The 126,627-nt window shown below is 40.7% G+C and overlaps 2 protein-coding genes across 2 annotated transcripts; one reads left to right on the top strand and one right to left on the bottom strand.

Moving 5' to 3' along the window:
• Positions 1-8,584: 8,584 nt before the first annotated feature.
• MTTP (microsomal triglyceride transfer protein) lies at positions 8,585-54,875 on the top strand. Its single transcript, XM_059664746.1, has 18 exons — positions 8,585-8,742; positions 14,150-14,337; positions 15,624-15,767; positions 21,610-21,717; positions 22,948-23,064; positions 23,359-23,498; positions 26,143-26,293; positions 28,729-28,886; positions 32,328-32,496; positions 33,524-33,631; positions 36,571-36,783; positions 38,774-38,985; positions 41,432-41,529; positions 41,635-41,756; positions 43,524-43,751; positions 48,959-49,083; positions 51,959-52,129; positions 53,602-54,875. Exons 1-18 carry the CDS (start codon positions 8,682-8,684, stop codon positions 53,777-53,779), a joined length of 2,691 nt encoding a protein of 896 aa, XP_059520729.1. The 5' UTR covers positions 8,585-8,681; the 3' UTR covers positions 53,780-54,875.
• Positions 54,876-57,822: 2,947 nt separating this feature from the next.
• On the bottom strand, positions 57,823-86,959 carry C1H4orf54 (chromosome 1 C4orf54 homolog). The gene is made up of 4 exons (XM_059702488.1): positions 86,954-86,959; positions 80,248-80,381; positions 72,297-77,728; positions 57,823-63,839 (listed from the first exon to the last, which is right to left on the bottom strand). The coding sequence occupies exons 1-3, from the start codon at positions 86,957-86,959 to the stop codon at positions 72,334-72,336; spliced, it is 5,535 nt and encodes a 1,844-aa protein (XP_059558471.1). The 3' UTR covers positions 57,823-63,839; positions 72,297-72,333.
• Between the last annotated feature and the right edge of the window lie 39,668 nt (positions 86,960-126,627).

The following is a 126,627-nucleotide window of genomic DNA, read 5'->3' as shown; positions in this document are numbered from 1 at the left end:
CTGTTCACAATTTTGGCTTCTGAATGTCAACAAAAACATGACATCATTACCCGGCGCCCATAGCCACTGTTTGCGGGCTGGGCTGGGCTGAACTGTGGGCCACATTTTGCGACATGGCAGCATAGCTGCGAATTGGTGGGCTGTTGCTCTGGGGTGGTGGCAGGGCCTGTGTCCCTCTTGGGGGAAGCCAAGTGTTGCTTTGTCGGTGCCAGGTCCGCAGTGCCGTTTCTCTGTGTGCATCATGGCAGCTTCTGCATTAAGCATGTGCCCCCTGGTGGTCAGTGCACATCATAGTGACCAGTCAGACAGTGGGAAGGACACTTAGCATATTAGCTTTTTATATCCTATATAATAAAAGCCCAGCAACTGAACAGTGGAACGACTAGAATGACTGCTCAACCAGTTACTATGACGTGCACTGACCACCAGAGGGCAGATGCTCAACACAGGAGCTGCTCCCTGGTGGTCAGTGTGCTACCACAGTGGGAGTTGCCGCTCAGCTGACTGGGATGAGCGGCTGCTCCCACTACGAACCCTGGGCCAATGGGGGTTGCTTTCATTGCCTCCTCGCCCCAGGCTCTTCCTCCTCGCTCCCTGCCGCTGCCTCCAGTCTCCCCGCAAGGCCGCACTGCTGCCGCTGGGCTCACAGAGCTGACCTCGGAGGCTGGGAGGTGGGTTCGTGGCCGCCGCAGAACTGAGGCCTACTCCCCCGCCTCTCAGTGCAATTGTCCCTGGGCCCAGTCCTGACCAGGTCCTCTGGAGAGGCAAATGCTCCAGCTCCACAGAAGATGCCGGACCAGGGGGCAGCTGCTCAGAGGGCGGGTCCACAGCTCCTTGGCAGACCAGGATGAGTGGTGATACCACAGTGGGGTGATCCCACAGTGGGCCTATCCCTGTAGGCCACACTCCCTATCAGTGCACGAATCCCATGCACCGGGCCTCTCTTTCTCTCTCTATGTATAAAACCCTAATATGCAAATAGACTGAACAGCAGAGCAGCTGAACAACCAGGGGGCTTGTGCGGAACATGGCGGGCATCGGCAGCAAGCGGCAGAGCGGGAACATGGCGAGCATTGGCTGCAGTGGGATGGTGGAGCAGTTGAACGGGGCGCCAGACCAAGGCGGGGTGCTGGTCGCTGTCATCGGGGCATGCCTCTGGTGGTTACTGAAAATTCTTTGCTCCTGTGCGCCATGGTCCCACCGGGCACTCGCACCCACTGCCGGCCCTGGCCCTGCTCACATCTGCTGCCAGCACCGGCCCCACTCACACCCTCTGCCAGAGCTGCCACTTGCACCTGCTGCTGGCGCCCAGCGCTGGCCCCAATCACTCCGTGCTGTCAGTAGGTGCAAGTTGGGCTGGCGCCGTCAGTGTGTGGCAGTGACAGCGGTGGGAGCAGGGCTGCCGGCAGATGGGACCAAGGGCCGCGGCGGATGAGGCCAGGTGGGGCATGGAGGATGGGCCGAGACCCGCCCCTGTGCCCAACGCAGCCTCGTGGCCCATAGTTCCTTTCAAGGTGCACAAATTCATGCACTGGGCCCCTAGTATATAGATAATCATGTGCTGGGCCCCTAGTCCTATGTAATAAAAGGGTAATATGCAAACTGACCCTAACAGCAGAATGACTGGGAATGACTGGTCACTATGACACACACTGACCACCAAGGGGCAGACGCTCAATGCAGGAGCTGCCCCCTACTGGTCAGTGCGCTCCCACAGTGGGAGTTCTGCTCAGCCACAAGCCAGACTGACTGCTGCCAGTACAGCGGGGGTGGTGGGAGCCTCTCCCGCCTCCTCAGCAGCACTAAAAATGTCCGACTGCAGCTTGGGTCTGCTCCCCGCTGGCAAGTGGACATCCCTCGAAGGCTCCCAGGCTGTCAGAGGGATGTATGATTGCCAGCTTAGGCCCGTTCCCTGGGGAACGGGCCTAAGCCAGCAGGTGGTCATCCCCCAGCGGTCCCAGACTGCGAGAGGGCACAGGCTGGGCTGAGGGACCCACCCCCCACCAAGTGCACAAATATTTGTGCACCAGGCCTCTAGTATATAGATAAAAGCCTAATATGCAAATCGACCGAACAGTGAAACAACTGGTGGAACGACCGGTCACTATGATGCACACTGACCACTAGGGGGCAGACGCTCAATGCAGGACCTGCCCCCAATCGCCCCGCTGGTCACCCCGCAGGGGCCATGGCCAGCCGGCGAGCGGGCAGCCACTGCCCCCCGATCGTCCTGTCACCTGCAGAGTGAGGTGACCAGTGGCAGCAGGGGGTGGGGCTGGTGAGTGGGCGGCACCAGCCCGGCCAAGGCGGGTGCCAGCAGCGGCCCTCTGTTCACCCCGCCAGTCGCCACACAGATGGGCCCTGATTGCTGGCCAGGCCTAGGGATCCTACCCATGAATGAATTTCATGCATTAGGCCTCTAGTTTTATATAAGGGACTCGAGTGCCCTTGGATTTCACTATCCAGGGGGGGGGGTGGCATCCTGGAACCAAGCCCCCAAGGGACAACTGTACATTAATTTCTAGTTAGGAAAACCAAATATAAACTAATTTTTTAAAATGTCTTGAAAGTTATGTAAAAGCAGGAACAACCTATCATTTCAACTTGAATTTTAATTGATTTCAAAGCTATAGGAAAGGTTTAAAATGGTGGAGTTGTTTTTCCAATTCCTTATTCACATCCCTCCCAAGTAATATTGAAGACTCTAGGAAGGTGACTACAGAGGCAGTGTAGCCTGAATCTCCTCATAGAAACAGATAGAGCATGTGTGATAACACTAATATCAGCATGCTCAGATCATAGCTACAAAATGAAGCGAAAAAGATTTCTTATAAATCTCAGAATATGAGTGGCTGGGAACAAATCAATTCAGTATCAATATCTGTGCAGGAGGAAACAGTAGACAGACAACATAGCATCTGAAGACTATAAGAATGGGAGGGTCACAAACTGCCAACAGGTATTCACTGAAAGCAAGGGGAACCAATGTGAAATCAGCAAAACTGGCAGATTATAATTTCAGGGGGAGCACAAAGGGATGAGCAGGAAGCTCTGAAAGTGCTGAAGGGTGTGTATGTGGGGGTACAGGGACTATGAACTCTCAAAACTTAAACCTGAGCTCCCTTCTTGGACAAAGCCCAACACTAAGGAGGAACTTCTAGGAGGAGAAATAAAAGTAATCACGATATAGACAATAAAGGCAAAGAAAAAAATTAAAACAGGTCCAGATAAATGTGGGAGAGACGAGGAGGAAGAACTCAAATAAGAAAACACCAGAAAGGAAGCTCTAGATTAGAACCATTAACTAGAAAAGATACTCTACTCACTCCTCTCTCTTAAAAGTACAGAATAACTTATTTAGCCTAAAAGTATACCACAAAGTAAGATCATAGTTTAATCCTATTAAAAGTTGTAATACAAATGAATATGAAGCAGAAAAATAGGTGAAAAATATAACCCAATATTTTAAAATGAGAAAATTTTTAAATGATAAAATATGGAAAGAACAGCATAAACCTAAAAATTCAAAGTGATTTGGAGAAAAGATTTGAAGTGACAGAACTCAGAAAAGAATATGTAGTATAACAACTACACAAATATACCCAATATCATGTCCAATATCATACTTGAAGTCCTAGCTAGTGCATTAAGACAAGAAAAGGAAATAAAAAGAAGTAAAACTATTCTCAAATGACATGATTGTCTTTGTAAAAGACAACAACAAAAAATCCCAAGTCAACAACAAAAAATCCTTGTGGAACTAATTAGTGGTTATAGTAAGATCACAGGATACAAAATTACCATACAAAAGTCAATTGATTTACTATTTACTATCAATGAACATTTGGAACTCAAAATTAAAAAAAAAAAAATTAGACCCCAGATAGAAATACTTAGGTATAAACCTAATACTTAGGTATAAAAAAATATACACAGGATCTATATCAGGGAAACTACAAAACTGATGTAGGAAATAAAGATCTAATTAAATGTAAAGATATTCTGTGTTCATGGCTTGGAAGACTTGATGTAGAAATAGCACATTTTGTACCCAGATCTTGGTTTCTAATACCATCTATAATAATAAAAGCGTAATATGCCAATTAGACCAGACGTCATTCCAGATGTGATTCCAGATGTCCTTCCGGACAAAGCTGGGGCCGAGGGAAGCCTGGGTCCCGGGTGCCTGCCGGCTGCCAGAAGGAAGTCCGGGTGCCTGAGGGAAGCCAGTGCCAGCAGCTGGGGGAAGGAAGGCCTACTCTTGCATGAATTTCATGCATCAGGCCTCTAGTCTATATATATAAAAGCCAAGTGACTAGCATGACAGAACGACCAGTCACTATGGTGCGCACTGCGGCGGCCAACCCGCCGAATCCAGGTCCCAATCGGCGCCCCCCAACCTCCGCAGCCCCTCCCCCCGGCCAGCCCCACCCCCAATTGGCTCCCATTTGGGCAGGCGGGCTGGGCCCCACCTGTGCACAAATTCATGCACTGGACCTCTAGTTCTTCGACAAAAGGAACCAAAGCTCCTTGGAGAAATGACAAGATGAAAATATGTTAGATGAAACTGGAACATTTAGTAGTGCCAGAAAGTAAGGAAATGCTTAAACACACACAGATGTCAAAGGAACACAGGAGCCAACTGAAAAAGCTCCCAATGGCCAAAGCTGTAACAATGCTAATTCCCTAACTGAATTGTATTTTATTGAAACCACTTAAGGATAACTTGAAGTGCCCCCTAAACATTTTTTCTCATTGGTTCTTTCTAAGGACAGAGTAAAGTGGTTCCAATGCTATAAAGACTTTATTCCTGTATTGCTATCATATTTCCTGACCTACTACATCTATATCTAATTGGGTAATACATTTTCTTCCACGTTTAGTGGGGTGAAATTAATTTATCTTCTAATCAAGGAAAATGAGTTAACTCCTAACAACCTCTGATATGTAACAGAAATACAACTGTACTTTGGAATTAGTCATCCATTTATTTCATAGTCTCTTACTTATCACTGCAATATAGTAGTATAGCAGTGCCATGTACTACCAGTTGAATGTCATTGCCTTAAAATATATTATTTGATTTTGACCTGGCTAGCACAGATCAGTATTTTCCCCTGTAATTTCAGCCAGGCACATCTAACCACAACAGCCAAATGCTCTGTTAGCTTCCATACCCCAAATTGTGTCGATTTATTAAAAGACAATCCTGATTAATAATTCTGTATCCATAATAAGTCAACTTTTCCATTTCATTTTCTATCTCTATTTTTGTTGTTGTTAATCCACATTCAAGGATATTTTTTTCCATTGATTTTTTTCAGAGAGTGAAAGGAAGGAGGAGAAAGAGAAACATTAATGTGAGAGAGATTGTTGCCTCCCACACAAGCCCCCACCAAAACCAGGGATGGAGCCACAACTAAGGAAATACCCTTGATGGGAATCGAACCTGCAGCCCTTCAGTCTGTGGGCCAACACTCTAACCACTGAGCAAAACCGGATAATGCTCTAACATTTTTAAGTAAAGGAGAATATTGGGTCTAGATTTCAAGGTTTGTTTATACTCCTTAAATTATTTCACTAAATCTGAGTCTCATTTTTCTAATGTAAAATAATTATTAGGATATACTATAAAAATTTAAAGTGCTTAGTATAGTGTATTCTACATAGTAATAATTCCATAGATGGCAGCTCTTGTTATTTTTATTCTGTGCTGTGCTTCTGTATTGCTTCACATGTCATGTAAAGTAGCTTTGGGAGGTACAGTATCTCCCACATATATTGTACAACTAGTGGCCTCGTGCACGAATTTGTGCATATTAAAAGGAAATTAATTAGAAGAAATATTTTAATATCACTATTCGCCCTTTCTCTATAATAGAAGTATCAACCAAATTCACAGTCGACAATGACAGATCAAAACACACACGTGTGATTGGCGCCAGTGAGAGCTTTATATGTATCGCACATGTGCGAGTCAACTCAGCCTTTTATAGATATAGAACAAACTTGCTTAATTAGACCTGCTTTCTGATTTAGCTAAACTTTTTCCAGCCCAGTGAAGCACCCCAACTTCTCTTTCAGGTAATTGTCAGCAACACAGCAGTAAATATCAACACGAAGAAGATTATTATTGTAGATCACGCAGGGAGAACAAAGGGTAAAATATTTAACTGCAGCAGTGTTTGACTATATTCTGCTCAGTGAGAAAACCTGAAGTCATTTTCAAAGTCCACTATTTCTTTCTTCTTTTCAGTCCAGTCAAGTTTCTAACCTTCCTAAATCTCTGTTTTCCGGCTAATGAAAAGAAAATAATATTTCACTGAGTCTCCTATCTCCCTACTCCAGGACTCTGTGAGGATCAAATGAGATGAGGCACAGGAAAATGCTTCACAGACATTTGGTTACAGTGTAAAGTGTTTCCACCCGGCTATAAAGCAAGTCGTGTTCCTGGGCTGAAGAAACTGTAAGGAGGCTAGTTGTCACTAGGGAGAGGAAGCCAAGTGTTGCTACATGACATCATTACCCAGATGGAGGGAAGACCACTTAGTATATTAGCCTTTTATATATATAGATGTTTGCTCTGCTTGATCAACAAAGCAACAGAGGAGAATGCCTCTTTTTTGGTAACAAAATTCAATGAATATGGAAAGTGTTTGGCATTAATCTTAAGTCTTTCAAGTGTTGTTGTAAATAGAAAAGGTTATAACAAAATAGAAAAGAATGATGTTATTTATTGCCAACAGAAGCAGCCTTATTTGAGCAATCTATGTAGAAATGACTAATACAGTGAATTATAAGAGCTTTCCAGTAGGAAGCTAATGCTCAAGTGAAACAGTATTTATTAGGCAATAGTGATATGCCTTTTATTGGTTGGACTCTGGTACCTGACAACAAATGGTACTTTTACCTGTGAGACACGTATCATGCACCATTTAGTCTGTGTAACTGAGCCTCAAATGGAAATGCAAAAGACAATTCTCATAGAATCACATAAGATTCAAACTAGTTCTTAATTGAAATAAGAATGTAAAGTTTGAGTGACTATAATGGCTTCATATCCCCTATGTATTTAATGCTGAGATTGTGGAAACATACAGAAATCTATTCATATGTAAAGCAATAAAGGACTTTCACATTACCTTGTATTTATAATACCTACTATTCATAAAAACTTACATTTCTTCACAAAGGTATTTTTCTAAGACTGGTCTTATTCATTTACCTCAGGAAAACTTGTTATTTATAAGTTATAACATTAATGTGATAGTTACAACCAAACATTTTATTTCTGGTCTTATTCATTTACCTCAGGAAAACTTGTTATTTATAAGTTATAACATTAATGTGATAGTTACAACCAAACATTTTATTTCTGTATAGATACTTTTGCCATATTTATATACAAAGGTTATGATAGCAAATGAAGTTCTAATCTCAATAGGTGACAAAGATAAACAATTTTCAACTTTAAGTTTTTTATATAAACTTTTTAGATTTTAAATTTTATGTTTCATCTTGTGGCCCTATCAAGTTGGCTATCTTTTACCTGGGTTGTGTAAACTTAAGGTTAAGATTCTAGAAAAGAGTTTTCAGAAAGACAAGAGTAGAATTGAGAACCCATTTTATAATTAAATATGACCTTAAGTATTTTCAAGTTCATTCATATAGTCTTTCACCAGTACTTTATTCCCCCTTTGCCAAAACCACCCCACATGCCACCCAAACCACCTCATTTTAGTAAGTTTGGTTCATATTAAGTCTCTTCCAGGAGTTTCCAAGGATAAAGGTTGGTTCGGTTAATGTGGTCTTAGCCATACTAGAGTATTTTCTTTGATTCTAGAGATGTTTCCTAATAAATTTTCTGTAGCAAAATTGTTAAGGGCTGGAATTTTGCCTCTGAATCTCTCCCTAGAAATGGGATTCAGAAAGCCCCGGGACTCCATCTAGCACATTGGGGGACTCAGACAACTCTGTCTCTTGTTACAGATATAGCTAGAGGCCTACTATGATATTAATACACTAGCAGTAGCAATGCTGATTTACTACAATCCCTTATAGTTTCACACTAAAGAGAGTCATCTAGGTTTCAGAAATGAACGTTCTATCTACTCTAACATTACTCTAAAGTGATTGGTGGTGGTACAACTTAATTTTTTTTAAGTTCAAGCCTAAAATTCAGAGTGATTTATTCTAATAGCATGCATACGTGTGGTATAAACAAATCCAAAGATGAGCATATAACATACACAAGATCCAGTTAAGGTTAGCTGAGTGAGAATCCTCATTACCCTCCCACATGAAATAGTAAAACATGAAGACAGGTGTTTAATATCATAGGCATGATGACTAGTATTGAATAGAAAAGTATCACCACTTTTTCCGAATTTTACGAGTAGACTAGTTTAGCTCTCAAAACTGATAATTATTTTCCCTATTGAGTAAAAAAAATGGAAAAGTGAGAGACTGAAAACTACAGCCCACCTGTGTTTAATCATTAACAGTGATCCCTTTGGTGAACTTAGGTCCTGATTTTGGAGTTTGGAATCTGACCTTTCCCCAGAGATAAACATTATCATTGCAGGTTCCAAGGAGGGACATTTCCTTGCTGCCATCAGAAGAGTCCACTTCTTAGTGACTCCTTGCTGGGTACTGGATGCATTAGAGGGTGGAGAGTCAATATGATTCTTCTAGCTGTGCTTTTTCTCTGCTTCATTTCCTCATACTCAGCTTCTGTTAAAGGTAAGTTTGTGTTGCCTTTTGCTAAATTTTAATTTTAATCATTGAAAGGGCAGTGTGTGCTTGTGTGTGTATGTGTGAATAGTGAAAGAGTTTCTAACTAAACCATCTTCAAAAGCATGTAACTATGGGATGTTTGTGAAGGCATCACTGGGTTAGAATAAAAACCGAATTCAAATTCTTCCATACAATAAGAAAACAGAGGTTCCTTTTAGATTCCTCAGTTGAGTGTGCTGCTTGTTTCAATTTCTCATTCATGGTGGATTTTTAAAAGGGAGAAAAAAGATGCCAGCTATTGTTACCTTCTGCTGTTGGTTGCTCCCTGAATGCAGCTCCTTCATTTGAATTGTAAAAGAGGACTTAAAAAAAAACACTTCTTTAAATTTCCTTCTAGTTGCTTAGCAATGTGACATCAAGAAGAATTAGACCCAATGTAAAAGCATGTGACTTACCAAAGAATTACGAATGAAATGGTAAAGCATGTATTTAATTTCATTACTTGTTAGAAGTGATAGAATCATCATAGTTGGTGAATTACATAAAATAAAAGTACATGATATAGGATAAGAAGATTTATTACCTTTTGAAAAATAGTGTTGGTAGTTACCATTTCTACTTTAAGATAAATTTGATTTAAAAAACACACACCTATGAATTGAGACCTTTGAAAGAGAAAAAACAGGAGTTGTAATTTCAAAGAGAAGTATGATTGTATTAATATGGAATCTTGTTTTAAATCACTAGTTAATACACTCCTTGGGTTTCTAAATGTTATGCCTGTAAAATTATCACTTTTTTATAGTCTCTTAAGAGGGTGTACTATAAAAGGTAATTGATCTAACACATCATTTAGCGTAATAAGGTTCAATTTGAATAACTATGTACTCTAAGTAATTGATATAAAACAGTTGATTTGTAAACTCCTAAAACCAATTTGGAATAATTGGTTTTTGATGACAAACTGAAGTTTTTCCTCAAGATTTTTTGCATGGAAAATTTTCACACGAGGAAAAGACAATCTTTATTATGGGAACAATAAATGGGGGGCTAAATTTAAATTATTTCACATAAGCAAATGACACTTTTTTTTCTTGAATTAAAGACAGTATTTCTCACCAGTTTCTGAAATGTTTGGTATTTAAAGATACAGTCCTTACTTGGATGAAAAAAAAATGTTTTGAGAAAAATGTAAAGGTTTGTAAATTATATCTGAGAATTATATAGAGAGCTTACTATTTTATTATGTCAAATAAACTCTTGTATATTTGAAATCTGAGTGATTTTTACAACATAATATCAAACCTAATATGCCATGGTTATTTTGAAAAAAATAATTGAGATATAGTAGTTATTGTGGGTTTCTCTTTTCCCCCCACCCTATAAATAAGAAGTTTGGATAACTTAATATTTTCAAATACATGCACTGATGAAGATTTTAAAATACACATAGGCAACAATAGCACACAGGTTTAGAAGATGACAGTTGGCTACAGTTTGTTGTGTACAAGTTCAGTGGTAAATCCAGATTTTTAGAACCTGAAGATTATTCAATTTAGGGGACATTTTTTAGGAAAGATTGCAAAAATACCTTACTTTTGCGAATATTACTGAAAAAAAGATGTGTATACATTGCTAGTGTCACCTTCTAAGATCTTGAAATGAACCTGGGCAAGTGAGGGCCCCAACGCTTAAGTGACATTGGCTTCATGGTACAAACTGCTTATGCCAAATATCATAAATAAAAAGTACAGGACTTTACAGCTCTCCCTCTACCTAGGTGTGATATCATAAATAAAAAGTACAGGACTTTACAGCTCTCCCTCTAACTAGGTGTGATAACCTTTTGTATTATATACTGTGACTTAGTAATAAATTTCTTGTTCTCTGTAACGATTTACATTTAACAAGCAAACTACTTAGGAAGAATTTACTTTAAGGCCATTATAAATTTTTGGGATCCCATGCAGCACCTCAAAACTCATCTGAAATTTAATTGTCAATGCAACCGCTTAGCAAATCCCCAGATTTGGGTGGGTTTTGAATGCATGTTGAACTGTGAAGAGAGTGGAGGAAGGTATTCAGATTAATATGGAAGAAGGTCTATTTAGAAGAGATATGCTGAGTGTGAACATTCTGAAACCTCAAGTTTTCCCTAGTTTTTCTGAATCATGTTTTATAATTGTGGATCTATTCTCAGTGCCTTCTTTGGGTTTTCTTTATAGCACTTTTACTTTCCATAACCCACACAAAAACTTTCTGTTTAATTTTGTCACTTCTAAACCTAAACTGTTTCTTCATTTCCAGTCTTTCTCTCAGTTTGTGGCCTTCCCCATACTTTTCAAGTCATTTATGTTAATCATCTTCAATTTTTCCCCCTTATCCTTCATCCTACCTTACTTCCAGCCTTATAGTTTTCTGTTGGAATCCTAAATCCCTACTTTGTCTCCTTGCTTAAACCAATTAACTGTCTATTGGGTTCATCTAGGTTTGATAAATGAGTATTTTAACATATTTCCTAAAGGTTTGAAACTAAGTTTGTTGTTTTTAAGTCCCTTAAAAATTCTGGATGCACTTAAAGGGGAACCTTGAAGAGGTATTGACAAGGCTTATTCTTTCCTGTGTTTTATCACTAATAAGTCAAATTCAAAAACTAATCTTATTGCCCCTTTTCACATTCTATTGTCCAGTAAAGTCAAAGTAAGAAAAATGGTCAACACAATAGTTTGGAAAGCTTCAGAATGTAAGGGAGGCTACCTTTCCACAAACTTTTCATAGTAACTTCAATCAACATCACCTTCATGTAGTCCATAAAATTTGGATCTCAGTAAATTTAAGTGTCAAATTCTGCATTATATCTGCTATGTTGAGTTTAACGCAGACTCAGCTTTTTTTGGCTCTCATATAATGCCTATCTCTCAGAATGATTGTGAGGATTAGATAAAACATGTTTTTCCTTTATGCTTGTGTGGAATTCTATACATGTCATTAAAATAAGGCCTCTCTGCCCAAAATAGCATCCCTGGCCAGAAAGCTAATGTTTGAACCTACAGGAGTGTCCCTACTTAAACTGTAGAAGAGGCAGAGGTAAGGAAGGCTAGAGGGAGTCATAGATTTCATCTCCTTCAAAGTTTCTCCTGACCTTTTCTGCCTTCTGTATCTCATAGCTGAAGTTCTGACTTGTTGCTTGGATATGGTCTATTTTTGTGTTTATACACTTGGACACTTCCATACTTCCACACTTCCTTTTCCTGATTTCTAGTTCTTGATTCCTTATCCCATTTTTTTGAAGGTTTGTTAGATCACATAACTTTGCCACACATCTACTCAGAGTCAAATTCTAAGTCTATTCAAAGGTCCTTGCCCCAGATCTCCCTGCCACCCATAGGTATCTATTTGACCTCACTTCCTTCTGCTGTCTTTCACTTACTCAGTTCCAGCCTCTTTGGCCTCCCAGCTGTTCCTCCATTACACCTGCATGAACTTTCCTCAGGGCCTTTGAACTGCTATTCCTTCTGTGGGGAGGATGAGTGGTAGGAGTGTGGAGATGCCCTCCCCACAGATATCCACATGGGTAGCCTGGAGCCTTTGCCCAGAATATTACCTTCTCAACAAAGGTCTTTCTCTCAGCATCTCCAGTCCCTTTTCTGTTTCATTTTTCTTTATATACTTTTATTACTTATAACTATATAAGCTATTGCCCATCTCCTCCTTATAAACTCCACAAAGGTAGACATTTTATCTGCTTGTTAACTGGTGTAGCTCCAGAGCCTAGAAAGGTGCCCACCACCCTGTGGATGCTCAGTACATCCTTGCTGAATGAGTGAATGAATGAATGAATGAATGAATTCCTAGCTCACTCCCTAGAAATAGAGTTCAACCTAAAGGTGTAGATAAGTATGGTATAGAGAAGAGCATGATCTCTAAAGCCAGACAAGCCTGGGTTCAAATCCTGACTCCACCCCTAACTGTCTGGGTGATCTTGGATAAAATGTATAATCTCTGGGCCCCTCAGTTTCCTTATGTATGAAATCTGATTAATAATGATACCTATTAAGTTCTTGTGAGGATTAAATATAGGTGTCCCCCCAAAATATATACACACACTTTGAATAATTATAAAGGCAGTTTTTATTAAAGTACATTTCATTTTCAAAATTGAGCTATCAGCTGGTAAAATATGCATACATTTTTGGGGGGACACCCTGTATATTAATGCACATAGAACTCTTAGTTTATTAGAGACAATGTATTTTGACCATTTTTTCCTCTGGGCAGTAGGTGCTGTATTAGATGATGGAGATAGTAGATGGTAAAGAGTTTTCAGAGGTTTTTCTTAAATTTTTGACTTTTAATTTTACTTTTTTTCTCAACTGTCTCATTTCTGGCCTACTCATCTTAACCTCCTTTCCTGACCTCCCTCATGTGCATATATCCTGAGGGGGGCGGAGTTATGGTTGCCTATTATAGTTAACTAGGAGATGCAACCTGATTAGCACTGAGGAAAAATGTATACTGAAATCTTTTTTACTACCTCCTGAGAGCTATAGGTAGGAAATATGCAAAGAAAAAAATTGGTAAGACTGTAAACTTCAAGTCATCCCTAAGAAAAACTTGATCCTACTCCCATACATTTTTTGAATTTAATTAAACTGAATTGAAGAGTGTGTGATCTCCATGTATCAACTTTTTTGGCTCACAATACTGACTTGTATACTATTTGACATTAAATTGCTTGTCAAATTAAAGCCTGTGTTCAGGTTTTATGTAGTGAAACATAATTTTATTCAGAAACAGCTAATTTAAACTTACATATGTGTAACATTGAAATGTACCTTTGTACTAAAAGTTTACTAATGAAATTGACAGAGTAAATTGCATTGGAGGGATATTCTTTAAATATTCAAAACATCCAATTAAAGGAACTGCCTTCTGACCCATAAAATAACTTTGGCAATGAGCCATTGCATTTATTTACAAATGGTTTGTATTAATTTTATAAAGCAGTCCCAGGGCTGAACCTCTACTTAAAATCATATTTATTATACCTTGATGAAGCTGAGGTGGGTGGTAGGGGAGAAATCATATAGCTTAAAGCAATACAGTGACACTTCTTTAACAATATTCTATAGTTCAATCAGAGAAATACTTAGATAATCTGATTATTGATTAGGGATACAAATGAAGGTTTATGAAATGGAAGCTTATTGTTTCTTGTTTTTCTTGTTACTGTTCAAGCCAATGATTTTAGCAGATGGAGAAGTAGAACCGCCTTTCATTTAACAAATACTCACTGAGCTCCCACTGGGCACAACTCTACTAGATGAGAATGCTTCAATTTCAAGACAGCACATTCCTGGGCTGATGGATGCCTCATTACTAAGACTTGACTTGTTTCACTATCTTTATGCAGGTCACACAACTGGTCTCTCTTTAAATAATGACCGGCTGTACAAACTCACATACTCCACCGAAGTTTTTGTGAATCAGGGCAAAGGAAAGCTCCAAGACAGTGTGGGTTACCGAATTTCATCCAATGTGGACGTCGTCTTACTGTGGAGGAATCCTGATGGTGATGATGACCAACTGATCCAAATCACGGTGGGCATTTTCTGCCAGAAAGATGCAAACATTATATGTCAGCAAAGTCCTTGAGACGTGTACCATTCAATAGCATTTGTTTTATGTTCTTGGTTGTACAACCATTTAGTTTGTTTTCTATCACTAAAACACATATAGCTGAAGTGTTTACTAATCAAAAGTGACCTGAATCTTTCCAAATTGTTGAAGTAGGCAAAAAGAAGGCATATGCTGGTGAGTAACTAGAGTATGATGTCCAGTTCTATGTGTCGTATTAATAGACACGTTAAACTAGAATCCATTTGAAATGTTCTGGGAGTCAGGAATTTAGAATTAATGTCACGTGAAAAACAATTGAGACTACTGTACCTGAAAGAGGAGATAAATTGGACCTCCCAGTTTTCCTGAGTTTCTTGACATAACAGGTAGAATTACCAATGAGGGAGCAAGCCTATTCTGTATTCTTTCTAAGGAAAAACTGGGTACTCCTCTGCATGGCAGTGTTTGGTCAGTTATAATGTTTTAGATATATGGGTTGAGAAAGGAGGTCAGGTTAGATAGTCTCTGGGATTTTTCCCAGTTTAATATATGGTGATTCCATGTTTGCTTTTTAAGCACCTAAAGGCAAATTATTTCTTTAATAAAGTCTGTTAATCTTTCACATGTTGATGTGAAATAGGTACACAAACCAAAATTTGCTTTATTGTAACCGATAAGTAGTTGCTGGTATACTTTATAATGAGGTGTCATTGCAATATATTTATTAAGCTATCTTTGCTTCTTTGGATGTCTCCAGTACCCATTGTGCCTTCCAAATTGCATCAAAATTTCATCATCCATCTCTCTGAGCCATTTCTCAATGCAAGTATTCTGCAGCAAATATTATGTATTGTTTATTCAGTAATTACACTTTTCATCTTTAATTTTGTATATGCAGATGAAGTACAATGGGGCAGGACTCCTCCCAAACAAATGGTACAGAAAGTGAAGAGATCAGATCACAACAGTTCGAAACAAATGAATGACAATGACATAAAAGAGCCATCTTCTAGTCATAATTATTATAAACCTGAAGTCACAAATTTCTTTAAGTATAGGTATTTTTACCTAATTTAAAAATCTGATTGTTGAATATCTTCTCCATTCTTTTAAAGTTAATGGCTAGTTCCTCTGAGTCATAAATTGAAAAAACAACAGAAGAAATTATGGCCAACCCTGCATATTGCTTTATCATTTTCTTTTCTCAGAGAATCTGATGAAAACAGAAACAGAAAAGTTTTCTAATAGGTTTCTTTCCATGATTCCAGATCAAAGATGTAAATGTTGAAAATGTGAATCAAAAGAGGGGAGAGAAGAGCATTTTCAAAGGAAAAAATCCAGCCAAAATCATAAGGAAAGAAAACTTGGAAGCTTTACAAAGACCTGTGCTCCTTCATCTTGTCCATGGAAAGGTAAAAGTGATTTGGGAGGCAGGGGTGGCGGGGTGGGTCGCACATCTTTTCTCTCCAACTTCACATTTTTATTCCCTTTAGTAGATACTATTCTTAGGCGATCATGGCATTGCTACTTTTATGGTAAATGAAATTTTTTCAAGACCTAATAAACAGGTTGCAAATTAAATGTTTCAGAAGTAAATCGAGGCATTCAATTCATTTCTATTTTCTAGCCATTTATGTCCCCTATTTTATAAAAATCTGTATAGTACAGTAAAATCAAGTACTTGTTTATAACAGAGATTGTTGACAAGAGATTGTTGAAATGTGCATTTTTTATTAAATTTAGAAGGATTAAAAAGATATTGTAATGCAAAAATTTATCACAGATGATTAAATAAATTCAGGAAAGTAGACAAATTATGAATGAAATAATCTAACTCAGGTATGTAATATTAATTTGTTATGAGAATATCAATATCTGACTAAAGTACAGAATTGAAGTTTTTGAAAGGATATGGTATTTCTAAGTTAGTGTTAATTTTTTTAAGAAGCATATAGAGATTATTTCAAAACTATAACTTTGAAAAGCATTTTATGCATAATGAATGGACACTATAATATCTATTTGAAAATTTGCTCAGGAAATTCTGTAAGTGTGGTTACTTGTGATTTGATTCTACTCTATTATTAAAATGGTCTTAATATGTTTGGGATTGAGAAGCAATTGTGATCAGTGAATTATTAGGCATTACATATGTGGTTTTATGACAAGTATAGATATTACATTTACATGTATAAAATGCATTAATAAAGATGAAAGCTCAATTTTAGTAACTAAAGTAGAAAAGTAGAAAAGGCCCTTATAGTTAAAACTCTACAGATCTCTAAAATTTCTCCAGATTCAAAAGTCCTAGATTGAAATAAAGATGAAAACAAATACTTTAAAATATAAAATTTAGACATGCAATACATTTCTAATCATGGTGCCTGTTTTTATAAAGTACTAAAAAGGAGCTCACAAAAGAAGGATTATTATGTGGTTGCTTCTCCTACAACCAAATATGAATCAACATCTCAGAAAAAAAGAGGGGGGACATCTGTAATACTTTCAACCCTAAAGATAAAAGAAAGAGACAAAAAAAGAATGCTTCTCTTCTTCTCCACTTGTTAAAATACCATGTTCCAGGTTTTGCTCAGGGGACTTCCTTTTATAAAGCTCATGTGCTTCTAGCCAGCTGGAAATAAGTAGTCCTCCTTAGAACAACCCCTTTTACCCTTTGTAGCTCACTCATGGCCTTTATCACTTTCTTTTGGTCATTTCTGTTCATTGCTAAAGCATGGGATTCAGTAGAGAAAATTCCTATTCTTTATATTCCAGCCCTCCCATGACCTGCATGCCCTTCGACTCCCTGCTTCCCCCCAGCACCCAGAACCATGCCTTGCACTGACTGACATGGTGCATCAGTCAGGAAGCCTTTCCCAACATTCTCTCAAACCCCCTTCTTCCCTGGGTGTATTGCCATGAAAGCATTTATCACAGGGTATTGTAATCCTCTCTTTGCCACCCACATTAACAGTCGGCTTCTTGTGGGCAGCAGTTATGTTTATGTCTATATATCCAGTGCTTTGCTCATAGTGGGCATGCAGTAGATGCTTGTAAACTAAAGGAATGAGCTAATAAGGTGATATGGGGCTAAAATGAGTCAAATTTTGAGAAAGGCTTTGCTTATTATTTGCTTAGTAATAGCTAAAAGTACTTCACACTCAAAGCCTTCACTGACTGAAGGCATTATATGAATTATCTCCTTTATCCCCGGGACAGCCCTAGGAAGCAGATACTGCTTACTTGTTCTCTTGTAATAGACGAGGAAACCAAAGTCAAGAGAAGAAATTTGCCTAAAGTCACAGAACTGGCAAGTGGTGAACTGGAATTTAAAACAGAGGGTCTAATTTTAGAATCTATGCTGCAAACCACCATGTTATACTATCTTCTAGTTGGAAAGCATGTGGGGGAAATATCACCTCTTTTGTTGACCTGATCATCCCTATTTCATTCTTCATCATATCTGTTAACTCACTTGATTTTCACACACCACAGCTTTGTTAAAAACATGAAATACTGTCATTTTCTCCTCCGGCCTTCCCATGTGGCAAAACATTTGAGCCCATAAAATATTAATTTCATTTATAGGCTTAATGACAACCAATCATTTTATAGCCCCTTGGATAGCAGTTGAGTACAAAGTCTTTTGTTACACACAGGAAAGAACTTGGTGCCCTCACTGTTCAAAGGCTGGGCTGAAGCTGCCACATCATTATTTCAGTGACTCCACTGTGCCAATTCTATAGGAGCTATGACTTGTGATGATTTACAGGTTAAAGTACATTGTGGTATCTTTCAATTATATGATAAAGAACTTACTGGAAAAAGACCCATGACCCTGGAGACTAAGAAGCTATGTGGAATTTTCAGCCACATCACTGTCAGAAAGATCATTATTTTAAACCCTTGCTTCTTCAGCTTACTATGAGAGAAGATGGAAAAGGGAAGGTTGAGCTGTTGATTGACAGTTTTTTTAAAGAGTATTTTCTACCCCAGGCTCGAATTAAATTTCATTCCCTGAAATTTCTGTGATTTCAAGGATACTCATTAGCTTGTATTTTTTGTCTTTTCTGAGCCCACTGTTTTAAGCTCCCACATTTACATTATAAAAGCTGATTTTTTAAAAGCCGATTAAAACACTTAGATACATATTTATTGAACATCTGTTTTTCATGCCCAATTATCTCCCCTACCTGAGTGTTAGGGCATGACTCTAGTCTTCATCATATCTATTAACTCACTTGATTTTCACACACCACAACTATGATTTCTATAAATCATAAATGAAGTTGGAAACATGACAGTTTTCTGTTTAAGTTGATTAACACTGACAAGCAAAAGATGCCTCAAGTTACAGCATGGATTCTTCTTGGCCTAAACTTCAAATCCAGTGAACTGAATACTTACTGAATTTTCATTTCTGGCTTTCCCTGTCAGTATTGATTAAATTAACCACGTGGCTGCTGAGTCAGCCCTTTATTTTGTGTTGCTTCTAGGCATTGGTTTGCTCTCTGAATCTGGCAGTGTGGCTTCTGTACACACACTGAGCCTCCCAACTAAATGTGATACCTTGAAACTCTCATTCTTCATAGACTTCTTTACTTGTCCGTTTTCCAATGTGCTGGTACCTATGAATCATTTGTATCAAAGATCTGTTTAGAGATGTAACTCCAGCTAAGTAAAAAAATGACTTATCTCTGTTTGCTGGGATCCTTTTTTAAAATTTTTACTGTTAATGTAATTTTGCTTTCTCTTGTTTTTAAAGAATGTATAAATTAAGGGAGTGTACAGAAGCATTTTGCCCCTAAGAAAAAAATATGAGTAATCCCTACTGATTTCAAGGGGAAATTGACCCTCAAAATTTGGCAGGAAGAGGCACCTCATCTCCTTCCCCGCAACCCACCCCCCCTCTCTCTATGTTTGGTTTCCTCGGGTTCAAGGCTTAGTTTGTCACTGGGTTGTGCCACTGTGGCTCTCCGGAAGCTCTGGGGACTCTGAATTTAGATAAGAGTCCTGTGCTCTCAGATATTCAGAGCTCATTTCAAAACTGAGTGAAGAAATCAATTTTATGGCATGAGTGTAATAAAAGTTAGTTCCTGCTGTGAAATAATAAATGTAAGATTACTGCAGTGATAGCCACATGGATTGAACTGCAATGTTCTGACTTAATTACTATTTTTTTTTAATTATCAAAAGCTTGTTAATTCTAACAATTTTGACATTGAGCTAATATAAATTCCAGTGCTGTCTGTTTGGACCTCGATGATCTGCACTAAGAGAACAGAATTTAGGCCCCCAAAGTAGCAGTCATAAAGGAAAAAGAGACTTGCCCACTTTTGTAGTTCTAGGAAAGTAATAAAAATAGAAAGAATGAAAAAAATTCTCTTTATGTCTCATAGTTTACATAGTTTAGCCTTCTAGGAAAAATTAAAAAATGTCTCCAACAGTGTTTTATTAGGAACTAGCGGTCAAGAATAAATCTTGATCCATAGAAGTGGGTCAATAACAGAAGAGCACTTCACCTTATGCAGAGTCCAGAGATTAAATCTGAGAACTGGGTTTCCTGAAATTTTAAGTCAAACTTTATAAATTGTTCAGGCACATCATTTTTTAGCCTGGAAGGACTGTGAGGATACGAATGATAAGTAGAAGTATTTTCCCCACTTAATGGCTTTTCTTGCTTTCTAAAGTATTTAAGACTCAGGCCTAAAAAGTCACAGGCCATAAGCATGTGCCACCCAGTGGGCCTTCTGAGTGTATCCAGGCTCAAGCGATCCAGTTATGAACCTATAATAGACATGATATCTGGAGATATCGTACTATGAAATATTTGAAAAGGAAGTTACAGTGTAATTCCTAAAAAGAAAAAAAGACCCAGTTCACAAAATAGAATATCAGAAACTCAGCCTGGGATCCGAGAAATTGTCCGTGATTTGTTTGAGAATATGACACCGTAGATTTTCAGATGCTGAGGTCAGTATTCCAGTTCCCTTTTTACCTGGAAAAACACAATTCCAAAACTTAAGGTTTGTCCAGTGTAATGACTAAAACTGATTACGAGTTGGATAAAGTACCTAGTAAATCTATCATTAGGCAGAATATATGTAGAAAATAAAAATAGAGATTTGAGGCAATTGTGCATAATTCAGGCAAAATATTCTCTTCTATGTTATGGAGAATTTTCACGTAGACTGAATTGTTCAGATTGGTATTAATTGAGTTCATTGCACAATTAAGGAGCTATTTTACTTGAGAAGTCATGGTTGGCTTTAAAGAAAAATAGGAAGGTATTCAGGATATTTCTAGGAGAAGTTCTCAGCTATAATTACCACAGACCTTGGGAATTTTTACAGGGAAGCTATAGCCATCCTCTAGTTTTAAATCATGTGAAATGTTTTGAGTTAATACAGGGTGAAAAATGACAGCCTGATTTCCAGAAAATGTTCTTTGTATTTTTATCCTTATTTCTTAAACATGACCTAAATAATCAAAATGGTATGAGACATCGTTATCACCCCTGTGCCTATAATAATATCAAGGATGAAACAAAGCTAAGGAAGCCATTTACTACTGCAGCCAAATCTGTCACTCTCCTCATTCCACCCTCTTTTTCCTGCCTTCTAAAGGGAAACTCAAAGCAGTGCCTGGAGCAGGCCATGCAGGAATCACAATCAGCCTGAGATCTTCCCACCTTCTGTATCTGCTTAGACTGAAAGCCAACATAACTGCTGTGGAGAGCCAGGCAGAGAAAATCACCCCTGTGAAACTGTGTCCATGGGCATTATGGCCACGTCTGGGCCCTTATCAAAGCACTTGGTGGCTGTGCTTTCTCTGCAGTCTCAAGAGTGGTGATTGCCATTCTCCTCTAAAAACCTATTTCTTTGTTGTTTTAAACCTTGGTCAGTTTTCATTTCAAGCAGAGTTACAAGTAGGAAGTGTGTTGATATGTTCAAAAAGAATGTTTCTGATTTCTCCTCCTTGGGCAATCCTTGTTTTCACAGAAATCCCAGCCTATGCTATGCCCATCTTGTTCAGAGTCTTCATTATCAGTCTCCTGCAATTTCATATTCTGATGGTCTCATTTCTTAGAAATTTAAATAACATCTTTTCACAATAAAAGAAACCCCAGTACCAGATCTCTTTCTCCTGGAATTGAGAGGGATAAGAATCTGAACCTTTCCTGTCACTTATTTAACCAAAAATGAAAAACAATGTATTTTTGCTTTATTTATATTTGTCTTTTTCTTTCCTTAGGTCAAAAACTTCTACTCATATGAAAATGAGCCAGTGGCTATCGAAAATATCAAGAGAGGCCTGGCTAGCCTATTTCAGATGCAGTTAAGCTCTGGAACCACCAATGAGGTACTTACTAATATTATTAAAAATCCGAATCTTATTTGTCAATAGAGTTCCCTAGATTATTTGTATCGCTTTCTATTTGTAGAAAGTTAGTTAAAAAAAAAAAAGTTACTACTATGGTAATACTCAGTAAAGGTAAGCTGGTGGTCATGTCTCATTTACACATGAAACAAATTGCCACTTAACCAGTGTGTACTCAAATACAGGGTAAAGGGAACTCCACTCAGTTACTCTGAGGAGACTAATAGAGTGACTGAAAGACAGAGATGTAGAAAAATGTGGGGACCCATCCATTGGCATCACTTTGTATCACTATCCCAAGGGGAGTTTATTAAAACTATAGATTCCCAGGATTCACTATAGATTCTGATTCACTAGATTAGGGAGGACCTGAGCATCTATATTTTAGAAGTTTTCTCAGATAATTTGAATGTCAGTTTGAGAACCCATTGGTCTATATTGACCCCCTTCATTTTACAGATGAAGGAACTGGGGTTGAACTAGATGAAGGAACTGAGGTTAAACTAGAGAAGTTTACGTGGTTCCCCCAACACCACACTTGGAGTAAAAGGTGGAGCTGAGTCCAAGTTTCCTAGCCTGAATTTAGACAGCCCAGGAGAGAGTGAGGAAATCTGATGGCAGGGCTGGGCCAAAGGAATGTTAGTCTGCTAGAATGGAGGGTGAGTGTGGTGCTGGCAGAGGTCTGCTGAAAGGCCAGGGTAAGCTAAACAGAACCTGTATAGGGAGACATTTGTCTACACTCAATTTGTTGATGTGACTTATAATGAGTTGAATTAATTCAAATAGGTTTTTAAAGATTTCTAATCATACTCAGCTGGTCAAAAGGCACACACACACACACACTCACAAATAACACACAACCTAGATATAACGTTAAAAGTCAACTTCCCTTACCACATAAGTACCCATTTACCAGAGGTTTTAGTTTTGACCATGCCATTTGTCCAGTTCTTAGTAGACATTAGAGAGAAGTCAGAAATTCTTTATTATTCCTTGGGCATTAAGAAGGCTCTAGTAAGATTCAACCAAAGAGGATGAAAGAGAATCCACTTGCTGCAGGAAACATTGAGTCCTTCCGGTCTTCCTAACTTGTCAGCCTGGACAAAAAGGCAACCCCCCATCACATATTAGGAACCCCAATTTTCAAGCCAATTCCCTCTGGAATTCAAATGGTCCATGTGAAAATCCTAAACACTGTATCTTTATTTTTAGGTAGATATCTCTGGGGATTGTAAAGTGACCTACCAGGGTCATCAAGACAAAGTGATCAAAATTAAGGCCTTGGATTCATGCAAAATAGAAAGGTCTGGATTTACAGCTATAAATCAGGTATGATTGATACACTTTTTTGAAGCATCTAAATAATTACATTTTGTAGAGTTGAATTTGAAATAATAGAAGATAAGTTAATGATGTAATTTGGGAACATTTCTAATTTTTAGTAGGGTATAATTTTACATATTATAAAATAAACAGATTTATTTTAATATGTTATAAGTTTGAATGATTGGGGAGGTGTGAAGGGGAAGCTCCTTTGATGATTAAAAGATAGTTTGGTATTTGACCTAATTCAAAGATTAAAAGCTAATTAAATGTCACAACTACAAATATTTACCTTTTTAGGTCTTGGGTGTCACTTCGAAAGCCACATCTGTCACTACCTATAAGATAGAAGACAGCTTTGTTATAGCTGTGCTTGCAGAAGAGACACATGCTTTTGGGCTGAATTTTCTACGCAGCATTACAGGCAAAATAGTATCAAAGTAAGACAATGCTGAAATTTAAAATTTTCTTTATTCCTCTTTCATAGATTATTATACTTGGTTTTTAAGTATATACAGTGCTTCCTCATTTTGACTGAGCTCCTTGAAAACAGTAATTTATATCTTGCACATATTTTATTTTTCACATTACGTACAATAAGTATCACATGTATTAAATACTAGGGGCCCGGTGCACGAAATTCGTGCACTGGGTGTGTTGGGGGGGGGGTGTCCCTCAGCCCAGCCTGCCCCCTCTCACATACTGGGAGCCCTCAGGCGTTGACCCCCATCACCCTCCAATCGCAGGATCGGCCCCTTGCCCAGGCCTGACGCCTCTGGCCTAGGCGTCCGGCCCGGGCAGCGGGGACCTGCAGTGGCAGCGGGGGGCGCCGCGATTGCGCGGGCTCCGCCCCTGCCCCTGCAGGATGCCTCTGGCTGAGGCGTCCGGCCTGGGCAGCGGGGACCCGCAGCTGCAGTGGCCCCACGAACGTGGGCTTCGCTTTAGGCCCAGGCAAGGGGCCCCTAGCTCCCGGGACTGCCAGCTTCGACCGTGTCCAGCTCCCATCGCTGGCTCCACCCCTACTTCCTGCTATCACTGGCCAGGGCGGCAAAGGCGCCTGATTCTCCGATCATGGCTGGGGGGCAGGGCAAAGGCGGCCCCAGGGCTGCCTTTGCCCTGCCCCCCAGCTTTTAGCTCCCCCCTGGGTTTCCGATCACTGTCAGTGGCAGGGGGCTTCTTCCTGCTTTCCCTTTCGCCTCCCTGCATTGTGCCTACATATGCAAATTAACCACCATCTTGTTGACAGTTAACTGCCAATCTTAGTTGGCAGTTAATTTGCATATAGCCCTGATTAGCCAATGAAAAGGGTATCGTCGTACGCCAATTACCATTTTTCTCTTTTATTAGTGTTGATTATTTTAAAATACAATTTCCTTAAAAATTAATTGTTTAATAAATATAATTTAAATTTTAAAAAGGCAATCTGATTTATTCTAGTTTATTTTCTAATTTCTCTGTCAAATGTTTTCAGTGTTAGTATTAAAAAGGTGGTGGCATTTGCATGTTCTCTCCTTGAGATTTTTCTTTTGTTACTGTTGTTAAGAAACATATAAAATGATTCATAGTAAAGTGATGTGACAATTTTTATATGATTTATAGTACTTACATATTCAAGCTTGTTATTCCAATTTGAGAAAAGTTCTTTGGTCAGAATAGGTCTCACAGGCTTAAGAATTAGAATTTCAAATCTAATAGTATGTGTTATTTTCAGATTTTAATTTAGAAGAACATTATTTTAGCATTAAATGTATTATATTTTATGACATTGTTTCACAACTCTTTCCTCTAAAGTAGCTGTCATGTCAGAGATGAATGGATGCAAAATCTTGGAGGAGGTGCCTAAAATTTCTGAAATGTTATTAAAGTCTCATCTGGAATAGAATTTTGTATTCTACTATTGTTTTCATAGAAATTAATATTTTTAATTACTAGTCAGGTCTTTAAGGTCTTCATTGCTCTATAACAGTGATGGTGAACCTATGACACACGTGTCAGAGGTGACACGCGAACTCATTTTTCTGGTTGATTTTTGTTAAATGGCATTAAAATATATAAAATAAATACCAAAAATATAAGTCTTTGTTTTACTATGGTTGCAAATATCATAAAATTTCTATATGTGACACGGCACCAGAGTTAAGTTAGGGTTTTTCAAAATGCTGACACACCGAGCTCAAAAGGTTCGCCATCACTGCTCTATAACAAACCACTCCAAATTTAGTGGTGTAAGAAGAAGCATTCATGTTATTATTCTTTCTAAGTCTGGGGCTTGCTGTACCCACTAGGAATGCCTTGCTTGGTGTCTGTTACGTAGTTGCAGGTAGTCACTGACCAGACCTTTTCAGAGGTTGCTCCCTCACCTCCCTGGTATCTGGACTGGAAAGACACAAACTACTGAGGCTCCTTATGCATCTCTCTTTATCTACATGCGGCTTCTCAACATGGCAGCTTCAGGGAGCCAGACTTCTCACATGGCAATTAAGTCTACAAAGGTGCACGTGCTGCTAGCATGCCAGACGAAAGCTGAATTCCCTTTTACGACTTAGCTTTAGTAGTCATGTAGTGTCACTTCTACTGTCTATTATTGGGACAGTCAGAGACCCTGCCCAGACTCAAGGAGAGAGATGTATACTCTACCTCTTGCTGGGAGAGAGGTTCATATTAGACAAGAATATTATCAAGGCCATTTTTGGAAAATAAAGATTTCCAAATTGTCTTAGTTATTAAGTGACATGTGGTTGTCTTAAAGATACCATTTTCAGAAAGGTAGGCCAACTTCTAAAGAGGTGACATTGCATATCTTGTTAAGCATCCATGCAAAACTTTCTTCTCTGTATTCTCTTGTCATTATATTTTGAAAATCCACCCTTAAATTTTCAATCTTTGAATAAAATTATTACTTCAGAAGGATTTCATAATTATCTTGAGGTTTGTGTTACCATTGGAGACATCGCAGTTTAAAAGACATGGCCTTAACACAACTTGAATAAATTAGTATCTTGTGTGCCCCAAAAATGGCAATTAGTAGCTTGTTCACTCAAAAGAATTCTGCTGATGTGATATTTATCTTCCTTGGTTATTCAGGCAGAAATTAGAGCTGAAGACGACTGAAGCAGGCCCAAGACTAATGTCTGGAAAGCACATAGCAGCCATAATTAAAGAAGTTGATTCAAAGTACAAGGCTCTTCCCATTGAGGGGCAGGTGTTCCAGAGCGAGTGTAAAGGATGTCCTTCTGTAAGTGTGAACAGTTACAGCCAAATATGGGAATAATCATGGCTTAGAATTCTATTTTACTTTTCTCTCTAATTTTGTGAAGTAAGTTTATAAAGGACTACCAGCCACTACAGAATTATAATGACAGTAGTTTAATAGTATGTATCTAAGTTGATGCATAACAATAATTAACAAATAATTATCCACCCATCCTACATAATAAAAGGCTAATATGCAAATCGACCAAACGGCAGAACAACCAGTCGCTATGATGTGTGTTGACCACCAGTGGGCAGATGCTCAACGCAGGAGCTGCCCGCTGGTGGTCAGTGCACTCCCACAGGGGGAGGGCTGCTCAGCCAGAAGCTGGGCTCACAGCTGGCGAGCGCAGTGGCGGTGGTGGGAGATTATCCCGCCTCTGTAGCAACGCTAAGGATGTCGACTGCTGGCTTAGGCCCACTCCCCTGAGGGCTCCTGGACTGCGAGAGGGTGCAGGCTGGGCTGAGGCCCACCCCCCCACCAGAGTGCACGAATTTCATGTACCAGGCCTCTAGTCTGAAATTAAAAAAATGTTATGACTTAATGACAGTTTCCTAAAAGTAACACCTTTTAAGAAATTCAGGGGAAATAATGGCCTACTGAAGTTAGGGGGAAGCGTGTGGTATCAAGAGCATGGACAGGCATCTGAATCCTGAAAGTTCTTCCACTTAGTAACAATATGTCCACAGGTGAAATGTATTACTGAGCAAGCTCAGTGTTCTCAGTATTGCTGTGAGGACAAAATAAAGAATACCTAGCCCTCTGTCTAAATGAAGGAATGCTTCTTTACCACACTCCAACCTCCCCTAAAATTACGGCCAGGATGAGATAGCACATCCCCAAGGCAAAGGGTAGATGATCATCTTGTAACATTTGTAATCCAACAAAGAGAAATTTCATTTATTGCATGAATTTGTTGTGATGTATGGCCACAGAAATGACTTTAGCGTCCTGTACTTCCTAACAGTTAATCTGTTGTCAGGAGAGCAAACCCTTGGCTTCATGCTCTGTTCATAGGTACGAGAATATACGCTTCTCTGGGATATTATTAGTGTTGAGTAAAGTAGAATCATCAAGAACTAATACAATAATTTGCTTTAAGTACAAGGCACTAATTCCTTATAGTTTCTCAAATATACCAAAGCTGAATTAAGAGAAAACAAAATAAAACAGAAAATCACCATCTCAAACTTTGTTTTTTCTTTTGTTTTTCTTCCATATATCGTGTAATGTTCCAGCGTAATTTTCTAATGTCATATGAAACAAAAATTATTTAGGAAAGTGACTAATGAAACCAATCAGCTTTTCTTATGGAACTATTAGTTTCTCCCCCATAGTTATCAAATATTATGAACCATCTAAGATTTTTTATAACTATTTCTTCATTATTATAGGAAGGATTTATGTCTTTAAGGAATTTGCTTTTTCAACTTCAGTATAATGTCACCATTACAACCCTTTAAAGAGAAACAAATCTGAACTTCATATTGATATGCTCTCTGCTCTCAGGAATGACCCAGTAAATTTTTAGCTAAGTATAGCTGGAATTTTTCTTTGCAATATCCTCTTAAGATTAGATAACCAAAGGGATTTGAAAAAGAGAAAATTATGTCTATTGCTTATTAGAAGGAATGAATAATTTAGAAACTGGTAGCATGCTGATTATCCCAGAGTTAGAGTTAAAGGTCACTAATGGGATTTCATACATTCTTTACAACTAAGAGGAAAGTGGTAAACTATGAAAAATAAGTTCTTTAGCCTATTTCAAAGTCACATGATATCATTAAATAGAACTATTTACTATTCTTAAAACCACAGTAGCACAATAATAGTGTATGTGAGAATTACCTTTATGTAAATACTGTTGTACTTACCATAGATATGAGTAATGAACACAGCCCAGACCTTAGCAATAGTAAAACATAGCATTTCATGCAAACAATAAAATAGAGAATAGAGAGCTCAAATTATTATAAAAAAATGGATTTTCAGTGAGGTCCCAGTATATAAGAAACCTTCACAGTTCTAAATGTTTTGCCCTCCAACATATTCTGCTGTTAATGAAAATTCTGCACAGTTTCACTATGGAAGTCAAAGCCTGGCCTCAGATATAATTCCCTGGTTATAACAATGGAATGACCTATAGGCCTGGAAGCCGAAGGTCCTTTGAGCTAACTACTAATAGACAAAAACAGTCCTCCTACAGAAGAAGCATACACAAGGGTAGCAGCCCCCTCTACTTGCCTCTGAGGGTCACAGGAGTGGGAAGGGGGCAATCAGGTACATTGAGGCAAGATACCAAATGCTCTTTTGCTTGTCAGATACAAGGAAAAATTTATTTCTGGGGAGGATATTGCTTGTAAATGTGGATGTTCTAAATTATGAATGGGGGATGAGCCTGCAGCCCTGTCTTGCAGCTCTCAGAGCACTGGCAGTCCATCAGAAAACACCTACAGCCTGACAACCTCTCCAAGGCTGAAGCCGTCAGAAACTTCCTGGCCTTTATTCAGCACCTCAGGACTGCGAAGAAAGAAGAGATCCTCCAGATCCTAAAGACTGAAAACAAGGATATTCTGTAAGTTCCCGGAACACTGTGTGAGGTTGTCTGTAGGAAAGCAATCCTGGGTTGTATTCTTTTTATTAAGCAGGAAACACCTCTTTTTAACCAACTGCCCCACCTCCAAATCAGTTATTTTGTTGTTTTGCATTTTCTTCGAACAGATATGACACAATACAGTCATCTAATGCTGACTTAACCAGAAATGCAATAACAAGTTTTCAGCAGTGACTCAGAATGGACTATTTTTTTAGTGTGCATGAGTAAATCAGGTCTAGATTAGTACAAAGATATAGGGAAGGACTTCATCATAACGCCATGCTACCCATGCCGCCTCACTGTTTTTGAAATTTTGTTCTTGGAGCTACTCATTGACACTTGAAAAGATTTCAGAGTTCATTATAAAAACAAAAAAGTATGAATTTTCCCACAGAAAAATGTGCTTTTATTTAAAATCCAGTGATCAGCTCAATCAAAGCCATGCTTTATATGGAATAGTGAGAACTGAGGTAAATAGCTAAAAGAATCTAAACAAAAGAAATATGTACATAATTTGGATATTTGTTGCAAGAGTGATTCATTACACATGCATAATTGAGAGAGTTGACTTAATTCTCAAATTTACATGGTCTATAAATATGAGCATTTTTGGTAGTTAAGTAAATTTTTCTGTAAATACAAATTCAGCTATATGATACTACTTGTCCTAATTGATGATATAGAACATGGCTCAACTAATTTGACAAACATTGAAAACTGGCTATTAACATAATCAAAAGTAGAAATTGGCCAAGTTATAAACACACAGAGCAGTAGTAGACACTGAATTCAAAGGACTTAATTACTCAAGAAGAAGAGAATTTAGTTTTTTTTCCTGAGAAGTCTGTTTATTCTTGAATGTATATGTTATTTACTTGCCTTGAGGACATTAAAAAAAATTATAGGAATTTCGTATAACTAGCCACACAAGTTGGTGGCTCCCTTCAAAAATAAATATTTAAAGCAGAAGTTAAAAGATGTACAAAATCATAAATTTTCAGACTCTGTTGTCATTATAGAACTTTAAAATATATTGGCAGAATGGTTTCTCTTTAGATCAAAGATAAAAATACTAACAAGGAAAGGGCAAAATTAGCTCTAATTTATAATAGGGATTAAACTAAACTTTAACCTTATTTGTAGCCTAAAAATCTTAAGGCAACAATAATTTGGATGACTTCATAATGTATTTTCTAAATCAGCTTATTTACACAATATCATACCATATCATATGTAACATGCATGTAGCATAAGATAGTAGAAAGGCATGAGGTTGAACTGCAATCAGAAGACCTGGTTTTAAATTCAACTTCCAACAGTGTATAATCTTCAAGCAAGTCATTTACATTTAGGCTCTCTAAGCCTCACTTTCAACATCTGTAAAATACAGAGAATAATTTCGTTTCTGTTTTGTAAGATAGTGAAAGGCAGGGTGGTGGAATGTAAGATTTCCCAAAGTGTCTATTGTATGGATCTTGTAATTTACAGAATATTAGCAAGTTTGCCAAGAGGAAAGGATTCTGTGAGTAACTAAGTTGAATACTGGGTGAAACCAAATCAAATAGTTTTCTTTGCTACAGACATTTGTAACATCTTTAATCTGGTAAGTTTAGGTGTAAGTTTCCTTAAACATTTCCTAAGCTCACATGACCTTGAAAATAGCTTTTCTTAAAGCATTTTGTAGGACTAGTGTTGCATGGAAATCACTTTGGGAAACAGCGATATAATTAAAACTAGCCATTAACATAATCAAAAGTGGAAATTGGCCAAGTTACACATACACAGAGAGCAATAGTAGACAGTTCAAAGGACTCAACCCAAGAAGAAGAGAATTTTGTTTTTTCCCCTGAACTCCAAAGTCAGGAAAACCTGAGTTCCAGTACGAACTATACTTTTATCAGCTGTGGGACCTTGAACAAATGACTTGATATCTCTGAGTCTGTTTCCTTATCTATGAGGGGGATATTAGTATTGAATTGACAGAGATGTTCAGTGAGGTGATCATATTAATAAGATCATGTATTTATATAGCATTTATAATGTGCCAAGCATTATTCTAAGTGTTTTACATAGATGATGTAATTTAATCCTTCCAACAATCCTAAAGTGACTACTATTTTTAACCCTGTGTTACAGATGAAGATATTAGAGCAAAGAGAGGTTACATACCTAAAATTTCTAGTGCAGTGCCAGTATAATAGACACTTGATAAGTATCTCTCTCTCAGTCTCTGTTTCATTCACTGGGTTTTTGTTGGGTTCAAAATTACATAGTACAAGTAAGTTTTAAAAATATAAAACAGTGAACCATGTATGGTGTGTTTATATGGATGTGGAATAAAATATTTACACACATACTATGTTAGTATGACAAGCTTCTGGAATTTTATCATCCCAGACTCAGCAAACCAAAGATTCTTGATGGTGGAAAACGTACTAGAACTTTCCTATAGGACTTTTGTTCTGCTCACACATAGTCTTATGGCTGAACTATATCATGGGGCTTTTTATTTTTTTTTAAAGTGAGGAAAGCTTTCTCCCTTGGATATAAATTAAAGCTAAAAGACTCTCCCAGCTTTCTGTTAAATAATACTACCCTAGTTAAAGTAGGCAATTGGGGAATGAGTATATTTACAAAGCTAATTAGAGAAATAATCAATTTGGGGGGATTTTATGTATTACTAATATAGAAAAGAATTTGAAATGAATTTATAATTTTATTTATATACTTTTTATTTACAAATCTCCAAATTATATTTGGCTTAGATTAAAATACTAAAATTGGTTGTTTGTATTTTCTGAGTATACATTGAATGAGAAAGAGGGGGCAGTTAAAAGAGAGGTTTAAAATAAAATGTGGGTGGTCTTTTTGAGGCAGTTATTCTTTTGTTCAGCATTATGCTAAGCAAAATAAGCTAGTCAGAGAAAGATAGATATCACATGATCTCACTCATTTGTGGAATATAATGAACAACATAAACTGATGAACCAAAATAGAGCCAGAGAAAAAAAATATTTTAGAATACAATAGAAGTAATCCTGTTTTTGCAGATTTTTAATATTGCCTACAATTTTGTGATATTATACTATGTTAGTACAGTTTTGGTAATATTATTATACCTAAAATCCTTTTTTCTTGAAATATTAATTTTTATTGTATGCAGTATTATTATTTTCAAAATCATTTTTCTTGAAATGTTAATGTTTATTGCATGTAACATTATTATATTTTAAATTGATTTTCTTTAAAATAAAAAATTTTAAAAATGCAAAAAAAACCCCGCAAAAAAACAAACAAACAAATAAAAAAATGTTCCCTTCTTTAGGAAATTCAAACCAATGGAGAGTCTGTAAATGGTAGCGATTTTAAACAGTTCCGTGAGCCTCCTAAACATTGACATCCGTAATGATTTTTTTATAGACCGCAGCTGGTGGATGCTGTCACCTCGGCTCAGACCCCAGACTCATTAGATGCGATTTTGGACTTTTTGGATTTCAAAAGTAGCAGTAACGTTATCCTTCAGGAGAGGTTTCTCTATGCCTGTGGATTTGCCTCCCATCCCGACGAAGAACTCCTGAGAGCCCTCATTGTAAGTCAGATGGACACTGGGAAAGTGAAGGCTCTCACCACTAAAAAGCTCTCAGCAATCGAAGCAGTAATTAAAAGTTGTGTGCATCAGAATGAAGGCAGAACAAGAGCCTTCTGATTATTCATATTCAAATTCTATTGAACTATTTTTATTCATTAATTATTAACTCTATAGTAAATTATCTCATAGTATCTTCTTTGCAATTCCTCTAAATAACGAAGTATACTTTACAGAAATTTAAGGACTGTGTTTACCAATCATATAATACAAAATTTCAGAGGGGAGAAGCCTTGGTTAATTCAAAAATTTATTTTAAAATATTGGTTTTGACTTCAAAGATCTCCATGGTATTTAATACACAGTATGTTGAAGAGATACCAGTCTTCTGATATTAAACAATTTACATTGGAAATAAAAGCTAGACTTCTCTTGGGCCCAAGATTTTTTTTTTTCTTAAGTACTTTTACCCACTTATGATCTAATCGAACAGTTCATAATCTTTTGGGAAAATGGGTCCATTTAAGAATCTGATAAAAGTAACGAAGCTCCTTTACCCCCATGCATAAAATTTTACAGGCTTTTGTTTGTTTGTTTTTGTTCACTGAACCAGTGACTCCAATCCATAAACTTCTAGGCAGTGATGGTGAACCTTTTGAGCTCGGTGTGTCAGCATTTTAAAAAACCCTAACTGAACTCTGGTGCTGTGTCACATACAGAAATTTTTTGATCTTTGCAACCATAGTAAAACAAAGACTTATATTTTTGATATTTATTTTGTATATTTAAATGGTATTTAACAAAGAAAAATCAACCAAAAAAATGAGCTCGCGTGTCACCTCTAACATGCGTGTCATAGGTTCACCATCACTGGGTTCATAGACCAACTTTAAGAATATCTGGAAAGGGGAGTTTGCAATCTAGGAACGTAATTTCCTCAGGCACTGGTTACTTAATTTCTTAACAAAAAAAAATCCCTTGGAAATGTTTAAACAGTTTGTAACTTATTTTATCCCTTTTTGGCTAATAGAGTAAGTTCAAAGGTTCCTTTGCGAGCAATGACATCAGAGAAAGTGTTATGATCACCATCGGGGCCCTCGTCAGGAAGCTGTGTCAGAGCGATGGCTGCAAACTCAAAGTAAGTGTGAATCCCATCTCATGTGTTACCTAGGCAGCTCCAGACCATCCTATTTAACACTCACATGCTGCCCACCACTGCTACTCCAAATCCCCTCTACCCTACTCTACTTTCTCTGTTTGCATAGCCATTATTGCCATCTGACACACTTTACAATTCAGTTATTTATTATGTTTATTGTCTCCCACTGAAATGTAAGCTCCATGCAGAATTGGATCTTCCTTTTTTTCAATGCCAGTTGCTTAAAATGGTATTTAGTACATAGATAAAGTTCAATAAATACTTTGCTAAAAAGTGAATCATTTATTAATCCCCCATCAATATGTATTTATTACGTGCCCACTGTGTACTCAGTTTTGAACATATGTAGGGTTTAGTTCTAGTTATTAGAAAAATATTAGACTCTAGGGCTCTCTCTAGAGCAGTAATTGTGGTTTGCGGGTTTGAGTTTTGATGGTGGAAATTATTTCCTTTATTTACTGAGGACTTTACATTTTATTTTTAATTTCATTTTCTCAAAGCTTCTCCACTTGCCTGAGTGGACTATCAATTTTAATGTCTTTCTCATTAAAATAAAACACTCACTTTGTAAGCAGAGCTAAGTATGGAAAATCCAAATGGATTATTATCCAACATAGCCCATCTTTCTATTTAATCTATTTAATCTATAAATAGATTAAAGATGCTGAATACATAAAAACATAGTCTTTTATTCTGTCTACATTTATTAGATTAGTTAGGTTCCAGTCAGCATTTTTCCTCTATCTTCAAAAGACATCACCATACTATTTTGCTTACTGAATACTTGCTATAAAAACAATAGAAAGAGAACATTCTTAAAACAAAATAGTTCCAAAAGAGACAACTCATAACTAGAATGTAAATAAGTTTTGAAAAGATCACAGAAAATGGTATTGAAAATGTTTGAGTATCTTATTAAGATCTGACAAATCAAATTTGTGTAATTTTTATGATATTAAAGAACTGTGACTTCTTATTATATAGCCACAATTATTTGAGTAGATTATATACTTCAGCAATAATATATCAAATATCTTGTCTAAAGACAAAACTCACATATAAAAACATCCATCCAGTAGTATTTGATGAGCATTTACTCTGTGCTAGGTATGATGCTAGTCCCTTAATGTAAAGACACATAGAATGTTCTACTATCTTCAAATAACTAGTTTGTTTATCAAACACAAACAGATAAATACAATAATATTGAAATATAAAAAGAGTGCTCTAAGAATACAGAAGCTGGAACAAACTATTCTGTTTGGGCTGCTGGGGAAGGTTTCACCAAAAAGTAGTTAATATTTGAGCTTAGTCAAGAAGAGCTATGTAGGTGAAGAGATGGTAGTATAGAATAACGGATATTCTAGGGAAAAAAACAGCTATGTATGAAAAGGCCCAAAGTCAAAATGTGCCTGGTATACTTGGGAACAGTAAGAAATTTGGTGGAGCTGGAGCACAAAATATATATGTCTCATTCTCTTCTACCCATGCTCACCAACTTCTCTACATAAGTAGTAGTATTAGTTTTTGGTTTTTCCTTCCTGTGTTTCTCTGTGCAACAGTAAGCAGATGTACACACACATCGTCATTTCCTTTTTCTTGCACAAATGTAGCGCACTGTATACACTTTCTCCTACCTTATTTTTTTTCACTAACTGTTTGTCCTGAATATCACCCCGTGCTGGTTTAGAGAGATCTTCCTCTTTGTTTTTTACAACCGTCTAGCACTCCATTGTGTTGATGTAGCAGTTTATGCCGCGTCTCTTATGTGGGGTTGTTAGGTGGTTTCCACTCTTTTGTTATTACAAATAATGCTAAAATGAATAATCCTTGGCACATTTCTTTTTCTTATTGTTGGGACTGTAGCTTCAGGATCAAAATGCAGATTTGTTAGCTTTTGCCAAATTATCCTCTATAAGAGTCATATCATTTTATGCTTCTTGCAGCAATGTATGTTAATACCTATTTCCCCACAACCTCAATAACAAAGTATGTTGTCAAGTTTTTTAGTGTGTTTTTATCAGTCTGATAGTCGGCATAGGTAATCAGCATAGAGAAAGTATAGTATCTTTCCTTCTAGTCAGAGACCTTTTATGTCTCCTCTAACCCCTCACCTCCTGCCCCCACCCTGGTTTGTGCATGTGTGTTTGTTTTTGTGTGTGCCTGCAGCCCAATTTCAGAGTTTACAAATCCTATAGATGATTAGGTCTTAGGAATCTTTATTTTAATGATGAAACTGAACCCTAAAACATACATAGGAGCAAAGATAAACCCAGAGGTCCCTATTTTGGTTTTGCATTAAATTATTACCTTGTACTCAATTCCTATATTTCTAGGCCAGGAAAAAAGGAATTCTCTGCTTAAAGAACATATTTGAAAAGTACCTAGCAAAGTACATGCCAAGTAGGAGGCACTTGAGAAATATTTTGTAACTGTATGGCAGCATTAGTAAATATGAAGTAAAGTAGAAACAAGCACTTTTTAAACATTTAGAAAAGACCTACAGTCAAGTAGTAAATATTTTCACCAAAGTTTTTACGTAAGAAAACGGTTACCTCTTAGGCACCATCTAATTGTTGCTTCAAAAATTCAATGAGTAGGCAGTTTTATGAATAATTAGTCAAGGGAATTTCTTAAATGACTTTGTACATTCAGAATATTTTCAAAAGGTGATATGTCCACTATTATACTCATGGTTTCCTAAAAATATGTTAATGAATACATGTAAAGAAAAGACCCCAGAGCACTTTTGTCAAGCTTTACTTGTTCATTTTCACTGTGCACCTCAGTCATGAAACCAATGCAAAATTTTCTAAAACTCAAGTTGTTTTCTTGGGCCTAAGAGTGAAGCCAGTCATGCCCAAGCCTTGTTTAATGTATGGCCATGCATATGTCTGAGACAATATGTGATTTTTTAGGGAGTGGTAGAAGCCAAGAAATTAATCCTGGGAGGACTGGAAAAACCAGAGAAAAAAGAGGACATCATGATGTACCTGCTGGCCCTGAAGAATGCCCTGCTCCCAGAAGGCATCCCGATCCTCCTCAAGTATGCGGAGACAGGAGAAGGGCCCATCAGCCACCTGGCTACCACCACTCTCCAGAGATATGATGTCCCTTTCATAACGGATGAGGTAAAGTCTCCAAGAATGTTGGGAAAAGTCACAAAAAGAAAAGGGCATGTCTAAATATGAGTCAAATGCAGATGCCTTTGAAGTCATCCTATTTTTTTCCCAAACTACCAATTTCTCTTTCCTGTTTAGAAATACCTCTTAAATTGGATTTAAGGCTATGCTGAAGCAGCCTCACCTTTTGAATAGAAAAATGTCCTATATCCTGAAGCATAAATATTAAAGCATATTCTTTTACTTAAAAAAAAAAAAAAAAACGAAGTATTGCCTTAACCGCATATCAGTTGGTGGGAGTGTCATCTCCTTGCTCCAAAAAGTTGTGGGTTCAGTTCCCAGTCAGGGCACATACCTAGGTTGTGGGTTCGATCCCTGATTGGGGCACATATGGGATGCAATTGATCTATGTTTCTCTCTCACATTGATGTTTCTCTCTCTCTGTCTCTCTCCCTCTCTCCCTTTCTCTTTGGAAATTGATAAAAAAGCATGTCGTCAAGTGAGTATTATTAAATGAAAAAGAAAGTATTTTCAGAAATACCTTTATTTCTATAAATTTTAAGATGCTGTTAAATTTTTTGACACTGAAATATCTTTCCTTAAGTATTGGTGTCTACAGCTACATTTTCAGGCAGCTATCTAAATTAAACTTTTATTAAGGCAGAGAATGTTTACAAACCCCCAAGCTAAACTGCCTGTTGAGAATGATGTTCCCAATTTTCAGATAAACATCTTTCCATTGGTTTTGTGTCACGGTTTTTTTTTGTTGTTGTTGTTTTTTTTGCAAAAATGTGATGGTTAAGGTCAGGGCCTTTTGAGACATACAGACCTACATATAAAATCTGGCTTTGTCCATTCCTAGTTGTTTGTGCTTAAGTGAGTCACTTAACTCCTATATACCCCAAAACAAGGCCAACATGTGGGAGAGATAGTAAAAGACATTGAAAGAAATATTTAGAAATGCCTAGTACAGAATACCACACACAGTGTAAGATTAGGCAGCACTTGTAACCAGCAGAATTATTTGTTGCTACAGAATGTAAATACATTGGCAAATTTTCTTTGGTGTTAATGTTTTTGTTTTTTAAGTCCCCTAATGTAACCAATGGACTTTCAGTGATAATGATGTGTCCATATAGGTTCATCAAATGCAACAAATGACCACTTTGGTATAGAATAGAGGGAGAGGTTGTGTAGGATGGGGGGGGGGGTGCAGATGAGGAGCAAGAGTATATAGGAACTATCTGTACTTTCAGCTTAAGTTTGCTATGAACCTAAAGTTGTTCTAAAAAGAAAGATTATTACAGTGTAATTTTTAAAAAGGAGAAAGGAAGATTCTTAGGTACTTCATTGTAAGGAAATATCGGTTCATGTAGCCATCTCTCCCCTGAGCCCCATTGCCACATGGTGGTAGTATCTTTAAAAAAATCTATATTAGTTAAGTAACATCATGATCTGCTATAATTACAAATGAGCCTAGAAATCTCAGCTTGCCCTGGCCAGTGGCTCAGTTGATGGGAGTGTCATCCTGTACACCAGAAGGTGGTGGGTTCAATACCCAGGTTGCAGGTTCAATTCCTGATCGGAGCTTGTGCGGTAGGCAGCCAATCCATCTAGCTTGCTTTCTCTCTCTCTCTCTCTCTCTCTCTCTCCCCACCCCCCTTCCTCTCTGAAAAAAAAAAAAATCTCAGCTTATCAAAAATGTATTTCTCATTCATGCTATGTCTAATGTAGGTAAAGGAAATTGTGGCCCAAAGTTCACTACAATAGTGAAACAAAAGAGATGGAGATGGTGTACCAGCCCTTGAGTGCCTCAGCCTAGAAACTACCCAAAGTGATTCTGTTTATGACCTGTTAGCAGAACTTTGGCCCCTACCTAATAGCAAAGGAACCTGGGAAATGTAGGAATGTATATTTTAAGAGCACTAACTATGTCTGCTGCAATGTCAATTTTAAAAGCCTAGATGTGCACTAATAAATTTGAACATCTTATGAACAGGTGAAGAAGACTTTGAACAGGATATACCATCAGAATCGCAAAGTTCATGAAAAGACCGTGCGCACCACCGCAGCTGCTATCATTTTAAATAACAATCCATCGTACATGGAAGTAAAAAACATCCTGCTTTCTATTGGGGAGCTTCCCAAAGAAATGAATAAATACATGCTTTCCACTGTTCAAGACATCCTACGTTTCGAAATGCCTGCCAGGTATGACACAGTGCACCTGCCTCTGCTTTTTCAGGCGTAGCTGTATATTGTGTGGTACACATGTGGATAACAATACCGGTGTGGTCACTAGGCTGGGTTGTGTTACACAGTGAAAGCGTTTGCCAAATTTCCCATAAGAGAACTATTTAGTGGGCCAAATAAAGCAACTTCACTTTAGCACTATGATTTAGAATTCCAGGTAAGATTTTTACTCTAGGTCTCCTGCTCAGTCTGATAAAAATAATGTGACCAAATGTGAGTCATGTTCCAGAATCCAACTATCTTTTTAATAGGACTCTTTTTATAAACTACTACAAAAGGATGTTAAGTTCTCACAAAATGGTCTGTCATCTTAACTTTCCAAATGTTAGAAATTTTTGAAGCCTCATATCACAGGTCAAAAGAATTTACCATTTAAATTTAAAACCTTAGGCATGGCCAACAGTTTAAGGACCACTCAAGGGATGAAAAATGGGACCAACAGACTTTGTTGCTCCCAGAACATTGAGGTTTTCCCAGAGGCTCCTTACACTATCTTCATATTTTTGGATTCTTAATTCTTTTTGCTTTTCCGGTGGGGTATTTTTTGCTTCTTCATATTTCAAATCTTTGACTTGATTCTTGGGATCCTCTTGTCTGCTGTTGGATCTCTGTATAGTATTCTTTATTTCAGTCAGCGTATGCTTAATTTCTAGTTGGTCCTTTTTCATATCCTCAAGAGTCTCACTAAATTTATCGGCAGTATCTAGAAAATTCTTGAAAAACCTTATAATCACGGTTTTGAACTCTATATCTAGTAGTTTGCTTTCCTCCATTTCTGTCATTTGTGTCCTGTTTCTTTGTCTCCGCATTTTGGCTGCTTCCCTGTGTTGATAGAGTGGCTTTGTGTGCTAGGTGTCCTATAGGGCCCAGTGGCTCAGCCTCCCCAATTACCTGAGGTGGACACTCTTGGTGCACCACCCCTTTGTGGGCTGTGTGGACAGTCTTGTTGTAGTTAACCCTTGATTGTTGTTGGTATCACTGGGAGGAATTGACCTCCGGGCCAATTGTCTGTTAGAATCAGCTGTGTCTATGGTAGGAGAACTTCTGTGCTGAAGACACCCTTATGGGGCAAGACTTGCTTCAGTGGGGCTTTGGTGCTCAGTGAGTCTTCCCCCTGAGTGTGTCCTTTATGGATCTGAGGAGTTGTAATCTGGATGGTCCCACTCTGACCACTGGATACGCTGGTTCTTGGATCTCTTAGGGGGTGCTAATTTAGCCTCTGCCTGAGGCTACCCAGCAGGAGCTACGGAGAGATCTGCAAATTCCTCTTCCTTGTTTGGGGTTTGGAGGTGCCCAAATAAGGCCCAGCTGTGAAGCAATGCAAGCTGCTGTGGGGCCTTGGGCCTTCTTTTGGATGTTCTGGGTCTCTCTGACCCAGCTGCAGTTTGTTAGTTAATTTTAGATTGCATTCATATGCAAAGCCTCTGAGAGCAGCTTGGGTGGGGCGGGGTCTCAGGGAATCAACAGGGCGGAGCAAACAGCTATGGTTGATCCTCAGGCCTGCCCTAAGAGGCCCCGGGTCTCAGTGTCCTGTGGTAATCGCTGCAAGCACCTCTGAGAGAAAGCCGCCCTCGAGTTCCGAGTTCCGCCCACTGCCAGACAGTCCAGTTTCTTCCCATATGAGTTTGGGTCCCCAGAGACTCGCCCGGAACTGGAGTTCAGAGCTGTCGGGAGTTTGTGTCTCCCTCCTGATTGAAAAAGACAACCGTGTCCACAGTTGCCAGCCCCTTCCGCATGCGCCTCCGTACCTCTGCACTTTACTTCCACACCTAGCTCTGAGTCTCAGTGTGCTTTTCTCTTTCCTTCTAGTTGTAGAATTTCCACTCAGCCAGCCTTCCTGTGGTTCTGGATGGTGTCCGTTTTGTCTTTTAGTTGTATTTTTGAAGTTGTTGTGCGAGGCAGAAATTTCAGGTGTTTACTTATACCACCATCTTGGTTTCTCCCACTGAGATTTTTTTTTTTAATTGAAAAGTACATGAACACAAAAGAAATTCCTGAAAGTTTACTATTATGTACTTGTAATTAGCCAGTGATAACATTAGAAGGTGTAGGAAAATGTTTAAGGAAAAATTGGCAACCTCTCCAGTTCAGGACAGCTTTCTTTTCAAGTGTATGTTGTTTATCAATGGAACCAAAGTGACTCAAAAAATATGTTTGTCCACTGCTGAGGCGTGTCCATCAGCCAGCTCCCACTGGCTCACAGCTATGTCCTCATCTTGCTGAGGAATGAAGGGGAAAGCCCTGACCCTGGTGCTGGCACTCCAGCTGGCACTGCCCAGTCCTGGAGAAGTGTGAGGAAATTTCGGCCCCTGTGTTTTCCACGGAGGACTTGGGTTTTTTCCAAATCTGACTTGGAAATCAGTCATTACAGTGAATGTGCAGCTTTCCCTTTTATGTGTTGCAGCAAAATGATCCGTCGAGTTCTGAAGGAGATGGTTGCTCATAATTATGACCGTTTTGCCCAGAGTGGATCTTCTTCTGCCTATACTGGCTACATAGGACGTATGTAACCTAAAGGGGTCCTCCATCCATGCCCCTCCCAGCGTGGGTTTTCTGGAACTATTATTAAATTACAGGGTTGGCTTTCTTTTCTTTTTTGGCCATTAGGTAGTCCCCATTCGGCATCCACTTACGGTCTTGACATTCTTTACTCCGGTTCTGGCATCCTAAGGAGAAGTAACGTGAACATCTTTCAGTATATTGGGAAGTCTCATCTCCATGGTACCCAGGTAACTCATTTTCCATTAATTTTGCTGGATAAAGTATGTAAAAAATTAGTGTGAGGTAAAATAAGATATATACTGATGGTAACATTATAGAATGTGTAATGGTGGCTGCTGCCATATGTCACACATGATTTCATCATCTCTAAGAGGCTGTATGGTTTATAGTCCCATAGAGAGTTTCAAATATGAACTTGAAGTATAAATACATATAGATTTCGTGCCAGTATTTCTCACATGTGTTTGAAAAAATATTTCTATTCACACATCTATTTCTTGGAGCTCCAGATATTTCATTCTAGAATATATTTTCTTTCTCTGGGTATTTCCATGAAGAGGTTCATTCCCCAAAATAAAAACTTTTCATAAGAGCCTGGCTGGGGTTGCTCAGTGGTTGAGCATTAACCTATGAACCAGGAAGTCATTGTTCAATTCCCAGTCAGGACACATGCCCAAGTTGTGGGCTTGATCCCCAGTGTGGGGTGTGCAGGAGGCAGCCAATCTCATTATTGATGTTTATCTTTTCCTCTCCCTTCCTCTCTGAAATCAACAAAAATATATTTTTTAAAACTTTCATAACAGAATATGGCTCTCTAAAGAGTTAATCTATGTTTTTCCAATACTGCTAGGAGAGAAAAGAATAAAGTGTAGGCGTTTGACAGCTGGCTGATTTCTCTCCTTTTGTTTTATCTAAAATTTGGTCAAGGCTTTCTAATTTTGAAATATGCTTTCTTTTTAGTTTTCATTCACATCAAATTGTAACCTTCTAAATAAACTCATTGAGGCTTAAAAATGATCCAGTGCTATATAAACTCACTCTACCCTTTGATAGAACTCTAGACAAAACAGTACACTCTTCGGTCCTGAGGAATCACCATCTGTTTTCTGATATGCACCCTGAAATGCCAGTACCCAGTAGCAAGGGACTGGGTAGGGAGGACAGAGCATATGTAGGATTCCTGTGTCTAATAGAGATCAGGGTGTGAGATTCATCGTGCTTCCTTTGAGCTAGAGAGAAAAAGTTGGACCCGAAAGGTGTGAGTCATGGCTTAGAGAGCTCCACACCCTCCCATAGAAGCAGCCTTAGGGTGACTGTCCCAACACCTCTCTACCTCCTTTTAGGGGCTCTACACAATAGCTGACCCAATCTGTATGACAGTTCTGGGGAGACTAAGGGTTTCTGGGATGACACCATCAAATAGAAAGCTCGTGGCCTATGTAGTTAGGCAGAGGGGTTTGAATCCTGCCTTAGCATTTGAGCTTTTTTTTTTGTCTCATCTACAAAATGGATAAAATAACATGTATCCCAAAGGGTGGTTGTGAGGATTAAATGAAGAAAACTAACTAGCCCTAGCCAGTTTAGCTCAGTGGATAGAGTGATGACCTGTGGACTGAAGGGTCCTGGATTCAGTTCCGGGCAAGGGCACATACCTTGGTTGCAGGCTTGATCCCCAGCCCTGGTCAGGCATGCAGAGGGCAACCAATCGATGTGTGTCTCTCACATCTATATTTCTGTCTCTCCCGCTCCCTTCCCCTCTCTAAAAATCAATGGAAAAATATCTTCAGGTGAGGATTAACAACAACAACAACAAAGAAAAATAAAGTTATATTTAGGCATAAAAGTTGTTTTTGTTTTGTTTTTGCCTAGCTGCTGCAGATTTTTGAATTATTAACCCCTGGGAAAATTCTAGCTATAGCTCACCATTGCTTACAGAACAGGCATGGAGCTTATGTTATGTCATGTTATGTAATGTGATGTCCATTTCTCCCTAGGTGGTCATTGAAGCCCAAGGACTGGAGACCTTAATTGCTGCCACTCCCGATGAGGGGGAGGAGAACCTTGACTCCTATGCTGGCCTGTCAGTCATTCTCTTTGATGTGCAACTCAGACCTGTCACTTTTTTCAACGGATACAGTGATTTGATGTCCAAAATGCTATCAGCATCTAGCGACCCTGTCAGTGTGGTGAAAGCACTTGCTTTGTTGATAGATCATTCCCAGGTAATTAATTCATTCTGCAAATTTTATTGAATTCCTAAAATGTACCAGGTATATTTTAAATGTGTTCTGTGCTTTGAGGATACAAGACAAAGGTTCATGCATCTTGGAACTCACATTCTAAGCATTCAGTCTCTTGGTATTGTTGCCCTTTCTCCTGGCTATAAATAAGCAAGGTTTTCTTTTGCCTTTATTAGCTGGTTAAGACATCTCACTGTTAAGGCAAAAGAAAAAATACTCAATATAATATGAGTATAGTATAATGTCAATTTCAGTACAACTGAAAAAAAATAAAATATGAATTCTAACATAAACAAGAAATGATGGAGGAAATAGTCTAAGATAAAACAGAGCAGACATGGCATTATCTCTGTTCACTTGGCTTTCCTGGACATGAGGGCTTAGATAGTTATTCTAAAGCAGGAGCTAAACCACATGACTTCACAAGTTACTGATGACATTTTATCATGACAACGATTATGAAGAGCCATGTAGTGCACCATTTTGACCCTAACAACTTAGTAGAGGAACAACCAATCACTGACACCAACCACATGTAGACTTTTTGCCCCAAACTCTCGTTCACAGAATCACATAAGATTTAACCATTTATCAGTAGAGAATAGGAGAACTTCCATTCACTTGAACTGTATTCTTCAGAATGATTTTCTATTTTTCTCACCCCCAAGTTTCATATTACCGTGGTAAGTTATGATGATACCATCTTCTGTGCAGTGAGATTTAGGTGACCAAGATACTGTGGATGGGAGAGGTCTGCCAAGATACTGGGAAACAGAAGAGGGTTAATCTCAATAACCTTTGAGTTCAAATGTTTCATGCTTAAAAAAATTTGTTAATGGCTTGACTTATTTCCTGCCTTACTAAGCATACCAATATAAAAAATGGAATATTGGTTAAATAAGGATCCTAGAGGAAATCCCTAACGTGATCACTTTGTACTCTAATTCATACTTAGGATATTAGTGATCTATGAGGAGATTGGATTAAAATCTACAGACTATAAGACTGTTGGAAAGTTTGCTTATGTGGTTTAGTAAATTCATGGGTAGGTTTGAATTTTGCCCCTATGCATTACTTTCTGTATGCTCTTGGGCAGGTACTTAATAGCTTTAAACCAAGATTTCCTACTAGTGAAGTAAGGCATTTGAAACAGATAGTCCAAAGTTTTTACCAGCTTTGTTGTTTGCCAGATAATTTGAGGATTCTGATTTGTTGGGTTCTGGTTATGAAATCATAGATTTTAAGACGTGGGAAAGACCTTAAATATCAGATTTTACTAAAACCCCTTCAAAACATCATAGGTTAAAACTAAATATTAATGTCCAATCTTTATTTTTCCTCACAACACTTCAAAATAGCTGTATATAACAAAAAAAATTAGGGTAGTGTAACCAAATAGTTTGATTTTTATCATGTAACAAATACTTGGAAGTAGTCATCCAGTAAGTAATGTGTTGCTGTAGAAATCCTAAGTCATTACAAGATCCAGGCTCTTTTTCCCTCAGCTCAGCCATTTTTACTTGTGGCTTTTAACCTCATGCTTGTCACCTCATGATCATCAGATGGCTGCTGCCTTCCCAGCACTATTACCTCAGTCCAAGAAGGAGGAAGGGGCAGTAGAGTCTGACTTTTTCAGAAACTTTCCTGGAAGCCCTATCCATTCCTACAAACACTAAGTATCCATAAAAGGAAAACTTTTGGTTATTGACCAAAATTATGTCATGTGGATGTTTCTAGCTGCAAGAGAAGCTGATAAATATAGTTTTTAAATGGTTGAATAGCACAGTCTTATAAAAATACAAGACTGTGTTTCTGTTCATATGAGTGAAAAGAAAGACAACCAGCAGTGCCTCTCATATCCCTTAATCCTCATGTAAAAACAGTTCTCATATTATGTCAGAACTATACACTGTATATTTCCTTTGCAGTATTACCTCTGGGGAGATTCATCCTCTTAAGAAGGCATAAGAGTGCTGAGGTTGTAATTTATATTTTAAGACACAGGAATAATAATAGTTCAGCACCATCTGTATGTGCTCAGCTACTCATCAACAGTGCCTAATAGTATGAATCCAGGTATAAAACTGGTTGTAAACATAAGTAGTAATCTAGATCAAAGTTGTCAAACTTTTATGGAAAGGGCAGAAAGTAAATATTTTTGGCTTTGTGGACACATGGACTTGTGGTCTCTATTGCAGCCACTCAGCTCTGCCATTGTAGAGTGAAGCTAGCCAATAGTGACATAGTAACAAATAAGTGTGGCAGTGTTTCAAATCATTTGTTTATAAAAACAGCCAGTGGGCCAGATTTGCTTACAGCCCATAGTTCACTGACTCCTGGTCTAGATGATCTTATTAGGTTTTTTTTATTCATTAAGCGAGGGCACCTAAGGCATATTTGAAGAGAAAGATCATCCCCAGGCTATTAAACATAACCCAATGTCTGTATATTTCAGGTGGGAGTGTTTGGAAGATCAGGGGTCATTATACAAATAAGCTGTTTGTGGCTCCCTGCTCTGCAAGGCACCCACTAATGTCGTCCCAGCTTCAGAGGCGCATGCCACATTAGGTCAAGTGCTGACACTGAAGGAAATGTTGGCAGTGGGTGGCCTGTCATAGCCACTAGGGCAGATGGCATTACTCTGTGCTCACTCTCTGTTTTCAGATCATTGGATTACTCTTCAGAGAAGGATGTCTGATAAGTCAGCATAATAGGGGGACCCTCTTTAGTCATAATAGGGGGTACCCTCTTTAGGCAGCAAAGAACATATTTTCCTGAACGGAAGCAGTGGAATGAGTTGTGAAAATACCAGTGTTGGAGCTGTAAGAAACACCTTTGGGACCAAAAGTAAAAGATGCAAGGGGTCGTGTTAGCTACAAACGCAAAGCTTCAGCATCTTGTTCCTCGAGTTCATAGGCAAAAATTTAAATAAATATGCGCTCTGGGTCAAACACGGGCAAAGCCTCTGCTCTAACGCTTTTGCAGTGTTTCTCAGAACACGCTTCCCTGAACACCACGAGACAAAAAACAGTTATGATTTTGTTACAGCCATGGGAGGGAGTAGAACAGTCTCCCCAACCAGAGGCAGTCTGGGTGCTCATTCTGGCTCCACAGGTAGCCTCCACGCCTGATTTTTCTTTTCAACCTTTAGATGTAATGTCACCATGGAAGATTAGTATGGGAGTTGCATGAGATGTCAAATGCAGAGCTCTTAGGAGACAGTTGGGGCTTAAAGACTGTTCGTTCCACTCATTTTATACCCCTGGAAGGGACAACCACTGCACTGTGTGGCTTACTCCCTCTCACGGAGTAAAGAGTGTCACAACACTTGGGTTTTGTTTTTGTTTTTGTTTTCTCAATACTTAATCTTTTATTGCTGTCTTTTTTTTTTAATTTTGTTTTATTGCTTAAAGTATTACAAAGAGTATTACATATGTCTCCTTCCCACCCCCTCCCCTTGACCTCATTGTTTGGTTTTGTTTTGCTTTTGAGAATGTGGGTTTGTTTTGACATCCACCTAATGTATGGCTAGTAGGAAAGCCAGAGTCCACATCACAGACCGTAATTTTTCAAACTGAGAACAAAGACAGAAATACTTCTGAGGCAGGGCACACAGTAGGGCTCATTTAGGAACAATCACAATTAGAGAGCAAACGCAGAACTCTGATATTATGGTTCTGCAGTTCATAGGCATAGGTTCAACTTTGGATGGGATTATTGTGGCTTTATCAGGGTAATTTGTGTTCTTTTTAAAAGAATATATTTCTTTATTGGTTTCAGAGAGGAAGGGAGAAGGAGAGAGAGATAGGAACATCAATGATGAGAGAGAATCATTGATCAGCTGCCTCCTGCACACCCCCTACTGGGGACCGAGCCCACAACCCAGGCATGTGCCCTTGGCCGGAATCGAACCAGGGACCCTTCAGTCCGCAGGCTGACGCTCTATCCACTGAGCCAAGCCGGCCAGGGCTAATTTGTGTTCTTTTATATTAGTGTCTTTAGCTCTATGTTGAGAATCTCATTCTTTTGTCCAAGTGTCTTTCAGTTAAAGGTAGCTTCATGCCACAATGAGACTTTTTTAGTATACCTGGTTGTAAGCCAAGTCCTTTGACTGACATTCCCGCCACATTTTTTGGAAAGTGAGGATAATTCCAGGAGATCAACAGAATCCTTTCTAGAAAGCAACATTGTGTCATTTATAGTTGATGAAAACACGGTTTGATCTGAGTAGGGCAATGACATAAAGTTGGTCATGCTGCCAGTTACCATAAACCTAAGATCTTTGAAGGAATATCAAAATTAAGGATGCTGAGCCTTTCCTCCCAGACCATTATCATTTCCAACACTGTCCCCAGGCAATCTGATTCCAATCCAACTAAAGAAGTTTTCAGCCAACGTCCCCAGAGCTAATATACTTTGAAACTGCAAGACTTAAAGGCTAAATGCTGGCACAAACAGTACAAAACAATGAATTTCAGAAAACTATAAAATCGCTTAGAAGGGACTACGTTGGTCAGCGACTATTGTCTCTCTGGAATATGCTGTTGAGTTCATGTTGGACACAACATATTATTTGATGTCATTTCAAATGTCAACGAGCAGGGTAGTAAGGCTTAGTTCAATTGCCTCGCCTTCCTTTCCCAGCTGGACGAGGCAATTCCTGGAACATCTACATTGTACTGGCCGTTTTCATCATCATTTTCATTTGCCAGCGGATGCAGTTGTCTATATTGGACACAGCATATAACTAGAAAAGTGGTAAAGGACCACTAAGGGTCAGCTAGCCAGTCCCTCATCCCCACTCCAAAGCCATAGCTGGATTCCTGATGGAGATGCCTTCATTTTCTCTAATCTGGTGGTTCTCAAATTTGAATGCATCAGAATCACGGGAGGACTTGTTACAACATAGGTTGCTGGACCCCACCCTCAGAGTTTCTCATTCAGTAGGTATGGGATTTGTGTTTCTAACAAGTTTCCAGGATGCTGATGTTATTTGTCAGGGAACCACACTTTGAAAACCATTTCCCCTCCCAACTCAGAACTAAAATGTGTTTCCAAGCCTAGAGAAAGACTCCAACATTAACACAGCTCAAATGGTATTATCTGCAGCAGGAGGTTAAGTGTTCCTTTTCAAAGGGGTTGGCTAAATAGTGATTATTACTACTATTATTACATATTTTTGCTTCTAGGAGCTTCAGTTGCAATCTGGACTGAAGGCCAATATAGACGTCCAGGGTGCTCTTGCCATTGATATTTCAGGTGCAATGGAGTTTAGTCTGTGGTATCGTGAGTCAAAAACTCGAGTGAAAAATCTGTAAGTATTCTATGCAAATAACTTCAGAAATTAGGTTTTGGAATTGTTTTACTTTATGACTTTTCAACAATCCATACTTTTTTTTCTGCCTATGTATTTATTTATTATTGAATTTATTGGGGTGACATTGGTTGATTTCAGGAGTACAGTTCTACAGTACATCATCTGTATATTGTATTGTGTGTTCACCACCTCAATTCAAGTCTCCTTCCATCACCATTTGTGCCCCTAAACCCTCTTCTACCTTCCCCCTCACCCCTTTCCCTCTAGTAATAACCACACCATAATATGTGTCTATGAGTTGTTGTTTTGCTTAACCCCTTCACCGTTTTCACCCAGCCCCGCAGCCCCTCTGACAGCTGTCAGTCTGTTCTCTAGCTCTGAGTCTGTTTCTATTTTGTTTGTTAGTCTCCACATATGACTGAAGGTGTATGGTACTGGCCTTTCTCTGACTGACTTATTTCACTTAGCATAATGCTCTCCAGGACCATCCATGCTGTAAGATCTTCTTTTCTATGGCCAAGTATATTCCATTTTTGTGAATGTACCACAGCTTTTCATCTACTGATGGACATCTGGGCCGCTTCCAAATCTTGGCACTAAGGTTTCCTTTTCTACACATTCTCGCCAGCACTTGTTGCTTGTTGATTTATTGATGGTAGCCATTCTGGCAGGTGTGAGGGGATATCTCATTGTGGTTTTAATTTGCATCTCTCTGATGATTAGTGATGTTGAGCATCTTTTCATATGCCTGTTGGCCATCTGTATGTCTTCTTTGGAGGAATGTCTATTCAGGTCCTTTGCCCATTTTTTAATGGGGTTGTTTGTTTTTCTGGTGTTGAGTTGTAGAAGTTCTTTATAGATTTTGGATATTAACCCCTTATCAGATGTATATCATTGATGAGTTTTTTCATTCAATGTGTTGCCTTTTCAGTTTGTTGATGGTTTCCTTTGCTGTGCAAAAACTTTTTAGTTTGATGTAGTCCCATTTGTTTATCAGAATCTATACTTTCTATTTGTAATCATTAAATCATAGAGTAGGAAATAACCATGGGAAGTCATTCTTTCCATAGCTTCTTACAAGCAGGTCAGCACCTGATACAACTCAGCCAAGAATCTTGACTTTTGACTTTTAAAGACGTCCATAGACAGCATGCCCAGGGGATGAGAGGTTCATCTTCTCGTGGTATCCACTTCAACAGCTGGCAGTGCTGTTAGGAAACTTTACTCTGAAGCAAACTTTTTTTTTAGATTATCCCTCTATTTGGGAATCTCAAGGTTTTACTCTTTCACTGTCTTCAGTGGATAAAAATTTTAAAATGGTCACTTTTATGCAGAATCTAACTACTAAATATTCAGTCCTTAAGTTTTTTGTTAGCATTCATTTTTCTAAACAAAATGTTCTCAGCTCCTTTAGTTTTCCTAATCTACCTCTCAGATTAAGTGAAATGTTTCATTTTGAACACAAAACAGTGTTTCTGAACCATTGTAATAATCAAAAGAATTATTCTTCTGTTTATTATAACATCAAAGAAAAGGAAATTGAAATGCAATTGATTTTTATCTTTTTGGATATTTAAACTATGGTGTGGGATGAGTGAGACAAGGTGATAAAATTAAATATTTTGGTTTATTTTGAACTATAGATGAAGGAATTGAGAACAATTAAAAGCTGGCACATTTGTGGCCCACAGTGTTACTAAAACGAACCAATGAATGAGAAATGGAGTGATCATCGCAGTGATCAGCAATATAATTTCGGGCTTCCCATTGAATCAGTCATCTGTTTTCTCTTTCTGAAGTAGTTCTAGATAGAAGTGTCCCCAAATTATACTGAATTTTAAATTTTTTTTGTAGAAAGAAATCTACAATAGCAACAACAAAAAACTCTGGATTTTTAAGGACATTGTATCCCTAAGAATCTATCAGTATCCACATTATAGCCAATCTATCCTCAATTTTTAATTTGTTCATTTAAAAATACCTCTTAAGCCTTTGTTGAGTGTTAAGATACAGTGAGGTATTCAAGGATTTAACGGTACACCTGTGACCTACTTTTACGCTGACAACAGTAGGTGGTAAGCTTTAAGTTGCACAGCAAAAATGAGTACCTCTATCAAAAAAGCTTGGACATACAACTCTGATTTAATTGTGGGAGTAACTTCCCACAATATTACTGAAAGTCTACAATTAAATTAGAGTATTCCTAGAGGTAAGCCTTCTACTGAGTTGTTTATCTTCTTCATTTTCACCCAAGCCACTCTCCCTAGACAGTTCAATCTGTCTATCTAGTCCTCTGAGCAATTTTTGGAGAACCCACCATATCTGTCATTCCTGGGCCACCCACTGTGCCCCACTATAGGAATGGTTTTTTGTGACACAATATTTTTTTCAAATAGACTTAGCTCTCTAGAGACCCTTTGGAGAAAGTAATAAAATGGAATTGAAATAGCTACCTAGACGCCAACAGAGAAACCAAGGGAGCAAGAAAATTATTATAAACATTAGCTGTCTTCTTGCTGACTTTAAATAACTCAGATATTTCTGACTTTCTGAGAAGAGCAGGTTCCAGGAATATTTTCATCTTGGCCCTTGGTATGCCCATACCAAACAGTAGTACATGATAGACATTTTATTCCCACATCTAGAATTGAAGGCTGGGGGAGGGTTCAGGGGAAGAGCAAATCTTCGTTCTGCAATCCCTGGGCCTAATCAGGCCCTGGTTACCAATAGAATTCTGAACACATTTAGGTCACATATTAGCTCCTTTCCTCACGGTCCTCAGCAGCATGAGTTCAGATCCTGGGAAAGTATAGCAGTTATTCCAGCTCAGTTCAATGTAATGTTAATAGTTTTTTCTGCCTCAAATCTTTAGGTTGGCTGTGGTAATAGCTGGTGACATCACTGTGGACTCCTCTTTTGTGAAAGCCGGCCTGGAAATCAGTGCCGAAACAGAGACCAGCATGGAGTTTATCTCCACCGTGCAGTTTTCTCAGTACCCGTTCTTAGTCTGCCTGCAGATGGACAGGGCTGAGGCTCCATACAGGTAAGAAGCAGTGCTCGGGGAATGTTCCAGGACCAGCCCCAGTTCACCAGGAACTCACACCCAATTTTCAGCATTCACTTTCAGAAATTAAAAGAAAATGGTAAAAAGAAATTCATGAAACAAATTATCTTTAAATTAGTAACAATTCTTGATAAGGCTAAAAATTGAGTCAGTCTCTAGGATACCAAGGAACTGTAATGATCAGTTCTTTCAATTCAGAAGGTATCATATTCTATCTAGAAACAATTTATCAAGGAAACAAAGGGATCAGATTTACCATAAGAATTGCCATGTAGTTTCAGCAAAAATACTGGATGCATATTTACTATCAGCTGTATCTTCACAGTTGTCCACTGGACAGAGAGCTCAAAACAAAACATGAAATCATTTACCATGGTTAAGGAGCCCAACTGAATTCACAGTTTTTAGGTAATCCATACAACAGCAACTCGACCTTGTTTATGTTTTGGCTAAAGCTTGAGAGTTTGAGAGTTTATAAATTTTTCAGTAGAATTTTTAGTGTCTCAAAAACGGAATATATAATTGTTCATGTAAATTTCCCAACAACTCTCCCACTCTATAGCTTTTACACTGTGTCCTTCAAATCATGTGACCATATTCATAACAATACTATCATGTGGAAGTAAAATGCCTTTGGTTTAGGTGATGCTGTGAGTTGCAGAGGTTTCCTTGACAGATTGTTAACCATGAAAGCAATTTGTCTGCTTAAAACAGCAAGCCATATCTTCCTCATCTTCTTTGACAAGTAAGCCAGAGTTGAGCACCTTCTTTATATTCTTGACATTTCATGATCCATATAAATATGCATCAATGATATAAGTATAATTATGAGTTGGCTATATTTTTACAGAATAAAATATAGTGGATTGTAGTCAGAATATTAAACTGTTGCTAGTTTATACTAACGTATATATAGAGTAAACCTCCATTAATGCAGTTTTAAAAACCACCCTTCCAATGGTCAACATGTAGTAACCACCGATCCAGGCACCGGGCTTAACTGGTTTGGTTCCACATTTCCCTTTGGCTACAGCTTTGGGAATGTTTCCCCGGCAGCTTTCTCATCTTAAATCCAGTTAAACTTGCTCCTTTCTCACAAGGGGACTGAGCCCAAAGTGGGGCTCCTGGAATGAGGGGAGGGGGACATAGCAAGGCTTGCAAAGCTTAACAGCATCTCCAAAGAGCTGAGAGGAATGTAGTCCTCCGTTCCAGAAAAATGTCTGGCAGCCTCCTATATTCCAAGCATTTGAAGTGTATCTGTTTGTATAAAAAGAAACGGGGAGAAAAACATCACCCCATTCATAGGAATGGAAGCCGGTTGCCCTTGGCACTCTGGTCCTTTCTCAAATCGCTTTGACACAGCAGCTTCAAGTGTACATAAGAGCTTGGCTCTGACAGGCATGAGGTGACTTTACTATGTGTGTGATTTTGCTATTGTTGTTGTTATGCAGGCAATTTGAGACCAAGTATGAAAGGCTGTCCACAGGCAAAGGATACGTCTCACGGAAAAGAAAAGAAAGGCTGGTGGCAGGATCTGAATTCCCTCTCCACCAAGAGAATGCTAATATGTGCAAGGTGGTGTTTCCCCCTCAGCCGGAGAGTGCTTCCAACGGTGGGGGCTGGTTTTAAAACTGATTGGTGATGTTTCACTTGAATTCATCTCCCCAGGAGGGAAACCATGTGACATGCCTTAGTGCTTGCTCTCTGAGAGCACAGTGTTTACATATTTACCTGTATTTAAGATTTTTGTAAAAAGTTGTGAAAAACCTCAAATGACCAAATTTGGACCTATTCAGAATACTAACAGTATCAATTTTGATCCAAAATAATGTGATGCTTTTAGCAAATTCTATTTGATATAGTGAGAATTGTTCTTCCCTATAAAGAAACTATTGTTTATTTTAAAAATACCATGCACACACTCAGAAGAACCCAATTTTGTTTTAACAATTTTCATTGTGTATGTAGCCCTTGATATAACCTTAAACATATATTGTTTCTACCAAACATATTCCTGCAGGAAACAAAACAAAACAAAACCGTCCTTTTTCCATGGGGGGTGTGAGGGAACAAGACTTTTTAAATACTTTTTTCAGCCAGCTTCATGAATTGATATTTATCTCTTCTGTTGTTAGTTTTATTGAGCATTGAGGGAGAAGGCATACAACATTAACATACCATCTTATCTTTCTGCTGACCAAATAGTCCTCTGCATTCCGCCCTACAAAAACACTGGACTTAGCACATAAGATTTAGAGATATTAATTTCAGAAACTCCATTTGATTTTTTTGTGTGCTGTGTCTCTTGGAGACCGTAATGTGGTGCACTGTCCTTTATAAGGGACATCTTGATGTAGTCATCATTTTATCTTTTATTCAGCTGTTTGGTCGTGAAAGTTCTAGTCTGTGTGACTACAATCTGTACACAATCCAGAGTTGGCTGAGAGAATTTAGTACTGATGGATTTGGACTTCTAAAATATGAAATCAAGGAAAGATTTTTATTTGTTCAAATTAGAAGAGGCATGTTAAACATTTTTAAATATTTATTAATGAAAAGTGTGTTTATAGTAATAAACCCAAAACAGATAACAGATGTTCATTTGTTCATTAAGTACACACAAACACGTGTGCACGCACACACTAACACACACAGGAATTGATCTAGCCTATTATTGGCTGTACATTTAAAATGATGTGTGATGAAATAAATATGTGGAAATCCTCTTGAGTTTTTTTTGTCTTCTGTTACTTTAAACACCATATCTCTCTGCTCTTGCCAATTTCTGAGCCCAGACATATACACAAGTAGCCTTTGCAACCCTATAGAACAGGCCAGAGATTCCAAAAGGAGGTCAGAGCCCTTTGGGAAAATGGGCCACTGAAAATAATAGCAGCCAGAACCGCGTAAGGACCTGTGAAGTTGAAAACAAGCTTTAAGCCCAGTTTTCATAAAACCCTGGACCAGCACCCTTACTGTTATGTTACTAAGAGGAAAGAAAGAAATCAAAACCTTTAGGGGATGTGATATGCCCTTGGTGGTGACATTGGCCTTGGAGGAAGCATCCATAGCAAAGCAGTTTATTCTCTCTTCAGGGACCAGTGCTCTTACACTCCCTTCAGAGGAAAAAAAAATAAAGGCTAGATTAACTTTGTCAGAAAAGGAAGGAAAGCAATATTTCTTAAGCACGATCTTTTAAAAATGTTTGCAGACACCCTGAAACAAGCATTGCTAGTCTCCATTTAAAAAAAATCATTGAAGAAAATGAGGATCAAAAAGGGACTCTCTCATTGTGGACTGGTGCGCTAACACGATGGGTCAAGACCGGAGTTCTCACTCAGGAGCAGCAACCTTCTTGTTGCCTCCAGACACTTATGGCTGCCAGTGCCCTGGGGTCCAGAGCAGTGGTTCTCAAAACCGTGTCCGTGAGAACCGCCTGGAGCACTTCTGAAAACAGATCACTGAAGCTCTTTTCCATTTTGGCTTCAACTGGCCTGAGTCAGGCTGAGGATTTGCAATGATAAAGAGGTGAAGTTTCCCAGTGAAGCCCAGGCAGTTAGTATGGGGACCACACTTTGAGAGTCATGTTCTAGAGCAGTGGTTCTCAACCACCTGGCCCTTTAAATACAGTTCCTCCTGTTGTGACCCAACCATAGGATTATTTTTGATGCTACTTCATAACTGTAATGTTGCTACTGTTATGAATCATAATGTAAATATCTGATATGCAGGATGGTCTTAGGCGACCCCTGTGAAAGGGTCGTTGGACTGCCAAAGGGGTCATGACCCACAGGTTGAGAACCGCTGCTCTAGAGAAAAAGGAAGACACTTAAAATCATAAAGAGATCATTGGTGTGATGTTTGTAAACATACACACACACACACACACATTCTTTGTGTGTAGTTCATACTTTCTGCAGTAAAATATGTATTCCAGCAAACCAATATGAGTCTTCTATTCCTCCATCTTCAGGGTAATTTCCAATAAGTGAAGTGCTAAAATATGAAGTTTCTAAATAGTGTGTTTGCATGTTTTGCGGGGGGGGAGGGGTAGCAGAGTTGGGATATGGGAGGTAGGGAGATATCTCAAAATCTCATGTGTCAAAAATTTTAAGAATGTTTATATCCTTTTATTCAGTAATTCTACTTAGAAGTCTATCTCAAGGAAATATTCAGAGATGCCTGGAAAGATTTGTGCTCAAAGACATTGGTTGCAGCATTATTTTCATAGCCCAAAATTATAAAAACTAAATATTTTTAAATATGAGATTGATTAAACATATTATGATATAGCAACATGAAGAAATAAGATACAGCTGATAAAAATCATTCCTCTAAGAATATTGGAAAGAGGTAGTTTTATAATTTTATGAAGTAAATAAGTAGTCTACAAAACACAATTATAAGCATTTATTTTTAAGGTAGTAGGTCCCTCTGAATAATTAAGAAGTTGTCCTATTTTTCAGTTTTTAGAATATTTTAACATTTTCTAAATTTCCTTCAAAGAACATGCAAATAAATTTGAGGATCTTTACCCAACCTATATAGTAGTGAATTTGAAATTTTCAGAGGTAGAAATGCTATAATAGAGAGATATATCATAGTTAATATTTCTGAAATGCTAACTACAGGCCAAGGGTAATATTATCTTGTTATGATTCTCACATTACAATAATCTATAGAATATAATGTTATTCTGCAATACTATATCCAGTGTGTAAATACATATGCATGTAATACACATCTGTTCTTAGTCTATCCAAGTAGTACTGAAGGTGTAGAAGCTTTCCGAGAACACTCAGGGGATTATCTGTTGATAAGGTTGTAATTTCAAGGGGCAGAAAGAAATACCAGTTTTTTGCCATGTCTTTGATGACTCTTTTCACAACACTTCTGTTGGGATAAACCTCTTATCAAAGGGCTTTGGCCATGCTACTTCTATCTACACTCCCTCCGTGTCACCTTCAGTAGCCCCCTTACCCCTAAACTAAACAGCTTCTTCACTTTCAGTCTCTTGCTTTTGCTCTGGCCTTCTGAGTTCTCTTCACCCTTAGCCCTCTTTGCTCCCTGCCCACTCCGTGCTGGGTGATTGGCATGTATCTCTTCTTTGTGGCCATTAGCCAGTTTCCTCTTTCAATCACGGCGCCTTTGACAAGACAGACTAGCTAGCTTCATCAGCGTATCAGCATTCTCACCATATTAAAGGCTTCCTGAAATTCTAACCTCTTCATGAATCAGGGCACCTGACATGTAGTAGGCTTTTTAAATTATTATTCCTAAAGAACATTAATATCCTCCACACTGGGAATATAATAGTGATTTCTACCCTATGAAACGCCAACATACGCCCATCACACATAAAAGCATACCATCAAACCTTCTATACGCTACTCTCATTCTTTAGATTTTTTCTAGAATCTTTGACTAAACTTACAGTAATTGAAGAATTGACTTTAAAATTCCTCTTTTAAAAGGAACTATTTAAAACACCCTTTAATGAGGATGATAGTTTTAAAACATGTCTCCAAATTATTTGACACTCTTCCCATTGAGAGGTTGAATCTGTGTTCCTGCCCATTGAATCTCGGTTCTGTGATTGTGTATCAAATAGGTGATAGTGATGCCATGTTACTTTCTGAGCTAGGCCTTAAGAAACTGGCAGCATCCACTGTTGAAACTCACTTGCCATGTTTGGAGGAAGCCCAAGCAGCTCATAGAGAGAGGTCCAGCTGAAGAGGAACTGAGGCCCCTAGCTGGCCTAGCTGATGGCTAGCACTGGCTCTCCAGTCATGTGAATGAGCCATCATGGAAGTAGCTTCTGAAGTCCCTGTTGAGTTCATGTGTGAAGTAGAACCGAACCTTCCATGCCCAGCTATGTCCAAATTGCATATTAATGAGCTAAAAACTTGTTTGTGGCTTTTAAGACTCAAGTTTTGAGGTGGATTGTTCCTCAGCAGTACACAACTAGAACAGTGGCTATGCATGGTTCATGAAGATGAGGTCTTCTGGACGTAGTGTAGTGAATCTGCATTCGCAGGGATTCAATAGGTGGCTAAACTACCCTATATAAGAAATAGGAAATTAGAGGGTTCTGAGCCAGCAAGCTAAGGAACAGAGGAAGCAGAGGATGAAGAGAGGGAGAGGGACGGTGGCTGATGCACAAATGAACTCAACAACCAGTGAAAATGTTCTAGTCTCAGAGATAGCACAGGACTATTTGAGAACAGGTATGTAAGTGGTTCAGGTTTAAAGTGTTTGCTAATGTAGGTAGCTGCCATATCATGGAGCACCTGCAAATCTCTATCCCATGTACCCTAAGCCTTTAGCAAAATCCTGCCACACACGGAATGCTCAGGATTGAATGGGTGTTCTGCAGCGAAGTCTTCTGGGGTAATGCAATGCAGAGTGAAACTGTGCATGCTTGAGGCAAGATGGAGAATGGAGTATGAGAATTCACTGGAAACAAGAGCTGGAAGCCAGAGTTGACTTAGAAAAATATAAGGCCTGAGACTGCCCTCAATTTGCTTTCTTGCCTGATCACCCCCAACCCTGGACATATGTAAGGAATCCTGGTTGTCCCTCTTTGTGAAATGTGGGTTCAAGTCTTTTGGGGGCTTCAATCTTAAGGTTTATTATAGTGATTTCAGTTAACGGTGGTTGACTTAAGGGATGTGCTACAACACTGATCTTGTGCAGTAGGTCTCCAAAATGAGTGCCTCTTCTATTCAGGTTTTGAAGGGGATAACTGCAATTACTTTCCTGGGCCTCAGTGCAGGCCCTCAGGGACATCACGTTTAGGTGTGGAGCCAATGGAGCATCACATACCTTGTTAGGTGCCCCTCACAGTGCTCCTTAATGATGCAAGCAGCTAGATTCCTTGGGTTGGCCGGGTGAAATACTATGGGTTCAGGGAAAGGGCCATCCTAGACGTCTGAACTCTAGAACTGCAAGATAATAAATTTGCTTCTTCTTAAGCTGCTAAGTTTGTAGTTACAGCAACATTAGAAAATGAATACAACCTGGATATGAAACATCAGACTGTTTTAGTTAAATGAAGGATTTCAGTTAGAAGACAGAAATAAAAATGTCCGAAGATTATTTTTGAGTTAAAATAAAGACAGACAATGCATGTTTTCTTTGCAGTTACTTTTACTGGAAAAAACAACAACAACAGAACATTTTTCAAGAGTCAAAATAAAAGACCATTACGCAAGACTGCACAATCACCTACCAATGCTGGCAATTAAGGTCAGTAGGCTAGTCTCACAGAGTCCTTGTCTAAGTAGTTTTCTCCATATGCAATACACCGAGAATGTAATTCTCAGAGATATTGGGCTGGATTCACAGTCCCACTGGCCAAGTTCAGTGCACTCTCTAACTGAGTTGCATCAGACCTAAGGTAGGAACACATCCACCAAGATTTCTATCTTGAAAGCAGTCCATATTCTTTCCATTTACCACTGGCTTTTTTCATAGCCAGGGATATAATTCAGCTTTATCCAATGTCTTTCTTCATTCATCACACAATTTACTCTTCTCTTTTTAGGACATAACTTCCTCAGTCTTCACATTCTTTTCAACCACCACTGTCTTTACTGTACAATAATATTCTTTAAATGTAAATATAGAAACCTTCATCTTCAAAGGGGGAGGGGGCTGCCCATTAGAAAATAGATATGGGTACGATAGGTAATTTCAAAGAACTCTGCCATTAACACTAGCTTGTAAAAAGCAATTATGAAACTTAAAAAAGAAATCAAATTATATGTATTGTGTGTGTTTTATTCTGCACCATTGTGAATTAAAGAATTAAATGGGAATACATTTAATAATATGCTCTAGTTGCAACATGGAACGAGAATATTAACAGCTTACAAACACTGCTGTGAAGTTCAGTTTTCTTCTGCGACATGGGGCATATAAACAAGTCTAATTTTCAGAATCCTCCCCAGGGCCTTGTAATCACATGTGCCACGGATAAACACACTTTCCCCCAGAGTCTACAATTCTGATTAGATTCAAGTTCAAAGTACAATTTAGCAAATGCTACATGTTTTATTAATGATTTTATGCACCTGTAAGGTCTACTGAGGACCCAGAAGTTAGTTAAGAATGTAGAAACAGTCTCTTGAAAATATATATCATATCTATATGTATAGCTCCTTAGAAATTCTGTAAAAGGCTGATATATTTTATGAATTTGATTTTTCTAAAACAAACCTACACATAATTTATCATTTTCCCCCTCAACAGTACTGATAAAATACAGGGCACCTTTTTCTTTCAAGTATTTGGGTAAAATAGCATACCCTGAGAATTTGGGGTGCAAACCTACACCTTGTAAACTGTAGAATGAAACTCCTCAAGCACCACATAGGAAAATATATACCATGATAGTTTTTAAACACAGAGAATATCATTGAATATGTTTTCTCTTGCACACACACATATATATGTACCAGTATATATATATATATGTATCATGAGTATAGTCAATCTACTTAGTAATCAATACTGTCTTGCAGTCCAAAGTATTTCAGGTAGCATGAACATTCAATTTGCAGCAAACACATGGAGTGTTAAAATAATTTAAGCACATTAAATCTCCTCAAAAGGCAAAAATAAAGTCAAATCTGAAATTAAAGAACAATTTATATTACTAGGCATTTCCTAGTGATCTAAGGATGAATTTGAAATGTGTGTAACAGTTGAGAATTATTATAGCGATATCAAGATCTAATTAGTTTTAACTTATTTACTCAATGATACAGAAAGAGCCATGTACACAAAGACATATATAGACATATAGACAGCCTATAAGCTAAGTCACTGACTCATATCTGGGCTTTATTTAACCCTAGGGCAATTTCAGTGAGTGGTTTTAAGAAAAAACATTCTGGTGAATTTAATTTTCATACAGGTTATAAATATGTTCAGTTTTCCAAAAACAAATCAAATAGAGTATATTTCAACCTGACAATTTAACCATAAGAGAAAAAAAAAAAAAAAAAAGGAAATGGGTCAGCATTTCTACCCACAATGCACTGTGGTTCTTCTGGAAAACTGAGTCATATTTGTAACCCTGAGAGAAAATGGCAAAAGCCAAACTTTGCAAATTTAATTTGATGTGAGCGCAAGGTACTATCTAGGAAATGCCACATGCTTCACAAATAGTTTTGTGTATTGAAACATAAGAGGGTAGTTCAGGAGCTAAAGGGACAGAGTTAGGATGATAGTTTTATGGGTTGGAAGGTTTATAGACTTTTATTCTACTTAACTTTGGTTGAAAAGGAAGGGCACCACCACTTCATTCAAACATCAATGCAACCTCAAGAAATGATAAAACAATGATGATGAGGATTTAGATTTATCTCAGGTCTTCTAAAATGTTCTTCACTATCATCTGAGGTAGTAAATGGCCTAGCAGCTTTGTATGACTTAAGGAAATAGAGAACCACAAAATTATCAATAAACAATGTCATATTCATAGAATATTATTTTAAAGTTACATTCTTAACCACTTAGACATTTACTATATCCGGTCAGCTCTTCAGCGGACTTGGCCTCTCTGATAGAACCAACAAGTGAGAAGTTCTCCTTTCTTTCCTAGTGTCTGTCCTAGTTTACCTCAGTGTGAGAATTTAAGGCTCAGGTCTGCTGGTGATCAATCATGGTAAGTAGCCGATGGGGCCCCAGAACCTTGGTAGATAGAACGTTACCACCTATTCTAGGAAAGGGGAGTCTCTCATTTTGGAGAGCAGGCAAGCAGTTGACGCCTCAGCATGACCACTGGCGTTTCCTCCGAGTCACACATAGTTTTAAACCAATCTTATCAATTCTAGTACTACCCACCCAAAGTGACCTCATACCAAGTCAATCTCCACTGAGAATGAGCACGGGCTGATGCTGTAACCAGGTCCCAGTGGTGGAACATTCAGTCAGTTCTGGGGCGGATCTGCTGGTGCACCTGGGTAAGAAGACCTCTATGACCACGGAATGATACTTCCCCCAGTACAGCACAAGGGCATCTTTTCCATATTCAGAGGCTGCCTCATAGTTCCTGTTTCATGTCTCATAGAGGCTATCACTGCATTTCATAGCTCCTCAACCCAATGATTGATTGAATTGCGAGCAGAGCCAATTACTTCTCCCTCAAACCTTTCCTTTTATCCAGCATATTTTCTAGAAAAAAAAATATCCCTGTAAGGAAGGCCTTGAAAGTGAAACTGGGTTATTTTTTAAGAGTCTGAGATAGGAAGCATAACTACAAAATAATGGGATTACATAAATCATACAAAAATCAGTCTCATCACTTTTTACCCACACCTTCAGTCATGAATAGCATAAAATTCTGTGGCTTCAAGAATAATTTTTAAGCAGAAACCAAATATTGATGACTATTAAAATCAAAATAAGGCTTTTTAAAAATTACCAGAATGCTTTATCTTTGAACAACAGTAAAGAAGAGGGGATTCCTTAAATTAGAAAGCCTGGGAAAACCTTCAAGGTACTCTTTTAATCAGTAAAAAAATATTCTAATGTAACATTTGTCGAATATATATTTGACACACTTATTAATTCTGACAAGTTAAATATTTATCTGATCAGTCAACTCTTCAAGACTCACTGTGAACACGCATTAAAATGACCTTCAGAACTGGGTTACAACTGAGGCAGTATTGAATGTTGATGAAAGATTCTGTGATTTGGACTCTTGTCATCTCTTACAACCACAACGAACAAGTGATGTAACCCTAGGTCACTGCTCTTGGTATGGCTGGAGAGATCCAGAGCCACTGAATAGGAGCTTACATTCTGCTCTATCACCCCAAACCAGTCACTCTTCGGACTCCAAACAATCCGTGAGAGCCAGGAGTATGCAACTATGGAGGGAATCACTGAAGAAGACAAAAAAAATGCTATACGCTCATAACGAAGTTTGGGTTACTAGAGGGAAATAGATATTTTATACCTTCCTGAGACTAAGAACTTAATTTTAAATCACTGGCTCTTCAGTATTTTAAGCCACTCTATTTTAAGACAACAAATAGTGTCATGACATTGTACAAATTGGAAAATTAAAACAAAGCACAAAGTTAAAACCACTATTTTTCACAATCACATCTGAAATCATGCTAAACCCATTAAAAGAGCATGTAGGTTATAACCAAGAGAATGACTAGGCTTGGCTGGTATATGATTCTAAGTGAGGACCCATCATATTTAAAATCTAAACATGTGCTGCCATTCTACCAGCTAGTCCTCATGTATTCCAAGAACCTATAAGGCGATTTGGATTCCAAGTTATCGATTTACTGGTTTGGTTTACAATAGAACAAATCCCATTCTGCTGTATGGTTTGATTGAACTATGAAAATACTTAAGGGCTATTTTTGTCTAGCCAAATGGAGGAAAAGATAAATAAAAAGCTTATGTCCTGTATTAAGTATAAAAAGAAATGATTTTTACAGGGTGATAATGCAACCATTCAATCAGCCTAGTAAAACTAAAATAGCACAAACTTTCTTAACAGCGTTGTTCAGGAAAATATAGAAACTTACACACTTGGTTTATAAGAAGCAAAAGCTAAGAATAACACATGTAGAGGAAGTTTTTCAGATGAATTCTTACTGCTGTTACAATGCAACCTTCAGATTAAAGAAGAATAGTCCATCTTTCTGTCTTGCTCCTATAAACAAGCATAGATAAGAAGAGATAGTTATTCTAGAAGTAAAATTCATTTTTAAAGAAGCAAAAAAATGTCAAAATGCATTTTCTATAACTATTTTTCTGATTTCAATATTAATTATGATGAAGTTCATATTTCAAAATGTATTTGGCAAATATGTTTCTGAACTTACTAGACAGTATACTGACTTCAGGAAAGTGCCCAAAGGTAAACTTCTCTTTGAAAATTAAATCCAATGAATTATACAAAAATAATTTTAGAATGAAATGTTCAGTTTCATTGAAATCATCCATAGCAGAGATAAAACAGTGTAATAGATATGTTCCTAAAATATTATGCAGAAATTGAATTTACTATGAGTTAGTAATCTAGTTAAAAGAGTAAACTCTATACTGAGAATTTTTGTGAATGAATGATTACTACCTAAATTATGTGGAATTTCATCTAGTACATTTTGTTTAGAATAAGATATACTGGTTAGAGCCTAAACCTTAGAATGGAGTTAAATACATCTATAATAATAAAAGCGTAATATGCTAATTAGACAGGATGTCCTTCCAGACAACCTTCCAGATGAAGCCAGTGCTGCTAGGGATGCCTGGGTCCTGGGTGCCAGAGGGAAGCAGGTGCCAGTAGCGGGGGGAAGGAAGGCCTACTCTTGCATGAATTTCATGCATCAGGCCCCTAGTTATAAGTAACTGACATGTTCAAAAGCTTACTAAGAATTAGCTCTTTGTGCTGATCTTTCTCTATAGTATGTCTACTAGAACTTTGCTTAAAGAACTTTTTTTTTTAACATTTGAGAGTTGATATTTGAACATAATACTGGTATTATAAAGACAGAAATAGAGTGGCCTACAGGTAATATTTGGGAGGGATTAAGAAGACTATCATGTGAAAAGTAACCTTCAAGAAGTATCAAATAACAGTTAGCTAATCAATTATATGCAATCACAGAAGCAAGCAAAGGACATTTTAATCCTGTCATCCAGAAACTGACCTGTTAAATATATGCTTAAAAAAAAAGAAGTCTATAAGAATGATTATGATTTTATATGTATAATAGTTCATGTTCTTTTAATTTTATTCATTTGTATTTTATATTAAGGAATGACTTTCAAGATGAAAGGGACCTTTGTGAGTTTGGAGACTTTTCATTTGCTAAATTTAAGTTTTGCTACCTGTTGACATATAAAGTAGCAACAGGAAAAGGAAATATAATTACAACCGGAAGAGAAGAAAATAGAAGACCACAAAGAATCATTTCTATGCAAATCAAAGTGGGCAGGGGAGGGGACTTCAGAATGTTGAGAAATGAAGGGACAATCTGTTTATACAATTTACTGAGACATTTTCAGGGATCCATCACCGGACACTGCCTTTTCACCCACCCAAGAAGAATTTTATTAGAAATCTTGAAAGTAATAAAGTTACTCCAATTCTTTTTAAGGATAAAATAATAAAATCACCAGTGTAACCGATGATTTAGAGGCCTGTGAAGAATTCAGTGAAGATGAGAGAAGTGACTATGCTGTGTCACCAAGACAGTTTGGCCTGGGTGACGCCCATGACTGTAGGACCAGAGCACATGACAGAGTTCAGAGGGGATGCTGGGTCAGAGTTTCCCTTGCTTCACACAGGCTTGTGCCCAGACAGAGAGGAAAATCACCACCATGCGGCTGACAGTCTCAGCCCAGAGTTGTATAACATGCTGGAAAGCTTGGGAGATACTAGAATACCTTGACCCACAGCCAACTGACCTGTCCCAAGAGATCAGCCAGCTCCGACTGCAGAGCTATGGACATGGCCTCCAGTTTGTAGAAATCAAAAACAATCCTGGATCAGGCTCCTGATGCTGCCCTGGGAGTTACAAGGATGAGGCCTGATTTTTCTGCTCGGGTCAGGGCCCCTGAGAGATGAGGAGCTTCAGAAGCATTATGAGGTTATAGTCTCCAAAACAGACGGAACTCTTACTACATACCATGAACTATCTGATATGTCCTTTGTAACAGTCTCATAAAGTTAATCATCACAACACTCCTGCGAGGTATCCCCATTACAGAGTTGAGAAAACTGAAGCTCAGAGAGAGCAAGTCACTGTCCAGAGTAGTAAAGTACTAGAATTTGGGCCAGGGCTGCCAGACTTCAAGGTGCACATACTTGGGCTTTAGTCAAGCCATACAGCTCCCCTCCAACTAAAATGCATGAACCTGTTGGCCTCCAGGGGACATCCCACACCTCCCCCCCCCGCCCCCCCCCCCCCCCACACACACAGAATTGCCCCACCACGGAGAGCCACCGCCCTTAGAAATGCTGACACTGGCTCAGATTCCTCTTTGGGGCATACAATGTCCTAATAACTAAGGACTGCTGATGTTTTAAATCAAAAGAATAATACACATGAAGGTTTGATATATGCTAAACAATAACAGATTCAAGGTTAATTTCTGACCTTATTCCTTTCTCTCTTTCCCAGATGGTGAAAGAGGGACAATTCACAATGAAGAACTGAGACCTGGAGGGCAGAGAGTAAGAGAGGGCAGACAAGGGCCACCTGTAAGAGAACAGCCAGGGGGCCTGAGGGCCTGGGCTGCAAATGGTTTGTTCGTTTGGGACAAGTCATTTCTTTACTTGTCATTTAGAGATGAGAATAGTGCCTACTTGTTTTAAGAATCAGAAAGTATGGTGTTAAATCTTTGCATATATGAAATGGTGAATACACATTAGCTGTTATTTTTTTCATTTTTATTGATTTTATAGAGGATAGAGAAGAAAATAATAAAGGCAATAAAATTGTTGAGAGAGGCACAAAATTAAAAGCAAGAGGAAAGCTGCAATCCTTTGGAGAGAAAGGGAGGGGAGGGAAGTGCAGAAAAGACATTAAGACGATAATAAAATAAAACAATAGCCATATATAATAATTGGGAGAGGAAGTCACAACCAAGTCAGAGAAAAATAGAAGTAAACAAATTGATCCAGGAATGTAATTATGAAGTGAAGTGAAAATGTAATGTTGACCTTGCAGCCACCTGGCCTCCTGCACAAAGCTGCAAAAATCCTGCTGGTGAGGGAGCTGGCAGGGAGCACTGGCCCTTTAAGTTGTCCAGGCTGTGGCTAAAACAAACTAGAAACAAAAATGTAAGAAAGAAAGAAGCAAGGTGAGACATTAAACTAATTCAGCTTCAAGTGAATGGGAAAGGAAAAACCACAATAGGAATAAAAGATCCCCACTCCTGGGGAAAAAAAAATAGCAAGGAATAAAAAGTAAATTCTCAAACACACAGCAAGGGCAGAAAGGAGGGAATGCACTAGTGGGATGGATGCCCGGGACGGGACCACCAAAGAAGAGTGGCCTTGGAGAGAAAAAGAGAAGGGGACTCGAGGGCAATAAGCAAGAAGCAAAGTGAATAAGAAGACTCTGGGATGGGGCCATTTGGGGTTCGGGTCACAACTCTGCCCAAAGGGACACTGATTGGAGAAGGCCACTGTACCTCTCTGAGGCCCCATTTCCTCCTGCAGTGTTTAACCCAAGGAACAGGGTTTGATGATCTAAGGATCTCTCTAGGCCCCCCTCAGAACACTCTACAAAAACAGCTCCCCTGGATCCAGCCACCTTTCCCTTTCCACTTCAGTTGCTGACCTGTGGGGCTCTATCCAGAGGGTAAAAATAACTCTGAGGAAGAAAGGAGAAAAGAAAGACCAACATGTAGTAGCCGCGTCGGGCACGTCAGAAATGAAGAAAGTCTGTCTGACAGCTGTCGGGGGGGGGGGGGGGGAATGGATGAAAGAAGGTGAGGGGATTAGCCAAAGAACATAGGTACATAGTCCAGGGGCACAGACAACAGTGTGGTGATGGCCAGAGGGAAGGGGGGCCAAGGCTGGGTTAAGGGGGGCAAAAGGGGAGAAGTGGGGACATCTGTAATAGTGTCAACAACAAAAATAAAGGAAAAAATGAAGAAATAAATGGATAAAATCTTACAGGAAAAAAAAAGACATTGAAATATAACAAAATAATTGCAATACCCATGGCACAGCAGGCTTAGTGCCAATTAAAGTTTTCTTTTGTTATATTACATATTTATTTTATCTTTATGCCATTATAAATGGTATTTAGTATCAAGTCTCAATAAAACTTTTAAAACAAAAATGTGGCATCCAAAAACATGGGTGGGCAGGAGAAAGCATGCGAGTAAATATGTCAGAGTAGGAACAATGTAGCTATGTGCTCCTAAAGAGAGAAAACTAAAAACAAAAATAATCTCATTGGAAAAGGCACCTAAGATCCTGTGGAGCTGGGACTTCCAAAACAAAAATCTATAAACAAGGGTCTATAACAGGAAAAGTCCTAACAAAAAAGGAGAAAGTAGTGAAGTTTTGCAACCGCTGTGCCTAGCATGCTGGTAGGTTACAAATGGGTTCCTGTTGTGACTATCTGGCCCAGGGGTGGGCAAACTTTTTGACTCGAGGGCCACAATGGGTTCTTAAACTGGACCGGAGGGCCGGAACAAAAGCATGGATGGAGTGTTTGTGTGAACTAATATAAATTCAAAGTAAACATCATTACATAAAAAGGTACGGTCTTTTTTTTTTTTTATTTAGTTTTATTCATTTCAAACGGGCCGGATCCGGCCCGCGGGCCGTAGTTTGCCCACGCTGATCTGGCCACTGGGCTACCGGATATACACAGCCCCCTGCATTTCTCACAGTTGGCAATGCCACTACTAAATCATAATAAAATAAAAACATGACTAATTATCTTCTTAGAAGTGGGGAAGAACCACCTATAAAAGCAAAACTAAAGAAAAATTCATACAAAAATAATTAGAAAGAACTAGCAGCAGCTTGTTATGCTCAAATATATATAGGGGAGAAAGCAGCGCTCCCTGCTACAAGGCACCGCTAAAAATAGATGATGAAATCCTTATTATTTGAGCTGGCAGGAGTCTTAAAGGTTAAGATAGGACTGGAAACTGGTTTTGCAGTTCTGTGTGTCTGGTGTGTGCCGCCTGCCGGAGTGTAGGCTCCTGCTGACGGGACCGTACCAGGTCCCATGGGGCTTAGGGTCACCTCGTAGTACACCGTAGCTGGTAGAGTGGAAACATGCAATTCATGTTTGTTAAATGAATGAGGGTTTTAGCACATTTCATTCAAACGTTCATTTCACAAATGTCCAGAGAGGCAGAGAGGGGGGCCCAGCCGTCCTGGCTGCCAGTTCGGATCTCATTGCGCTCCTCTGCATCCGTCCTTTGCTCCATGCCTCCGACCGAGGAGCAAACACGCAGAGCGCCCGGGAGCACAGTGTGACCAGGAGCTACCTGCGCTCCGCAGGCCCCGGCTCTCTCACTCTCTGGGGTCTTGAGCAAAACCATTTCTTTCTTTTTTTGTTTTTGTTTTAGCATATTACACTTTTATTATTATAGATACCTAAGTACATCAGTGTGTATTTCCTATAAACAAGGACATTTGCTTGTATGATCGCAGAACAGTTATCAAAATCAGGATATCTAACATTGATACAATACCATAATCTAATTCAAAATTCTATATTCGAATGTTGTCGATTATCCCAATAATGTGCCCTATAGCCTTTTTGTTTCCTGGTTCAGGATCCAGTTCAGAATAAAACCATTTCTTTCTAAGCCCCAGTTTTCTGCTCTGTGAAATGTTGTGATTGGATCAAATCATTTAAGTGACTTCATTGAAGGGCACATAGAGCTGGACCCTACCTCCAGGAAAATCTCTGGTTTTCAAAGGAAATCTAGATCTGACACCTGCTTCTAAGACTTCTCACAAAGACCATCAGTGTGAGCATCAGGTGATGAATGAGTGTGCACAATGTAACTTTTTGATATAGCTGAACAGTGTTTAAAATTTTTTTCATACAAGGAAAAGAGCTACACCCTTGTTTATGTGTCTGATTTTTCTTTGGGCAAAGAACGCTCAGGAAGGTGAGTTTTGAAGGATTTTTGTTAGTTATCTGAGTTTGTTTGTTTGTAAATATATTTTTATTGATTTTAGAGAGGAAGGGAGACAGAGAAACATCAATGATGAGAGTGAATCTTTGACAGGCTGCCTCCTGCATGCCCCTAACTGGGGATTGAGCCCACAATCCGGGCATGTGCCCTGACCTGGAATCGAACCATGACCTTCTGGTTCATAGGTCAACACTCAACCACTGAGCCACGCCAGCCAGGCAGTTATCTGAGTCTTAACAACTAGATTTTTGCTTGTACACAAAAAGCGAATCAGTTCCTCACCAGTCATCTTAGATGGTGAAGCCAGCTTTTGATTTCTGTCTATCTTTAGGGTGGTGTACTGACATAAAGGTTGTGTTTCAAAAAGAAATAAACTTTCAAAATAATCACTGTTCAAATATTAAATACTAAAAACTCTGGTTTATCTTTGTGTCTGGTGGAAGCAACTCCAAGCCTACCCTCTCCAGGCTCAGCAGACAGGAGAAAGGCCAAAGGCAGCTGCCAAGGGGACTGCAGGCGAGTGTGTGGCTGGTCCCTCCCCTGCCCCTGTCCTCCCTTCCCCTTGTCTCTGTGCCTCCTCAGCTCACACAAAGGCCTTGCAGGATTAGCTGCTCCAAAATAGCCGTAGGTAAACGCACCACCTGTCCAGAAGATTAAAACACTTTTATCTAGCGGCTACTCTTTTCCTTCTGCAAAACTAATTCTCTAATTCCGACTCTCCTCCACATGCATACTGAATTTCCCTTTATTTTCTACATCAGACAAAAGATGCACTATTTATCTTTCATCTCCCCCTCCCTCTTTATTTGTGATCATCACACAGTGCCTGTGGCAAACTCTTAAAGAGAAATAGTTTGAGTCATCTATTTCTAGATTGTGAGTAAAATGAGGCTTGCGTTTTCACCTGAATTCTTCAAGAGAGAGCCAAGGATTTTTGGACAGTGGCTTTATGTTGTCTTGTAGTTCAATAAATGTAATAACCCCTTAATTTGAAAAGGGTTTTTAATTTGCAATATGCTGTTATATCACCGGATCTTCAGATACATTTATTCCATTTTATTATGTTTTTCCAGCACCATTTATCCCCTCTGCCCTCTTCCTCCTCCACCATCCCCCGCAATACATTTTGAGGAGTAGATATTATTGGCACATGAGTATCATGAGTGCAAGCGTTTGCAGCCCAAGAACACACATCAGGTGGGAGGAAGCTGTGACTCTAATCTAATGATCCTGCTTCCTAAGTTAAGGCTCTTTTGTTGCCCAGTGAAACCATGTTCCTCTGTTCTTTCTCAGTTCAGAAGAGAGACATGGCTTACTTCTATGCACGCATGGAAGGGGTTTCTCCCCTCTCCGTCTCCTTTCTTGGTTCGGTATCATCTTACCAAGGAGTGAAAGTCCAAGAAACATTGACAACGCCAACCCTTCCTAGTTTGAAGAGAACAGGGGAATGAGGGGCGATGTGTCCCCATAGTGCTGATATCTCTGTGCTCAGATCTGAAGTTTGCCACTATCTTTCTTATGTGTGTGACCTGAAGTGTCCTGATTCAGGCTCACTTTTCCTATCAAGTTTCTTGGACTGTGTTTACAGCAAGGATTCCTGTCTATGAATTTGGATTAACGGAGGTGTTAGGAATCTATCTGATTTCCTTTCGAGGGGGGCAAGTGGAAGTTGCTTCTTTTCTGAAGGGAGTGAATGCAGATATGAAAATCAGCGCCTTATAGGGACTGGCAGCTGAGAGTAGTGGATTCCGTCTGAGGGACTGGATCAAACATAGCAGCCCCTCCAGGGAGCCACAGCTAGGTAATCTCCCCCCCCCTCACAGAGGTCAAGTGTGCATATGTGCGTGCGTGCATGTGTGTGTGTGTGTGTGTGTGTGTGTGTGTGTGTGTGTAACCTAAAGACCTTAGATTCATCTAAGAAAAAACATTCTGATTGTCTGAAAACAGAAAAACAAGCGCTTAAAAAATATAGTCTCTTTGTAAAAGAAACCTCAAGAAGATGTAGAGGAAGGAGAGAAGCTTTTCTGCAGCTTTCAGAAAGCCCCCTAACAAGAAAACGAGGAGCAAGCCCATTAACAGTGTTCCCAATGGTCTCTCAGGATGTTCTGCCTTCTGCCGCTGGGGTTGCCAGGAATAGAGGCTCACTCCATGAAACCTGGACAGGGCTTTTGTTTCTCTCCCCTGTCAACCCTCACCAAAGGCTGACCTGACAGATCCAAGGTTCCCTTTTCTCCGACTCACAGGTGAGAAAAACATACAGGCCATTTGAAAGGGGAAAGGCCTCAGGGACTGAGGCGTGTGGAGAAGAGGAGGCATGGCAGAAAAAATTAGCTCCTTAATAATTTGGGTGGGGTTTTGCTCTATTTTCCCAAAATGCCCATTTCCAGACAGCCTCCTCTGCTGTCAATCTGCCATTTCAAACACCGAGAAACAGGACTGCTCTTGACCCCTGAAAACTGATTATCAAAGTCCACTCACTCACCAGCAGCGGCTCCGTCCTGCTTCCTGGTGACCGCCCATCATCTGTGCTCCACCACAAAGCTCATGGTGGTGCCGTCGAAGGAGGGGGGCGCGATGATCCTCGGCCCCAGGGGCTGGGAAGTGATGCTGATGACAGGTTTGCCGTGCAGCTGGGCGAAGCCCTTGGCCCCCACCAGCTGGGATGTGGCTGCTGGGGCCGAGGAAGAAGCGGAGGTGGGAGACTGACCAGAGGCCGTGAAGTACGGGGCCTCGGTGAACTTGGCAGCTGGCTCTTTGCTGGGGCTCTCTGCAGCCATCTGGGAGAGCTCACTCCCCCCTGGAGTATGAGCAACTGGTGTGGGCTGCAAGGCGCTGGTAGGCAACACTGTGGGCAGAAACCCAGGGTAGATCATGTAGGTGGGTCCATAGGCCCCAGGACTCAGGGCCAAGGGAGGCACAGGGAGAGACATGGGAGCCACTGCTTGCTGCTGGGAGGTCATGGGCACATCCACATACTGCCCTGTCTCGGGATCAAACAGTCTCCGGGTCATGGGCTGTACCGGTGTGTCCACCAGGTAGTACTGGCCAGTCGTCACATCCAGGAGCATCTTTCGCTGGGTCTGCTGAGGCTGTGGCTGCTGGAAGGCATCTGTGGGCACCGGAGCTGGGCCTGCAGATGCCGGGGCAGGCATGCCAGGTGGGGAGAAGCAAAGGACCTGTGGCTGGGCCCCCTGCAGGGGGAAGGGCAGTGGCTGCTGGTGGTAGATAGCAGTGGGGGGATGCCCGGGGCTCTGGGGCCCTGAGGGGGCAGCGACGGACTGCCGTGGGTTGTCAGGTTTGGTAGGCCATGCTGGCCGGCTGGTTCCACTGACCTGGGAACCTTTGGGGCAATTGGGGACCTGACTGCGAGCACTCAGGGGGGGCAAGCTGCAGAGAGTGGCTGCAGAGGAGGCTGGGGGCACCTCCCTCCTCGCCCCAGGCCCAGCTGCAGAGCTTCCTTTAAGGGGGATGGTCAGGTAATTTTCACAGTCACTATTGCTCTTTACCAAGGTGCTGCCATGTTTCCTGTTGGGCGCCTCATCAAGCGGTGCCCGGGTGGCCGGAGAGATCTTGAGGGACCGGAGTCCCTGAGACTTGCTGCCCTTTGTTGCGCAAGGACTCTCTGGAGAAAGCCCTTGGGGGAACTTGCCAGCGACACCCCCAGTTTTCTGGATGCTGCTGGCACTCACCGTGAACACGTTCCTGTTGCTGGGGAGTGGGGGGAGGGGCTGCAGGGGCTGGGTTCTCTCCCCATCTTTGTGGGCTGGGGGAATATAGAGGGATCGGGGCCGCTCCCTGGCCAGGTTCTCGAAGGCAGCCGCGCGGGCAGACACGCTCTCAGAACTCGGGTTGGAGTTTCTCCGCTGCAGGCGCTGCAAGGGGGCCGCTCGCAGGACCACTCCGTCCTTGTGGCCCGTGCCCTGCTCTCCCACCTCACCCAGCCGTTTGGCCAGCTTGTCGGGGTCCCCCTCGGCCCCGCCGGCCCCTCCCCTCTCCTCGCTAGCGATGAGCGACAGGACGTGGCTGTCGGTCATCGTGGGCAACGGGTCGCTTTTGCGCTTCCACTCGTGCCTGTCGAAGCTGTAGAGCTCCTCCATGGACCGCACCGCGGCCGTCAGCTTCTCCAGGGCGTTCCGCGATGGCTTGGGGCCTTTCCCCCCCTCCTCCTTGGCCTCCTCCTCCTTGGCCTTCTCTGGGGTCTTCTGAGCAGAGGCCTTGGAGATGATCTTGAGCACAGGCAGGTAGGAGCCCTGCTCGGGCTTATTGGGGGCGATGGTGGCCACGGGCAGCCTCCCAGATGCCCGGTGAACCAAGACCGTCCCTTCTGGCGAGGAGGGGTTCAGGCCGCCACTGCCCCCTCTGCCCAGGCTCTCCCCCAGCTCCCGGTCCGTGCCGTCCTCCCTCTGGTTCACCACGGCCTGGCACGTGATCACCAAGGGGGACAGGGACCTGGATCCGCCAGCGGCAGCAGCCAGCAGCCTGGGCTTGGGCCCGCTCAGCCCCTGCTCGGGGGTCACGCTGCCCTTGTCGCTGCTGTCTCCGGACCCCTTGATGAGCTTCCTGACGTCCCTCACCTGGTGGAGGGGGCCCTGGGCCTTGGACTTGTCCCTGACGTCCCTCACCTGGAACTGGGGCACCTTTTCCAGGCTGTCCCCCCGGAAGAGTTTCTGTGGGCCCCGGGCGTTGTCCTCAGCTGCCTTGAGGGGGCCGGAGGAGCTGCCTCCGGCCAGCTGGGGCGTGAGCAGCTTGGCGATGCTGAAGTCCGAGCCCGGCTGCTGCACGCTGCCCAACCGGATCTTGATTTCCGGGGCCTTGGGCCCGACCACGGCCGTGGAGGTGGCCTGGGCCGCAGGGTACTTGGTGGCCTGTTTCCCCGGCTGCTTCTCCTTGGGTGTCTGCTGGATGTTGGGGACAAAGAGACGGGACATGATGGTGGACTTGCTGGCCGAGACCTCCCCGAGATCAGCCCTCCAGTCGCCCCCTTTGGGGAGCTTCAGCTTCCCCACGGGGGCTTTGTCCTCCCGCTTCTCGGCCTCTCGCTCCTTCCAGGACCGGAACGCACTGTTCTGGCTGCGGAGGAAGATGCCCTTGACCGTCTCGGAGGCGCTCTGCTTGATCTCGCACACCTCCTCTGCGCGTCCCTCGGCTGCGCTGCGGACGGAGCCTGCATGGCTCTCCCGAGGGGCGCTGGCTTTGAAGATGGGGGACTTGGACCCCGCCACGGGCCCCTCCCCACCCGCATCCGACACGCTGAGCACCGTGTACTCGGAGCTGGCCTCCGAGTGGCGGGAGCTCTGCCTCTGCAGGCCCCTGTCCCGCGGCCGCTCGCCGCCGGGGGCGCCCTCCGGCTCCCTGGCCGCGCTGGAGCGGTGCCGGTGGGAGGTGTCCGTGACCTCGCCCCTCTCCATCTTGAACTCGTGCTCCCGCTGCATCTTCTTGGAGATGACATTCTTGAGCAGACTGGAAGCGAACTTGGACTTCTTCTGCGGGCCCTCGGCGCGGGGCGCAGGCCTGCTGCTCTCGGGGGCCTCCGAGCCGTCGTCCGTGTACACCGAGCCGGGACCCTTACCGGGGCCTTGGGGGGCCCTGCAGGGCCCGGCGCCGGAGCTGGCTTTGCTGTCGCTGCGCAGATTCAGAGGCTCCAGCAGCGTGACCACGCGGGAGCCCGTCTGCAGCTGCTTCTGGAAACACAGAGGCGTCTCCACATGTTTGATCTCGCCCTCGACTTTGCTGACCACGAACTCCAGGGCCTTGGTCTGGGACTTCCTGGCGTGGATGCAGAGCTGGTCGGCAGCTGGCCTGGCCGCGCCGCCCTTGCGCAGCCCGGCGGCCACGGAGGCCGCGCTGCTCCGCAGCAGGCTCTGCTCCACCCGGGCTCCCACGCCCCCGCATTTGAGGTCCAGGAAGGTGGACCAACGCCCGAAGCCGACCTCCGAGAGCGTGGAGGACTCCCGGGAGCTGATGTTCAGAGCCTCGAAGTAGGGGTACGCCAGGCTCCGGAAGGCGCGGGAGGTCAGGTTACCCACCTCTTTGTCCGCATCGTCCAGCTCGCTCACGGCGCTGGAGGCCCCGCTGGCATAGTCCACCAGCTCCTTGGCCCGCACCGCCCCGCAGCGGGTTTGCAGGCGAGCAGGGACAGCGATGAATTTCTTTGCATGGTCCTGAGCCACGGCTGCAGCCGGGTCCTGCTTCGGGGGACTGGAGCGGTGTTCAGCAGCTGTGGGGCCGCGGAGGCTCATGTCGCCTTCATGCTTGGCAGCGTGAAGCCTGTTTTGCTTTGCACGCACGTTGCTAGGCTCATTTATAGCCCGGGAAGTCGGCTTGATTGATAGGAGGATCTGGCTTGCTGCACTCCCACAGCTGCTGGCTGCGGCGGCTGCCCCTGCCACTGCCTCCGGGGGCTCCGGCAAGGGCTCGGGCCCGGGGGCAGTGCCAGGCCCCGTGGGTGGGGGCGTGGGGCCGCCGTCAGCAGGGCCGCTGCCCACTTCCGTGCTGCTGGTGTCCCGACCACTGCTGCCTGCGCCCGGGCGGGGAGGGTCACTGCTGAAGGGGCTGGGCGTCCGGGGGGCGCTGGTGCTGGGAGTGGTGCTGAGGTAGCAGCTGTTGTCCTCCTCTTCGGTTGGGGTGGTGATGTCCCCCGGGGTCTCGTCGCTGCCACCGAAGGAAGCGTAGTCCACGAATGAGTAGATCACGTTGTTGTCCTCGAAATCCCAGTGGGAGGCGAGCCCCACGTCGAAATCCATGTCCTGCTCCACCTCGCTCAGCTGGATCTCGTGGGTGGTGATGTAGTGAGCCTCCTCGGGTTTGGGGGGCCCCCTGCTTCCCTGGGACTTGGCAATAATGTCCCTGCACTCTGTCCCAGCTTCTGCCCCCGCTGCTCCTCGTCCTCCTGCCCCTCCTCCTGCCTTTCCCTCCCCGGCTTCGCCCCTGGGCTGGCAGCGCCCTGCACTCTCACCGCTGTCGCTCTCAAAGCCTAAAGAGGAGGACGAGGTGGCCAGAGCCCCTGTTGACGTGCTGGCTTCATCCTTGAAAAGGCCCCCTTCTGCTTTGTCCACCGGGGAGGAGGTGGCGGAGGAGGAGGAGAAGTCGCTGCTGCCATCAGTGCCGGAGAGCTGGGATCTGGTGAGCTCCACAGAAGCAGGGTTCCTTTGGGAGGTCGGAGTCTTACCCTCTGGACTGCTGGGCTCCTCTAGGGCTCCCTCCTCGGGACTCCTGGAGGCCCTGGGGTCCCCAGCTGAGCACTCCGGACTCAGTTCCATGGCCGGGGGCCTCTCCCTCTGGGCTCCGGCAGCGCACATCTCCACATATTTCCCTTCTTGCTGGGAGGAGGCTGGTGGCTCAGGCCACGGCTGCAGCTGCTGCTTCAGCTCCTGGCTATCTTGAGCTCCGCTCACCCCGTCCCCCACCTCCCTCGGTCTGGCCTGCGGATTCGGCTCAGGAGCAGCGGCTTCCATTCTGAGCCCTCGCCCCGGTATCAGGGACAGGAAGAGACAGTGGTGAGCGCTGGGGTTGTCCTGGGTCCCTCCCTGGCCCTGGAGGGGCCGCAGAGTTGCCCGGAGCAGGGTCCTGCGTGCCTGGACTGGCCCCAAGGCTGTAGACACCACCGCCCCTGTGGCCACCACCTCCCAGCTCTTCAGCCCCTGTGGCGGGGCCCAGGCAAGGCTGAGGGAGGTGGGAAGGCTCCTGGCTGGGGGGGCAGAGGAGGTCTGTGGCTGGGGGGCTGCTGCTCTGGCCGAGACTGTGGCCACCTTCCTGGAGCTGAGCTGTCCTGTCCAGTTGTTCGCTTGGCACCGCCGGCCGCCAGGAGACCGGGCGCCATCGGCCATGGAAGGAGCAGCATCTGTAGGCCGACCCCCGGGCTCCCAGAAAGGGAAGGAAAGTATGTGCTGTTTCTGGTGAAGCCTCGTCCTTTTCCTGGATGGGACGAGAGTGGGTCACGTCATTCCAGAAATATTTTTAGTGTCTATTCCCTAGTCACAGTGAAACACACTTGAGGGTACAGAGGAGGCTCTAAGATGGAAAGAGAAAGCTGAGGGGGAGGAGGCATGCGGGGTCTACGCGTCTGTGATAATGGTGTCTGAGAAGTGTGACATCACTCCTCACTCACTGCCACTTTCAGTCTTGTCTGACTCAATGGGTTTTCCCCCATGTTCTTAAGTAAAATCCAAACTCTGCATTGCATCTCAAATCCATTTAAGGACAATCCACAAGGATTTCGAAATCTCCCTTGGACATACGGTAATTTTCGTGTTTGCCTCAAAAGCTAAGCATTTTCTTCTCGTTCACCTCAGATCAGATGAATTCTGATAAGAAAACTGCTCATAGAAATAAAACATTCTATCCTCCTTTTCCAAAAGTTACACTCCATGAAATCTAGTCTGTTCGTTTCAAACTGGGAAGAGTCCCTTCTAGAATCCTCACTGTGCGGACTTGAAGTACAGAAGGGCAATTTTCAAAGAATGAAAACATAATGCTTTAAGTAAACTTTAATTATAGTCACTAAAAAGGAGTGCATGAGGTCAAAATTGACAGTACTTCAACTCCCAACAATATCCACTCAACCTCAAAAAAAAAAAGTTCCCTGAACTTCTAAAACCGTGACAAGACAATAAACCTCCAATTAACTATGGCCTGAGCTGCAGCCTCCTGCTTCGGTTTCGCTGGCTGAATGCCAGACTGCAGGGCACCGAGTCAAGAGGCTTGAAAGAACAACGGACACACTTACCCTTCGTGAGTACAGTGCTGCCTGGAGGGAGCTTCAGAGAGGAAATGTGACCCGCTGGCAGGCCCCCTAGACACGAAGCCAAAATCCCAGTTCCCTGGCTCCGAGGGATATCCATTTCAAACAACTCAGTGGTTGTGCCAGTGAATTTGCCCAGCAGCCCACGATGGGGGTTCTTTGCAGGCCATTTTCAGGAAAGATCCCTTGGGTGTTATCAGTGGAGAACCACGACTCTTAGTTTTGGTGAGATCTGGCCCTCATCACCTGGCAGGCCCAGTTCCACCACTATACATAGTCTATGTGTCACTTATGCCGATTGAATAAAGCACTATTTTAAACATCCCCATTTGTGGGGAACAAAAATAACTCCATCAACCATTCCCTTCCAACATGAAAGCCACCCCCGCACAGAGAAATGTCCCTTCCTCTGTTGGGCGTGGGGGTGGGTATGGAGTGGGAGCCCCTAACAACTGAAGCATTTACCTTTCCACACGCAAGATGTGGACAGCACAGCCCTGCCACCGTCCCCATGACAACTCGGATCTGCCCACTTCATTGCCATTAAAAACACTACCGAGGGAAAGACTGGATGTATCAAGTATCGCGATGTGGGTATGAAGCCAGAGTGCCAGGTGAAGGGAGTAAAAGAGAAAAAGCAAGAGAGAGAAACGGAGAGAGGGAGAGAGGGAGGGAATGAAAGAATAAAGAGAGAGAGAGAGAGAGAGAGAGAGAGAGAGAGAGAGAGAGAGAGGAGAATTTGCCAAATTTGTGATCAGCTTTTTCATTACAGAGAACCACGTGTAGTGACACAAAATCTTGGATTCTCAATGATAATGAAAATTTAAAAATAATCACTGTAACTAAGACATATAGCACCTACTATATGCAAGATACTATTTGAAGCACTTTAAAATGTGCATATTAACTTATTTAATTCTCAAAACAACCTGACGAGTTGGGTATAATGACTGTGGTGATTTCATAGACAGGAAAGCTGAGGCACAGAGATGTATGGAGCAGGATTCAAACCCAGGCAGCCTTGCTCCAGGGGTTGAACCTTAGCCATTATGCTACAGGGCCTTGCTGACTTCCATGCTCAACTACTCTCTATGGGAGCCTGATGCTCAATTAGAAGGGAGCAGTGCACCCACTGGGCAACTTCATCTACATGACCATAAATAAATCACATAGCCATCTCTTGGTTGTGTTTTCCTTTATATATATATACCATCAAACTGTGTACACATTATGTGCTCAGGGATTAAGGAGTCTGACACTATAAATAAAATGAAATAAAATATAATTAGCTCCTTCAGGCAAACGGTATTTTTAATGTCCCATTTTAATTTTGCTTTGAGACCTTAAACAATAAACCCCGAGCACTACCTCAAAACACTGGGCCATTGCATACCACAGCTGATGGAAGGCAGTGTTTCTGTCCATCAAGGCAATTATAGTCTAAGGAGGAATTTTTCCAGCACTTTCCATATGGCCCTGTCTGTCATGACAACTCGAACAGATTTCAGTAGTTTCCCTCCTTGCATTTGGCAAAGTACAACATTGGAAGGTCAGATGCCCTGGAGACAGTGCATATTTGCTTAACGCCCAAGTTCTGGAAACCTGCTTCCAGAGTCTAACTTCTTCCAGAGCATAGCCCTAGCCAAGCTCCCCAAGAGACAAAGAGAGAAATTGTCCTAAAAGAGCTACTTACCTCCGAAATACCTGTGTGGCTTCTTTCCTCTTTTCTATCTCAATGAATGCCAGGGTAGGAAAAAAAATTGTAGGGAAATCTTTTTCAAATAAAGTCAATTTCCAAAAAGTAGGGTTTAATTCAAACCACAAATTCTATTTAAAAATCAAAGAAGCACAGAATTTGGAGTAGGACAGACTCTATTAAACTATGTTCTTAAAGAGAGAGACTCCTAAGTGGAAAAACAATCACCCATTGAAGGGTAAAGTAAAAAATATATATATATATTCAAACTGCCTGCTCTCTGGAATTTTCAGAGTTTGGGACAGTAGCTGTTACTATGAATTACTCTCAATTCTCTTGAAATAGTTTGCAGTCATTTGGTAGCCAGGGGGCCTTTTATTCCTTAATACGACTATAGTCATTACTTTTTTTTTACAGATGAACTCAGCGATTGCCTACCTGATCTCAGCTCTTGAGCAAGTAACAGTGACTAATGTCACAAGCATTAACCCTGTTAAGCAGGCACACTTGGTAGAACAGGCAAGGTATATTTGGTAGATAACTTTATATGGGAATTCAAAGAGCAATGAAGGAAATGACTCAGTGTCATTATTTTTAATCTGTGCAGAGAAAGTTTTTTTGTGTTCTCCGAAAGTCTTGTGAGATGGAATTATAGTATGAAAACTTTAATATGATTAAAGAAATTAAGAATGAAGGCCAGTCCTGGTTGGTTTCTCAGTGGTTAGAGCATCAGACCATGCACTGAAGGGTTGAAGGTTTGATTCCCAGTCCATGGCATGCATCTGGGTGCTGGTTTGATCCCCAGTCCCTGTCAGGATGGGTGCGGGAGGTAACCAATCCAGTGTCTCTCTCACATCTCTCTCTCTCTCTCTCTCTCTCTCTCTCTCTCTCTCTCTCTCTCTCCCTTTCTTTCTCTCTCCGTTTCTCTGTCTCCCTCTCTCAGCATCTCTCTTCTCCTTCCCTTCAAATCTCTACAAGTAAATGGAAATATATCCTCAAGTGAGGATTAACAAGACAAAACAAACAAAAAATGAATGAAGACCAGCTATCCATCAACTGGTAAAAGGGTATGATTATATTTTAGGTCTCTGACAGTGGTACAATCTAATAGATAAATTCAAAAGGAAGAACAGCTTCAGAGGTAGAGAAGTAGACTAGAAATGAAGAGATAGGTTTAAACTCTGACTCAAGCAAGGAGTCGGACAAAAAATTGTACCAAACACAGACATTCTCAGGATTCTCTGAGGTGCAATCGGAGATATTTGGTTGCACCCGAGATGGCTTTAAATTTTGCGTAAGGCTTTCCATAAACCCCCCACACCTACTTTCGCGCACTGATGTGAAGAAGGCTTTTCTGTTGGCCACTGCTGACTGCTCAGTGTGGCCAGCTACTTCTTAAGCAGACACACCTGAGAATTACTTCCAAAAGAAAGACACCGTGGAATTTGATTTTTACCAGGAGGTGCCAAAGAATGAGTGTTTCCTTATTGAGGTACATGTTTGAAATATTTTAGCTCAGTTAACCCTCCCCAAGACACTTGAGAGAGCAATTGTTATTCCCATTTTATGGATAACAAACGGAGGTTAAGAGAAAACTTGGACACTGCTTGACTTTTCACAATTAACTGTTGCTGGAGCCCTGACTGTCCAGCTCTGAGTGACTGAAGCCCACACTCAGCTGATGATTGAGCACTCAATCCATGAGGTGGAGGTCACAGGCTCCTGCGCACTGCTGGCCAATTAGCTATTCCACACTCTCAAGCAGCTGCCTGCACAGGGGACCAGCTGGTCGCCATGGAATCCAAGGAAATGAAGTAACAGGATTAGTGTAAAACCACCCCCTGTGAATAGAAAACAGCATGCACCACGAAGATGAATAAGTAGCATTATCTTCTTGTGCAAAGAAGAGCACGTTATTGTAGAATCGCTCCATGCGCATTGCAGACGCAACCCCTTAGCTATGCCCTTAAAACTTGGAAGGGCAGGAAGGAACAGTTCACCACCAGAAATAAAACGTTGACGCTCAAGCCTGCATACAAAAGGCAGAGGTGTGCATAGAAGGTTCTTTACTCTTCCCCTGGAGCCAGGATGTGTGTGAGGGGTTCCTCCATCTGGTCTCCCTCACTCCCTCTTTCCTTCTCTCAGTGGTCTCCTAGGCATGTTGCCCTCCGTTTCCCCAGCCCCATTCCTCTTCTTCTTTCTCTTGATGATAGTTTTTATCTGGTTCTCTCTTGAGAGAGCGGTAGAGGTTCTGGTGTTTCAGATCTTACTGGATAAAGGAAAATTACCTCTTCCAGACCAGCCTCAAAGTGAAACATTGGCAGAACAAATACATCTTCCTCTATGTCATCCTGCCCATTGAAGTGCCTAACTGTGAATGTTTGTTCCTCACATGCATGCGGACTGTGTTACCCTAGCTTGCAGGAGGCTGGGTCTGAGAGGGGTGTGGGGAAGGGTACCTCCTTGGTCCAGGACAGCAGGTCAGGGAAGATGCCACAAAAGGCTTTAACTGTAAGTTTTCCAAATGGGTATTGAAACACAATTTCAGTAATGAGTCAACTCCGCTGCCTATCTACAGAATAACATGAATGACTTATTTCTGTGATTTAAAAAGTTTTTTCTTTGCCTTTCAATTCTTGACATTGCATTGTAAAATCATGATTCATTTTATTACTTAGGAAAATATTTCATCTTTCCACATTTCTGATTTCAGTCTTCAGCCATTTCAAACATGAGCCTTTAAGTTATACTCAGTATTTTGTTTCAGATTTCCATTTCCTATGAATATTTAGAATCATGCTGAAAATTGTTTAAGATCTTGGTTCTTTTCTTGCTTCAGATTTCACATTCGAATCTGCTCAAAACTCAAGTACTAAAATGAAAAATAAGCAACTTTTTAAAAACTAATCTGACAGTTTCTATCTAGCATACAGAAGAAGAACATTAGGGTTTATAAAATGTGTACAGGGATGTTCATTTGCAGCATGTCGTGATAGAAAAAATTAGAAAACATCTAAATATTATTCAAGAGGAATGGCTGATTGATTACAGTGGATGGATGCCATGTCACTTCAGGCAGATATTAATTCTGCAGACGTTAAATGAACAGGAACATATATTCCAATCTTGAAATAATTTCCCTGAAAAGAAAATTACAGAATAAGATATATTAGTATGATTGCATTTCAGAAACAACAATAATATAGCTTATTAAGTGAACATATAGTTGTATCAACGGAAAATACATAGACGTATTAACACCAAACTAACATTGCTTTTGTATATGTGGGAAAGTAAGATTGAACAATTATTATTAAACTAGAGGCCAGGTACACAAAATTCATGCACGGGTAGAGTCCCTAGGCTTGGCCAGCGATCAGGGCCTTCCTTCCCCCAGCTCCCGGGTGCCAGCAGCTGGGGCCTTCCTTCGGTCCATGCCGCCTCTTGGTGGTCAGTGCACATCATAGCGAGCGGTTGAACTCCCAAGGGGACAATCTGCATATTAGCCTTTTATTAGATAGGATTTCCTTTATGCCATTTGGTGGTGCTTGAACTGTTACAGTACACATGTTTTTCTTTTATAATAGGAAAAATAATTTTATTTTGGAAAATTTTATTTCTTCTATAGTCTTTCCTTAAGCTAAACCCATTCAACTTAGAATTGAAGAAAAGGCAACTCATACTGGGGTAGACCAAAGTGAAGTTTGCTTCCTTCTTTTATTAATGTAGGAAATCAAGTTCAAGAATATCAGTGAGTTACTGAAGGTCACACAGCTATGAGTAGTGAGGGAGAACTAGAATTCATTTCTCCTGATCCCCAATTCAGTGCTTGTTCCTGTGTTGCTCAAGCTTTGTCATCAAAGTGACCAAAGGTAAGGGAGATTGAATTGCTTTCTCAAAAAATGTGGGTGTGTTCTCTAAAACAGCAAATAATTTGTTGTGGCATTATGTTTTACCTTAAAAACGAATGTGAATTAAGTAAACATACTACTGCCACATGCAATAATAGAGATGAATCTTTTTAGAAAAAGAAGAAAGCTTCAAACAGAACATGCTAAAGTATTCTATTTATATAAAACTCTACAACAGGACAAAGTAATCACTAGTGTTGGATGTCAGGGTAGTGATTACTCTAGTGATGGTGTCAGAGCAGGGGCAAGGGCGTTTCTGCAGGGCCAGAAGGTTCTATGTCTTCATCTTGGTACTGGTTACATGGATCATTCACTGTGTAAAAGTATATCACACTTGTCATTGTTCACTCTTCTGAATGTTTGTTATAAAATATGTTCATTAAAAATTAATATGATTTTTAGAACCATGAATACCCATATCCATTTTCATATGCATTTTTCTAAAAATCTTAAAATAAAGTTGATACGCTATTAAAATATGCAGCATTTGTTTTTGTCACTTCACATACTCCTTGGTACACTCCAGAGGTGTCCATAGCCCTGGCTTTGATGAGAAGCATGATGTCACGGCCATCGCTGGCTGTAGCAGTACATCAGAATATTCCGGGGCCTTCAACCAAGTGTTCCAGTTGCACTGCAAGAGTTTGAATAATGACTCCACTTTTCCTACCCATATAACCGAGGACAAGGAATTTAACTTCCCTTTATTCCAATAGGGCTCACCTTGATAGGGCTGTGAGGATTAAATTAGCTAATCCATGTAAAGCACTTAACAAAAAGACAAGGCCATATCACGCAAGGGATACGTGTTAATTATTGCTAACTATTGTTATTCTATGCAGAAATTTTAACTCTTTCCCCACCCCTGCAACCAGGATACTCCACATTGCTTTATATGTATCAGATGCTCACTGTTTTTTTAATTGAATCAAATCCAATGACTCCTCATGGTCTATAAGAGAAAGTCCATTTCCTTAGTTCGCATTTAAGTTTGTCCCCATTTCAGTCCCCTCCTGTTTTCCAGCTTCAGTTTCTTCACTGTCCTATATTAATCCCCATCCCAATCACACAAGTCTAAAACCATTTCCAAGCATGCCTTGCATTTTTCTTTCTCATAATGTTTCTCTGCTTATGTCTTGCACTCGCCCCACTTCCAGAAATATCTTTGAGCTTCCATAATTAAGACCATGATTAAATTGATCTCCTATGGCAATGCCTCTAATCTTTTTTGATTCACAAACCCTTCGAGAATTTAACAATTTCAATTTGACAATTTTCTATCTTAGAAAAATAAATAAATAAATATATATATATATATATATATATATATATATATATATATATATATATATACCATCCATTTTTTAAGGTTTTACAATCCCCCTGGATCTTGGTCAGTCCCCCATGTATGGTCTTAGACTACCTTATACCCCATGACAGAGTGACTCATTCCCAATGCCCACAGTAATTCCTCTCTGGATTATGGAAGTGTTCCCTACCCCCTTTTCTTTGGACAAGTACTTTGACTTTCATGTGTTTTTCTCACTGCCAGAATGTAAGTATCTGGAGGATAAAGGCTTTGATTGTTACATCTGTTTGCCCACAATGACTAAGCAGTATGCCTTGTATATTTTTTTTTAAATTGTGAGTCCACTTTTTTTAAAACAAAGGTGTTGCTGGGCAGGAGTGGCTCAGTTAGTTGAGTGTCATGCTGTGCACCGAAAGGTTGCTGGTTCCTTTCCCAGTCAGGGCATACACCTGGGTTGCAGGTTTGATCCCTGTTCAGACATGCATAGTGGGCAACCAATTGATGTTTCTCTTGCAACTCTCTCTCTCTCTCTTCCTTCCTCTCTCTAAGCATGTCTTTCCTTGGGGGAGGATAGATGTATTGACTAATTGTCCACTCAGGTGATCTCATCCTGGTCTATGGCTTTAAACACTTTACATTTACTGGTGGCATCAATATTATGCCTTCAGCCTACTGTCCTTCACTTTCAGATTCATATATCCCATAGGCTTTATTACACTTTCATATGGATGTCCAATAGATGTCACAGATGTAACATGACAAGAAGTGAACTCATGGTTGTTTGTAACACCCTTTCTTTTCCCAGCCAACCTAATCTCTATCCCAGTCTTTTTTCCGTCTCAATATTTGGCACTTCCATCAATTGAGACCTAGTTTCTCCCTTTTACTCTGCTCATCCCCATTCCATTCTTAAATAAATCCTCTCAAATCAACCTCCAAAATGTATCCCAAAGCCATTACCTACTCTCCATCTCCTGAGCCACCACTGGTCCAAATCCTCACCATTTTTACACAGCCTCCAAACTGATCTCCCTGCAACCTCTTTGTCCTTCTGCCATCCATTCTCCAGTTGTCAGAATGACATTTTGCAAATACAAATTAGTGTTGCCACTGCATTTTTTAAAACTCTTCCATTTGCATTTAGCATAAACTTCAAACCATGGGTGACCTCACACCCTCCTGGGACTTCAGGGCAGCTCACAGTAAACTCTGGTCATAGCAGTTCTCTCTCTCTCTCTCTCTCTCCTCCAGCAGCAAGCTCTTCCTTGCCTTGGGCTATCAATCTGTCTGAAAAATTCTTCCTCCCTTCCCCTGGCTCTTAATACCTGGCTTATTATCCTTCCTGGTAATCTCATTTCCTCAGGAGAGCTTCCCTGATCACTCAGCCTAAAGTGGGCCTCAGAATGACCATGTATCCCATCACCCGGTATATTACATTACATTACAATCCAATTACTTTTATAAAATTGTTATCCCGACTTACTGCCATCTTTCCCACCAGAATTTAAACTCTCTGTAGGCAGGGGTCATGTCTGAGTTGTTTATTGTTTTAATTTCAACATCTAGGGAAATATAAGCTTCATAAAGGCAGAAATTTTCTTTTCTTCCTTCCTTTCTTTCTTTCTCTCTCTCTCCCTCCCTTCCTCCCTCCCTCCCTTCCTTCCTTCCTTCCTTCCTTCCTTCCTTCCTTCCTTCCTTCCTTCCTCCTTTCCTTCCTTCCTTCCTTCCTTCCTTCCTTCCTTCCTTCCTTCCTTCCTTCCTTCCTTCCTTCCTTCCTTCCTTCCTTCCTTCCTCTGGTATCATCCCTGAGCCTACAAAAGGGCCTGCCACACAGTAGGCACACAACAAATCTTTGATGACTATTGAATAAAGGGTAGGAATCCAGTAAATGTTGTTGGGCTCCAACCCCAACAGGTCCAGGGGTTCCCAAAGGTGTGGGCGAAGAAGGAATCACACGGAGGCAGCGTTCAGTTGACCAGCATGGTTGGGTTCTCTCGCCTGGTTCTATCCAGGATCTCCAGCCAGGTTCTGTCCAGGTTCTCCAGCCAGGTTCTGTGTTTTATTGTCTTGTTACATCTGTATTTATACCAGTTGATTTTAATCCTATCAATTTCTATTCCAAAGGTTAGGGCGTTTCTTATCTCCATTACAGGGAGTAAAGATTATGTGGCTTAAGCGAGATTGTTCATAGTTAAAGTGATTAACTACCCACCTGGTACTTAGTTAAGGGGTTTTATTCCCTCCCTAACTCCAGGGAAAAATCCCCACCTGGGGAAACAACCTTTCTCGGGGAGGTGACTTTGGTTAAAACACATAGCGCCAAGAAGGGGAACAAACATATTAAGAACAGTATGCCATATATGCCAGGTCCCTTGAAACATTATGCTGTGCAGATGTTTCTTCCCTGCAGCGACTGTGTCAAGCAGCAAGGATGGACCGGCTTCCGGAAAAATGTTATTTTATCTATATTATTAAGTCAATCAATCAATAAATTATTTAATTATTACTTTTGGATAACTAGAGAGAAGCTAGCAAAATTATTTAGGGAGAATTCTCTTTAAATGGATAGCTAAAAATGATATGTAACTAATGCATTCAAGCATTGTGATCTATGGGTATTATTAATATATTGTTTATAAATAGTCATATCCAAAGTCCTTAGAAACACTTACATTCAAAACTTAACAAACCATTCCTCTGTTATCTCATTAACCTTATACATTTGCTAAGTAACATATTTTTAAAAAATAACACAAAGATAAACGTCTAGATATATTGTTACCAAATAATACAAATTCAGGATGAATGAATCCTAAAACAATGACTTTTGCTGATTATTCCACTCAACAGTGAAAGAGAAAAATTCAGAACAGGCCTCTTTGGCACATTCCACAGCGTTTCATTAAATCAGCTACTGTCTCCAAGACAACTCTTTGCTTTCTATAGACTGGCCCATTAGATCACACAAGAGCCTCCTGGGCCAGAAGATGTCTCTGAATATATAGTCTTTATATTTATAGGGGCCATTAGTCAAGAAGGACTGTTTACTTTAAGCTCAGAAAGCTGACCTTTCTGCCAGCAGCCACGGGGGACAAAGGGTGCAAGGACATCTGACTTTCACTGCGGAGCTTCTGGGCTTAGTGGGATTACCAAGGAAGGAGAAACCAGGCAGATACATTTCAGGCCTGCGGACCCTTCTTATATTTACAACAAGATGTTTTCCTAGTAACAGTTTATTTTGCTGAAAATATTTAAATAAAAACTTCCAGAGCTTCTTTTGGAAAGATGGGTTTGCATTCCCTCGTCAAGCACCGGCCTGACTTTAATGTGCTCTATTTTAGTCCCTATAAACATATATGCCCGTCCATAAGACTTGCGTGTTCTCTGTATAATTACCACGCACAGCCCCTAAGAAACGTGTAGGTGCAGAGGAGTTTTCTGGCCGGCTCTGGTGACCTGTCCTCTCCGTGTGCCCTCAGCAGCCAGAGCAACCAACGCATAGGCATGAAAACCATTTCTAACTCAACACAGCACTTCCAATATGACAGCTCACAGGATACTCTCCCTCTGACTTTGGAATATGTTCCCCTAGTTTTTATGTTTGTTTGTTTGTTTTTACTTTTAATAAGATCTTATCACCATTTATCCCTTCTCTGTCCTCTTCCCTCTTCCACCTCCACCAACCCCCTCCTTCCCACAATCACCACACTGCTGTCCATGTCCATGAGTTCTTTCTCTTTTTTTTTCTGTGTTCCCCTAGTTTTGGAAGGTGTTCTCACCCAAGTGTTCTCCCAGTGTCTTAGTGTGACTAGAGCAACCTTTGGACAATTCTGGATAAGATCAGAAATGCATGCTCCCAAGTCACTCTGACCTTGTTGCCTTCTCTATTCCTGGTGAATTCCAATATCTGACAGGGAGACCCACCTTGACAATATTCAGATCTGAATTAGTACTTGGAACCAGGAGAGAGCTATCCTATGGGCTTCTCACTCACTGGAGGCCATTTTAACTCACATTGAACTCACAGGCTCATTTGGCTTCTAAGACTGTGCTCACAGCAGAAGGCAAGTCAGGTCAAAATTGGAAATCCCTTAAATTGCCCATAAGTCTTATTTCAGGGTTTTGAATATACAACCCTGTACAATATATGTGAGTATAATATATGTGAGTGAGCATAATTATGTGAAATATATAATGTGTAAGTGTACATTTATTCAGTATATAGTAAAGGGTATATACATTGAGTGGCCAGATTATTATGACCACCCCATCAGTACTTCGTTGGGCCACCTTTTGCCTTCAATACTGCGGTGATTCTTCTTGGCATTGGCTCCACGAGATGTTGAAAGGTGATGCAAGGAATCTGACACCATGACTGATGAATAGCACTGTCCAGTTCTGTGAGATCTGATGGTTGTGGAACCAGCTGCCTGATGGCTCTTTTAACTTTGTCCCACAAATGCTCCATTGGATTGAGATCTGGTGATTGTGGGGGCCACCTAAGCAAGGTAAAGTCTCCCTCATGTATTTGAAAGCACTCCTGCACAATACGAGCACCGTGGCACGGCGCATTGTCTTGTTGGAAGAAGCCATCTCCATTGGGATATGCCATCAGCATGATAGGATGAACTTGATCAGCAATGATACTTAGGTATGTTGTGCTATTCAGACGTTGTTCCACACGAATTAAAGGGCCCAAATCATGCCAGGAAAACATGCCCTAAACCATAACACTGCCCCCACCAGCTTGAAGGGTTATATTCATGCATGTGGGGTACATGCTTTCATGCTGTTTCTGCCAAATTCTCACTCTGCCATCTGCATGATGCAACTGGAAACATGATTCATCGGACCACATGACTTTTTTCCAATGCTCGACTGTCCAATCCTTGTGTTCCTGTGCGAATTGGAGACGTTTTATCTTGGTAACTGCAGACAGCAAAGGTGTTCAAACAGGCCTTCGGCTTCCATATCCCATACGATGCAGTGTACGGCTAATCTGCCTACAAACGTCAGGTGGTCATAATAATCTGGCCACTCAGTGTATATATGCAAAATAATACTTTGTAACATTTTATTTCCTAGCCTCCCATTCCCATAAACAGAGTGGTTGTATTGACATTAAGCAAATGCATTTGAATTCAAGGCTCTTTACTTCAAAGGTGAGAGGCACCTCTTAGGCCAGTGATGGCGAACCTATGACACGCCTGTCAGAGGTGACATGCGAACTCATTTTTGGGGTTGACTTTTCTTTGTTAAATGGCACTTAAATATATAAAATAAATATCAAAAATATAAGTCTTTGTTTTACTATGGTTGCAAATATCAAAAAAATTCTATATGTGACACGGCACCAGAGTTAAGTTAGGGTTTTTCAAAATGCTGACACGCCGAGCTCAAAAGGTTTGCCATCACTGTCTTAGGCTCTAAGTTCTATCTTAAAGCTTTGCTTCTCTTCTATGCTTGAAACAAGCCCTTTTGGAACCAGCTGTGTGCCTTAGATATTGTTTCTCTGGAAAAAATATCAACGAATAGCAATAACTTTAATTAGATAAATCAAATAGTCACAAGAAACCCATGTCTGGGCACCCATCAACCCAACTGATTATCTGGGAAGGCAGGCAAGTTTTTCTTTCCTAGACAGAGCCCTGATCTTTCCAAACTTCTATCTGTTATTTGCTGCTTTTCTTCTATGAAATAATTCATTCACCTGATGGGTGTTTAGTGTGAGACCTGAGTTTTTTTAAAAAGCCAGTAAACATAAAAGACGTTCCATTTCTAATATTTGTAGTATGCAATCAAACTTAAGTTAATCAAAGTGACTGAAGCAAATGCCTTGTGTATGTGTGTATTATATGTGGAGTGGGCATGGAGGGTGGGAGGACTGGATTTTACAACTTCCAAGCAAAGTGTTGTGACTCTCAAAATGTACTTCTAGACCATATGTTTATCCCTTTGCTGTGAACAGTGTGTCTCATTTCACACTTTGAAGAACTGCACATTTTAAAGTTCAACTCCCACTGCTACTGGCAGGAAGAAGACTGTGTTGATGACTCCATGGAGAAAGGAAGAATGCTCTCCCTTCTGTCTGGTGAGTGGACAATGTAGAGGACTCATAATGAGGTACCAGGCAACTCTGTAAACTGGGAATAACAGTAGCTAATAGGTTTGAGGTGAGGATTAAAAGAGGTAAAACATGTGAGTTTCTTAAAATAGTGCTCAGCATAGGAAGCCCTCCATTGTTGTTGATAAAGTTTCTAGTGCTGGTGTCATGACAACAGGCATCCTGGGGAAAAGTTTAGATCTTTCTGAAATCATCTAGTAAAGCAGTGGTTCTCAACCTTCTGGCCCTTTAATACAGTTCCTCATGTTGTGACTCAACCATAAAATTATTTTCGTCGCTACTTCATAACTGTAATGTTGCTACTGTTATGAATCATAATGTAAATATCTGATATGCAGGATAGTCTTGGGCGACCCCTGTGAAATGGTCATTCGACCGCCAAAGGGGTCACGACCCACAGGTTGAGAATGGCTGTAGTAAAGTTTTTAACTTACTCCAAAGATAAAAGGAAGGTAGGGTTCACCTTTAAGACTAGATAGTCCTTTTGAAACAAAGATTCAGCCAAGCTTCTCATCTTTGGTAACCTTTAGAGGGAAAGAACTGAGTTTGTGAGTTCCCCTGTTGGAGAATGAGTAAAAATCTGGGGGAAACAAAAATGGCTTTATAGGTCATTTAGTTCAATCCAATTACTTTAAACTTGATAAGATTGAGAACAATGAGACACCACGGTAACAGCTATTTGTCACTATTAGTAGGTCTACATTACAAGTAGGTTTTCTTTCCTCATTTGTCAAATTCCATTAAGAAAGGAAAAATCAAAGTTATGTTAAACTATGAAATGGAAACATAGCCTAATCTTTTAAAAATAAAGTGAACTCTATGTAAGTTTTAAAATTAATCCTATTGTGGGTATTTAACTTATCCCACAAAGTTTTTTAGACATGTGGCCAAAGCTATAGTTGAACAATTTATGCATTTTCACTATCTATATATATAAAACCCTAATATGCAAATAGATTGAAAGGTGGAACAACTGAACAACTGGTCACTATGACATGCGCTGACCACCGGGGGGCATGCGCGAAACATGGCAGGCGTCGGCCACGGTAGGATGGTGGAGCAGGTGAGAGGGGGGCGCCAGACCAAGGTGGGGCACTAGTCACTGTCATGGTGGGGGGGCGGAGGACAGCCTCTGGTAGTTACTGAAAGTTCTTTGCTCCCGTGCACCACAGTCCTGCCTGGCACTCACACCTGCTGCCAGTGCCAGCCCTGCTCTCACCTGTGCCAGTGCTGATCACCCCTGAGGGCTTCTCCACCTCCCCCTGCTCCTGAGGGTCAATTGAGGCAGCAGCCGCCACTCCCACCCACTGACAGTGCTGACCCCACTCACACCAACTGCTGGTGTTGGCCCCAATTGCTCTGTGCCATCAGCAGGTGCGAGCCTGGGGCCGGTGCCATCAACATGTGGGAGTGGTGGTGGCAGCGGAAGTGGGGCTGCTGGTAGACAGGGAACGGGGGGAGGGGGTTGTGGTGGGAGGGGTTGGGCGAGGGCGCAGAGGATGGGCCGAGACCCGCCCCTGTGCCCACCGCAGCCTTGGGGCCCACAGTTCCTTTCAAGGTGCACGAATTCGTGCACTGGGTCCCTAGTAGATTTAATAACAGGTCACTTACCTGTAAAAAGAGTAAACAATAGAAATATAAATAATGCCCAGCTGGTGTGACTCAGTGGTTGAGCATTGACCCTTGAACAAGGAGGTCATGGTGGGATTCCTGGTCAGGCTGGATCCCCAATACGAAATGTGCAGGAGGCAGCCAACTGATGATTCTCACTCATCATTGATGTTTCTAGCCCTCTCTTCATCCCCCTTCTTCTCTCTGAAATAACAAACATTAATATATATATATATATATATATATATATATATATATATATATATATATATATATATCTACACTAATAAAAGAGAAAAATGGTAATTGGCGTACGACGATACCCTTTTCATTGGCTAATCAGGGCTATATGCAAATTAACTGCCAACTAAGATTGGCAGTTAACTGCCAACTAAGATTGGCAGTTAACTGCCAACAAGATGGCGGTTAATTTGCATATGTAGGCACAATGCAGGGAGGCGAAAGGGAAAGCAGGAAGAAGCCCCCTGCCACTGACAGTGATCGGAAACCCAGGGGGGAGCTAAGAGCTGGGGGGCAGGGCAAAGGCGGCCCTGGGGCCGCCTTTGCCCTGCCCCCCAGCCATGATCGGAGAATCAGGTGCCTTTTCTGCCCTGGCCAGTGATAGCAGGAAGTAGGGGTGGAGCCAGCGATGGGAGCTGGGCACGGTCAAAGATGGCAGTCCCAGGAGCTAGGGGTCCCTTGCCTGGGCCTAAAGCGGAGCCCACGATCGCGGGGCCGCTGCAGCTGCGGGTCCCCGCTGCCCGGGCCGGACGCCTAGGCCAGAGGCGTTAGGCCTGGGCAGGGGCGGAGTCTGCAACCGCGGGGAGCTGGGGGTCCCCTGCCTAGGCCTGACACCTCTGCTGGAGGCCTCAGGCCTGGTCAAGGGGCCGATCCGGTGATTGGTGATCGGAGGGTGATGAGGGTTAACTCCTCTGGCGGAGGCGTCAGGCCTGGGCAAGGGGCAGAGCCAGCAATCGGAGGGGTCTGGGGGTCCCCTGCTCAGGCCTGATGCCTGGGCCAGAGGCATCAGGCCTGGGCTGGGGGCAGAACCAGTGATGGGGGGAAATGAGGGTCCCCTGCCCAGGCCTGACGCCTCTGTCAGAGGCGTCAGGCCTGGGCAAAGGGCCGATCCTGCGATTGGAGGGTGTTGGGGGTCAACGCCTGAGGGCTCCCAGTATGTGAGAGGGGGCAGGCTGGGCTGAGGGACACTCCCCCCCACACACACACCCAGTGCACGAATTTCGTGCACCGGGCCCCTAGTATATATATAATCATCAAAATTAAATTTATTGCTAAAATTGTGTTTTAAATGTCTGAGCAGAATGTGCTTCTATCATGAAGCATGCTTGCTTTATTATGAGCTATAGAAAAAAGAGTGAAGAAATTAGAGAAATATTACGTTATAATAATTTAAATACATATGTTGTAATATTAAGTAATGATTTTTATAGAGGTAATTACATATGTGCAGGAAGTAGGGGATAATAACTGAGACCACTATACAAAATTGCAAAGGTTCTTTTACCTCATAAGAATTTACCTGCAAGACCTGGCTGGGTAGCTCCATTGGGTAGAGTGTCATCCCAATATGCCAAGGTTGTGGGTTTGATCTCTAGTCAAGGCACATATAAGAAGCAACCAATGAATGCTTAAGTAAATGGAAAAACAAATCAACAAATCAGTATTTCTCTCTCTCTCTTTCAAATAAATTAAAAACATTTTTAAAGAATTTACCAGCAAGTTGAAAACAAGATTTTATCCTCTCCATCCTCCTCATCATCATATCATTACTATCATCCTCATCATCATCACCACCAGTAGTTTTTATAAGCCAGAATGCTAAGTGTGTACATATATATAACTGGGTATTACCTAATTAATCCTTACATCAGTCTTTTGAATTAGGTTTTTATTATAATCATGATGCTGACAAGAAAACTGAAGCACATCTTTCCTAAGGTCATACTACTAATGAGTGGTGGCAGGACAGTAATTTAACAAAGTGCTGGCAAGACAGTAATTCAACATTTAGCTGAAGCCCAGCTAAATGTTGACAACTATCGAGGTAAAGGGTTAAAATGTCCAGAACTCTGAAAACATTTTCAACTGGAAATTAAGTTGTACATTGGGAGATCAGATAAATGAAGTTGATTTTAGCACTCTAGGATTTGAGGTAGGATAGTACCTTCAAGAAGTTCCATATGGCACTGTATTCGCTACCAAATGTTAAATAACATTACACTGCAACATAAAACAAGAAATATCATTTCACACAATTTTTGTGGGTCAGGAATTTGGAAGGTACTTCACTTTTAAAGGGTCCTGGCTCAGAAACTCTCATGAGGTTGCAGTGAAGATGTTAGAGTGGCTTGAAGATATATGGAGAATTAGATGGAGCTGGAGAATCTACTTTCAAAATGGCTTTCTCACTGGGTTCCTTCCTGGCAGTGGTAGGAGGCCCAGTTCCTGACCATGTGGGCCTCTCCATAGCTGTTTGAGTGTCTTCCTAACATGGCATCTGGCTTCCCCAGAGCGAATGATCTGATAGAGAGCAACACAGAAACCGGATGTCTTTTATAATCTAGCTTTGGAAGTCACATACCAGCATTTCTGCCTCATTCTATTGATTACAATGGTAGAGGGCCTCTACAGGTGTGTGAATAAGGGAGCAATCACTGTGGGCCATCTTGGAGGCTGAATACCACAGACACCGTCCAAAATTCTCCATTATTGTCAATGTAAGTAAATGGCGAATTTTACACATGGTTTCTATTAGGATGCCTAACCTAATCATGAGTTCATTCTAAGGCATTGTGTTTATTTTTAGGAAGCTTTCATAAAATATTTAGACTAAAGCACATTGACAAAGAAAATTAGTTTGAATTTTCTCTGTGGATAGTATCCTTTAGTAGTTATTATTCAACAAGCTTCCATTGTTATCCCATCATTTCCTTATTTTTTCAAGGGAATTTAGATTTGGTATTACCATCCTCATCATTATGACCCCAGCTTGGTATCAAATGGAGCCATAACATAAGGGCCAACATAAGTCCCCAAAGAATACTCCTTGTCATGTTTCTTTTGATGACAAATATCTATTAGGAATCCTCTGACCTTCTTTTTAACTGTGTGTTCCTAATATTCATCATAGTCTGACATATAGTGATGCAAATAAGATAAATATTAATACTGCTCTTGGTGACAAGAATTTAGTGGAAGTTCCCATATAAGGTGATCTTTGAAAGAGAAAGTTCCAAACTAGCTTCCAAGGAATTCAGAGGAAGACAGGCTACTTGGGAAATAGAGTTCTTCATGAAAGCCACATGGCCACTAAGAGAAAAGGTCTTCCAGCCAGCTCAAAACATGAAGGGTTCCAGCCTCAGTTTGGTGAGATTGCATTAGGAAAAACGAACCAGGCTGAGTTAAGGAAAGAAAGTAACTTGGTAAGATCTGTGCACCAGGAAAGCTTTGCCAACCACCCAATTGGTGGTAAGCTCTTTGATACTTGTACCTGGTCCTGTCTAAAGCCAGGACAAATCCAGTAACAATAAACCATGAAAATAATGTCAGTGTAGAAAGGGTCAGAGTAAGAAAGATCAGGAAGGAATTCGTGTTTGAGGCATCTGAGTCAATGTGACAGGGACACATAGTCATTATTTAAGGGAGTCAAAGTTATAGCCATGGAAATGGGCCAAGCACCAAACTCAAACCTGATATGAAGACAGAAATGAGACAACAGCAAGGAAATTGGCAGGAAAATCAGATGCAGGGCAGAAACAGGAATAGATTGGGGAACATGGTTCTGAAACAGGCTGCAAATAATTTAATTCAATCAAGCTTTATCCTCATCCATTAGAACTACTTTTGTAAGAGTAACCAACGAGTCCTTGGATTTAACAATAAGCTTTATCTTGTTAAACATAAAGGCCAGTTCTCTACTTTTCTGCAACAGCAATGAACACAGTTGACTATTCTTTCTTCCTTGATGGTAACTTTCCTCATGTGGCTTCCAGGAAACTACATTGCCTGGTGTTCCTGCGACCTCGGTGGTTGCTCCTTCTCAGTCTTTTGTGCTTGTTTTTCTTTTTCTCACTACATGGTCTTCTTTTCTTCTCTATATGTGCACATTCACTTTGTCATTTCACTCAATGCAGTTCAGTACTTTCAGTACAATTTATATACCAATGATTTCCAAATGAGTATCTTTATCCTAACCTCTCTCATGAACTCAGTTTCAAGCCTCTGTGTAACAATAAACCATGAAAATAATGTCAGTGTAGAAAGGGACATCCCAAACTTCGTATGTCCAACCTCAAACTCCTTATCTTATCCCCAAATCTGTTTTCTCTGCAGTCTTTCCCATTCCAGCTGATGGAAGCTCTACCCTTCTAGATGCTCAGGCCAAAATCCTTGAAGTTAACTTTGAATCTTCTCATTCTCTCACCTCACAGCCAATCCATCAGCAAATCCTACTGGCTTTGCCCTCAAAATATATCCAGAACCCTACCCCTCCTTATCACTTCATCTGCTTATTCCCCTGCATGCAGCCCCATCCTCTCCCTCATGGGTTCCTGAGGCAGCCTCCCATGCTTTCTTCCTATTTCAGCATTTCCTTCCAGTCTATCCTCGCACAGAAGCCATAATGTTTCTTTTTGAAATATAAGTCCGTCCAAAGCTCGAAACCCATTTCTCACAGAGTAAAAGAAAACCCAAACCATCCCTTTGGGAGTGAACCCCCATTACTTCTTTTTTAAATTAAATTTTATTGGGGTGACATTAGTCGACATAAACATATAGGTTTCATGTGTGGATTACTAAGTTACAAAATCTGTATCTAGGACCATGTGCCCACCACCCAAAGTAAAATCTTCTCCTGTCTGACTCATCCTTACTTCTCTCCCCCTGGCTCTCTGCTCCAACCACAATGGCCTCTTTGCTGTCCCACTTTCGTGGTTTACAATGGCTGTTCCACTGCCTGCAACGCTCTTCCCCACTTGTCCACATGGCTAACTTCCTCCCCGCTTTTTAAGTTCTTGCTTACATGTCAATTTCTCAGTGAGGTCTACCTTGGCCTCCCTCTTTAAAATTTCAACCTGCTCCCACTCCACTATTGATATCCTGTCTCTGCTCAATTAAAGAAACAACAGTGCCTACCTCTTTCTATATATTCTAAGACGTATTTATACTTATCATTATGTGACTGTCTCCTGCTACTAGAAAATAAACTCAGCAAGAACAGGGGTTTCTGTCAGTTTTATTTACTCACTTATTCCAGGTACCTGATACAGCAGGTGCTCTGTAAATATGTGTTAAGGAGAGGGTCATCATTTTAAAGGCATACATCTTTTTTTTTCACCTAAAGGCAAACATCTTGATGTTCTGAGAAGTGAAACAATAAGACAATTTAGGAGCCTAGCATTGCAGTTCAGGTGAGAGCTGATGGGGCTTGGACTAAGTGGTAGCAGCTGAGGAACCCTGTCTCCTGCTCAGCCGCCTTGTCTGAACAGAGCTGGCCTCACTGATTGGCAGTGTTGAACTATATGTCCCCACTCAGCCCTGGCCTTACTCCTAATTCTTGTTGGATAGTATCTCTTTAAAGCCCAGCTTAAAGTTAATATCCATATAAAGCTGTCACAAACTTCTGCTCCACCCCAGGTCAAATGCATTGCCCTGTCTTCTTGTTTCCACAACATCTTGCCCACACTTTTTATATACTTATCACCCCATATAAAAATTAAAATACATATCTTTACATAGTCATGAATTTCTGCTTCCCTTACTAGATTGTGAACCCCTGAGAATAGTGGATATGTTTTATTGGTCTTTATTTTTGTAACTAAACCATCATTAATTCCTGTCCATGGTAAAAAATAAATTCCAGTTAGCAAATAAATAAATGACAATTACTTAAGATCCAGCTTGATGAATTTCATTTTAAAGAGAGGCATCTTTTTGTCTTAAAACAGTTTTCAATTTCATCATATAGTAACAACAGATGCAAAATAATTCTTCCTTGGAGAAGTTATGCATTTTAATAAGTACAAAAAAATAAGTAAAAAAGAAGGACCACCATTTTTAAGTGCAGAATAGTTCAAATATCATAGCTTGTTGGAGGGGGGGTTTGTTTTGTTGTTTTTTTTACTGGAAAAAAAATCAGAATTCTGGGCAATCACTCATTAAATCCCAGGTTTCCAGCCTTGAAAGTTAAGCACCCCTTCAGCAGCTCTAAAGAGGCAGATTAAACCAGTTGTGCTATCAGCTTGAAGCGTTTGGAAGCTGGCCAGACTGCCTAAGAATTTTTTTTTCCCTTTTTATTATCTTCCTTTCTGCCAGGCTTGCTCAGTGAGTTTATTTGCAGAATCAAATGAAAATCAATCCCTTTTATGCAAACCTTCCTGAAGCAGCAGGGCTATGTTTGGTCACAAGAGCGGAGGTTCGTGCGGTGGAAGCCCTGGTGGTGATTTCTCCCGGCCCAGGGCTCGCCAAGGCCCTCTCCACCACGTAGCAATGAAAGGGAGGATCAAACAGCTCTCTCCAAGCCAAGCTTCAACAGACTTGCCTTTTCTAAATATAGTGCCCTTCAGTAAACACCATTGTGAATTTGCAGTTTGCTGGCTGTGGAATATAGGGCCACCTCCACCAGGAGTTTATGCATGCAAGTATACGTGTCGGTCTTATTGGGCCCCTTTTATCAACTAAATTGCTAAGGAAATTCCCTTTTAACAGTTGATATTCAGTCAGTTTCTGCTCTGCACTTTAGATAAATTAACTTGAGGAAAGGGTCACTGAATCAGATGAGGTTGAATGAATGAAGTTTAACCCAAGACAAGGTTGAGGTCTCTGAAATTTTTGAAAATACCACCAGGCCACTGAGGTCCACTGCGCTGTGTCCGGGATGTGACACTGCCATCAGTTAAATAAGGACTAGGTCGATCGAATTAGGCCAATGCGTTGCTTTAGACAAATTCTCCTGAGCAGTGTCTGCTGCTATAATTATAAAACTGTGTTCTGATTTATTGTCTGAAAGACCCTGAAGGTGAAGGTGCTAACCTTGTTTTTGATTTATGTTCACCTTTGATCTTGATGGAAGCTAAACATCTCTGTTGTGCAGCCAACACCCGATCCTTGGGCTTCTGTTCCCCCTCACCTAAAAAAAGATCAGGAGAGAGAGCACACTCAGTGTGCAAAGCTCAACAACGATTTCGGACAGGAACCAAGAACATGCTCTCCAGTGGGAGCCCTGGAGACACCACCAAAGGATGGGAAGTTTCGAGCTGACTTTGGCCCACAAGCCCCCACGCAGGTGGGAGAGACACGGACTTGAGTAACCACACCTGGGCAGAGCCCTCTCTCTGGGGCACCTCTGGGAGGTGAGACTTTCTGAGACCAGCTTCTCATCATTGAGCTCAACTGCTTCAGTTTTTACATAGAAGAAATCTGGGAGCCCCAATGATCATGATTCTTTCCATCTATAATTTTCAATACTTGTGACTTTGGGGGGGGGGGGGGCGGGAGAAGGAAGTTTTTCATTTATCTGCAGACCAATTTCTACTTCATTAGTTTATCAAGTCAACTCAACAAATTAGATTTCCAAATTCAGAAAATAAATATTTCTGTCTTAAGTCAGACAGAGTAAAGAAGTAAGACATTATATAATGCTTAAATATGAGAGAAGTAGATTCTAATAGGACAAAAGAGAGGAAAAAATTTTTTTGCATTCTGCTTTTTTATTTTTGTAGCCACCAGTCCATTTTTATGTCCTTTAGACACTCCGTTTTCAAAATGAGTGTAAACTAGAGATTTATGCATTTACACGATGAGAGCCCCATTCTAGGAAAATCCAAAATAATATCAAAAAATGAGTTACAAAATATACCTTTGACATGGTTTTCTTTTTTGTAAGAGGATTCCCAAGTAGGTTCCTTTACATCAGAATTATGCAGACCAAAGCTTTTACAAGCAGCTGTTGAGTGGTGGAAAGAATCAAAGATCTCAATTAATGCTACAGCTAAACTATTTGGTAGCTGTACGACCTTGAGCACTTAAGTCAATTAACCTTTTTGAGCTTCTGTTTTCTCTTCTGTAAAACCAAGATAATAACACCTACTTCACAGATTTGTTAGGATCAAATGAGATCATCTGCATAGAAAAGCTTGGTTAACATAACCCATGAATTTGTGATTTCAGTGAACATTCATGGAGCATCTACTATGTGCGAGGCATTGTTACGTACTGATATTATGATCTGCACAGCATGTGCCGCTTTTACTTGCAATTTTTGTCTCATAGAGACTTCCAATTTGTTTTGAAACATCAGTGCATTGTGAAGAACAGTTACACACATTCATTTACTTCTTCATCTATAATAATAAAAGCATAATATGCTAATTAGACCGGACAGCCTAACATCATTCCAGACATCATTCCAGGCATCCTTCCAGATGAAGCTGCTGCACCAGGGCCAAGGCAGAGGTTGTTAGGGGTGATTAGGCAGGCAGGTGAGCAGTTAGGGGTAATCAGGTAGGCAGGCAGAGTGGTTAGGGGCAATCAGGCAGGCAGGCAGAGTGATTAGGGGTGATCAGGCTGGCAGGAAGGTGAGCGGTTAGGAGCAAGCAGTCCCGGATTGCGCGAGGGTGCAGGCTGGGCTGAGGGACCCCCTCACCACCCCCCACCCACATGAATTTCGTGCACCGGGCCTCTAATATATTTAATATGCACCATGAATTTTGAACAAAGGCTCTACTTCTAGAAGATTTGCCGTACTTATTGTCTAATGTGAAGCAAAGGAACATGCATGAACCTCAGCCTTTCCCAAACAAAGAATAGAAAAAATGCCTCTTGGTATGTGGGTGCAGATACTACTGAGGGGCTTAGCACTGTGGCTACTATTCTAAGTTCTTCTGCAGTCTATACCCTGAGCCCTTGAATTGGGCATCATGGCCGGGTGTCCTTGGTGGGACTGGTTACTCTCTTCCAGAGGTGCACCCTATTGGTGCAAGTTCTGCCAGAGTCTGTTCTGATGCCAAGTGCTTTGCATGATCTCCTTGTATCCATCCCCAACTGCTAGAGAGCCTCCTGCCACCTGCACTCTTCTCCTCTCTCAGCACCTGTGTGAAGCAAGCACTGTGTCAGTCTACCATTAGTAATCTTATCTTCCTGCTTACAGTCCCACCTCTCACCACCTTCCCTTTTCTAGGGTTGATAGGGTGACTCCTCTAAATCACAAATATGGTCATGTCATTACCCTACTTGCAATCCTTTAATAACTTTCATTGCCTTCAGGATAAAATCCAGACTCAATTAACATGGGTGTAAGGCCCTTCATGATTCTGGTCCCTGATCACATCTGCTCCTTCTGACACACCTGTTCAAAGCAAGTCAAGGCCTCTGCATGTGAGATTCGCTCTGCCTAGAATGCCTTCCACTCCTCTTTCCCTTCTCCTAACCAAGCCCAGCTCAGATGTTACCTACCCTAGGAGCAATTTGAAGGCAAATACAAAACTATGTACTTAGCAATGAAAATTTCTAAACAATAAAAATCTTTGGTCCACAAAGTGTTGGAAAGTAACAGTCTTAAGCAAGGTCAGAAAGAAAATCATGCCTGGCCCACCACATACTAATTCACAGGGGTTAGATGCTGGCATCTACAGTTCAGGGCGCTCTATAGAGAGTAAGGGCCATGCTGAGCCTGTTCCAAGATGTTCCTTCCTGGCCTCTGGGCTTTGACACAGAAATAACCAGATGGCAGAAAGACCCTGTGAAGGGCATCCTCAAGTTGCCTGGGAAATAAAAGACGGAAAATGTAGCAAAAGAAGTTTAAGCTTGGGAACCAGAAAAACTGAGTTCCAGTTATAATATCTTTAGATCTCAGTTTATCATTTTATTATGCAAGGACTGGATCCTATTAGAGATTTTCATATTGTGTTTCACACAGTCCTAGGCATTCCAGATGTTCTTCAGGGGCTGCCTCAGGAAAATAGGAGGACTATAGAAGGGATAAACAGCAGATGTTCCAGGAACTGACCTATGCATCACCTTCTCCAAAAATTAAATAAGACCTGTTGACTGATGCCCTCAGTGGCTAAGTGGGCATTGCTTATGGCTGCTTCCCCAGTCACCTACCTCCCTTGGCTCTCTCTAGCTGGCCAGCTCACTGTCCAAGGATCCATTGGATTTTGTTCCCAAACCAGTCAATTCCAGTTGTATTTGTTATTTTTATTATATTCTTTTAATTACATACTATATAAGCCCATGAAATATCATGAAATGAGAATCCTTTTTTTCTATGAATACTGTAAAGAATGCTTTGGAAAGACTTAATAAAAATAAGTCACTGAAAATATTGCTATAGAATTATGTGTGGGTGAGTTAACTCTTTGGGGAAAGATTGTAAAAATCTAGATGGAATCTATGCTCTGATTGTTTCACAAGTATCTTGGAGTTCTAATTCCATTTTAAAAGAATCCAACCTGGAAATTGTACGTGGTGTGTCAGAAAGTGTGGTTCACCCCAAAGAAGCAATAACACAACTCCAAACAGTGTGTCCACACTCCAATTAAGCCTTGGCCCACAGTAGCCATTAGAAAAATAGACATCTGTGTTTTAAGATAAAACAAAATATTTAAATGTGTTATTTTTATCATTCCCCCACTTGACTTTTTCAATTAACTGCTAGTCTAACCATCAATGTGTGTATGTGTGTGTATATATAAAGAGATAGGCCAAAAATAGTCTTTCTACAAAAACAAACAAGCTTGAAGCCACAGCCCAGGATCTGAGGACAATTTTCTTCCTAACAGAGAAGGCACTTCTATTGAGGTGGACCTGACTGGGTTGCTTTGTGCAGCTGTCAGGCTCAGTGGTCACTATAACACAGACAACACAGTCATTTCCAACTACAACAGGTGTCCTTGATTTTCAGTCTTTCTTAAATTTCAGCAGAGCCTGCAGTCTGATCATGGGGAAAAAGTTGGGCAAGAAGAAGTAGTTGGGGGTGAATGGTGTGACTGGGAGGCTCTCTGTCTAAGTGCTCAGTACATGTGTAGCGCCAGAGAGCTCTGCTTGGCAAACCCAACATTACAAAGATTTACTGATTCTGCTTTCCACAGTGATCAGTCACTGAATGACTTAATCTTATTTTTGTTGGGTAGAACAGGACACGGACCACCTTTGCCCAATGATAGTTGCAACTGTTTGCGGAAAAATCAGCATTGCCAGGGGTCAACAGAAATGTGTCAACCAAGTGGGCATTGACTAAAAAGAGAAATACATCACTGTGTGTAAGATGTGTTAGACTCCTTGGTAGAAGGAGTAGCCATTCTGAAATCTAAGTGTTGGTCCCAAGTGTGCAAAGCAGTTTTGTGAAAAATTAACAATTAATTTTATTAGTAGTCTCTATGCCCTGTAATTAAAGTACAGCCTTTAGTAAACAAATACAGAGTTTAATGCCTTAAATTAGAGAAGATCTGAGCTTCCTAAGTGGCAACTTGTCACCTGTAGACTTCCACGTAGGATGACTAGATCTTAAAAACCTCCAAAGAGGAAACATCTCCTACATCTCACCACTTTCTGACTTCTTCAGCCCCTCTTCCCTCTGAGAGCCATTGTCTCAATCCAGACATATGTAGTTGGGGGTGAATGTTGCATGTTGACATATATTTTCTTTTCTTTTTATAACACATTTGAAATCACATCCTATATAATGTTCTACAGCTTGTCTTTTGCATCTTAGTTTTTAAGCTATACTATAGCATGCAATTGTATGTATTTACTAAAGATTATTTAGCTAGCTAGCACATGTTTTACTTTAGAGAGGGAATATGGGCTAATCAGAAAAAATATTAAAACAATACAGATGGATTTTACATATTTTACATTGCCTTCTTCTGTGATATTCAGGGTTGACTTAATGAGAATTTGTTTCATTTCCTAGGGTACAGTCTAAAACAGAGCTTGAGTAATGTAAGGAAATTTCCTCCAACATTGTCACTGTCCTTAAATAATATCTACTAGTCTATGGTACCTTAACTATAGTATGAGTTAAGTAGGAGTGAAAATTTCAAAAGCCAGCCTCTCTGGTGAGAAGCAAGCCATTATGAGGACTCTTTATTCCCTGGGTTAATATTTTCCCTTTCATCTAGTACTGTGCTTACTTCTTTGGGGGAAAGTTGAGTGAGCTTAATGGAATCCCCCAAACTAAAAGTACAAACTGTAACACAGTTCTTAATGGGTTAAAGAGTTGTAATCCTCGGCTTCCATCAACAGGGAAGGAGTCATAGAGCTCCACAAGAAAGGCGTTGGCTTTGGGGCCAGACCATGTGCTTCGGTTCAAATCCGTACTCTACTGTAGACTAGCCATCTGACCTCGGCATGACTCAACCCTCCAACCCTCTCTTTACTCATGTGTAAGATGAGGTATATGAATCCCTTTATTATAGGGCTACTAGGAGAAGTAAATGAAGTAATATATGTGCTCATGGTTCCTATGTGTTGGGCACTGTGCTGGATTTCCAGAGACTGGGTACCTGCTCAGCACATGGTAGGCAGTGATTAAAGACTGGCTGAATTGAATTAATCTCATAAAGTAATCGGGAGACAAAAAATAAACAAAACAAACAACTAAAACAGTATAGTTGACAGGGCTTAGAAACTGTGCCGTGAGATCAGAGATTAAGTCACTCGGTCCACATAAACTCCCCAAGCCTCATACCTCAGAAGTAAAAATAGAGAGAAGAAGCAGGGAGATGAAAAATAAGATACTTCTTGAGACTAAAACAGATTCATAAAACAATGAGTACAATATCACCACTGCAGCATGATTATAATGAAAAATTCTGTAGCGAGGGGTCACGGCTGGAACCCTAGCCCCATTCACTTCCAGGATGCAGACATTAGAGGAAGTATTGCTCAACCTCCGCATTATTGAGTTTGGGATAATGCTTTGTTGTGGTGACTGCTCATGCATTTTAGTGTGTTTAGCTGCATCCCTGACTTCTGCCCACCAGATGCCAGCAGCACCTTCCACCAAGTTGTAACAATCAAAAAATGTCTCCAGACCACCAAACAACTGTTAGAAGTAATAAACAAATTCAGTGAAGTTGCAGGATACAAACTTAATATACAGAAATCTACAGCATTTTTATACATTAATAACAAACTACCAGAAAGCAAAATTAAGAACACAATCCCATTTGCAATGGCATCCAAAAGAATAAAATACCTATGAAGAAATTTAACAAGAGCATGAAAGGTCTGTACACTCAAAACTCTAAGGCACTAATGAAAGAAAATGAAGAATACACAAATAAATGAAAAGATATTTCATGAACTATTTGAATTGGAAGAATTAATATTGTTAAAATGTTCATACTGCCCAAAGCAATATTCAGACTTACCGCAATCCCCATCAAAATTCCAGTGAGATATTTCACAGAACAAGAGCAGCAATTTTCAACCTTTTTCATCTCATGATACACATAAACTAATTACTAAGATTCTATGGCACACCAAAAAATATGTTATATTTTTTTCTGATCTAACAAAAACATAGATATAATTTTGATTCGTTGTGTTGGCTGCTGTCATTTTTTTAATTTGACAATCTAAGGGAAAAGAGGTACTGACTAGTCAGGTATTGTATGTTTTAAAAATTCTTATGGCATAATGGTTGAAAATCACTGAACTAGAGCAAATATTTTAAAAATTTGTGTAGAACCACAGAAGATACCAAATAGCCAAAGCAATCTTGAGTAAGAAGAACAAAGCTGAAGGTATCATACTCTCTAACTTCAAGCTATACTTGAAAACTATAGTAATCAAAACAGTATGGTATTAGCACAAAAACAAACACAAAAATTAATGGAACATAGCTAAGAGACCAGAAATAAACCCATGCATATATGGACAATTTACTACAAAGGAGCCAAGAGCACACAATGAGAAAGGACATTCTCTTCAATAAATGGTGCTGGGAAAACTGGATAACCATGCATAGAAGAATGAAACTATATCACTATCTTACACCATACACAAATATTAACTCAAAATGGATTAAAGACTTGAACAGAAAACCTAAAACCATAAAACTCCTAAAAGAAAAGATGGTCAATAAACTCTTTTACATTGGTCTGAGCAATGTTTTTGTGGCTCTGACTCCAAAGGCAAGGAAAACAAAAGCAAAAATAAACAAATGAGACTATGTCAAACTAAAAAGCTTCTGCACAGTGAAGAAAACCATCATCAAACAAAATGGCAACCTACTGAATGGGAGAAGATATTTTTAAATCTTACATTCATTAAGGGATTAATATCCAAAATACATAAAGAACACATACAACTCAACAACAACAAACAACCTAATGGAAAAATGGGTAGAGGATTTGAATAGACATTTTTCCAAAGAAGACATATAGATGACCAACAGATACATGAAAACATGCCCTTGCCGAAACCGGTTTTGCTCAGTGGATAGAGCATTGGCCTGCGGACTGAGAGGTCCCGGGTTCGATTCCAGCCAGGGGCATGTACCTGGGTTGCGGGCACATCCCCAGTGGGAGATGTGCAGGAGGCAGCTGATCGATGTTTCTAACTCTCTATCTCTCTCCCTTCCTCTCTGTAAAAAAATCAATAAAATATATTTTAAAAAAAAAAGATTCTCTCTTAAAAAAAAAGAAAAGAAAAGAAAAGAAAACATGCCCACCATTGCTAATTATTATGGAAATGCAAATTAAAACCATAATGAGATAACACCTCACATGTGTGAGAATTGCTATTGTCAAAAAGACAAAAAATAACAAAAGAGGATGTGAAGAAAAGGGAATCCTGTTCACTGCTGGTGAGAATGTAAATTGGTATAGCCACTATAGAATACAGCATGGAGGTTCCTCAAAACATTAACAATAGAATTACCATATGATTCAGCTATTCCACTTCTGGGTATCTATCCGAAGAATATGAAAACACTAATTGAAAAGATATATGCACTTCAATGTTCACTGAAGAATTGTTTACAATAGCCAAGATATGAAAATAACCTAAGTATCCATTGATGTATAAATGGATAAAAAAATATGTGAAATATATATAATGGAATATTAGTCAGTCATAAAAATAATGAAATCTTGCCATATGTGACACACAAATGGACCTTGAGGGTATAATGCTAAGTGGAATAAGTCAGAAGGAAACAGACAAATACCATATGATTTCATTCGTGTGGAATCTAAAACAAATAAACAAACAAAATAAAACAAAAACAAATTCATAGATACAGAGAAGAAATCAGTGGTTATCAGATGAGAAGAGGGTTTGGGGGTAGACTGAAAGAGTAAAGGTGCTCAACTCATGCTGATGAATAGTAACTAGTGTTTTAGGGTGATCATTTATAATGTATACAGATGTCAAATTATAATGTTATATACTTGAAACTTATATAATAATTTTAAAAAATGCCTCCAGACATTGCCAAATGTCCCATGGGGAACAAAACTGATCCCAGATGAGAACCACTGTTATTGGTCAAAGGATATATATCTATATCTATATCTATATCTATATCTATATCTATATCTATATCTATATCTATATCTATATCTATATCTATATCTATATCTATATCTATATCTATCTATCTATCTATCTATCTATCTATATATATATACACACATTAGAGGCCTGGTGCATAAAAATTTGTGCACTTGGAGGGGGTCCCTCAGCCCAGCCTGTGCCCTCTCACAGTCTGGCAGTCTGGGACCCCTCAGGGGATGTCCACCTGCTGGCTTGGGCCCGCTCCCTGGGGGGTTTGGGCCTAAGCTGGCAGTCAGACATCCCTCTGACAGCCCTGGAGCCCTCAGGGGATGTCCACTTGCCAGTGGGGAGCAGGCCTAAGCTGCAATCTGACATCCTTAGCGCTGCTGAGGAGGCGAGAGAGGCTCCCACCACCACCGCTGTACTGGCAGCCATCAGCCTGGCTTGTGGCTGAGCAGAGCTCCCCCTGTGGGAGCGCACTGACCACCAGGGGGCAGCTCCTGCATTGAGCGTCTGCCCCCTGGTGGTCAGTGTGTGTCATAGTGACCAGTCATTCCCAGTCTTTCTGCTGTTAGGGTCAGTTTGCATATTACCCTTTTACTATATAGGATAGAGGCCTGGTGCACGGGTGGGGTCTAGCTGATTTGCCCTGAAGGGGTCCTGGATCAGGGTGGGGGTCTTGCTGGGGTTCCTGGCCAGCCTGGGTGAGGGGCTGATGGCCGTTTTCAGACTGGCCACACCCCCTTCAGGGAGGGGGCTCCTGCTAGGGTGCCTGGCCAGCCTGGGTGAGTGGCTGATGGCTGTTTGCAGTCTGGCCACAGCCCCTTCAGGGTGGGGGTCCCCGCTGGAGTGCCTGGCCAGCCTGGGTGAGGGGCTGAGGGCTGTTTTCAAGCTGGCCACACCCCCTTCAGGGAGGGGCTCCTGTTAGGGTGCCTGGCCAGCCTGGGTGAGTGGCTGATGGCTGTTTGCAGTCTGGCCACAGCCCCTTCAGGGTGGGGGTCCCCGCTGGGGTGCCTGGCCAGCCTGGGTGAGGGGCTGATGGCTGTTTGCAGGCTGGCCATGGCCCCCAGCCACCCAAGCTCCCAGTGGAGGCTGGCTGGAAGCAGGTATCTGGGATTTATTTAGCTTCTATAATTGAAACTTTGTTGCCTTGAGTGGAGGCCACAGCTGGCCAGGGCAGGCGGGAAGCTTGGCTTCCTCCATCGCCAGGGCAACCAAGCCTCCTGCTTGCTCCAGCTCCGTGGCTGCCGGCCGCCATCTTGGTTGGGTTAATTTGCATATAGTTGCTCTGATTGTTGGTGGGTGTGGCTTGGGGCATAGTGGAGGTACAGTCAATTTGCATGTTTCTCTTTTATTATATTAGAGATATATATCCCCAAGGAAGAGACTCAGCACCCAGACTTAGCCCAATATCAGCACCTCAATTTCTGGGACACTTCTGAGTGCAGACTTTTCCTGATATGACCTCCAGTCCATCTGCATGTTGGTGACCCAAGGGGAAAAAAGACTATAAAAATTAGAAAGATCTGCTTTCACTGACATCTCTACAAGACATTGTGAAATATCATCCTCATCATCTCTCTCCCTTGCTAGCTCCACCCTGGTCCTTCTGGCCCCCTTCATGCTCCTCAAACATACTGTATTAATCACACCTTTTCATTCTGTGCCTTTGATGCTTTGACATCTTGGGGCTTGCTATCTCTGGAGGAACTTCCATCCCAGGGCTAGCCATTTCCTAGAGATCGCAAACAACCTACCTGTGAGTGCATCTTTCATATGTAAATCAACCAATCCAGAGCTCCCACCATCAACCACCACCCCTTTGGGCTCTCACACTCAGCACCAGGGTAGGTACCAGACAACTAAGGACAGCTTCTAAGCCCCAGAGCCCACTGAAACTATTCAAACTAGTCAGTCTTTAGCCTGGCCCATTTCCTTCCACAGAAACCACTGTAAAGGCTCTTACCCATGATTCCCCCTCCCTCCCTCAGCTCTTGACAGACCCTGGTGCTCCCTTGTGTACCCTTTCCTCTTGGGATCTGGAGTATAAGAAATGACCTTTTCAGGGGCAATTGTCTCCTGATCTTTTGGCCTCTCCATACCTGAAAAATCATAAAATTTACATTTTAAAAGAAATGTCAACGAAAGAGCCAGTAGCCAACGGCGCCGTCTACCCCTTTGTGTGTATCAGCAAGCATCACCAGGTGGATCCTTCCCAGCGTCTGAGACCCATCAGGGACTGGTAAATAAACCTCCTGTGTGCTTGCATCTAAAAAAAAAAAAAAAAAAATGCATGGCGTACTACTAACAGATTTGCACATGTTCCCACCATGGACCCAGCTACAACCCCAGGCCCTTTTTGCAACCTTCAAGCACATTATGCTTTTCCATGGAGCTCTTGCCCTTGCTAAACCTCCTGCCAAATGAACCCTCTTTTTCAGAGAATCAATTTCTACAACACAAGTGAGTCATGCCGTTACCATGCCATGTAGAGGCTTGGACACAGTGCTCAGTGCATGTGGTCATCATCAGCTGTGAAAAACACATGGACGAGGGAACAGACTGAGGAATTTCAGAGGGAAGGTAGGGTGGGTGGGTGGGGAGTGATTAACCAGGAAACTTATATGCATATATGCATAGCCCATGGACATAGACAAGTGTGGTGAAGGCCTGGAAGGGGCTGGTGCAGGATGGAGAGGGTCAATGGGAAAAAGGAAATACAAAGGGGACATCTGTAATACTTTCAACAATAAAGAGAAATTTTTTTTTTTTTTTACAAACAAACCAAAAAAAAAAAAATTTCTCTGAGGAGGCTCCTGTTTAAGATGAGATCTGAAATGTGGAGAAGATTTTTTGTTTGTTTTGTTTTAACTAAATATTTTTATTTGTATACATGTATTTCATAACTTCAAATTTAGGACCTAGAACCAACTGAGCAAGTTGAACACAAGAAGTGTTCAGTTAAGAGTGTGGATTGTCATATTGCTACTAATAAAATGAATATTTTTGTTTATTATAAATTGTTCCTGATTCATATTAGATTTACTAGTATATTAGTGGAAAGAAAGGTGAATGTATTAGATATTATTAGTTTATTAGCTTTACAAGCAAGTTTGCTTAATCCTCACCCGAGGAAAATTATCCATTGATTTTTAGAGAGAGTGGAAGGAAAGGAAAGAGACAGAGAGAGAAACATCGATATGAGAGAGACACATCAATTGGTCACCTCAAGCACATGTTCTGACTGGGGCTGGGCATTGAGCCTACAACCAAGGTACATGCCCTTGACTGGAATCAACCCAGAACCTTTCAGTACATGGGCCAACACTATCCACTGAGCAAAACCAGGTAGGGCCAAATTTCTTATTTTTCATCTTTAAAAATCGGGATCAGTTTCATTAGAAAATAAATCAGGTATTTTTTTTTTTTTTGCACAGTATAAGCTACAGATATAAATTGCATCGGAAGGTTAATATGAGCCAGTTACAGTATCCATACCCTCATTTCAAATCTTTGTCATTGAATAGTGGTTCAACTTGTTCAGTTGGTTCTAGGTCCTAAATTTGAAGTTATGAAATACATGTATACAAATAAAAATATTTAGTTAAAACAAAACAAACAAAAAATCTTCTCCACACTTCAGATCTCATCTTAAACAGGAGCCTCCTCAGAGAACTTCCATTAGCCCCAGCCCAGGCAGGTCCCGTCCCTTTGCCAATGTTCTCATTGCTCTCCACTGTTTCTTTATAGCACTTCACACAGTTTGTGTTTGACTCCCTGGGTGATTATTTTATTTAGGTCCCTCCCCCCACCCTTACATTAGAAATGCCAACAGTGTGCAGCTGTGCCTCTTTCTTCTCACTATTGCACCCCCAGCTCACTGCCTGGTACATAATATGTGCTCAGTATTTGTTGATTGAATGAACAGATGAATCCCTTGGGGACTCTTAGAAATAAGAAGAGGAGTCTTTGAAGAGAGCCTGAAGCCCAACAAAAGAAAGTTGGAAGAGCCAGAGGAATATATTTTATTACTTTTAATATGGCCTCATTTTCACCAGGCAGCTAGATCATAACAGAGAACATAAAGTTAACAACATAAAGCATTAAATAGATTATATTACGTACACATGACAGAATATAATACAACCATTACAAATAGTGTTTGCAATCCAAATATCTCATCCCTGTGGCACAGTCTTAGAAAGAAACACTATGTTCAAATTATATTGCAGATTTACAGCACGTGAAAATGATCCTGATGAAAACTATTCATGATTTTTTTCAGCAAAAAAGAAAAAGAAAAGCAGGTTATAAAATGATGTAGAGATTGCTTTGTTTTGTTTAAAATTAATATAAAATTATAAATACATGCTTATGATATGCAAAGAATGCAAAGAACTGTGAAAATATTGTACTTTTGTATGAACTATCTTATAAGGAAGAAACTATTATTACCTTCACTTTAAAGATATGGAAAATAAAGCTTTTAGCAGCAAAACGCTTGCCTGTGGCTCAGGGCTAACTATGTTAATAGTAATCTTCTTCAGTTAATTAGGACTGTTGACTGTCTCTATTTTTGTAATTTTCTGCAATGAGCATGGGTTAATTTTAAAATAAAACATAATTACTTTAAAATATATTTAAATGTTTCAATAACAGAAATATTGTTCATGCAGTATGGTTAAAAACCAGTAAGATACATTTTTATACCATATGATTTCTTTTTTTAAAATATATTTTTATTGATTTCAGAGAGAGGAAAGGAGAGGGAGAGAGAGATAGAAACATCAGTGATGAGAAAGAATCATTGATCAGCTGCCTCCTACATGCCCTCTACTGAGGACCTAGCCAGAAACCCAGGCATGTGCCTTGGCCAGGAATCAAACCATGACCTCCTGATTCATGGGTCTATGCTTAACTTTTGGGCCACACTGGCCGAGCTATCCTGTACACTTTCAATTGTTTTCTAAAAGAAAGAATATACTGGAAAGTAATGGGTACAAATGTTATAAATAAGTCAATTTTCTCTGTATGTAGGCACTTTTGCATTTCCAAATATCTTGCAATAACCTTGTATTTGCTTTTATTATTAAGCAATTTGCCAAAGTTGCCTATTGTAGGGCAGTTAGAATTGAGGTACTTTAATTTCAGATCAAACCTCTCAAAAGTATATGAGGCAATTTCAACTCGTAGCCACAATGTCAGGTGAAAGAAAGAGATTTTTAGAAGTGTTTTCTATAACAAAATTAATTTTTATTTCAAATCTTTATTTTTCAAGATAGAAAATTTTTTATCTCCATACATTTCACTCATTTCTAAGATCTACCTTCATCTTCACCCTGCCTTCTCCCCCTTTCCTGGAGATTTAGCCACACTGTTTCTCAAAATATCAGGGAAAAAAGTCATATGCATTAATATTTCAGAAATATTATCCTTCCTCACACCAGTGGCACTGAAACACTGAAACAATCAAACTAAACTGGATTCACCCGCCTGAGTGGACATACTGGCCTTTGAGAGGTAAGATTAAGTTATAAAATGTCTGCCCTTCTGTGACTGAGCCAGGCTCACATGAACTCTCTTTCATCAGGTTGAGGATTTCTTGTCAAATGGAGACAGAATCCTCTTTACCTAGAAAGGGTGGTCACATAGGGTCATCCTGGAGGGAACAAAAAGAGTACATTGGAGCCTACGCTGGCAGCTGCTTTTGCCTATTAGGTAGTCTTTCCCCTCTAGAGCAGACGGCGTTGGCAGTGCCACATAAATCTCCCTGCAAAGACACACACACATTTAAAAGTTGGCGTTGACTTTCCACATCATATACATACATATGATTCACTAGTATTTATACGATATTTACTTAGCAGGCTGGTCTGTCAGTGTATTTTCAGTGCCCACCTCGCCCAGTGCTTGGTGGTATGCCAAGGACACAGAGCCGTAGCAGAGAGTCAACCTCAAGTTCAGTTTATCTCATGGCTTAGGAGAGCCTCAGGTACAATTGCATTCCCTGGATATCCAAGACCAGCCAGAGGTACACAGGTAGGGAGGCGGTAACTCCTCCCAGTGGCTACAGTGTTAGGGGTCTTCTAAACATAGTTCTGAGTCAGCCAAGAATCCAATTGCAAATAAAGAACTCAGAATGAGTTTGGGGGTTTGGAACTTGGTGCCTGGTGACACCCCCTGTCTTCATTATCATTATCATGATCATTAACTTTGCAATTACCTTTATTTAACACCTACACACCAGACACTATGCCAAGTACTTTGTGTCTAATTGTTACAACCTCTCTGGAAGGTATTATCTCCATGTTACAGAGGAGAAAATGAGCCCAGAGAGGCTTGTTAACTTTCTCAAGGCCCCCAGCTAAGAAAAAGCTTGCCTTCTCAGCTCAGGAATTCATTAAACGACTCCCCATTACCTTAGATTGCCATTTGTAGCTATATCTCAAAGAACCCTAGCAGGTGCCACAGAGGGACCTCAGGACCTATCTTAAGCCAATCATGTGGCAAGTTGCAGGGTTCCCTCCCAGCGGCTTACGTTTTGATGAAGCTGCTCTGACTAATCAGACATGTAAGATGTAATTTGATTTCCTTAGGGCTCTGCTCTGATATTCCTTTTTTTTGGGGGGGGGGATTAAGGGGGTAAGAAAAAGAAAGAAAATATTGAAATAGGAAGGGAAGGAGGAAAAAATTAAAGACCATTGACCTATATGACTTTGGGTGGTGGGCACACAGTGCAATATACAGACCTTGTAACAGAAACCGATACCTGAAACCCATATGCTCATGTTGACCAATGCCACCCCAATAAATTTAATTTAAAAAAACAGCATTGGTCTAAAGGAGGAAATCCAAACTTCATAATTTTGGCAATTCTGGACCTTCAGAAACTTTCCCCAAGGTTTCATCCCTTACATAACCACAATCCCTGTTCTTGAACACTTCTGCTCCCATCGTACTGATGTTTCTATTTTTTGAACACTCCTCTTGTCTCTTTGCCTCTCTGTCTCTTTTCTTCAGTCTTCCAAAGTCATGCTGGTGTTTGGGGGTTTTTTTACCCTTCTTTTCCAGCTGTCTCACAGCCTCTGCCTCCTGAAGGCTTCACTAGTTTCCCCTGCCTGGAAGTTACCTAGAGGGGCAGAGAGGTGAGGGAGAGGGTTGCTACAGGTATCTAGATGGTAGAGGCCAAGGGTGCTAATAAATGTTTTACAATGAATAGGATAGACCCAACTTGTCAATGGTGCCAAGGTTGGGAAGCCCTCCAACAAGGCATGGAAACTAAATAAAATACCATAAAAAATGAAAAGAAAAAAAATAAAACCAGTTATTCTCAGAGGACAGGATTGTTATGTGGAAAATCCTAAGGAATCTAAAAATACTACTAAGACTAGTAAATGAATCCTATATAATAAAAGGCTAATATGCAAATCGACCAACAAAAGAACGACTGGTTGCTATGATGCACACTGACCACCAGAGGGCAGATGCTCAATGCAGGAGCTGCCCCCTGGTGGTCAGTGAGCTGCTCAGCCAGAAGCCCTGAGCCAGAAGCACTAAGGATGGGGAGCAGGCCTAAGCCATCAGTTGGACATCCCCTGAGGGCTCCCAAACTGCGAGAGGGCACAGGCCAGGCTGAGCCCCGCCCCCTCCCCGCCGAGTGCACAAATTTTGAGCACTGGGCCTCTAGTTTATTATAAAGGTCATAGGACATGAGGTCGATATACCCCTCAAATTTTAATTTTTATGTACTTGCAGAATACAATTAGGAAATAATTTTTAAATCATAGTAATAAATACATTAAAAAATTTCAGAGTAAACTTAATAAAAAAACATGCAACACCTCTATACTGAAAGCTATAAACATTGCTGAAACAAATAGAAAAGTTCTGAATAAATGGAGAGATATGGAATATTTATGGATCAGCAGACACAATATTGTTATGATGCCAGTTTTCCACCAAATTGATCTATACATTAAATATAATCCCAATCAAAACACTAACTTTTTAAAGAAATTGACCAATATGAATCCAGCATGATTGCACAAAAATTTGGAGGAATTACAAATTTTAAGGTGATTTTAAAACACTATAAAGCTACAGTAATCACTATAATGTGGGATTATCATAAGTATAGTTAAATAAATTAATAGAATGAATTAAAAAGTTGAGAAATAGACCCATACACATAGAGTCCATTGATTTTCTACAAAAGTGTCAAAGCGCACCTTACGGGGAGAACCATGATGGCAGCATAGGTAAGCGACTGTACTTGCTGCCTCTCACGACCACATCAATACCACAACTAAATGGCAGAACAACTACCACCCAGAACCACAGGAAGGCTAGCTGAGTGGAAGTTCCACAACTAGAGAGGTGAAGAAGGCGCATTGAGACTGGTAGGAGGTGCCGAGGCGCGGAAAGTGCTGGCACCTGGATGTGCTGCTCTTTTAATCGGGAGGGAGATACAAGCTCCCACTTGCTCTGAACTCCAGTTCCAGGCAAGACTCTGGGGAACCTAGGCACATACGGGGAAAAACTGGACTGTCTGGCATTGGGACAGGAACATGAGGGCGGCTTTCTCTTAGAGGGGCTCGCAGCAATCATTGTTCCTGCACGGGGGCACAGGACATGGAGACTGGGGAATTCTCTAGTTCAGGACCGACTGGCAGCCATTGCTGCTTGCTCCACCCTGGTGATTCCCAGAGACCCCGCCCCACCCAATTTACAATTCCACCCAAGCTGTGCACAGCGGCTTTTGCATATGAATGGCCTGTCCTTTTGCCTAAAACCTGTCAAACTGAAGCTGGATTAGAGAGCCCCAGAGTTTCCAAAAGAAGGCCCAAGTCCCTCCGGCCTTGCTTCATAGCTGGACCTCACCTGGGCACTTCCAAACCCCATACAAAGAGGAGGAATCTGCAGATGTTTCTGTAGCTCCTGCTGGGAAGCACCTCCTTGGAGATCCAAGAGCCAGTGTACCCAGTGGTCAGAGTGAGACCATCCAGATTACAACTCTTCACATCCATAAGAAACACACTCAGGGGGAGACTCAGTGAGCACCAAAGCCCCACTGAAGCAAGTCCTGCCCCATAAAGGTGTCTCCTGCACAACAAATCTTCCAGTGTAGACACAGCTGGGCATCACAGCCAATTGGCCTGGAGGTCAATTCCTCCCATTGATACCAACAGCAATCAAGGGTTAACTACAACAAGACTGTGCAAACAACCCACAAAGGGGTGCACCAAGAGCGTCCACCTCAGGTGACTGGGGAGGCTGAGCCACTGGGCCCTATAGGACACCAACCACAGAAGGCTACTCTATCAACTCAAGGAGACTTAGCAACTACCCAGTACATAGATACAAACACAGGGAAGCAGCCAAAATGCAGAGACAAAGAAACAAATCACAAATGAAAGATATGGATGAAAGCAAAATATTGGATATAGAGTTCAAACCATAGTTATAAGGTTACTCAAGAATCTTCTAGAAACCTCTGAGAAATTTAGTGAGACCCTCAAGGATATGAAAAAAGACCAATCAGAAATTAAGCATACACTGACTGAAATAAAGAATAATATACAGAGATCCAACAGCAGACAAGAGGATCCCAAGAATCAAGGCAAAGATTTGAAATAGGAAGAAGCAAAAAACACCCAACCGGAAAAGCAAAAAGGAAAAAGAATCCAAAAATATGAAGATAGTGTAAGGATCCTCTGGGACAACTTCAAGCGTACCAACATCAGAATTATGGGGGTGCCAGAAGAAGAGAGAGAGCAAGATATTGAAAACCTATTTGAAGAAATAATGACAGAAAACTTCCCCTACCTGGTGAAAGAAATAGACTTATAAGTTCAGGAAGAGCAGAGAACCCCAAACAAGAGGAATCCAAAGAGGACCACACCAAGACACATCATAATTAAAATGCCAAGGTCAAAAGACAAAGAGAGAATCTTAAAAGCAGCAAGAGAAAAACAGTTAGTTACCTACAAGGGAGTACCCATATGACTGTCAGCTGATTTCTCAACAGAAACTATGCAGGCCAGAAGGGAGTGGCAAGAGATATTCAAAGTGATGAATAGCAAGAACCTACAACCAAGATTACTTTACCCAGCAAAGCTATCATTCAGAATTGAAGGTCAGATAAAGAGCTTCACAGATAAGAAAGAGCTAAAGGAGTTCATCACCACCAAACCAGGATTATATGAAATGCTGAAAGTATACTTTAAGAAGAGGAAGAAGAAAAAGGTAGAGATAAAATTATGAACAACAACAAAGTGACAACAAATACATATCTATCAACAAGTGAATCTAAAAATCAAGTGAATAAAAAATCTGATGGATGAACAGAATAAACTGTGAATAGAATAGAATCAGGGACATAGGAGGGGAGTGGAATGACAACTCTCGGAAGGGAAGGGGGTGAGGGGTGTGCGGGAAGAGATTGGACAAAAATTTCACACCTATGGACGAGGACAGTGGAGGGGAGGGTAAGGGCAGGGGGTGGGGTGGGAACCGGGTGGAGGGGAGCTATGTGGGGGGGGGGGGGGAGGAACAACTGTAATAATCTGAACAATAAAGATTTATTAAATAAACAAACAAAATGAAGGCTACTAACAATGCACAGAATGACCTCATTTCATATAAATATAAAAAAACTCATGTGCTTATCTTTGGGATTTTAAAAAATGCTTATCTCTAGTTTCTAAATTTTCTACAGTGAATCGATAACGCTTTTGTAATAGAAACATAAATTTATTTTAAAAAACGCACCTTACATAAAAATTAACTCAAGATGGGTCATAGACCTAAATATAAAGGCTAAAATGATAAAGCTTCTAAAATAAGGCATAGAAGAATATCTTTGGAAACTTGGAAGGCAAAGATTTCTTAGAAGTGATACAAAAAGCACTAATTATATAAGATATATTGTATAACAAAAGATTTGTATCCAAGCTATAGACAAAAAAAAAAAAAAAAAAAAAAAAAGGAAAAAGCAACCCAATTAAAATTTGGGAAAAATGAATACATCCCTGAATTAACTTTAATCCATAGGAGAAATTAGCACACACAAAAATTAATTTTATACTCCTCACCTATATTAGCTTTTCCCATCAACTAGGAAGTTTACAATTCCACTGTCAAAGAAAGATGGGTTATACCAGTGGTCGGCAAACTGTGGCCCGTTGAGTGTGGCTCTTCCACAAAATACCACGAGCGGGCGCGCACATACAGTGTGATTGAAACTTCGTGACCACACTCAAGGGGCCGAAGAGCCGTATGTGGCTCACAAGCCACAGTTTGCTGACCACTGGCTATCCTCTTTACACTATGGGAGGAATCTAAGATATGAATCCAAGACAAGATAGGCTTAGATGCTATTGTACCCAGTGACAAGAAAGACAAACTTAAAAATTCCATTCTTTATGCAGTAGCCTTGACTTCTGGCTGAACATGACAATTAAGCATAAATATTGATCTCTATTCCCTCCCTCTAAAAGCCATTAAAACAATAGTAAAACACACACACACGCGCACACGCACGCACACACACACACACACACACACACTTTTAAACCAGAAGAAAAAAGAATAAATGACAGGAGATGAGGAATGTCAATAAATTTGGAGAAGATGAAGAAGTAAAAATAAGTGATAACTGGTTTTTAGGCAGAGTAGAGAAAGCTGAAACCTAGTGTCTAAGATGCAGAGGGAGATGTTGAGAGGAAGCAAGTCATTTCATTTAGCAGAACCATGGTGGGCCGTGGTTCTTGATACTAATTCACCAATTACTATGGAAAGTGAGGGTGAGAAATAAGAAGGGGCATGCTAGAGGGATGCATAAGGAGCATGTGGATTACCGCGCCCCCCCCCCACCCATGTCCCTTCATAGCTGGGTGAGTACCTCTGCTCTACCCTAGCAAGGGCTGGAAGTATATTCTTTAGAAAAGTTGCATCAAAGAGTTTATGGGCTCAAGAAGATCGGGCACAGCCTGACACCTGCACCAAAATCAACTGGGATATAAATTTAAGATGTAGTTAGAGGGTAGGAGCATAATGTTTTTTAAAGTTCAATGTCCTTTTCTCTTTCTCTTCATTGAATATAACTTTTGCCCTATTGTGTATGAGGCAGCATTTATTGCCAATGACAAAATTCAATTTCAAGCTTTTAGACAAAATTTAGAAACCTTTTATCTGTACATAAAAAACAGTTTCTAAATGCTTAACATTTTCTGGTTAGATTGGTAATATAACTCATATGTTTATTTGATACTGTGTAATAAGAACTGTCAATATTGTGAAAATCTGCATATCTCAGTGAACTGATACTGTTCAAATGACCAATGCACTGTTACAAAACTATGCATGAGTAAAAAATATTTCTTTAAAGTCCAAGATAGACCAATAGCTTTTAATGTAATAGAGTAAGACTTCAATGGTGTCATTCCAGGTTCCACATTGCAACCAATCTTTAAGAAACTGCTGGTTATCGAGTGTGGGTAGAGTACCAGAGAATATCACAATTACATAAAAAGGCGATTAAAGTACTCTTTCCTTTTCCAACTACATGGTTGTTTTTTTCTGGCCAGACTTTCTTCATTTATTTGAACCAAAATAACATAAAGAAATAACAAAGCATAAAAAAACAAAATAACATAAAACAGAGAATCTAGCTGTCTTCTATTAAGCCAGACTTTTTAAAAAAATCTCCAAATGTATAATATAATTTCAATAATTTTTTTGTTTTGGAAAGCATAAATATTAAAATATGTTATTTATGCTAACTGTAATGGATTTATTATTGTTATTATAAATAAATTAATAACATTTTAAATCTCTCCATTTAGATTTTTAATGCTACAAATATTAATAATATCAAAATCAAAAGCTCTTTGGGGCCCTTAATAATCTTGTACCTGGAAGGGGTCTTGAAACTAAAAAAGTGTGAGAATGCTTCTCCAGGAGATCTCCTAAATATCCCAGAAGTGATCAGCATCCTGGGATAAGTGACCCTAGACCTGATGCTGTGCTCTTCGCTTTGCATCCTACTCATTGGCACATGATTTTGATTTGTCCCATACCTGGTTATGCTAACGTGTGTCAGCTGACTACGCGGATGCTTACCAGCTTTCTCCACTGTAAATTACTCTTTTTCCTTTGCGTTCAATAAACATTTTGTGGGAAGGTATCGTAATGCTATGTAAATAGCCTGCTCTTCATCAAACTTTTGCCTCCATTAAAGTTTCTTGCCTGAATTATTACTATATGTTTGCTAAAGAATGATATTTTAATTTCATCCTTACTTAATAATTGGGTATCATGTTATTGCAGGAAACATTAGAGGAATTGTTCTCTTCTCTTAATTTATTCATTCATTTACTTATTTATATCTGTATGGACTCATGGATTCCAATTTAAATCAGTAAGCTGTAATTCATTACAATAATTATTTCTTGGTTGCTTAAATTGTCCCAGATTTGGTCAAGTAGAGACCCTTCAAGTTAGTTTCTTTGTCCTTTGTATGTGTGTTTTTCATGGTGAGTGGCATTTATAAACCAAGATTGGATGCTGGGTGTGCCTGTTGATATTGGGGTGTTGCTGCTTCCAAGCTTTCACAGCAGCCAGAGCTAGAAAACATATATACATATACAGACAGAGTATATATATATTATGGTCCTCTCTCCATATTGTAAACTACAAGGTTTACTTTAGCTGTCTCCCTTTCTATAATTGTAACTTCTTTCTACAATTTTGAGAAATCTGGCTCCCATTATCCTTAATATATTTATTTATATGGTCAGTTCTCATATGAAAATAATCTACTGACCTTGCCAGACTGCCTCCCAACTAAATGACCTGTGCACCTTTCTCACAAGAACCCCCAACACATCTCCAAGAGGCTGCCACCTTTGCAAGATAGGCCTTCCTATCTCAGGCTTCTGATCCTAACAACTTTTGGTATGCGTTATTCTGGAAGGAAGGGATGAATGGAGGATAAAAGGAGATTGGGAGGGAGGTGGGGAAGGAGGAAAAGTTCTTATATTTAATGTAGTTGATTTTATCAATATTTTTATTCATGGTTTAGATTTCTTTTATCTGAGAAATCCTTCCCTACTTCAACTTTATAAAGTATTATAAAATGTGTTATTCCAAAAGTTCTATAATTTTCTTTCCTCATTTAACTTTTTAGTCTACTTGAAATTGATTTTTGCTTGTGGTGTGTGGTAGGCACTCTATATCTTTTTTTTACTTCCTTTTTTCCTCTTCTTTTTCTTCTCATTTTATGACATAGAAAACAGTTATCCCAATACCACTTATAGAAGTGTATTTCTTCCTCATGAAATACATTTTTTATTGTAAAGTGAAAATAATTAGTTTTTAAAAAGACAGAAGAAAGAGAATTTAAACTCTGTGCCATGTCTAAGCTTCAACAGATCATGTACCTTTATCTTCAGTTAAAATCAGTTTGGTTTATACCATATTGTTTCCTGAGAAGAAAATTCAAATGCTAAGCCAAAATTGGCAGTAGAACTAAAGGATTGCTACTACTACTTCCCCTAGTAGAACTAAAGAATTATTCGGATTGTATTGCCAATCAGCTCTAATAGATTGTAACAGAAATAACAGAACAACTCATGTAATGTGCCATTAAAAGGCATAACTTAACCCTTTGCATGCCACACATTGCCTTGGATTAATATTACACCCCACAAATGCTCATGGCTGTCCTTTGACATGAAAATGTGTCAGTGCTGACACTGACGGACACACAATCATTTCTGATTGGCCAACTGGCTATGTTGATTCATCAGAACATGAATCCTCTCATCTTTCTTAAGAAAATATGTAGCCATACATAATGTTCTTTGATTTAAAACAACTGCAAAAACATAAGAAATTATGGAAATAAATGTTTCAATAGAAAAATATCTACGAAATATATAGTGTGCTTATGGGTGAGTTAAAACCCTGTATACTGACTGAGGTGGAATGTCTGTCCAAATGAAGCTAACAATGTATGCCAGAGATCTAATCTATTCTGAAATAACTTCTTACTTTTCCCGAATCAGGGTATGACGTTTTTAATTGTTCAAATTCCCTGCGCTACAGAATACGTGTGGTCAATAATTGTTAAAACACCCTCTGAGGCCAGCCATACTCATGTGTTTGTGGAGCAAGAGAGCCACTTTTAGAATCGAGACTGTGGGCTTGTTCTAATATTAATCTTAGGGCTAACTGATACTTTAGATTGTCAGTTACTAATGCTTCTTTTCCCTTGATGGAGACCATATCTGTTGCATTTATAGTCAGTGAAAAATCGTTTTGCTGTTGTAAAACAAGTGGGAGGTATGGGATTCCAGAAAATGACATCTCAGTTTCCTCACAGGCGAGTCACCCAGCAGAACCTGGGCAAAGAGGGAAGCTGCTTGCATGAATTTGCTTACTCACTAAGGGCCTTTCTGTTCTGAAGATGAGCTAAGAGTTAAAGGCCCCATTTAGAGAGGAATTTAGGGGGAGACCCAGATGAAAATGGATACTTTCCAAAACAAAAGACGGAGATTCTGTTTCTCATAGTTAGAAGTAATGGATAGAGATTAGAAATGGGGATAGAGGGGATCTGTCATCAAAGACAGATAATGATGAGATTAAAACCCGATGCGAACTTAGAATAGCGGGTGAGACAGCTAAGCTTATTTTGAGGTTGAAATGAACCTTGGTATCTCACTAGCTAGTGAACATGTGTCCAGTAAATCATGCAAGTTGGACAGAAATGGATGAGGGCTTAAGACTGAACATTCAGGGCCCCAATGCCAGAGAGCCCTCCAGGAATGGAATTAATGAAACGGTGAGGGCTCAGAATAGAAAGACGGAGCACACTCAGACACATTGAGAAATGGCTTTCTCCGTAAGGGCCGGGGAGGGGGGCAGAACTCAGGGCACAGTGACAGAGCAGCCTGGGGCCCAGATTTGGAGATGACATTTGGAATCTATTTTGGGTGAGACTGCTACCATATTTTTTTTAACAGTGATCATCCAAATCCACTTACTTTAGCCTAGAGAACACTGAGGGAGATCAATAACAAGGAACCAAGGTGGAGTGTTTGTTAAGATACATGTGATTAGGTTGAGTCAGATTAGGTGACGAACTCTATGCTTTCTGTGTCAGCCAATTCTATGCTAGAGTCAATGATTAACCCTGCCTTAGATGCACTAAGAGATGAAGTAATTTTCCTAAATTGATGGCAATGAGGATGGGTTGATGGGTGCAGCGTGTGCCTGAGGATGCTGTGTGGGAATGACAGGGGCCATCCTAGCTCAGAATGTTGGAAGAGACAGTAGTATTAGCAAAGCAAAAGGTGAGATGCAGGAGGGAAAGTCAGGACAGCTTGAGGATTTCTAACCTTATCCCATCTGGAATTTTCCCTTGTAGATATGTGGATGTATTCAGTATGGTCATTCAGCGGCTGGTAGGGAATTTTAAAGCTCACGTAGGTTATTAGTGGTTACTTCTGCCATTACTTAGCAATGCCGAAAAGAGAATTTATATAAGCTATAGCTTTGTAAACACAGCAGTGGCCCTCAATAATACTCTGCTTCTTAATTCCATACCAAGATTCAGAAAAGATGTAAGAATTGATTTCATTTATGGTAGAAATCTCAAAATTCAACAATCTTGTGCAGATGGTGAGTGGTACAGAGTGGGAATAGCAAGCCCTTTTTTAAACTATATATTTTTTTATTGACTTCAGACAGAGGAAGGGAGAGAGAGCTAGAAGCATCAATGATGAGAGAGAGTCACTGGCTGCCTCCTGCATGCTCCCTATTGGGGATTGAGCCCCGCAACCCAGGCATGGGCCCTGACTGGAACTGAGCCATGACCTCCTGGTTCAACCACTGAACTACACTGGCTGGGCAGCAGCCCTTCTTAACTACCTGCTAGGAGTGGTTCTCAACCTTGGCTGCACATTAGAATCACCTAGGAATCTTTTTAAAATCCTGATTTCTAGGTCTCATCCTTTGGAAATTCTGTTTCTTTGTTATGGGGTGGGGACACATTAGTAACAAAGAAACAGAATTTCCAGAGGATGAGGCCCAGAAATCAGGATTTTAAAAAGATTCCCAGATGATTCTAATATGCAGCCAAGGTTGAGAACCACTGTGCTAGGGCCTCTCTTAGCGCTTGATACTTAACAAATTAGAGGTTTTTCCTGGACTAGTTTTCTGAAGCCAATCTCTGAATTTTGACTTTTGAAAATGAAACTCCCTTTTCTCAGCTCCCTGTCATTTCCCACTCCCTTTCTCACTGCCTACACCCATAAACTTCTCCAGAGCCCCAGGACCCACAGGGCCTTACCTGCCCCATGCTTTTACCTGAGTGTTCTGCCCATCTTGGTTCTCAGCGCAGAGTGCCTCCGCCCAGTCTCTATTCCTAGACCTGCTTGATTGGGTCTGTCTTGAATAAACTCACAATACCAATGGCCTTCAGAAATGAATTGCTGATGACTGTCATTCATATTTACTACATGATCCAGCATATATGCTCAGCACAACAGAAAGACATGAAAGGAATATCCACCCTATATTGGATGGTCTCGTCTCTGGTCACAGAGGATCTCTAGGCTGATTAAGTTACTTTCCTCCAAGTTTAAGCAAATCTTGGGACAAGCAAATCGAACCCAAGAAATATGAATTTGTATACCGCATTGCCAGTTATCATCTTAATAGAGAAACACTACTGGAAAGAAGACTAAACTCTTATGTCGACTTGTTTACAAGTTGTATTTCATGAGAAAAACTGTCTGGAAAAATGCCCAGTGATTTTTTTAGTGACTACCAGCCAAAAATTAAGAGAATGGGATGGCTCTTAAGTGATGATCTGTGAGATTGAGACAGAACCT

This window comes from Myotis daubentonii, chromosome 1 (assembly GCF_963259705.1).
Source record: "Myotis daubentonii chromosome 1, mMyoDau2.1, whole genome shotgun sequence".
Lineage (NCBI taxonomy): Eukaryota > Metazoa > Chordata > Mammalia > Chiroptera > Vespertilionidae > Myotis > Myotis daubentonii.
The sequence above is the reverse complement of the archived record's forward strand: the minus strand, read 5'-3'. Positions and strand labels throughout refer to the sequence as shown.

What these genes read in the sequence shown, in the direction of transcription:
- MTTP (XM_059664746.1), top strand. Translation starts at nt 8,682, where the DNA reads ATGATTCTTCTAGCTGTGCTTTTTCTCTGCTTCATTTCCTCATACTCA. An exon ending in ACAGGCAAAATAGTATCAAA is followed by an intron (nt 23,499 to 26,142) that starts GTAAGACAATGC and finishes TTGGTTATTCAG; the next exon opens with GCAGAAATTAGAGCTGAAGA. An exon ending in AACTCCTGAGAGCCCTCATT is followed by an intron (nt 32,497 to 33,523) that starts GTAAGTCAGATG and finishes TTTGGCTAATAG; the next exon opens with AGTAAGTTCAAAGGTTCCTT.
- C1H4orf54 (XM_059702488.1), bottom strand. An exon ending in GCCACACAGGTATTTCGGAG is followed by an intron (nt 77,729 to 80,247) that starts GTAAGTAGCTCT and finishes CGTCCCATCCAG; the next exon opens with GAAAAGGACGAGGCTTCACC.